This window comes from Carettochelys insculpta, chromosome 1, assembly GCF_033958435.1.
Source record: "Carettochelys insculpta isolate YL-2023 chromosome 1, ASM3395843v1, whole genome shotgun sequence".
NCBI lineage: Eukaryota > Metazoa > Chordata > Testudines > Carettochelyidae > Carettochelys > Carettochelys insculpta.
In genome coordinates this window covers 382,679,859-382,813,352 of record NC_134137.1, presented here as the reverse complement: position 1 = coordinate 382,813,352, position 133,494 = coordinate 382,679,859, and the positions used below count along the sequence as shown (strand labels likewise).

The following is a 133,494-nucleotide window of genomic DNA, read 5'->3' as shown; positions in this document are numbered from 1 at the left end:
CAGCACACAGACAATCCAGGAAGTTTTTGGAGAATGTTGGGGATAACTTCTTGGTACAAGTGCTGAAGAAGCCGACCAGGGGCTGTGCACAACTTGACCTGCTGCTCACAAACAGGGAAGAACTAATAACAGAGAGGAAGCTGTGCTAGTCTATACACTATCAAAACAAAAAGCAGTCAAGTAGCACTTTAAAGACTAGCAAAATAGTTTATTAGGTGAGCTTTCGTGGGACAAACCCACTTCTTCAGACCAGGGAAGAACTAGTAGAAGAAATAGAAGTGGGAGGAACCCTTGGCTGCAGTGACCATAAGATCACATATTTCACGATCTGGACAAAAGGAAGAAAGGTGAACAGTAACATACAGAACCTTGATTTCAGGAGAGCAGACTTTGACTCCCTAGAAAGGATGAGCAGGATCCCTTGGGAAACGACGATGTAGGGGAAAAGAGTTGAAGAGAAGTGGCAGTATTTTAAAGAAGGCTTACTGAAGGCACAGGAACAAATCATCCCGCTACATAGTAAGAAATGCAAACATGGTAGGCAACCAGCTTGGCTTAACGTTGAAATCCTTAGTCAGCTAAAATTCAAAAAGGATGCATACAAGAAATGGAAAAGTGGACAGTTGACTGAGGAGGAGTATAAACATACGGCTGGAGAATGCCAGGCAGCAATCAGAAAAGCAAAAGCACAATTGAAACTGGAGCTGGCAAGGGATGTGAAGAGTAACAAGAAGGGTTTCTATAAGCATGTTAACAATAAACAGGTTATCAGAGAAGGTGTGGGGCCGTTACTGGATGAAGGAGGTAACATAGTGACAGATGATGCAGGAAAAACTGAAGTACTCAATGCATTTTTTGACTCAGTCTTCATGGACAAAGTCAGCCTCCACATGATGGTCCCAGACAATGCAGTATGGGAAGGTGGAGGGCAGCCATCTGTGGGGAAGGAACAAGTTCTAAGGGATCTAGAAAAACTAGATGTGCACAAGTCCTTGGGTCTGGATTTAATGCACCCGAGGGTACTGAGGGAATTGGCAAAGGTTATTGATGAACCTTTGGCCATTATCTTTGAAGACTCTTGGAGATCAGGGGAGATAATGGATGATTGGAAAATGGCAAATGTAGTGCCCCTCTTTAAAAAAGGAAAGGGCAATCCAGGGCACTATAGACCGGTCAGCCTTACCTCAATCCCTGGGAAAATAATGGAGGGAATCCTCAAGGAATCCATTTTGGAGCACTTGGAAGAGGGGAAAATGATCAAAAGCAGCCAACATGGATTCACCAGATGCAAGTCCTGCCTGACTAATCTGATTAGCTTCTATGACAAGGTAACAAGCTCTGTGGACATGGGGAAGTCAGTGTATGTGATGTACCTTGACTTCAGCAAAGCTTTTGATACGGTCTCCCACAACATTATTGTCCATCAGTTAAGAAAATAACGATTGGATCCTTGGACTATAAGATGAATAGAAAACTGGCTTGATAGTTGGACCCAATGGGTAGTGGTCAATGGCTCAGTATCTGGATGGTGGTCGGTTTCAAGAGGAGTGCCGGAAGGGTTGGCCCTGGAGCCGGTGTTATTCAACATCTTTATTAATGACCCGGATGAGGCACTGGATTGCACCCTCAGCAAGTTTGCGGATGACACAAAACTAGGGGAGAGGTAGATACGTTGGAGGGTAGAGAGAGAATCTGGACTGACCTGAATAAATTGGAGGACTGAGCCAAAAGAAATCTGATGCAGTTCAACAAGGAGACGTGTAGAGTCCTGCACCTGGGGCAGAAGAATCCCAAGTATTGTTACAGGCTAGGGACCAACTGGCTCAGAAGCAGTACGATGGAAAGGGACATGGGGGTTACGAACATAAGAACATAAGAATGGCCGTACTGGGTCAGACCAAAGGTCCATCCAGCCCAGTATCCCGTCTGCCGACAGCGGCCAATGCCGGGTGCCCCAGAGAAGGAGAACAGAAGACAATGATCAAGTGATTTATCTCCTGCCATCCATCTCCTGCCCTTGTACTGAAGGCTAGGGCACCATACTTTACCCCTGGCTAATAGCCATTTATGGACCTAACCTGCAAAAATTTATCAAGCTCTTTTTTAAACCCTAATAGAGTCCTGGCCTTCACAGCCTCCTCCGGCAAGGAGTTCCACAGGTTGACTGTGCGCTGTGTGAAGAAAACTTTACTTTTATTAGTTTTGAACCTACTACCCATCAATTTCATTTGATGTCCCCTAGTTCTTGTATAATGGGAAAAGGTAAATAATTTTTCTATATTTTTCCACTTTCTCCACACCATTCATGATTTTATATACCTCTATCATATCACCCCTCAGTCACCTCTTTTCCAGACTGAAAAGTCCCAGTGTCTCTAGCCTCTCCCCATATGGGACCCGTTCCAAACCCCTAATCATCTTGGTCGCCCTTTTCTGAACCTTTTCTAATGCCAATATATCTTTTTTGAGGTGAGGAGACCACATCTGCATGCAGTACTCAAGATGTGGGTGTACCATAGTTTTATATAGGGGAAGTATGATATCTTTTGCCTTATTATCTATCCCTTTTTTAATAATTCCTAACATCCTATTTGCTTTACTAACTGCCGCTGCACACTGAGTGGATGTCTTCAGAGAACTATCCACTATAACTCCAAGATCCCTTTCCTGATCTGTCGTAGCTAAATTTGACCCCATCATGTTGTACGTGTAATTTGGGTTATTTTTTTCCAATGTGCATTACCTTACACTTACCCACATTAAATTTCATTTGCCATTTTGCTGCCCAATCACTCAGTTTGCTGAGATCTTTTTGTAGTTCTTCACAATCCCTTTTGGTTTTGACTGTCCTGAACAACTTGGTGTCATCTGCAAACTTTGCCACCTCACTGCTTAGCTCATTTTCTAGATCATTGATGAACAAGTTGAACAGGATCGGTCCCAGGACTGACCCCTGGGGAACACCACTAGTTATCCCCCTCCATTGTGAAAATTTACCATTTGTCCAACCCTTTGTTTTCTGTCTTTTAACCAAATCCCAATCCATGAAAGGATCTTTCCTCCTATCCCATGACCACCTAATTTACATAAAAGCCTTTGGTGTGGGACCGTGTCAAAGGCTTTCTGGAAATCTAGGTATATTATGTCCACTGGGTGCCCCTTGTCCACACGTTTATTAACCCCTTCAAAGAATTCTAATAGATTAGTTCAACACGACTTCCCTCTGCAGAAACCATGCTGACTTTTGCCCAACAATTCGTGCTCTTCTACGTGCCTTGGAATTTTATTCTTTACTATTGTTTCTACTAATTTGCCTGGTACTGATGTTAGACTTATCGGTCTATAATTGCCAGGGTCTCCTCTAGAGCCTTTTTTAAATATTGGTGTTATATTGGCCGTCTTCCAGTCATTGGGTACCAAAGCTGATTTAAAGGATAGGTTAGAACCCACTGTTAATAACTACGCAATTTCACATTTGAGTTCTTTCAGAACCCTTGGGTGAATACCATCTGGTCCTGGAGACTTGTTACTATTCAGCTTATCAATTAACTCCAAAACCTCCTCTAATGTCACTTCCATCTGGGAGAGTTCCTCAGATTTGTCACCTAAAAAGGCTGGCTCAGATTTAGGAACCTCTGTAACATCCTCAGCCGTGAAGACTGAAGCAAAGAAATCATTTAATCGCTCCGCAAAGGCACTGTCTTCCTTGATCGCTCCTTTTATATCTTTATCGTCCAAGGGCCCCACTGCTTTTTTAGCAGGCTTCCTGCTTCTAATGTATTTAAAAAACATTTTACTATCATTTTTTGAATTTTTGGCTTGCTGTTCCTCAAAATCTTTTTTGGCTTTTCTTACTACATTGTGACCCTTAATTTGGGAGTGTTTATGTTCCTTTCTATTTTCTTCACTAGGATTTGACTTACACTTTTTAAAAGCTGCCCTTTTCTCTCTCACTGCCTTTTTAACATGGCTGTTTAGCCATGGTGGTTCTTTGTTAGGTCTCTTACTGGAGGAGAAGCGTGAGCACAGAAAGCACACTAAGGACTTGCCAGACATCCACCACATCTGCAAGAGATGCAGCAAGGACTGTCACTCTCATGTGGGTCTTCATAGTCACAGTAGACTTTGTAAATGAAGTCCTCAATTGAAACTTTAAAGGGCGCGATCCATAGTCTATGCAGACTGAAGGATGCCTTCTACTACCTACTGATAGCACCTATGTACCCATGTCTGCGTGGTTTCTCATGTTCCTAAACCTCTCCATGAACCCACCGCTCTCCCTGCTGCTATGCCTAGACCTGGAATACAGCAGGTTCTGATGCCCCAGCCTGGAATCCCTTCATCTGACAGCATGGAAACTCCATGGCTGAGCACCATTGAGCTTAGTTGCTCTGAAGTCCTATTGGAGAGCAGGAAACCTTCCACCTGTGCCACAAATTTGGCAACGTGGAGACAGTTTTCCATTTGGTGCTGGTGACAGGATATAGCCCCACAAGAGGCATCCATACAGACCATCCTAGATTATCTACTGTCCCTTAGACAACAAGGGCTTGCAAAATAGTTAGTCCAAGAACACCTTGTGGCTATCTAGCCCTTTCACCCATGGGTGGAAGAAGATTGGTTTTGCTAACACCGTGGTCAGCTATTTCTTGAACTGAACAGGGTCTACTCTCAAGTGCTGCTGCTGGTGTCCCAGTGGGGCCCTCAATTTGGTCTTAGTCTGTTTGAATCCATGACCTTATGTCCTTTTTCCTACCTTTCCTGAAAGACAGTATTCCTCATATTGATTGCTTTTGCTGGAAAGATTTCCAAACTAAAGTTCTGATTTCTGAGCTTCTGTTTGCATTTTTTTAAAAAAGTCCAGTTGCACCTGCACCCCAATTTCATCCCTAAAACGGTGTCCCAGTTTCACATTAATCAGTCCATTTTCCTCCCTATGTTCTTCCCAAAACCCTGGATGAACAACAGGGAGCAAGCACTTCAGGTCCCAGATGTCAGTTGCAGACTGGCATTCCGTAAAAGTCCTTAACTCTTTATTGTAACCAACATGGATTCAGCAGGGGCAAGTCCTACCTGACCAATCTGATTAGCTTACATAATGAGGTAACAAGCTCTGTGGACAAGGGAAAGTTAGTGGATGTGATATACCTTGACTTCAGCAAAGCTTTTGATACTGTCTTCCACAACATTCTTGTCCATAAGTTAAGGAAATATGGATTGGATCCTGGACTATAAGATGGAGGGAAAGCTGGCTTGATAGTTGGGCCAAACAGGTAGTGGTCAATGGTTCAATATCTGGATAGAGGTCCATTTCAAGAGGAGTGCCGCAAGGTTCAGTTCTGGGGCTGGTGTTATTCAACATCTTTATTAATGACCTAGATGAGGGACTGCACCCTCAGCAAGTTTGCAGATGACACAAAACTAGGAGGAGAGTTAGATATGTTGGAGGGTAGAAAGAGAATCCGGAGTGACCTGGATAAATTGGAGAACTGGGACAAAAGAAATCTGATGCAGTTCAACAAGGAGAAGAGTAGAGTCCTGCACCTGGGGCAGAAGAATCCCAAACATAGTTATAGGCTGGGGACTGACTGACTCATCAGAAGTACAATGGAAAGGGAACGAGGGGTTATGGTGGATGAAAGGCTGGATGTGAGTAAACAGTGTGCCCTTTTAGCCAAGAAGGCTAACGGCATACTAGGGTGCATTAGGAGAAGCATTTGGAGCATATCTAGAGAAGGAATTATTTCCCTCTATTCAGCACTGGTGAGGCCACATCTTGAATATTGTGTCCAGTTTTGGGCCCCTCCGGTATAAAAAGGATGTGGATTTGCTGGAGCAGGTTCAGCGGAGGGCAACAAAAATGATTAAGGGGCTGGAGCACAAGACCTATGCGGTTAGGCTGAGGGATTTGGGCTTGTTTAGTTTACAGAAGAGAAAACTTAGGGGTGATCTAATAGCAGCCTTCAACTTCCTGAAGGGGAGCTCTAAAGAGGAGGGTGAGAAACTGTTCTCAGTGGTGTCAGGTGGCAGAACAAGGAGTAATGGTCAGAAGTTGAAGAGGGAAAGTTGTAGGTTAGATATTAGGAAAAACTACTTCACCAGTAGGGTGGTGAAGCATTGGAATATGTTGCCTAGAGAGGTGGTGGATTCTCCATCCCTTGAGGTTTGAAAGTCCCGGCTTGACAAGGTCCTGGCTGGGATGACTTGGGGGGGTTGATCCTGCTTTGGGCAGGGGGCTGGACTAGATGACCTTCTGAGGTCCCTTCCAGCCCTATGATTCTGTGATTGTCATTGTGGTGGGGTCTTCTGTCTCACCTTGCTGCCAAAGACTCCTGCATTGCCCTCTGGGCTCTACAGCGCAGTCAGGCCTCAGCGCCCTAGTCCCACTACGCGGGGCTTCACCGCCCAGTCAGGCCTTAGCGGCCTAGTCCCAGTATGGGGGGCCTCACCTCTCAGTCAGGCCTCAGAGGCCTAGTCCCACTACACGGGGCGTCACCGCCCAGTCAGGCCTCAGAGGCCTAGTCCCAGTATGTGGGCCTCACCGCCCAGTCAGGCCTCAGAGGCCTAGTCCCAGTACGCAGGCCTCACCGCCCAGTCAGGCCTCAGAGGCCTAGTCCCAGTACGCGGGCCTCACTGCCCAGTCAGGCCTCAGAGGCCTAGTCCCAGTACGCGGGGCCTCACTGCCCAGTCAGGCCTCAGCGGCCTAGTCCCACTACGCGGGCCTCACCTCCCAGTCAGGCCTCAGTGGCCTAGTCCCAGTACGCGGGGTCTCACCACCCAGTCAGGCCTCAGCGGCCTAGTCCTAGTATGAGGGGTCTCACTGCCCAGTCAGGCCTCAGCGGCCTAGTCCCAGTAGGCAGGGTCTCACCACCCAGTCAGGCCTCAGCGGCCTAGTCCCAGTACATGGGGTCTCACCACCCAGTCAGGCCTCAGCAGCCTAGTCCCAGTACTCGGGCCTCACCGCTCAGTCAGGCCTCAGAGGCCTAGTCCCAGTACATGGAGCCTCACAGCCCAGTCAGGCCTCAGCAACCTAGGTTCTCCATGCCTCAGACTCACAGGGAGGAGAGGGTAGGGGAGCTTGGGCCCTCCCACTCCACCAAACTCCAGCCCAGGGTCCTCTGGGGCTGGGTGTGTGACTCCAGCCACCAGCTCAGCAGGGATTATCACCGCAACATGCTGAGTTCACTGGAAACCTTCCTGGTTCCCCCACCACGGGCTACTTCCCACCCTGTTCCTGATGCGGTCTGCTGCCTCAGCTCTGGCTGCACTTCCTCTAGCAGCTCCTGCCTCAGCCTGTTCCTCTGGCAGGGGCTGCCACCACCACTGCCGCCACCGCTGCCACCGCCACTGCTGCTGCTGCTGCTGCAGCTTTTCCTCAGGCAGCTGTTCCTCCCCAGCTCCAGCAGGAGCTCCTTCCCTCTCTGCTGGCCAGCCCCAAATACCAGGCTTCCCCAGCCTTTATACCTGGTCTACAGCTGGAGCATACCGAGCAGGGCCTCATGGGCAGGGCCTTTTCTACTCACTAGGCCTGGCCCTCACCCTCCTGCTCAGTGTGGGGTTGGTACACCCTGTCACCCCCTGCTTAGTGCAGGCTTGGTACACCCTGGCATAGTCATCACCAAGAGGATGAAGAAGTCTCCCCATTTCCTCACAATGCACATTGACGTGGATCACATGTTATGGCTTGGCAAAGATGCTTTCTCCACCACTTTCTAGAAGAGCACAGGCATCATCTGTGGCCTTTCTCATGCTCCTCCCAGTTCAGGATATCCATAAGGCAGCAACATGGCCCTCTGTGCCACCACCTAGCACCACAGGGCCAACACTACCTTTGGTAGGGCGGTTCTGTGATCAGTGACCAATTGAACTCTGACCACACCTCCAGGGAGCAGTGCTTGGAAATCATCCACAGGGTGGAAATGAGCAATAACTTGTAAAAGAAACAATGAGAACTCCTGTGGCAGCGTATAAACTAACAGATTTTTTGGCGCATAGGCTTTTGTGAGCAAAGACCCACTTAATCAGATGCATGATGAAGTGGGTCTTTGCCCACAAAAGCTTATGCTCCAAAAAAATCTGTTAGTCTACAACAGTGGTGTCCAGGAGTAATTCACCTGAAGGAATGCAAGAACTGGAGGGGCATCACACTATGGTTTATTCCAGGGAAAGTGTTCAGTAGGATTCTCTTGGAGAGCATGAAGACAGAAATTGATAGACAGCTCAAGGAAGAACAGGCTGGCTTCTGAAGCAAGAGATCCTGTACTGACCAAATAGCAATTCTGAGTGATCATAAAACAGTTGCTTGAGTGGAACTGCCCCCCTACATAACCTTCACAGACTGAAAAAGCCTTTCACAGTGACACTTTGGGGAAACTGCTGAAACACCATGGCATCCCATCCAAACTTATTAACTTGATTCATTCAACATATGAACCCTCGACATGCCAAGCTGTTCACAATAGTGTCTTGACAGAATCCTTCAGCATATAGATGGGAGCGTGATGAAGATGCCTATTGTCACCTTTCCTGTTCTTGATCACAATGTACTGGATTATGAACAGATCTACAGATGGCCATCAGAAGTGGAAACTTTTAAAATAGCTAGAGGACATTTCTTTTGCTGATGATGTCACCCTCATTTCACATTAACATGAAAGCTGAAGTAAAAGGTCACAACACTAGACAAAACTGCCTCCATGACTGGGCTGGGCTGACAAGGGAAAGATGAAGACAGTGAGGATCAATCAGTCCAACAACACCACCATCACACAGGAAGGGGAATGACTTGGAAGATGTAGAGCAGTTCACCTATATGGGGAGTATTATGGCATAGATGAAGGAACAGATAAGGACATCAGTGCCAGGATATGGAAAGCATCAGCTGCATTCAAGACTCTCCATCCCATATGGAGTTCACAAATAATATCTGTGAAGATGAAACCGTGGATCTTCAACACAAATGTAAAGAGTGTGCTTGTGTATGGATGCAAGACCTAGGGTGCATCTACACTTGCCACCTATTTCGAAGTAGCCGGCACAACGTCGAAATAGCATGCGTTGCATCTACACACGCTGTGTGCTATTTCAACGTTGAAATTGACGTTAGGTGGTGAGACATCGAAATCGCTATTCCCATCCGAAGATGGGAATAGCGCCCTACTTCGACATTGAACGTTGAAGTAGGGCATGTGTAGATGATCTGTGCACTGCTACTTCGAAATAGCAGGGTCCTCCATGGCGGCCATCAGCTGAGGGGTTGAGAGACGCTCTGTCCAGCCCCTTCGGGGCTCTATGGTCACTGCGAACAGCAGCAGCCCTTAGCCCAGGGCTTCTGGCTGATGCTGCTGCTGCTGCAGCTGGGGGTCCATGCTGCATGCACAGGGTCTGCAGCCAGTTGTCGGCTCTGTGGATCTCATGCTGTGCAGGCTGAGTGTGTCTGGGAGGGGCCCTTTAAGGGAGCGACTTGGGGCTTTGCTGTCCCCTTATTTTCACAGGGATCACTTGTGTGTGTGGACGCTCTTCATTTGCTTCCAGGGCGGCTACTTTTGACGTTCTCCGTCGCTACTTTGGCGTTGAACGTCGACAGCACCAGCCCTGGAGGACATGTAGACAATACGCATCGAAGTAGCCTATTTCGATGTTCTTACTTCGAAATAGGCTACTTCGATGTAGTGTGCTAGTGTAGATGTAGCCCTAGTGTACTAAAAAGTCTTCAGATCATAAGCTACAGACCTTCACAAACAGATGCCTGAGGTACATCCTTCATATCAAATAGCAAGGCTTTGTTGCAAATGTGGAGCTTTGGAACACAGCAGGACAAGAACCAATTGACATTGAAAACAAGAGAAGAAAGTGGAGATGGCTAAGCTACACTCTCAGAAAACCATCATACAGCATAGTCTGTCTAGCTCTCACATAGACCCCACAAGGAAAACAAAAGAGGAAGACCTCAGACAATGTGGAAAAGGTCTACTGAGATTAAAGGACAATAACTGGCGTAGTCCTGGAGCCATCTAGAATTTTAGTCCCAAGACAGGGTGAATCGGAGGAGACTTGTAGATGACTTATGCTTCATGCAGAGTACAATGATTAAGTAGTAGTAGTAGTAGTACTAATAGTAAGAGTTTTGTAAAATGTCTGGATTGATCATGTATTCCAAGAATAATATCGGGCATATGTTTTTCTTTCCAGACTGTTTGACAATGGATCAAGCATAATTTTGATGAGTGTTGTGCACTAACAAATGTTCACCATATCTGCTTCACTCAGCTCATGTTCCACTAGAGTTGTGGCTCACCAAATGATCTTTGTAGCAGTGTTCTGAATGACTATGAGCTGAGGAAGATTACATGAATCCAGCCCATTGCTTTGACTATGTCATCCCTCTCTCTGAATCCCCCCTTGGCCCCCACTTCTGTACTGCATCAAATATCAGTAACTTGTCTCACTTTCATGGCCATTCACAGTCAATTTGCAGGCAGACTGTCAGCTCTCAATTGCTTAGCAGGCAGCTACTGCTCACCTCTGATCAGCCTGTTATATCAGCCACCATAGCCCACTTGTTATTTTCAAACACCCCCCTGTAACACGTCCCGCGACGCCCAGCCCCTTGGTCTAGGGCAGGCGGCAACAAAAAAGGGGGCAGTCAGCGGCTCACCGCTACCACCATACAGGCCCCAGCCCTCAGTCCAGGGCGGGGCAGCAGTTCACAAGAGTTGTATAGTTCTGGGCCCAGCCCTCAGTCCAGGGCGGGGCAGCAGTTCACAAGAGTTGTATAGTTCTGGGCCCAGCCCTCAGTCCAGGGCAGGGCAGCAGTTCACAAGAGTTAAGCACCAGCCCAGCCCTCAGTTTGGGGCGGGGCAGCAACACAAGGGTAAACACCGGCCCAGCCCTCAGTTTGGGGCGGGGCAGCAACACAAGGGTTTACAGACAGGCTCAGCAGGGCTGGCCCTGTCAGGGAGGGGGGTAGGGGGTCGCAGGCCCTCCCACTCCACTGCGACCCGGCCCGGGGCCCTGGGGGTCGCTCACATGCAACCCCGGCAGCGGGGATCCAGACCGCAACACACTGCCATTGGTTCGTGAGCGACGTTCCCCGGGCCACTTCCTACCTCACCCTCTGTTGGCGGCAGATCCCAGTCCATCTGGTCGAGGGGTCCTCCGAGGTCGGTCTCCTCCGGGTCATCCACCTTTGGGGGCTCCGGCCAATCGTCCATAACCACGTCGTTAGGGTAGTCAGGCGGCGGCAATACAGGAGACGCAGGGTGGTCCTGGGTCTGAGTGTTGTAAGGGTCCGCCGGGACTCTGGGGCAGCCCACTCCCGGGGCCTCTTCCAAGGCGGGGGGGTCTCTGCCGGCGGGAAGGTCCTGGTAGGTCCGGGAAGTCCGGGTAGTCTCCTTGGGGCATATGGACCCGGGATTGCGTGGAGCCTCTGGGGGCCTGCTCCTCCGGCCTGGCTGGGCGGCCGCAGGCCCTCTCCCTTTGGCCCCGAGGAGCTCGTGCAGGCACGTCCTCCCTGCCCGGAGGCCCAGCCCTGAATGGTTCCTGAGTCCCGCCTTTGGCTCTTCTAGCCCTTGGCCCCGCCCTCTGAGGGGCAGGCCTCTGGTCTCCTGACTCCGGCCCCGCCCACCAGGGCCTCTGCATAGCTTCCCCGGCCTCCGGGTCTGCAGGAGGCCATACTGACTCACTACACCCCCCTTCGTGTTTTCTGTCATGCTGCCCCACATACTTAGAAGTCATTTCTCATAAAAATTTGGAAAATTCAAATGTTATCCATCTGCAGCGCCCTCCTCCAAACTTTCCAGCCCTGCCCATCATGCTAAGCAGTATTTAGAATCATAGTATCCCAAGGCTGGAAGGGACCTTAGGAGGTCAATGGCATAGTTGTTTTTATTTACTAGCATTTCAAATTCTTCCTGCTTATTCCCCATACTTCTTGCATTTGTATACTGTAGGTAGTAGTCCGTCATGTCCAACGATGATGTCTTGAGCTTGCACAGGCTCATCGGTTGTAGACTCACATGTGGCTGAGGAGTCCAAGCTTTGAACAGCATGGGCTTTCACAGTGGGGGCAAGGGAATTGTCCTGGCTCTGTTGGTGCGGCTGCTGCTTTCTTCCTCTCACAAGGATCAATGAGGCGTATGCATCGCTGCTCTTCAAAGTTGTCAAACACATGTTGTATGAGAGCGCACCAGCCTGTTCGGTCTTTTGCAAGCTGCTCTAGCTGATCTGGTTTTAAACCGGCACGAGCAATGTTGGCCTTCACGCAGTCTTTATACCTCTTGCGAGGCCTACCTTGATTCCTTGTGCCCTGGAAGAGTTCACCATAGAGGAGTTGCTTAGGGATTCTTGCTCCTCCATTCGTATGACGTGCCCTGTCCAGCAAAGCTGGGCTTTCAGAATCATGGCTTCGATGCTCGTGGTTCCTGCTCTGTACAGGACTTTCAGGTTCGTAACTCTGTCCTGCCATTGAATGTGCAGTAGTGACCTCAGGCTGCATTTGCAGAAGCGCTCCAGCAGTTTTATATGTTTTCTGTACAAGGTCCAGGTTTCACAGCCATACAGGAGACTGGTCAGGACTACAGCCTTGTACGATTTCAGTTTAGTGGACTGTTGGATATTGTGCTGATTCAACACTCGTGCTCTCAGATGTCCTAGTGCCTGGCTGGCCTGGCAGATTCTGGCATTGATTTCTTTGTCAAGGGAGCCATCATTGGCTTTCACACTGCCAAGATATTTGAACTCCTCTATTGTTTTTAATTCTGATCCTTCAATAAAGATTGAAGCGGGGAGAACAGCAGATCCTGGAGCAGGATGAAACAGTACCTCGGTCTTTCCACTTCTTGCATTTGTATACAAACAATTAAGATACTGATTAGAGTTTGCCCCTCAGTTTTTACTTGTTTCTCCTTTATCACTGTTATTGCAGCCCATGCTCCCCCCCAGTTTCTAACCCATCTGTCAAGGCTCCATGTTTTCAGTTACCTGTGAGCTTTGGTCACCTGGCCCTGTCATCAGATTGTTCCTTTCCATCCTCATGCAACCTATTCCACTTTATTGGCAAGAACTTTTCAGAAATGTCCCTTCAAGCACCTAGACTCACAATTCTCTAGCAGCTCCTATAAGCAGAGGTCTGATATCCCAGCTGCTCACTTGACTTAGCAGAGCCAGTTTTAAGGAGCTGAGATATGTAAAATTTCTAAAGTACCCCAGAAGTATGTGGCACTTTCTGGATCAAAAGCTACGGTGAAGTTCACAGGCTATAACTGACTAACCCTTTCATCTCCTAGTGGCTTAGGGAGAGCACCATCCCAGTCCCTGAGAGTTCCTGAGAGAAGAGATAGGGCTGATTCTGTATCTCCATTATGTTTTTAGCTCCCTGTTGTCTTCCTGGACTCTGTGGGACACTGCCTTATTCCGCTCAGAAGCTGCGTAGAGGGCTGGGCTGCAGGAAGTGCAGTTAGTTTAAGTTAAAACAGGAACTGTCATAGTGCACTGCAACCTCAAAGCAGCAGCCAGCAAACAAGTACTTGGGCAGAAAGGTGCAAGAGTGAAGCAACTTCTGAAAGGTAAGTGCCAGAAAAAAGTGGTATTTGAGAAAGGAGAGTTACCAGAAAATGCCTGCAGAGGATGGAAGTGAGCAATCAGACCAAATGCTACTCTGCACCCCTTGGCAGTTACTTTGCAAATTCAGGCTTTGCTTACTGGGAGTTGTTCTAATGTTCCAGGGTCTAAATGATAGAAATGCCAGCTAAATCAAGCTAACCAAGTTTCAGATCTGCATTCAAACAAGAGTTTATACTTGTGGACAATCTAGGTTGTAGTTATATTAGGGCTAATTAAAAATGGAACAGCTTTAATTCAATGTATGGCCCATTCTAGGTGTAGGGACTGTCCTAATCTTGTGGGGCTGTGCAGCCCACAGTTTTTAAAGAGGCACACCCTACAATGGTGTATATGGACAAGTCAATATAAAGGCAGTCAGACTGTCATAACTGGGTTAAAATAAGTCCTGCTAAGCCTGTGGCTCTCAATCTTTGCAGACAACTCTACCCTTCTCAGGAGTCTGATTTGTTCTGTATACCCTTCTGAGAAGCTGAGGCCTTGGTTGGTGTCCATAAACAATCATGACAAGGAGCCCTGTGTTAGCCTTAGAGTCCAAATCTGAACAGTCTTGTGAAGGCCACAAAGAGAAATTCTCCTTGCATGTCAGTTTCTGATCTCTCAATCCTCACACTCTCCTGTCTCTGTCCTAAGAGTCTCATGTGGCAGCTACAAGCTCAGAGCAACACACTGAGGTGGACTCTGGTTATTCATTTGTACATTCACACCCCTACACGCACACATAATTTTAAATTTATTTGTCTGCTTCAGGTTGCTGGTTTACAAGCCACTGCTGGGCAGAAGGGACTGGGGGGAAGAGTCAGGTTGGGGAATCAGTGTCTATTGCCTCATTTTTCACATGTGTGGCTCCACACCTGAAGGTGAGGAGGAAGAGGAGACAGCAGAAGACCTGCCCTTAGCAAGGAGGTGGCACATGCTTGCAGCATGAGTTTCCAGTCCTCAGTCCCAGGGAGCAGTCAGCTCTGGCTGGAGGGGTGGAACGACTGAGCAGGCTCAGGAAGTAATAAGTGGGGAGGCACCTGCTTGGGATGATTGAGCTATGTCAGAGGAAGATGAAGGAGCTGGTGTTGCCCCAAGCATCTTGTGGGCACCACAGGAATCCAGCTTTTAATTCTCTGTTGCTTGATTTTATAGAAATGGTTATTCTTTTTCCATGGAGCAGCAAAAAATGTGGGTAAGGGGTTCACAGATCAAACACCAGTTCTTATTGTCTGACCTTAAACACCTGGGACCATGTTGTGGCGAGGTTTCATGGTCTGAACAATTTTGTCTCTAAATAAGTAATGTCTCCTTTAAATATAGAGCAGAATTTTTAAATTTTACACTGAACTAACATTTAGCTTCCTCTTCCCCACTTCCTGAGCCCAGCACGTCATCCAAGCTGGGCTTCCTGTCTTGTCAGCACATACAAACTGCAGCCACAGACCATGCACCTGATTTGCAAATGGGTATACAACCTGTCTTAAGGCTGCAGTGGATAGCCACTGACCAGTTATTACTGTTGTATCTTCAATTTTGAAACTTTAACACAATAAAATATACTTTCATAAAAAAACAATAGCCACCAAATTATACAGGTAATTAACAAATGGCAAAAATAGAGAAGTTATGTTAGGTGACCTGATACCCTTACATATGAGACAGTTATTCTACCTTTTATTGAAATTGTGTTGACAAAGATCATCTTCAAACCTGAATGGCTTCTGATTATTTGATCATTTCATATTCTCAGAACATTGCCTTCCACTGCAATCTGCTCAATTGCTAAGGTGTAGCTGCCTCTATAAACCTGTGTTTTGCTATTGCTCCTCTATAAATGTCCATGACTTGGTGGGCATGTGATACTTGTCAGCAGGGAACACTGTGACAGGGGCATCAAAATCACTCTGTGGTGATGGCTATATTATCCTTTCAGTTAGGGGCCTAGGGCAAGTGCAGAATATGCCCCTTTATCCAATATGGTTGACTGAGCACTGTGGCTCTGTGATGAGGGTGAACTGGGGGAGAGATTGGGTATTATTTGTGACACTGTCACATGACAAAAGGGAGTATCGTCTGTTTGACAGTGCACTCTATCCATTCTGGAAATGGTGTCCACCAGTGCTTTTGTTGTGATGGTATGCACGGGTACAGCATACCGTCACCTCTTCTCAGAATGGCACAGGGGTAGGAGCCAGAGCCCCTGCCAGCCCCGCAACAGCATGGGGCCCAGAGCCAGAGCAGGTTGCTGTGGGACTGCGAACCAGAGCCCCTGTGCCCTGTGTCAGAGCATGGCTGGGAGCCAGAGCCCTCACCACCCCTCCAACAGCCCCAACCGCAGTAACCCGGTGGGGCAGGGGGTTGTGGGGAAACAAGAAGCCACTTTGGCTCCACTTTTTTTTTTTTAAACAGAAAAAACACTGGTGTCCACAATGAAAAAAAGAGGTTGATAATTCAAAATTATTTGAACAAACTGGAGAAATGATCTGAGGTAAATAGGATGAAATTCAATAAGGACAAATGCAAAGTACTCCATGTAGGAGGGAACTATCAGTTTCACTCATACAGAATGGGAAGCGATAGCCTAGGAAGGAGTACTGCAGAAAGGGATGTGGGAGTCATAGCGAACCACAAGGTAAATATGAATCAACAATGTGACCTGTTGCAAAAAAAAAAACAAAAAAACAGAAAAAGCAAACATCATTGCAAACATCATTCTGTGATGTATTAACAGGAGTGTTGTACGCAAGATATGAGAAGTAATTCTTCTGCTCCACTCTGTGCTGATTAGGCGTTAACAAATGTATTGTATCGAGTTCTGGGCACCTCCACATCTTTCTTAAAATGTGAAGGCCTGGAGAAAAACCAGAAAAATGATTAAAGGTCTGTCGCCCATTCCCAGCTAGTGGGAAATAAAGGCTAGGAACTCTATCCCTACGTATCCTGGCCATTGATTGACCTATCTCCCATGAATTTATCTAGTTCTTTTTTTAACTGTTATAGTTCTGGCTTTCACCATATCCTCTGGCAAAGAGTTTCTTGGGCTGACTGTGCACTGCATGAAGAAATACTTCCTTTCATTTGTTTCCAATCCACTGCCTATTAATGTTTTCAGAGAACTATCCACAGTGACTCCAAGATCTCTTTCTTGAGCGATAATAACTAAGTGAGGCCTGGTCTCCACCAGGATTTTAGGTCAATCTTAGCTGCATTAGATCAATTTTCTTAAGCATTAGACCACAATACCGCGGCCATTCTACCATCTTTATGGTCTCTTACAGTCAATTTTGGTATACCTGCTTTTCATGAGAAGTAATGCCAAATTCAACCATGCATGGTTGAGTTTAAAATAGTGCAAATTGAGTACTGTGAAATTTGAAATTTTTGGCCTTCTGGAGATATCCCACAGTGCCCCAACATGAACCCTCTGGCCAGCAGTTCCAGCTCAGCTGCTATCCTGGTATGCAGGAAATGGACAAGAAAAGTTTGAATTTCAATTCCTGTTTGTGCCGCATGGCGAGCAGAGCAGGCAGCACATCTCAGCAGCATATCTGTCCATGAATGCCCAGGGATGCAGATAAGCTCCAGCACGGAGCATGCAGGACATCCAAGACTTTATTGTTGTGGTGGGAGGCAGGGAGGATGAATCTGTGCTGGCAGAACTACAAACCAGCAAAAGAAATGCTGAAATATATGCCAAGATCTCACAAGTGTATTGGAATCCACGAAGTCCCTTTATCAGTTAAATATTGCTATTCATCTGACAAGCTGCCCTCTCACATTAGGTTATCTACACCTTTTGATGAGGTCTTCAAAGACGCAAACATTTGGAATACAAATATGGAGACAATACTTATAACTTCAAATACAAAAACAATGCATTAACAAAAATAAGATATATAGATCCAGCAGATCATACAACAGAAAATGATAGATTACAAGAGGCATCTTGTCTCAAGCAACTCTGAGTTATGCATATTTATATTCATAAGCCAAGTCAAGGTTCAGCTGTGATCAATTGTGGGCTCTTCCCACCAGCATTCAAAGGTGTAACTTGATCTAATGGCTGGCAACTGAAAATTAGACAAATTCAAATTGAGAATGAGGCATGAATTGGTAACAGTGAGGGTGACCAGCCACAAGAACAACTTACCAGGCTCATGTTAGTGCGGGGGTCAGCAACCTTTCCAAGGCAGAGTGCTGAAATTTGCCCTTTTGACCTCTGTATATGATCCAAGTGCCGCTGATACTTTTTAAGTCACTAAGGCTGTGTCTACACGTGCCCCAAACTTCGAAATGGCCATGCAAATGGCCATTTCGAAGTTTACTAATGAAGCGCTGAAATGTATATTCAGCGCTTCATTAGCATGCGGGCGGCAGCAGCTTCTTCGAAATTGACGCGCCTTGCCGCCGCGCGGCGCGTCCAGACGGGGCTCCTTTTCGAAAGGAAGCCACCTACTTCGAAGTCCCCTTATTCCCATGAGCTCATGGGAATAAGGGGACTTCGAAATAGGCGGGGCCCTTTCGAAAAGGAGCCCCGTCTGGATGCGCCGCACGGCGGCGAGATGCGTCAATTTCGAAGCGCTGCTGCCACCCGCATGCTAATGAAGCGCTGAATATGCATTTCAGCGCTTCATTAGTAAACTTTGAAATGGCCATTTGCATGGCCATTTCGAAGTTTGGGGCACGTGTAGACGTAGCCTAATAGTCCTACTTACCACAGCTTCATTAATAAAGATTCAGAGCTTTACTGTTTAGGTGGAGGTGGATAGCATCAGCTGGTCTTTTGTTAATCCACAGGTGGCATGACTTTGAGCAAGCTCCTGGCTGCATGGGGGAGGAGGGGCAGGGATGAGCTTCTTGGCGTTCATCTTGCATGCCACTCTTTGCACCCTGTGCTGGGGGTTGCTGACCTTTGTGGTAGTGTCTCTATACTGGCAATTTTTAAATCAAAATTGGTTGTTTTTTTCTAAAAGATCTACTATATGAATTACATGGATAAATTCAATGACTTATGTCACACTAAAGCTGTGTCTACACGTGCACGCTACTTTGAAGTAGCGGCACTAACTTCGACATAGCGCCCGTCGGGGCTACACGCGTCGGGCGCTATTTCGAAGTTAACTTCGACGTTAGGCGGCGAGATGTCGAAGTCGCTAACCTCATGAGGGGATAGGAATAGCGCCCTACTTCGACATTCAACGTCGCAGTAGGGACCGTGTAGACGATCCGCGTCCCGCAATGTCGAAATTGCCAGGTCCTCCATGGTGGCCATCAGCTGGGGGGTTGAGAGATGCTCTCTCTCCAGCCCCTGCGGGGCTCTATGGTCACCGTGGGCAGCAGCCCTTAGCCCAGGGTTTCTGGCTGCTGCTGCGGCAGCTGGGGATCCATGCTGCATGCACAGGGTCTACAACCAGTTGTCGGCTCTGTGTATCTTGTGTTGTTTAGTGCAACTGTGTCTGGGAGGGGCCCTTTAAGGGAGTGGCTTGCTGTTGAGTCCGCCCTGTGACCCTGTCTGCAGCTGTTCCTGGCACCCTTATTTCGATGTGTGCTACTTTGGCGTGTAGACGTACCCTCGCAGCGCCTATTTCGATGTGGTGCCGCGCAACGTCGAAGTTGAACATCGACGTTGCCAGCCCTGGAGGACGTGTAGACGTTATTCATTGAAATAGCCTATTTCGATGTTGCTACATCGAAATAAGCTATTTCGATGTTGGCTTCACGTGTAGACGTAGCCTAAATGAGCATAATAAATGCTCAAGCTAAATGATCACAGTGGTCCCTTCTGGCCTTAGAATCTGTGAACCTGCAAGCCTGGTATTTGAACTTTACACTATGGAGGGGAGGAGACTATAGGCTCATCCTGTCTCTAACACTTGTTCTCACCCTGTGCAGATGTGGAAGTCAGCTGTAGGGCACAATGTAGCCGTGAAAGTGGAGTCCCAAGGAGATGACTGGGACACTGATCCTGATTTTGTGGTGAGTTTCAATCATGTACCTGCTTTTTGTCAGTTATGGGGATTTAGCCCTGAGAGTTGTAACATGAGCTCTGAATAGCTGTGTCTACACGTGCACGCTACTTTGAAGTAGCGGCACTAACTTCGAAATAGCGCCCGTCGCGGCTGCACGCGTCAGGCGCTATTTCAAAGTTAACTTCGACGTTAGGCGGCGAGACGTCGAAGTCGCTAACCTCATGAGGGGATCGGAATAGCACCCTACTTCGACGTTCAACGTCGAAGTAGGGACCGTGTAGACTATCCGCGTCCCGCAACGTCGAAATTGTGGGGTCCTCCATGGCAGCCATCAGCTGGGGGGTTGAGAGACGCTGTCTCTCCAGCCCGTGTGGGGCTCTATGGTCACCGTGTGCAGCAGCCCTTAGCCCAGGGCTTCTGGCTGCTGCTGCTGCAGCGGGGGATTCATGCTGCATGTACAGGGTCTGCAACTCATTGTCGGCTCTGTGTATCTTGTGCTGTTTAGTGCAAGTGTGTCTGGGAGGGGCCCTTTAAGGGAGCAGCTGGCTGTTGAGTCCGCCCTGTGACCCTGTCTGCAGCTGTGCCTGGCACCCTTATTTCGATGTGTGCTACTGTGGCGTGTAGACGTTCCCTCGCTGCACCTATTTCGATGTGGTGCTGCACAACGTCGATGTTGAACATCGACGTTGCCAGCCCTGGAGGACGTGTAGATGTTATTCATCGAAATAGCCTATTTCGATGTCGCCACATCGAAATAGGCTACTTCGATGTAGGCTTCACGTGTAGACGTAGCCAATATGTCCCAGGAGAAGATGAAACTGGAGAGCTCATTCTGCTACTTGGGGATGTTTGTTACCGGCTCTACTAGATTGGCCCAGCTACTAGGGTGCCTGACTGGGAAATGGGTGAACTTGGGCGTTCTTCCCAGTTAAGCTATGACTTGCTGTGCATCCATGCATGAGTCACTTCCTCTCAGTGCCCCTGCTCAATGGAGGTGTAGAGAGACATAGCTGTGGTCTTCAGCAGAGCTGTTGTAGGGAAAGGAAGAGCAGAGTGCTGAGGGTAGGGCTTGAAGGGCAACAGCAGAGTAGTGCTAGGAGTTAATACATTTTCCATCCATGAAGAGCAGCCATATTTTAAGTCCTGGTGACTTTATTTCCAACTGAGGGAGGAGCCCTCTAAAGTAAAGCTAAATAACCTGAGAGAGTGGTCTGTCTCCTATATAGCATTCTGTGTCCCAATATGGCAGCTCTCCATGAAGAGCGTTGGTTTCTAGATATGCAGAGCAGCATGCACTCTTTCTGGGCTCCATCAATGTGTTATCTGAGTCACTCAAAAACAAATCAGAGGCATGATCCATGTCACCTAGGACTGTGGGTGGTGGGCTCTGAAGGAAAAGGGAGCATCTGTCTTCCCACACAAGTGCCACAGAAACCTCTGCTGGTTGCATGCCTCTGATGTTCTTTTTATGGTTCAGGCAGGTTTCGGAGAAGTGTGGAAGGCCAAGTATCAGGGAGCCTTCTCAGCCACCTGTCCCGGAACCTGTATGGAACATACAAGATCACATTTCAGGTGCAGGGCTGCTCAGCTTGCAGATTGCCCACAGGCCCACATTGTCTGAGCAGCTGAAGGCAGCCTGCTGACTGGGACCTAGTGCTTGCTGGTCTCCCCTTCTGTGTACTGGAAGAGGTGCCTTCCTGTATTCTGTGCCTATAGTGTAGCAGAGTGGGGGGTGGTATGTGGGAAATGAGGGAAGGGGGTGTTGAAGAGGTCTGGGGAGGGATGGGAAGTAAGGGGAATGCAGGAAGGGATGGAGAAAAAGAGGAAACAGGGGAATTGCTTGGGAAGTGAGAGACCACTATGCAGTTTTTCCTCCACAGCAGCTGGGGTTCCTCAGTTAAGCAGGCATGTCCAGTTTTAACCCTGCTTTCCTACACCTGGACCCCACACCAAGAACACCATCCCACTGAGCCCTAGCGAGCTGCACCTGGACTCTCTACTCCATCAAGCCCCACTTTCCCAGCACCTGGAACCCCCATTAAGCTCCATCTACCTCCCAGCCCCTCCTCCACTGAGCTCAACCAGAGTCCCATTGCCTCTACACCCAGAGCCCCTGTGCATCCACATCTCTCTCTGAGGTGCCTGCACTCAGACTGCCCCACACCAGGATTCCTCCACACTAAGCCCTTCCACACTTGCATCATGCTGGGCTGAGCCTGCCCACCCACACCTGGTATGCCTGACAAAGGCCGTGTCTACACTAGCCCTAAACTTCGAAATAGCCACGCAAATGGCCATTTCGAAGTTTACTGATGAAGCGCTGAAATGCATATTCAGCGCTTCATTAGCATGTGGGCAGCCACGGCACTTCGAAATTGACGCGCCTCGCTGCCACACGGCTCGTCCTGACGGGGCTCCTTTTCGAAAGGACCCCGCCTACTTCAAAGTCCCCTTATTCCCATCAGCTCATGGGAATAACGGGACTTCGAAGCAGGCGGGGTCCTTTCTAAAAGGAGCCCCGTCAGGACGAGCCGCACGGCGGCGAGGCACGTCAATTTCAAAGTGCCACGGCCGCCCACATGCTAATGAAGCGCTGAATATGCATTTCAGCACTTCATTCGTAAACTTCGAAATGGCCATTTGCGTGGCCATTTCGAAGTTTGGGGCTAGTGTAGACACGGCCAAAGAGTGGTAGAGCTTACACTGTGGCCATCGCTTACACTGTGTCAGAGTCAGGGGCAGCCTTACTGCCGAGTCCTTGTACTTAGGGAGGTGGAGGTTTCAGGTTGATCTTCCCACTTTGGTGCAACCAGCGGCCTTCTAGAAAAGTGAAGATCTGGGGTTTTCTCAATAACCTTCCTGTGACAGACTTCTAATCACAGAATCACAGGGCTAGAGGGCACCTCAGGAGGTCATCTAGTGCAGCCCCCTGATTCAAGCAGAATCAACCCCCACTAAGTCATCCCAGCCAGGACCTTGTCCAGCCTGGACTTAAAAACCTCAAGGGATGGAGAATCCACCACCTCTCTAGGCAACGCATTCCAATGCTTTACCACCCGCCTGGTGAAGTAGTTTTTCCTAATATCTAACCTACACTTCTCCCTCTTCAACTTCAGACCATTACTCCTTGTTCTACCATCTGACACCACTGAGAACAGTTTCTCACCCTCCTTTTTAGAGCTTCCCTTCAGGAAGTTGAAGGCTGCTATTAAATCACCCCTCACTCTTCTCTTCTGTAAACTAAACAAGCCCAAATCCCTCAGCGTATCCTCATAGGTTTTGTGCTCCAGCCCCTTAATCATTTTTGTTGCCCTTCGCTGAACCTGCTCCAGCAAATCCACATCCTTTTTATACTGGGGGCCCCAAAACTGGACACAATATTCCAGATGTGGACTCACCAGTGCCGAATAAAGAGGAATAAATACTTCTCTAGATCTGCTCGAAATACTCCTGCTAATGCACCCTAGTATGCCGTTAGCCTTCTTGGCTACAAGGGCACACTGTTTACTCATATCCAGCCTTCCATCATAACCCCTAGGTCCCTTTCCATCATACTGCTGCTGAGCCAGTTGGTCCCCAGCCTGTAACAATGCTTGGGATTCTTTCGCCCCAGGTGCAGGACTCTACACTTCTCTTTATTGAACCACATCAGATTTCTTTTGTCCCAGTCCTCCAATTTATCCAGGTCACTCTGGATTCTCTCTCTACCCTCCAATGAATCTACCTCTCCCCCTAGTTTTGTGTCATCCGCAAACTTGCTGACAGTGCAATCCATTCCCTCATCCAGGTCATTAATAAAGATGTTGAATAACAAAGGCCCCAGAACCAAGCCTTGTAGCACTCCGCTTGAAACAGACTGCCATCCAGATATTGAGCCATTGACCACTGCCCGTTGGGACCAACCATCAAGCCAGCTTTCCATCCATCTTATAGTCCAAGGATCCAAGCCATATTTCCTTAACTTATGGACAAGAATGTTGTGGGAGACCGTATCAAAAGCCTTGCTGAAGTCAAGGTATATCACATCCACTGACTTCCCCATGTCCACAGAGCTTGTTACCTTGTCATAGAAGCTAATCAGATTGGTCAGGCAGGACTTGCCCCTGGTGAATTCATGTTGGCTACTTTTGATCACTTGCCCCTCATCCAAGTGCTCCAAAATGGATTCCTTGAGGATTCCCTCCATTATTTTCCCAGGGATTGAGGTAAGGTTGACGGGCCTATAGTTCCCTGGATTGTCCTTCTTTCCTTTCTTAAAGATGGGCACTATGTTTGCCTTCTTCCAGTCATCCGGTATCTCCCTCGATCTCCAAGAGTCTTCAAGGATAACGGCCAAAGGTTCAGCAATGACCTCTGCCAATGCCCTCAGTACCCTGGGGTGCATTAAATCCAGGCCCATGGACTTGTGCACATCTAGTTTTTCTAGATAGCTCAGAACTTGTTCCTTCCCCACAGATGGCTGCCCTCCACCCTCCCATACTGCATGGTCTAGGACCATCATGGGGAAGTTGACTTTGTCCGTGAAGACTGAGGCAAACAAAGCATTGAGTACTTCAGCTTTTCCTGCATCCTCTGTCACTAGGTTACCTCCCTCATCCAGTAATGGCCCCACACCTTCTCTGATAACCTGTTTATTGTTCACATGCCTGTAGAAATCCTTCTTGTTACTCTTCACATCCATTGCCAGCTCCAGTTCCAAATGTGCTTTCACTTTCCTGATTACTGCCCGGCATTCTCCAGCCGTATGTTTATACTCCTCCTCAGTCAACTGTCCATGTTTCCATTTCTTGTATGCATCCTTTTTGAATTTAAGCTGACTAAGGATTTCCCCGTTAAACCAAGCTGGTTGCCTACCATGTTTGCATTTCTTACTACGCAGCGGGATTGTTTGTTCCTGTGCCTTCAGTAAGACTTCTTTAAAATACTGCCAGTTCTCCTCAACTGTTTTCCCCTTCATCTTCGTTTCCCAAGGGATCCTGCTCATCCGGTCTCTTAGGGAGTAAAAGTCTGCTCTTCTGAAATCAAGGGTCTGTATGTTACTGCTCACCTTTCTTACTTTTGTCCGGATCATGAAATCTACGATCTCATCGTTGCAGCAGCCCAGGTTCCCTCCCACTTCTATTTCTTCTACTAGATCTTCCCTGTTTGTGAGCAGCAGGTCAAGTTGCGCACAGTCCCTGGTCAGTTCCTTCAGCACTTGTACGAAGAAGTTATCCCCAGCATTCTGCAAAAACTTCCTGGATTGTCTGTGTGCTGATGTGTTGGTCTCCCAACAAATGTCCCAATGATTAAAGTCTCCCATAAGAACCAGGGCCTGTGATTTGGAAGCTTCACTTAGCTGCCTGAAGGAAGCCTCATCTATCTCCTCTCCCTGATCTGGAGATCTATAACAGACACCAACTACAACATCACCTCTGTTACTTCCACCTCTAAGCTTAATTCAAAGACACTCAACTGGATTTTCTCCTTCCTCATACTGGAGCTCTGAGCAATCATACTGCTCCCTCACATACAGCGCAACTCCTCCTCCTTTTCTCCCCCGTCTGTCCTTCCTAAACAATTTATAACCTTCCATGACCGTGCTCCGGTAAGGCGAATCATCCCACCAAATCTCCATTATTCCAACCACCTCATACTTGTGTGACTGTGCCAGGGCCTCTAATTCTTCCTGTTTGTTCCCTAGGCTTCTGGCATTCGTGTACAAGCATCTTAGAGAAGGGGCCGATTGGCCCACTTTCTTCTCTTCACCCAGGAAACCCACTTGATTGTTCCCTCCTCCTTCCCCACTTACCTCCAGGCTTGCATCACCTTCCCCCAGCAAACCTAGTTTAAAGCCCTCCTCACTAGGTTTGCAAGCCTGCCCACAAAGATGCTCTTTCCTCTTTTAGTGAGGTGGATCCCGTCTCTTCTCAGCAATCCCTGTTCACGAAACAGAATCCCATGGTCAAAGAAACCAAATCCTTCCCTGCTACACCACCTACATGACCACACATTTACATCTGTGGTTCGACGATCCCTATGCGGACCCCTTCCTTCCACAGGGAGGATAGACGAGAAGACCACCTCTGCTCCATATTCCTTGATCTTCCTTCCTAGGGTTACGTAATCTGCCGTGATCTCGTCAATGTTGTTCTTGGCTGTATCACTGGTTGCTATATGAAGAAGTAGGAAGGGGTAATAGTCTACAGGTTTAAGAATTTTTGGCAGCAACTCTGTAATATCCCAAATTCTAGCTCCAGGCAAGCAGCAAACTTGCCAGGATTCTAGGTCCGGGTGGCAGATGGATGACACCATCCCTCTTAGGAGGAAGTCCCCGACCACCACCACTCGTCTTTTTCTCTAAGGGGTGGTGGTCATAGAACTCCCATCCCTAGGACTACGCATCCCATCCCTTCTAAACCATGGGGGCTCTTTCAGGTACAATCCCTGTGAGGTATCAGCCCCACTTATCTCTGCCATATCACCTGTGGAGAGAGGCTGAAAGTGGTTACTTAACTCCACTGGAATTGGAGAGACCTGAAATGGTTTTCTCCTCCTGGAGGTAACATACTTCCAGTTTTCCTCTTTGTTTGGGGCAGCCTGCTGTTCCTGCAGTATTATCTTTTGCCTTCTATCCAGAAAGTCTTCACCCTCTCTGATGGACCTGAGGGTTGATATTTGTGCATCAAGTCCTTTAACCTTCTCTTCTAAAATGGCTATCAGCTTGCACTTGGTACATAGAAAATCCTTTCTATCATTCAGGAGGAAGACAAACATGGCACATGACATGCAGGTCACAACAACAGACCTCTCACCAACCATGTCACTCTCTATTTTTTCCCTTATTAGAGATCCCTTATTTGTTTCTTGTGCCACCTTGAAGGGCATAAGAGAAACACCATATAATAAAGGTGAAAAAAGGTACGTGGCTCCTCCCAAAGGCGAACTCCCAGGCAAACTCCCTGTTAGCTGCTCCTGTTCGCTGCTCGCTGCTCCTGTTCGCTGCTAATATGACATTGGACCCCCTTATTTAAGTCTTGATCTCAAGGGGAGTTTTCTCAGTGATTTTTAAAAGATACAATTAAGGAGCATAATTATTTTGTGTCTTAATTTCTTCATCTGAGAAAAATGATAATAATGCTACTTGCCTGCCCCACGAGAGTTGCACAAATTCATTGGTTTTGATTAGGTACTTTGGGGTCAGCAGATGGAAAGTGCTGAGAAATGCAGTTTTGCAAAGTGCTTTTTACAATGCCAAAACAGTTGTCCTTCATTCATGCAGTAGGCACTGCTCCTGGGTAACAGGAGAATTCCCATTTGGGGTTTTATGGGATGACTCCCCCTCCCATTGGGTGATGCTGGAGCAATTTGCCAGAAGAAGCAGCGGTAGTAAGAGCAGAGCTCCACCTAGCATCCCCCATCCTCACTTTTCAAAAGGCTAGACCAGTGGTTCCCAATCTTTTCACTAGTGCAGACCCCCAATTGCCCCCGAAATCATTCACAGACCCCATACCATTCACAGACCCCCCATCTGTTTGCAGACCCCCATCAAATCCAATTCTAGCTGCTATGTACACTTCACTAAATGAAAAAAGAAACCAAAACACAGATTTGTCAGAGGGAGGAGGGATAGCTCAGTGATTAGAGCATTAGCCTTGTAAACCCAGGGTTGTGAGCTCAGCCACTGAGGGGGCCTATCATGAGTATTTGTCAGAGATGGTGATAGGTCCTACTGTGAGTGCAGGAGGCTGGACTTGATGGCCTCCAAGGTCCCTTCTAGCTCTATGAGATATATATCTGTGTATTTTATTTTTTTAATTGGAAGATATTTAATTTAAAATAATAAGTGGTTGTAACTTTGTAATCTATTTAAAACTTATTTTTATGATCATTTTTATTTATTTTTTATTTTTTTCACGGACCCTTGCAATACCCTCACAGACCCCAGGGGTCTGCAGACCCCAGGTTGGGAACCACTGGGCGAGACAAAGATGTAGGTAAGCCAGCCAGCCTTATGCTGTATGTGTGCTACAGGGAGGGCGGATCATTTGTAGTATCGGGGTAGGGCCAGTTAAGAGATATTGGACAGGTAAGCAGTGACCTGGGCAGTTAGGCTTTATTTTACTTGTTCAAATTCTGTAATGGGTTGGTCAAGGGGACACTTGGCTGGAAAGGGCAGTGAACCTGAGTTGTGGGAGGGAACCTGGAGGCACAGGGGAAGGACGAAAGGGGGAGCAGAGGATGGAGAGACCCGGTATTAGTAGGATAGGTCTCAACATTTTTCAGTCTCAACTCTTTTACATTTGCCAGGTGAGAATAGGGCTGGGGGTTTGGTTCCTTCACTCCTAGGGATATTGGCTCTGCCAGTCTGGTACATAAGGCTGACACCATCATGCTGCCTCAGTGGGACATTTTGCCTTCTTGGTCCTGTGAACTAAATGGGTGCTCTTGTTGTTAGAGCAGCAGCCAGCCTGTATTTTACTGACAGTATCCTTGTCCCTTGGCAATTCTTATTCACTGTCCGAGGTGCTCGCTGCTTTTGAAACAATAAATGCTGAAAGGGCTCCAGCTAGTTTGCATGAAGAAGTGAGAAGGAGGTGGCAACTTTTGCAGTCTGATTCCAGTCATTTTCTTTTTGTCAGGAGGCAAATGCCAGCTGATGGTGAGGCCTAACACCTTGGTTTATTGTGTCAAGAAAGAACAGAGATTTCTCATTTAGCTTTAACTGGTGTTTGCCACTCTGTATTCCTCAGGATCAATGAGAGGGGCTTGGGGAGTTTGCAATCTCCCTGCATGCCATCTCCACATTTTCCAGCAGTTCTCCATTGACTTCAATAGAAAGTATATGAGATGGTCCTGTCAGAGAGGGTTGGTGGAGCACTTTGGTCTTTTTGATGTTCAGTGTGAGGCCAAGATTCTCATATGCTTCAACGAAGGCACTTAAGATGGTCTGAAGGGATGCAGAAGAAAGAGCAGCAGTCATGTTGTCATCCGCATACTGGAGCTCCATGATCAAGGTTGTGAAGGTCTTGCTTTTAGCCTTTAGTCTCCAGAGATTGCAAAGCTTCCCATTCTTTCTATATACAATCTTCGTGCCATCTGGAAGCTTGCCATCAATAAAGTGAAGGGTCATGGTGATAAAGATGCAGAACAGTGAAGGGGCAATGAAGCAGACTTCTTTGACTCCCATTTTGATGTCAAAGGGGTCACTTTGGGATCTGTTGTTGCTGAATATTGTGGCAATGTTGTTGTGAAGCAGCCTCAAGATGCTAATGAATTTTTTGGGGCAGCTGATCTTTGAGAGGATGGCCCACAGGATGCTATTATTGACTGAGTCAACAGCTTTGGTCAGGTCAATGAAACTCATGTGTAAGGCTTAGGTTTGTCCATGACACTTTTCTTGCAGTTGCTGGACAGTGAAGATCATGTCTGTTCTTCTTTGGACTGGTCAGAAGCCACGGTCGAATTCTGAGAGAATTTCTTCTCAGTATGGCAGGAGTCGGTTTGCAAGGATTTGGGCTAAGATTTTTTCTGCCATTGCCAGGAGGAAGCTGTGACAATACCTTCCACAGTCCAAAGCTCCTTATATACCATGCAGTGGTTGTTCTAATGCCACTGTACACATGTGCAACCTGGACAACATACAAGTGTTGTTTGAAGGCACATGAACAACATCATCAATGCTGTCTCAGAAGAATCCTAAATATCTCTTGGGAGAATCGGCACAAGAACAGTAGCATCCTGGAAAAGTCAAACATGACTAGCATTGAAGCCATTATTATTCATTAACAGCTTTGTTGGACTGGTCATGTGACTCAGCTATCTGGTCAACATTTCTCAAAACAGATTCTTTTTTCTGAGTTGGGGAAAGGACAGAGGAGCGTTGGTGGCCAGTGGAAGCGATATAAAAACATGCTGAAGGCCCACATGAAAAAGGTGCCGCATGTGTGTCAACACTTGGGAGAACCTTGCCCAAGGCCATTCCCGGTGGAAAACAGCAATCTGTGAGGGGGTGGTACAATTTGAGATGTCTTGCCACAAAGCAGAGGAGGAGAGGTAGAGGAGCAAAAAAAAGTGTGAAAAACTGCCTTGCACCCCTCCAACTGCTACCAACACCTGCCCTTTCTGTGATAAGTCCTGCAGCACCAGAATCAGGCTGATCAGTCATCAGTGGACTCACAAATACAAGAGTAGCATAAAGATGTCCTACTCATTTATCAAGTGATCACCAAGAAGCATGTCAGCTATCAGAGTATATAAAAAAATTGTGACTGACATTTCTTATTTCCAAGTGTAGTGCTTTTAATTAGGTATCTTGTGCATTTCTGGATTTGGCTGGAAGGGGACAAACATTCAGTGAGCAGGGACAAGGGATGTGAAGCGAAGAGAGGAGGGAGACAGCAGGAAGGGTGGAGGTACTGCCTCAACAGCCCAGGCCTAGGACATTGGCATATAGGAATCTCATGGCTTTAATTTCTTTGTATTTGCACATTAGCAAGTATCTGTCAACTCTGCCATGAAGCCTCTAGGGGTTCCATGCCAGTCCCAAGCCTGGATAAAGGAGGAGGGTTGGTCAGATGAGTGACAATGCACTGATTATGAAACATCAATACAAATGAAATCTGATGCCAGTGTGACTAACTGATAAAAGATACTGGCTCAACCGTAACCTGGATAAACAAGGTCCGTGGTACCAATCAAATGATTCAGGTTGGGTAGATAAGTTGGCTACCAAAAGAAACTTATAACTAACGCATATACTATCAATTGGAGCATGGAACATATGAAAACTCTGGGCGACTGGAAAGTTAGAGCTGCTTCGACAGGAGATGGAGAGATACCAATAAGATATACCTGGACTGGTGGAGATGCATGGGACAGCATTGAGAGACATGTACAGATACAAAGTCGTTTAGTCAGGGAATTAAACGAAGCATGAGGCAGGAGTCAGATCCTTCTTAGTAAAAGAGCTAGAGGAGCATTTTTAGGACACAAATCAGTGAGTGCAAGAATGATGGTAGTGAGATGCGAAGCAAAACTGTTTATCATCTTGGTTATTCAGATGTATACAGCCAGGTCAGACAGTACAAAGGAAGAGATCAAGCTATTCAATAAAGACTTGACAAAGATGTTGAAGGAGGTGTGTTGATTATCAGAGGAGACTGGAATGCTAAGGTCAGAACAGATAATAAAGGTTGGGAGAGAGTCATGGGAAGGTTTGGATACGGAGAAAGAAACAAACAAGGCAAGAAACTATTAGACTTTGCTATGGAGCATGAGATGGTGATCTGCAACACAAGATTCCAACAAAAGGATTGTAGGAAGTGGACATAGCAATTGAATGACGGGAAGTCCAAGAACTTGATAGATATGATCTTGATAAGAAGAAGATGGGTACCATTAGTATAACAGTGCCAAACTTTCCAAGTGGCTGATATAGATTCTGACCACAGTCTAGTGATAGCAAGATGAAACTCAAGGGAAAGTATAAGATACAGTTTAAGAAAAGAAGAGCCGTGGCAAGGCTAGGCGAGAAGAAATAGCGAAGGCATGCAGAGCAGCGCTCGAAGAGAAGATTAGAAATGCAGGCTCAGAGAAAGACGTAGATCAGAGATTTGAAGGGATAGCCATGACGATAGAAGAGGCAATTGAGCAGACTGTTCCAGAAGAAAAGAATAATAATAAGTGGATTATGCAAGAGACACTGAAGATGGTTCAAGAGAAGAGAGCACTGAAGATCAGAAAGGATGTTTCCTAGAGGGCAGAACAGCAATATAGGGTGAAATGCAATAAGGTAAGGAGAGCTGCCAGAAAAGATAAAGCAAAATGGTTAGAGGAACAATGTGAAGATATAGAGGGGTAATGCAGCGAGCGTAAGACCAGTGAGCCGTGTAAGATGATCAGGAATGTTAATAGGAAGTGGAAGCCAAAGTAGATGGAGATCAAAGATGAGAAAGACAGGGTGCTCATGAACAAGGAGAAGGCTTTGCAATGATGAATGAGATACTGTACAGATCTGTACAAAGCACAATTGAACCTTGTGTCTCAGAGGGACTGATTGAAGAACTGAAAGAGATCTCTCCACCAAAGGGAAGGCACCTAAGGAATGCTAGTGACAATACACAAGAAAGGAAGCACATTGGAGTGCAAGAACTACAGAACGATTGTTCTAACAAGCCATCTAGGCAAGGTGCTGATGATTATACTGACGGAGAGACTGAGATCGCAGATAGAAGAACATCTAGTGGATGAGCAAGCGGGATTCAGGAAAGATAGAAGTACCATACAGCAGATATTGGCACTAAGATTGATAGCACAGAAAGCTGAATGGAAGAACAAGAACGTCTACAATTGCTTCATCATTTTTCAGAAGGCATTTGACAGTATGGATCAGAAAGTGACATGGGCAGTCTTGGAGTCATACAGAGTGGATGGCAGACAAATACGGTTGTTGAGAAGGAAATAAATGACAATGAGGAAGCAGCAGTGAGAACGTGAGGAGAGTTGGGAAATTGGTTTAGAAAGTGTAGGGGTATGAGACAAGGAGATCCAACATCGCTAAGTATCTTCATAATGCATGTAGAGCGAGCAATGGATGAGATCAAGGAAGATGTAAAAGGGATATCTGTGCATGGGATGAGCATCAACATTGAAGATGAAGAGAAGCAAGTGAGAACAGTACAGATGCTAAACAAGGGAAGTGGTACGGACTGATCGTGAACATCGATAAAACAGAAACAATGGTATTTTGAGATAAGGAAATAGGAACGAAGATCAGTGTAGATGGGCTCATACTAGAAAACATAGAAAAGTCCACGTATCTTGGGAGAAACATAATGTACAAGCTAGACAGTAAGAAGGAAATAGTGACTAGAATAGCAAAAGCAAGAGCGAGTTTGCAGGTAATGGATAAGATCTGGAAAAGCAAAACAATTAGCTTAGTAATAAAGCTGACTGTCTTGAAAATGTGTGTATTCAACAGAATGTTGTACAGGTATGAGACATGAGTGACAATAGCTTTGAAGAGAAGGATAGTGGCATTCAAGAGGAGTTGTTATAGAAAGATCTTGAGAATAGGATGGGTGCAGAAGGCCACCAAAGAGGAATTATGTAGGAAGACATATCTGAAAGAGAACCTACTGCAGAAGGTTATACAAAGCAAGTTACAGCTATTTGGGCATATCTGCAGAATGAACATAAGAACATAAGAACATAAGAATGGCCATACTGGGTCAGACCAAAGGCCCAGCTACCCCAGTATCCTGTCTGCCAATAGTGGCCAGTGCCAGATGCACCAGAGCAGGTGAACCGAAGACAATGATCAAGTGATTTGTCTCCTGCCATCTTTCTCCAGCCTTTGACTAAAGGCTAGGGGCACCATACTTTACCCTTGGCTAATAGCCATTTATGGACCTAACCTCCAAAAATTTATCAAGCTCTTTTTAAAACTCTCTTAGAGTGCTGGCCTTCACAGCCTCCTCTGGCAAGGAGTTCCACAGGTTGACTGTGCGCAGTGTGAAGAAAAATTTTCTTTTATTAGTTTTGAACCTACTACCCATTAATTTCATTTTGTGTCCTCTAGTTCTTATATTATGGGAACAAGTAAATAACTTTTCAATATTCACTTTCTCCACACCATTCATGATTTTATATACCTCTATCATATTGCCCCTCAATCTCCTCTTTTCTAGACTGAAAAGTCCCAGTCTCTCTAGCCTCTCCTCATATGGGACCCTTTCTAAACCCTTAATCATTTTAGTTGCCCTTTTCTGAACTTTTTCTAATGCCAGTATATCTTTTTTGAGGTGAGGAGACCACATCTGCACACAGTACTCAAGGTGTGGGCATACCATTGTTTTATATAGGGGAAGTATGATATTCTTCATCTTATTCTCTATCCCTTTTTTAATTATTTCTAACATCCTATTTGCTTTAGTGACTGCCGCTGCACACTGCGTGGATGTTTTCAGAGAACTATCCACTATCATTCCAAGATCCCTTTCCTGATCTGTGGTATCTAAATTTGCCCCCATCATATTGTATGTACAGTTAGGGTTATTTTTCCCAATGTGCATTACCTTACACTTACCCACATTAACTATCATTTGCCATTTTGCTGCACAATCACTCAGTTTGCTGAGATCTTTTTGAAGTTCCTCACAATCTACTTTGGTTTTGACTATCCTGAACAGCTTGGTATTATCTGCAAACTTTGCCACCTCACTGCTTAACCCTTTCTCTAGATCATTGATGAACAAGTTGAACAGGATCGGTCCCAGGACTGACCCTTGGGGAACACCACTAGTTACCCCCCTCCATTGTGAAAATTTACCATTTATTCCTAGCCTTTGTTTCCTGTCTTTTAACCAGTTTCCAATCCATGAAAGGATCTTTCCTCCTATCCCATGTTCCCCTAATTTACATAAGAGCCTTTGGTGAGGGAACTTGTCAAAGGCTTTCTGGAAATCTAAGTACATTATGTCCACTGGATCCCCCCATCTGCATGTTTGTTAACCCCTTCAAAGAACTCTAATAGATTAGTAAGACGACTTCCCTCTAGAGAAACCATGCTGACTTTTGTCCAATAAATCATGTTCCTCTACGTGTCTGACAATTTTATTCTTTACTATTGTTTCTACTAATTTGCTTGATACTGACGTTGGACTTACCAGTCTGCAATTGCCAGGGTCTCCTCTAGAGCCCTTTTTAAATATTGGCGTTGTATTAGCTGTCTTCCAGTCATTGGGTACCAAAGCTGATTTAAAGGATAGTTTACAAACCACCATTAATAGCTCTGCAATTTCAAATTTGAGTTCTTTCAAAACCCTTGGGTGAATGCCATCTGGTCCTGGAGACTTGTTACTGTTTAGCTTATCAATTAGTTCCAAAACCTCTTCTACTGACATTTCAATCTGGGACAGTTCCTCAGATTTGTCACCTACAAAGAACGGCTCGGATTTGGGAACCTCTGTAATATCCTCAGCCGTGAAGACTGAAGCAAAGAAATCATTTAGTTTCTCTGCAATGGCATTATCTTCCTTTATTGCTCCTTTTATGTCTCTATCGTCCAGGGGTCCCACTGCTTTTTTAGCGGGCTTCCTGCTTCTAATGTATTTAAAAAACATTTTACTATTGTTTTTTGAATTTATGGCTAACTGTTCCTCAAAATCTTTTTTGGCTTTTCTTATTACATTTTTACACTTAATTTGGCAGTGTTTATGTTCCTTTCTATTTTCCTCACTAGGATTTGACTTCCACTTTTTAAAGGATGCCTTTTTATCTTTCACTGCCTCTTTTACATGGTTGTTAAGCCACGGTGGCTCTTTTTTAGGTCTCTTACTGTGTTTTTTAATTTGGGGTATACATTTAAGTTGGGCCTCTAATATGGTGTCCTTGAAAAGTTTCCATGCAGCCTGCAGGGATTTTACTTTAGTTACTCTACCTTTTAATTTCTGTTTAACTAACCTCCTCATTTTTGTATAATTCCCCTTTTTGAAATTAAATGCCAGAGTGTTGGACTGCTGCGGTGTTCTTCCCAACACAGGAATATTAAATGTTATTATATTATGGTCACTATTTCCAAGCGGTCCTGTAATAGTTACTTCTTGGACCAGATCCTGCGTTCCAGTCAGTACTAGATCAAGAACTGACTCTCCCCTTGCGGGTTCCTGTACCAGCTGCTCCAAGAAGCAGTCACTTAAGGCATTGAGAAATTTTATCTCTGAATCCCATCCTGAGGTGACATGTACCCAGTCAATATGGGGATAATTGAAATCCCCTATTATTACTGAATTTTTTTATTTTGATAGCCTCTCTAATCTCCCTTAACATCTCAGCATCACTATTACTGTCCTGGTTAGGTGGTCGATAATATATTCCTAGTGCCATAGTCCTATTAGAGGAAGGAGCAATTTGATTCATTTAGGATTTTTACTTCAATTGAGTCTATATTATCTTTCACATATAGTACCACTCCACCACCCGCACGACCCGTTCTTTCTTTCCGATATATCTTATATCCTGGTATGATTGTGTCCCACTGATTGTCCTCATTCCACCAGGTTTCTGTGATGCCTATTATGTCAATCTCCTCTTTTGATATGAGGTACTCTAGTTCCCCCATCTTATTAGACAGACTTCTAGCATTTGTGTAAAAGCACTTTAAAAAACTACCACTATCTATATGTCTGCCCTTCTCTGATGCGTTGGATTTTTTTTTTATATGTGATGTTTCTCATCTGATCTGGCCCATACTTTACCATCTCCCATCTTCTCTTTCTGACTGAATTCTAAGGAATCTCTATCAATGGAGTCTCATCTAAGAGAAGTCTCTGTCCAATCCATGTGCTCCCCTGCACCAATCGGCTTTCCCCCATCTCTTATTTTAAAAACTGCTGTACGACTTTTTTAATGTTTAATGCCAGCAGTCTGGATCCACCTTGTTTTAGGTGGAGCCCATCATTCCTGTATAGGCTGCCCCTACCCCAAAAGTGTCCCCAGTTCCTAATAAATCTAAACCCTTCCTCACTACACCATCGTCTCATCCACACATTGAAACTCTGAAGCTCTGCCTGTCTACCTGGCCCTGCGTGTGGAACTGGAAGCATTTCTGAGAATGCCACCATAGAGGTCCTGGATTTCAGTCTCCTTTCTAGCAACCTAAATTTGGCTTCCAGGACATCTCTCCTACCCTTCCCTATGTCATTGGTACCTACATGTACCACAACTACCAGCTCCTCCCCAGCACTGCATATAAGCCTATCTAGATGCCTCAAAAGATCCGCAACCTTCGCACCAGGCAGACAAGTCACCATGTGGTTCTCCCGGTCATCACAAACCCAACTATCTATATTTCTAATGATCGAATCCCCCACTACTAACACCTGCCTCTTCCTAACAAGAATGGAAAAATCAAGACCCTGGTATTTGGCATAATGGAAGATTCAAATAGGAGAGGCAGGCCTCACAGAGAATGGATAGATGATATAGTAGATTGGTGCAGAGCTATTCTACAGAAACTAAGCCACTCCTCAGTGGACACGGAAAGATGGAAGAAAATAGTGAGGGAGGCATCAGACAGCAATGGGCTCTGAGTCCATGGTTGTTGATAATGATGATGAAGTATCTGTCACTGGTGCAAGACACTGCAAGAGTAAAAATGACAAGCAGCGACTTTTTAAATCATTGCCGCCAGCAAAGAACAGAGGAGTGTGCGTTTTCCACTCTGTGAATTTCAGACAAGAAGAAAAATTGCAGGTCCCTCAGATTTCTGCTACAATAGCTCACACCCAATACATCCAGATGTAACTAGGCTGTATCTATGTTGGTATGAGAAATAAACCTGGCAGTATAGTTTAGTAACAGTGCTGAGCATCCTGTGGTCCTACTGCCTGGCATCTCTGCCAAGTATCTTCAACAACTTCATGGGAGATGTCATGGTATATAATTCTGCCCTAACAAGCTCTTTGGTGAGAGACACCTGGCACTGGAGGCATATATGCAGCAAGCCTCAAGTTCAAGCAGTGTCGGAAATAAAGCTGGTCAGGAACCATGATTTTCAGGTAATTGGAATTTTGGTATTTTTAAAAAATGGTTACCAGTAAGAATGGAAGCCAAAATTGTGAAGTTTCCTGAGAAATAAAATGTAAGGAAAAAAGAATTATTTATTTAATTTCAATTTAGCCTCTGTCATACTTATATTTTATAGTAAAACAAAACACTATACACATTTTGTTATTTAATACTTCTATTTTATAATCTATAATATAAAATGCCTAAACATAAAATTTAACCATTACATTCTGATAAGGTTTTGATATTTATGCAAAATGAAATGTAATGTAATCAGAATTGACACATTCCAGCATTTTGTCAAGGGCTAAAAGTGCAGCGGGAAAATTGTGCTCCTCTATTTGGAGCAGCCATGTGTCTCCTTAGGAGGGAATTTCTGAGAGGAGGTCTCTAATGCAGACAGGCTTACACTCCTACTGAAATATTCCGAAAAGAACAGGTGTCATCAAGCTGAAAGAAATATTTTTGGAGACAGTTGCTTTCTTTAAATGGAGCCTGCCCAGCTGTGGGATAATACAATGCCAGGGGGTCTCTGTCCATGGTTGTAAGGGTGACCCCTGTGCTGGGTGGGCTTTTATCTTATCAAGAGGTACACATGCAGTAATGTTGATCCTGTGTGCCCAGGCCACGACTTTGTCCATCTATGGGTGCAGATGCGCTAATGGTGAGTGCTGTCTGTTAATGGTAGCATGCATGGTAATGATGACTTCTGTACTTGAGTGATCTTCGCCCATTCATGGAGGTGCAAGATAATGGGGACCTCTGTGCTGAGGGAGTTTGCCCTGCTCTGTGGTGTGCCGGTGATCACCCAGGACATATATTTCCAGGGGACATCAAAGTACTGTGTCCTCCACTGTTTTCAGCCCTGGCCAGTGAAATATTTGGACCTAGTCCATTCTAAAGGCAGACAAGGTGTTGATCCCTGCACCCAGCACTGTTGTCCCTAGCAGCAATGTTTAGGCTCCACTCATGGGGATATTGGCTTTGTTTTGCAGAATGACATCTCAGAGAGGGACCAGAGATGGGGAGCCAAAACCATTGAGGGCTCTGGACGGGCTGAGCACATCAAGTAAGTTTCCCACTTTAGCTGTTATCCAGGTTTTCTGCTAGCACCTAAGAGTTGCCAGATCAGGTCAGCCCAGGTGACCATCTAGTCCAGTCTTCGTTGGTCCAGTCAAATATGAAATTCCCGGGGTTGGGAGAAGGGCCCTAGGTCACAACCGTATGCCTTTGCACAAACACCAACTTTCAAAACCCCTGGGGAGAGTCATAACTAATTCTATGCTCTCAGTTTGAAGTGTCACTTATACTCTCTAGGGTTGCCTGTCATCCAGAATTGGCCTGGAGTCTCCAGGGTTTAAAAATAATCTTTGATTTAAGATTACATCATATGATGAAATCTCCAGGAACACATCCAACCAAAATTGGCAAACCTGCCAGGCAGAGTAGGGGCAGGTGATGAAGGAAAGGGCAAGGGGAAGGATCTCTCTACCCAGTCCCTCACCCACCACCACATGCAGCCAGCATACCCATGCCTTAGTTACCCTCAGCACAGTTGTATGCCAGCTGGGGGTGGAGGCCTGTTTGTCCTTTTGAGGACATTTGGTTTATTCCTGCCTCATTGCTCCGTTCATCTGCCCCGCCTCCCATCCCACATTCATGCCTTAGGATCAGACTTGCATGCCTCCTCCCTGCTCTGCTGCTGTCTTGTTGTAGGGCCAAGTTTGGGTGCCCCTTTCCTGGCACTTTAGTCACCTCACTCTTCTCTTCTCCTATCTTGAGGCCAGGCTAGTGCTGGGTGCTTCTGGGCCATGTGAGCCACCCAATTAGATAGGGCATGATTCTTTCTGGCCCTGCCTTTGGACCTATCGTTATTGTCTCCCTCGCCACCCCCTGGTTTGGTATCTTGGGGTCAAAGGGGCAAGTCTTGTGTGACAGTATGTCTCTGGGCATCACCTGTACCTGCAAGCACCACCCCCAGCCAATGGGAGTTGTAGGGATGGTGTTAGTGTGGGAGTAGCAAATGGAACTGCCTCCTCCTCTTTCCCCAGCCAGAGGCTACACAGATGTCCCAGCAATCAGCTGCTTCCAGGAGAAGCATACCATCATGGTATGCGGCAGCCTGCCTGAGCCCTGCTGCGCTGCTGGACTTTTAGCAGCCTAGAGATCACAATCAGCTGGCAGGCTTTCCAGGAGCAACTAATACAACACAGTCAATGGGACTGTGACCACCAAATAATTATGGATTTATTTTCGCAAGAGTCCCATTAGCCCAAAGCCCTGGGTTGTGCCCCTAAAGCCCCTGCCTTAATCCTGCCCTGGCAGGGTGGGGAGAGACAAGGAAGTGAGTGGAGATGGAAACCTCATGAAAGACGGTGAAAAGATGAGTGATAAGTAAGCAGCAGGCAGGCGTATGGGCAGCACCTGGAATAGAGGAGTGGCGGAGTGTGGGTGGGACCATGGACAGAAGAGGTGGGACAAGGAGCTAGCCTCCCAGGGAAGTTTTACCCACTGCCCAAGTTAAATACATTGGCACAGTGTTGATATTTAGCAGGAATCTGTGGAGTTGTTGGGGGTGGGGAGAGGATGGACATTCCTGGGGTCACCTTTGCATCTTCTCCTTACACCTCTGAATTATTTTTGGAAGACCAAGTAAGATGCAAATAGTTGCTAATTATGGGTCAGCTTTTGGAAATAAGACCTTCATCAAAACAGGAAGACAAGATATACTGCATCCGACCACTAGAAGAATTGCTGATCATGGCAATCAGCCAGGGATAAGAACAAGTGATGAATTAGATTAAAATGAAGAATTTTGGGGAGCCTTGAGTGGTAGTTACCTCTAAGGGAATTGTCTGATGAAAGGACTGACCAGCCTATGGACTCCACTAAATTGGCGGCTGTGGGCTTCTTGTGCTGAGTGGAGTAGTATGGTGTTGGGAGGGTGAACTACAGGCCCCATGAAATCAGATCAGGCACCCAACTCTACCAGCACTTCTAGGCTGGCATCAGTAGGACTGAGCCAAAAGAAATCTGATGAGGTTCAACAAGGACTGGTGCAGAGTCCTACACTTAGAACAGAAGAATTCCATGCACTGCTACAGGCTGGGAACTGACTGGCTAATCAGCAGTTCTGCAGAACAAGACCTGTGGGTTACAGTGGATAAGAAGCTGGATATAAGTGAACACTGTGCCCTCGTTGATAAGAAAAGTAATGGCATAATAGACTGCATTAGTAGGAGCATTGAAGATTGAGCAGAAGTGATTATTTGCCTTTATTTGGCACTGGAGATGCCACATCTGGAGTACACTCATCCCTCGTTTGTAGACCTGTAGGCATCCTTCAGTCTGCACAGACTATGGATCGCGCCCTTTAAAGTTTCAATTGAGGACTTCATTTACAGCGTCTATTGTGACTATGAAGACCCACACGAGATGCCATCGAGCTCCTACCAGTAATGGACGAACTGGGTCAAGAACTGACTGTGGATGAACTGAAGAGAGCCATCGACAGCATTGCAGCAGGAAAGGCCCCTGGTCAGGATGGTATACCACCAGAGGTAATCAAATGTGCCGTGGACACACTCCTGGAACCCCTGCATGAGCTACTGTGCCTGTGCTGGAAAGAGGGAGAGGTTCCACAGGATATGCGTGACGCTAACATTGTAACGTTGTATAAGAACAAAGGAGACAGAAGCGACTGCAACAACTACCGTGGGATCTCCCTCCTAAGCGTCACTGGTAAACTGTTCGCTCGCGTCATCCTTGGCAGACTCCAGAAGATTGCTGAGAGGGTGTACCCCGAATCGCAGTGTGGATTCCGCGCAGAGAGGTCTACCATTGACATGGTCTTCTCTCTAAGGCAGCTGCAGGAGAAGTGCAGGGAGCAGAGAAAGCCACTCTACATAGCCTTCATTGACGTGACCAAGGCCTTTGACTTGGTCAGCAGGGATGGTCTGTTCAAACTCCTCCACAAGATAGGTTGTCCTCCACGGTTACTCAAGATGATCCAGTCATTCCATGAAGACATGAGAGGAACCACCCAACATGACGGCGCATTATCGGATGCTTTCAGAATCAGGAGCGGCGTCAAACAAGGATGCGTGCTTGCTCCGACACTGTTCGGGATCTTCTTTGCACTCCTCCTGAAGCATGCCTTTGGATCTTCAACAGAGGGCATCTTGCTGCACACAAGATCTGATGGGAAACTGTTTAACCTTGCAAGGCTGAAAGCTAAGTCTAAGGTGCGAGAAGTCCTCATCCCTCATTTAACGAGTACTTTACCTGACAGAGTGGGTCTTTGGCCACAAAAGCTTATGCTCATACATTTCTGTTAGTTTATAAGGTACCACAGGACCCCTAGTTGCTTTTGCAGATCCAGACTAACACAGCTACCCCTCTGATACTTTACTTATGAGTAGTTGCTAAAACAAGGAATGCACATAATTATGTTTGTTCACTAAATGAGTGAACTTCCCTCACTTATATGAGCAAGCCACAGGGTCCGTGGCTGTGGGGCAGGGAAACTGCCAGCCCTGCGGCTGGAGCCTTCTCCCTCCCTTCCCTCAGATATGCAGCTGTCTGTCAACCCTGCAGTTGCAGGGAGAGAGGGAGAAGGCTCTTAGCCTGGTTCCCTCCCCTGCGCTGGCAGGAATGTGAAACTGACCAGCCATGAGCTGATCAGTTTCCCAGCCCTACAAGCCCTGGAGAGACTGGAATCAGCCTGCCCCTCCTTTCCAGTTCCCACCACACCTTCCCCTGCAGGACAATTTGAGTTATGCAGGTGTTGCAGGAACAACCCCTGGGTAATGCGAGGGTTTACTGTATTAGGTCCCCCCACCTGCCCTGCAGACCTCATCCTTGTCCAGGTTTTAAACCTCCCCCCTCCAGATCACAAACTGCCCCCAGGCTTAGACTCCCCCTGCAGTCCCAAACTGCCCCCAGCCTTACACCCCCCAGCAGTCCCAAACTGCCCCCCAACTTTACACCCCTCCAGCAGCCCCAAACTACCCCCAGGCTTACACCCCCTCCAGTAGCCACAACTTCCCCCAGTCTTAAACCCACACCTACATCTCTAAATGGTCCCAGCCCCTGTGCAGCCTCTTCACTGGGGCTACTAGGCTGGGTGGCTCCCTCAGCCCTCCTGCTCCCAGCAGGCAACAGTTGTTAAAACCAATTAACTCAAGTGTTAAGGTTTCAGCGCTTAGGCATAAGGTAATTGCTACCCCTAGAGATAGAGATAGCTGTTGGAGATGGCAGCTGTTTCTATTGATAGATATCTGCCTGAGGCAGCAGTGTTAAGAAACTGCAAATGGCTCCTTTAACAGCCACATGCAGCTGGGAACTGCCCAGCTGGTGACCTTTAACAAATCAACAACTAGGTTGAGAATCTCTGCTCTACACATATACACTACATCCTATATCTGGTGCCAAACTATTTAAATACATCAGAAAAGTACCTAAACTCAACTGGTCTATGTGAAGGTACAAGCACTTGTAATGAATTGGAGAATTTTACATGTATTTTAATGGGAATTTAGTGTAGCTCTTATGAGTTTTTGCCTATGAGCAGAAATTTGGGAACCAATTGTTCTCATATACTGCATTCAGTTTTGGGCCCCCACTATAAAATGGATGTGAACAGGCCCACTTGAAAAGGGCAGTAGGGGGTGGGAAGCAAAGGGGAGAGTTGCTCCTGGCCCTGTGTTTCAAAGGGGCCTGGAGCTCTGACTGCCACTGCTGTTACATTGGCAACAATGGTGGCTGCAGATCCAGGCCCTTTCAAATGCTTCAGAGTGCTGTGCCACTGCTCCCTGTGTGGCTCTGAGGGAATGGGAGGGTGTCAGGGGGGAACCCAGGACTGACTGACCTACACCCTGCCCATTTCACCCTTGGCCCCACCCCTTCAGGGGCATGGAGCTGGGGCCCCCTCCCACCTTGCCCAGGGACCTGTGGCAGCTGTTGGCACTGCTGGATATGGGAACCAGCAAGACGCCTGGGCTTTATAAATACAAACACCTTTAGTACTTCAGACAGGCAGAGTTCCTGGGGACAAGACAGGTGTGACTCCTCTGCCATCCCTGGACCTTTAATTGCTTCCATTGTAGAGTAAACAGAGACATGGCAGGTTAACTGGCTGAAAAAAATAGAATAGGGGCTTCTGTGTTTATCTTCTGGCCCCACCTATTAGGGCTCAGTACCTTGCCCCACTCACAGCTTCTTAAGAGCTCACTGTACAGAGCTATGGGAGACCAGGGGAAGGTCAGATGTGCCTTAGCACCCACTGCCAACAAGCTTGATAGCCTCTACAACCCTTGTGTTTCATCCTGTCTGTCCACTTCCCTTGCCACACATGTGATAGCCTGAGACAGGCACAATGGGTCTCGAAGGGTACCCTGGGAACCTAGAAGAGGAAAAGCCCTTTAGAGGTAGAATTGGTGATGTGTCTTGGGGGTTGCAGCATGGGTCAGATTGCTCCTGGTCTTGGGAAGGTTGCACAAGGAGTATGTTCCTGAATGGGTTAGAGTGGGGGGGAACGGGGCACAACCAGGTGTTCCATGGTATGTGTCAGACAGAGGGAGAGAGATTCTGGGGTACCGAAAGAAACTTATCTTAAGGCTGAATGTTGTCCATCAGACTGAGCTAACAAGACATCATTGCCCTCAACTCTGGTGTGATTTTTAATTTCAGACAGACAGTGAGTCAAAAGTAGGCTGTTGCTATGATGATGTCTAATTACAGGAAAAGGAAGTGGTGACTTCATTCAGCGAACTGAAATCAGCCAAATAAAGACTTCAGCAAACCACCAGCAGTGAAATGGGAGGAGTGATTGGGAGTGTGTTCTTTAGCAGCCATTCCTGTCACCCCTCTCCTGGGCCCTTGCCGTAGAAGGTTGTGCATGTTTCCTTTGGATGTGGCTCATCTTTAAGCACTCTTGCTGTGTGTAAGTTGGGGAATCGTCTTGCTATTCTGTGTGACAGGGCCAGGCCAAAAAGCTGCTACAGCAGTCCAAAAGGGAGAGAAGAGTCAACTCCCTTTCTAATTAGAGGTGGATTGCTCCAGGGCAATCAGGAGCAGCTAGCAGGGAACCTGCCCAGGCAGATGAGGACCAGCTGATTCTACTCAGGGGCCTATTGAAGGCCTGTGGGATGCCTTTTAAAAGCTGCCCCAGTTAGAAGTTGGTGAGAGGATACACCAATATCAGTCAGTGTTGTTGTGATGGGGTTCAGGGGTCTCCATGCACTGCACCCTGTCTGCTGGCAGGAGTGACTCTCACTCAGCAGGTACAACAGGAGGTTTATTAGGCAACAGATGCCCAGTTTCCCACAGAAGCGTCAGTACAGCAGTCAGACACAGTCATTCCAACCCATCCTGGGGAGAGGAGCCCGAGGGGTGCCCCTCTGGGGTGTAGCTTTCCCCCTCCTCAGGCTGGTTGCCTTCCAGCTCCCTCTCCCCCAGCTTCTAACTGCCGCCCCCAATTCAAAACCAGCTCGGCTCTACCCTCCTCTTTGTTCAGGGCTGAGGTGTTACCTGCCAGCCTAGGTTATAGCCCCAGGGTCATCCTTAGCCACTGGGAGCTGCTCTGCTTGTCTCCCACATCCAGCCTGAGTCTCACACATGCACCCCCCACCACTCCATCACAGTTGTAAGCTGGGGCTAGCTGAGGGAGGGAAAAGATGGACTCCTACCCCAGAAACTAGCTACTAGCCTGATCCCCTGATGTGCTAACATATGCTATTGAGGGGAACTTTTCTGGCTTCTATGTTACCTCAGTGACATGGGCCAGTGAAAGGATTCCCACTCTCACTTTGTTTACACAGAGGACTGCCTGACCTGAAGGGCTCCCCTTATACTCTCCTGTGTGACAGAGCCCTTGTACCTCCAAAAAGGCTGGGCCAAGTTTTGGAGGGGGTGCTTGACCCCAACCTTGTGATCCCCTAGGGCAGGGGCTAGGGTGTTCACTTTTGGGGTACTTGCTTCATACTGGAAGTTTTCCTGAGCCAATGATCACTACATACAGTTCAAAGCAAATACAATTTATTAAACAGCAATCATTTTTAAGAAAGTAAGGAAAAATGAGAAAGGTGAAAGGCAAACACCCAACCCTGCCTGTGGCAGGGGAACATCATAAACATCTTGTCCAGAAAGTAAGAGCAGTTCAGTCTATTCTTTGTAGGTCACAGATCACCTCCTCAGACCTCGGCTGTGCTGCAGGGTTGCTATGGGTTGGACACTGGCTCTGGCCGTGATCGCACACCTTCAGCGTCTGGGTGGCAGGAACCTTCTCACCAGTGTCAGCCCCCGCATTGGAGTTACAATCCCTGCCCCCATCCAAATCTGGCCTGAAAGGCTTCTTGGATGGCGGTACCTTGCTGTGATGGGCCTCTGCACAGAGCCCTCGCCCCCCAGCACAGTCTCTCCAGCCGCTTACTGCATCCAGCTCCAGGCTGCTCCAGTCTCTGTTCCACTCACTGCTGCTTTCCAGCATCTAGGCTGCTTCTCTGGTGCCTCTGGCTCTGTGACTGCAGCCCAGCTCCCAAAATTGATCTGCTCTCTGGGCAATGTCTCTGGCTTTTTCTGGCTGGCCCAGCTCTGCTCTCCAGTTCAGCTCAGGCCCGTACTCTCTCCATAGTTTAGCCTCACACTGTCAGACCCAGGCAAATCCAGCTCATAGGGAGGATGGGACCACACCGGTCTCCTGACTCTCTTATTAGGCTGCCTTCCCTATCAATCAGGTCAAGCTGGAGCCTTGGCCTCTTCCCGTGGTTCCTGGGGACTGTCAGTTCCAGGGTCCTGACTTCTCAGCTACCCTTCCCCTTCCTTTTGGTACTGTGAGCTACCCAGGCAAAATGAGTATGAGTAAGGGGCTAGCAATCTGTCAGACAACCAGAAATGTCAGGTAATGGTGGTAAGTGGCTCCCTCGGGTGAGCTGCTGGCTGCTGGCTGCTGGCTGCTGCAGGACTGGCTGCCCAGTGTGGGCTGTCAACTGCCAAATGGCCAGCTCCCCTAGGCTGGCTGCCTGGGTCTGTCTCTCTGTGGTGGGCTGCCAGCTGCCCAGGGCCAGCTTCCACAGGGAGGGATGTCAGCTGACTCAGGGCAGGCTGGTAGTGAGGGGCCACTTGCAGTGGGGCCGAGAGAGAGATTATCCAGCTGCCACTTAACCCACATTCCCTTTTATCCAACATTGCCCTGCTTGCCCAAACCAGCAGCAACCTGCCTGCTGGGCTGGGAGAGTGGGACATATTCAGATAAAATGGAATGCTGGGTAACTGGGGGTTGAATAATTGGAATCCATTTTGGAGCACTTGGAAGAGGGGAAAGTGATCAAAAGTAGCCAACATGGATTCACCAAGGGCAAGTTGCACCTGACCAATCTGATTAGCTTCTATGATAAGGTAAGAGGCTCTGTGGACATGGGGAAGTCAGTGGATGTGATATACATTGCCTTAAGCAAAGCTTTTGACACAGTCTCCCACAATATCCTTGCCCATAAGTTAAGGAAGTATAGATTGGATACATGAACTATAAGATGGATAGAAAGCTGGCTTGATGGTCGAGCCCAACAGGTAGTGGCCAATGGTTCAATATCTGGATGGTGGTCAGTTTCAAGTGGAGTGCTGCAAGGCTCGGTTCTGGGGCTGGTGTTATTCAACATATTTATTAATGACCTGGATGAGGGACTGGATAGCACCCTCAGCAAGTTTGCGAATGACACTAAGCTAGGGGGAGAGAGCTGATAGAGGAGGTATCTGAGCCTTTACTTATCATCATTGGAAAATCATGGGAGACAGGAGAGATTCCAGAAGACTGGAAAAGGGCAAATATAGTGCCAATCTGTAAAAAGGGGAATAAGAATAACCTGGGAAAACACAGACCAGTCAGCTTAACTTCAGTGCCAGGACAGATAATGGAGCAGTTAATTAAAGAAATCATCTGCAAGCACTTGGAAGGTGCTAAGGTGATAGGGAACAGCCAGCATGGATTTGTAAAGAACAAATCATATCAAACTAATCTGATAGCTTTCTTTGGTAGGATAATGAGCCTTGTGGATAGGGGAGAAGCGGTAGATGTGGTATGCCTAGACTTTAGTAAAGCATTTGATACAGTCTCACATGATATTCTTATAAAAAAAACTAGGCAAATAAAATTTAGATGAGGCTACTATAAGGTGGGTGCATAACTGGCTGGATAACTGTACCCAGAGATTAGTTCTTAATGGTTGTCAATCCTGCTGGAAAAGTATAACAAGTGGGGTTCCGCAGGGGTTTGTGTTTGGACTGGTTCTGTTCAATATCCTCATCAATGATTTAGATATTGGCATAGGATGTATGCTTATTAAGTTTGCAGATGATACCAAGCTGGGAGGGGTTGCAACTGCTTTGGAGGATAGGGTCATAATTCAAAATGATCTGGATACATTGGAGAAATGGTCTGAGGTAAAGAGGATAAAGTTTAATAAGGACAAATGCAAAGTGCTCCACTTAGGAAGGAACAATCAGTTTCACACGTACAGAACGTGGAGAGACTGTCTGGGAATGACTACAGCAGAAAGGGATCTAGGGGTTATAGTGGACCACAAGCTAAATATGAGTCAACAGTGTGATGCTGTTGCAAAAAAAGCAAACATTATTCTGGGATGCATTAACAGGTGTGTTATGAACAAGACACGAGAAGTCATTCTTCTGCTCTACTCTGTGGTGGTTAGGCCTCATCTGTAGTATTGTGTCCAGTTCTAGGCACCGCAGTTCAAGAAAGATGCTGAGAAATTGGAGAGGGTCCAGAGAAGAGCGACAAGAATGATTAAAGGTCTAGAGAATGTGACTTATGAAGAAAGGCTGAAAGAATTGGGCTTGTTTAGTTTGGAAAAGAGAAGATTGAGTGGAGACATGATAGCAGTTTTCAGGTATCTAAAAGGGTGTCATAGGGAGGAGGGAGAAAACTTGTTCTTCTTGGTCTCTGAGGATAGAACAAGAGGCAATGGGCTTAGACTGCAGCAAGGGAGGTTTAGGTTGGACATTAGAAAAAAGTTCCTAACTGTCAGGGTGGTCAAACAGTGGAATAAATTGCCCAGGGAGGTTGTGGAATCTTTATCACTGGAGATATTTAAGAACAGGTTAGATAGATGTCTGTCAGGGATGGTTTAGACAGTATTTGGCCCTGCCATTGGGGCAGGGGACTGGACTCGATGGCCTCTCGAGGTCCCTTCCAGTCCTAGTGTTCTATGAGTCTATGATTCTATGATACGTTGGAGGGTAGAGATAGAATCCAGAGTGACCTGGATAAATTGGAGGATTGGGCCAAAAGAAATCTAATGCAGTTCAACAAGAAGTGTAGAGTCCTGCACCTGGGACAGAAGAATCCCAAGCATTATTATAAGCTGGGAACTGACTCGCTAAGCAGCAGTACAGCAGACGGGGTCATAGGGATTATGGTGCATGAAAGGCTGGGTATGAATAAACAGTGTGCCCTTGTAGCCAAGAAGGCTAACGGCATATTAGGGTGCATTAGGAGGATCATTTAGAGCAGACCTGGAGAAGTTGTTGTTTCCCTCTCTTTGGCACTGGTGAGGCCACATCTGGAACATTGTGTCTAGTTTTGGGCCACCAGTATAGAAAGGATGTGGATGTGCTGGAGCAGGTTCAGCAGAGGGCAACGAAAATTATTAAGGGGCTGGAGCACATGAGCTATGAGGATAGGCTGAGGGATTTGGGCTCATTTAGTTTACAGAAGAGAAGCCTGAGGGGTGATTTAGTAGCAGCCTTCAACTTCCTAAAGGGAAGCTCTGAAAAGGATGGAGAGAAACTGTTCTTAATGTTGACAGATGGCAGAAGAAGGAGTAATAGTCTGAAGTTACAGAAGGAGAGCAGTAAGTTGGATATTAGGAAAAACTACTTCACCAGGAGGGTGAATGGAATGCGTTCCACTGGACTGCATTGCCTAGAGAGCTGGTGGAATCTCCATCCCTTGAGGTTTTTAAGTCCCAGCTTGACAACGTCCTGGCTAGGATGACTTAGTTGGGGTTGATCCTGCTGGAAGCAGGGGGCTGGTTTAGATGACCTCCTGAGGTCCCTTCTAACCCTATGATTCTATGAATTGAGGGTTGCACTCTGTGTGTGTGTGTGTGTGTGTCCATCCCTCCATGCAGCAGCATGGAGCACCCGTCCAGTGCCCTGCCCTGCCCCCACCTGAATGGCAGCATGGTGCACCTGTCCCACCCCTCCCCCCTGCTGTGCAGCAGCACAGAGCACCCATCCAGCACCCTGACCCCCATCCTCCACCCCCTGGTGCGGCAGCATGGGCAGGGGGACCCAGCAGCTTAACGCTGCTGGGAACAGGTGGCTCGAGCACAGGAAGCCAGCTGCTCCTCCCTCCCTCACAGTAGCATGGGCTGGGGCCTGCTGCTAGGATCAACTTAACCCTGGTGGCCGGTGGGGAGTGCAGCAGAGCATGGTGAGCCAGCCACCCCCCGCTCGCAGCAGCACAGGACAGGACATGAGCTGCTGGAAGCATGGAGCGGGCTGCCCTGATGGAGGTGGTGCTCCGGCGACTGGGGTGACCAGGGCTTTGGGGAGGAGAGTGGTGGAACAGTGCAGACCCCAGATGGCGAAGGGATCCTCTCCGTTACCCAGAATATTTGAATATCTGGCAACCACCTGATCCCAAGGCTGCCTGATATGGAAGAGTTTACTATATAGCTGAATTACCACAGGGCTAATTACTCCAGCAATGACAGGTTAGGCATTTCACAGCTCACTACTCAAAGACTTAAATTTAAGCAGAACAGAGAAATAAAAATTATGAAATGCACAGGCCAGTCAGAAACCGAAAATAAGACACGTTGAAAAGAAATAAAAAAGTAGCAAGAACTTCACAGTAGGAATGTGAACTAGTGTCCAAAACCAAAAGCAACAGTCCTGTAGCACCTTAAAGAATAATAATTTTATTTATTATGTGGGTGATAGAGACACACACACACTGTAAAGGTGACAGAGATTCGCATGGCCCCTTTAAGTATGCTGAGCATGTTCAGAGTTGCCAGCTAGCTCCCTCCATCCCTAGCCTCAACTTGTCCCCTCCTCTCTGTGGGGATGGTTTACAGAGGTTGGGGAGGGGGACACCCTGATATCAGGGCCTCGTTCTTCTTCCTCCCCTACCCTGTACAGCAAGCAATAGACTCCATAACAGAAAGCAGGAGACGCACAGCACTTGATGGCCTCCTGGTCAAACCAGTCAGGATCACCTGTCAAAGGCTCCGAGATCTGCCAGTAGATCAGATGTAAAGTATTTTATACAAAGTGCCACCTAGTGGTGAAACAATGTAAAATTTAGTAACTGAGAGAGAGCTGTGCTAATCTATATCCTATCAAAACAAAAAGCAGTCAAGGAGCACTTTAAAGACTAACAAAATAATTTATTAGGTGAGCTTTCGTGGGACAGACCCACTTCTTCAGACCATAGCCAGACCAGAACAGACTCAATATTTAAGGTACAGAGAACCAAAAACAGTAATCAAAGTTGACAAATCAGAAAATAATTATGTATTATTCTTTGCTCACCTTGATAATTTTTTTCTGATTTGTCAACTTTGATTGCTGTTTTTGGTTCTCTATGCCTTAAATATTGAGTCTGTTCTGGTCTGCCTATGGTCTGAAGAAGTGGGTCTGTCCCACGAAAGCTCACCTAATAAATTATTTTGTTAGTCTTTAAAGTGCTACTTGGCTGCTTTTTGTTTTGATAGTATAACATTTAGTATTCCAGTTCAACTTCCGTTGTTAAGTTCTGCATTCCTACCATTTACAATATTACATGGTCTTTGAAATTCAGTATAGATCAATATGTTAAGTATATCTAAATCATACTATTTTTCTAATCACATGACTTGAAGGTGTTACAACATGGACATCAGGCTGTCCATTAGTAGCAACAATTGACTCTGGTAGGTTTGGAATCCTTGAGTAGTCTTCTACAACTGCTGTTTCTAGAGTTTCCTCTGTGGATTGTTCTTGCTGAGACAGTCTTGATTGTATATGACTTGGGCATGGAATTCTTTAAGAAAAATGACGTCTGGGATTGTCCATCCATTTTTCCTCGTCCAATTTGGCTTGAACATAATCACCAGGTTCTGTCAGTTCTCTGAGAGATGTCCATTATAAAAGTTTCCATAAGCTTTTTAGTCCTTTTATCCAATTTGATTGCTCCTTCTTGTCTGGCCATTTTGTAAATAGGTTATTTTCAGAATTTGGAACAGTAGTTCTGAATTGTCTTCCCTTCAGAGTTGTGCTAGCTTATGTCCAGTAGTTGCTATTTGTATTGATTTGTAACTCAAAGAACAAAGACTGGATCTTCCTGCTGTAGGATTTCCCAGCCAGAGGTACAGCTCTCTGTCTCTCCATTTATTTGTGGGCATCAAGGGCTGCTACTAATATCAAAATCATATTTTGTTTAGAAGAACTTAAATTCTGCTGTAGTGAATTGTGGTCCATTGTCTGTCATTCGCTGTTCTGGAATGCCCAATGAATAAAAGTGCGCCAGTTTCTCAATAACACTGCAACATGTCTTGTCTATCAAGTATGTTATTTCTATACACCTGGAAAAATAATTTAGGATGATGAGGTCATGATGTCCTCGGAATTTGCATAAATCTACAACCAGTTTTTCCAAGGGCTGCCAGGTTGTTACTATTAAAGGTCTTTTGTGTAGTGTTGGTCTGTTATTTCTGCAGCAATCACGTGCAGATATTTGTCCTTATTGATGCCCAGCCACCACACTGGCTGCTTGGTCAGTTCACAGCATTTAGTCAATGCATGATTCCCTTCATCAATGGCATTTAGGATTTCTCCTCTCATTTAATTTGTAATTGCAATATAATTGCCTTTAACAATGAATGCATTTGACTCGCTTAATTCTCCACACAATGCAAAGTAATCTTTTGTCACTTTTTCAGTGTGCTTTGGGTACTTGGGCCAGCTGCTCCAATGTAACTTTGAATTTATGTATCTGTCATAGTTACTTTATGTAGCTGTCTCTTTTCTCACACTAGTCTGCATATGTCCACAGCATCCTTGTATGCCTTTATGTCATCTCTGAACTCACAAGTAGTTGAGTATAACAGTGGGCTCCATGAGTCAATGTTTAATTTTTTTTCACTTTAGAAATGTCTTGAAGTATCAGCCAAGGTCACATGCCGTCCCCAGTATTCATCTTGGTCTGTTACATTAGTTGGTGCATTCAAATTGTGAATAGCTTTAACTGTCTCAGGGCTAGGACTGACCCCAACTTTGTTTATTGGCTGTTCCTAAAACTCAGTTTGGGGTTGGCAGAAAATGCATTTTTCTTTGTTTTGCTTCAGACCAGACTGACTGATTAGGCTTAGGACTTCAGTAAGAGTTTTGTTATGCTCTTCCATCAAGGAAGCAAATATCAGAATACTGCCCATGAAATCGGTGGTTCTACTAGCTGCCTTTGGAGAATTTTAGGGGAACTGTTGATCCTACAATGGTAATCATCTAAAACAAAATCTCCCAAAGTTTGTAATAAATGTAGTCAGGTTAGCACTTTCTTTGACTTAAGCAGTGCTTTTTTGGTGCTGGTAAGTACTAGTACTGAGTACTGGCACCTCAGCAGGCCCAGCTGTAGGATCCCCATGTGAGCTGAGTGGGCAGAACAGGGGGAACCTTGACAGCCCAATGGCAGGGAGCTGGGTGGAGCACAAAGCCTCGCCAGCAGTCCCAGCCACGGGAACTCAGGGGGAGAGGGTGGAGGAGGGCAAGGGGAGGAAGCCAGCTGAGTACTGGCTCCTCTTTTTTCTACAAAAAACAACAGCTACAACCCTGGGCTAAAGGAATCTGGTAGAATCTACTCAAGGCAAGCAGTTTGGAGAAGACTTTAGCTCAGCATTTCCCAGACAGTGTTCCATGGGATGTGAATAGGTGTTCTCTGAAAAAATTTTGATGATAGCTATATTTTTCTTTCTAAAATTGTAAATATGAAATTATGTGTGTATCAGAAATACTAAGGTATGTGAATAGTATTTAGAATGTAGGTATATTAATATTTATAATACATGCATAACAGTATAGTTATGCGAATGCTGAAACAATCTGGGTCAATTCAGATTGTTTTGGCACAAGTCATGTTCAGAGAAATCATGTGATGCTGCACCTGATATGAGCATCCAAATCTCCAGCATCATGCCTAATATGAAGTGGATTTGTAATCAAAAGATGCAAAAACACTCTTCCCATTAAAAAAAGTCAAATGTTACTTATTTTTTATTTTCCAGTAATTTTCTGTAAAAATAACAAATTTATAAAAACCCAAAATTTAAAAATATTTCTCCATAACTAATTTGTTTTTCATTTCTTTTTCATAAAAATGTTTTTTGAGAGTTAAAGGACAGTCCCTTTTCTGAATAATATTGTCCTTTCTATTTTTGTGCAAATGAACCACACTGGCTACGTCTACACGTGAAGCCTACATCGAAGTAGCCTATTTCGATGAATAACATCTACACATCCTCCAGGGCTGGCAACGTCAATGTTCAACATCGACGTTGCGCAGCACCACATCGAAATAGGCGCAGCGAGGGAACGTCTACACGCCACAGTAGCACACATCGAAATAAGGGTGCCAGGCACAGCTGCAGACAGGGTCACACAGCGGACTCAACAGCCAGCTGCTCCCTTAAAGGGCCCCTCCCAGACACACTTGCACTAAACACCACAAGATCCACAGAGCCGACAACGAGTTGCAGACCCTGTGCATGCAGCATGAATCCCGCGCCGCAGCAGCAGCAGCCAGAAGCCCTGGGCTAAGGGCTGCTGCACACGGTGACCATAGAGCCCCGCACGGGCTGGAGAGACAGCGTCTCTCAACCCCCCAGCTGATGGCTGCCATGGAGGACCCCACAATTTCGACGTTGCGGGACGCGGATCGTCTACACGGTCCCTACTTCGACGTTGAACGTCGAAGTAGGGCGCTATTCCGATCCCCTCATGAGGTTAGCGACTTCGACGTCTCGCCGCCTAACGTCGAAGTTAACTTCGAAATAGCGCCCGACGCGTGTAGCCACGACGGGCGCTATTTCGAAGTTAGTGCCGCTACTTCGAAGTAGCATGCACGTGTAGACACAGCTACTATCTTTCTTTCAGCTGTTATATTGATGTTTTGATTTGAGTTTGTACTTAATTTTTAATTTTTATACTGAATTATAGGGTTGCTAACCATCCTCCTTTCAGAAGAACATTAGCTGTTCATTCAGATGTTTTTCTTTTGTTATTTTTTGTTCTTTGTAAAAGAAGACATCTAAAAAACTAACGACAGAGAGATAGCCATGTTAGTCTGTAGTCTATCAAAAATAAAAAAGCAGTCATGTAGCACTTTAAAGACTAGCAGAATAATTTATTAGGTGATGAGCTTTTGTGGGACAGACCCACTTCTTCAGATCATAGTCATACCAGAACAGACTAAGTATATGAAGCACAGAGGTCCAAAAATTGTTATCAAGGTTGGTAAATCAGAAGAGCAGAGGGGCAGCAGGAGGGGAGCATGGGGTGGGGAAGTTAAGAGTTAGATAAAACAAAGTATGTAAAAGAGTCCTTATAATGGACCAGGTAATTGCTGTCCTAGTTCAAACCATGTGTTAATATGTCAAATTTGAATGTAAATGGCAGTTCTGAGCATTCCCTCTGTAAACGATTGTTAAAGTTCCTTTTCAGTAAAACACAGACTTTCAGGTCATTAGCAGAATGGCCCACTCCATTAAAGTGCTGGCTGACTGGTTTGTGAGTTAGGAGTTTTTTTATGTCTGTTTTGTGTCCATTCATTCTTTGTCGAAAAGTGTGTGCAGTCTGTCCTAGATACATAGTGTGTGGGCATTGTTGGCACATGATGGCATATATGATGTTAGCTGAGGAACAGGAGAATGTGCCTGTGATTTTGTGAGTAACATGTTTAGGTCTAGTGATGGTATGTTCAGAATAGATACGTGGACAAAGTTGGCAACGAAGTTTGTTGCAAGGAATCCTCATTAGGTTGGGTGGTTGTCTATAGGAGAGAACAGGCCTGTCAGCTAGGGCCTTATGGAGTATGGCATCCTAAATTAGGATAAGTTGTAGGTCTTTAATGATGTGTTGCAGTGGTTTGAGTTGGGGTCTGTACAAAATGACCAGTGGTGTTCTGTTATTTGCTTTTTTGAGCCTATCTTGGAGTAGTTGGTTTCTCGGTATTCGTCTGGCCCTGTCAATTTGTTTTTTTTATTTCTCTCAGTGGGTAATTCAGGTTTATGAATGTTGGTAGAGATCTTGTATTTTTTTGGTCTCTGTCAGTAGGATCAGAGCAGATGCGATTGTACCTAAGGGCTTAACTGTAAACGATGGATCTTATTGGCCGTTTCTACACAGGCCACTTCCTTTGGAAGTAGCATGCTAATACATGGAGCGAAATACGCTAATGAGGCACGGATGCAAATTCCCCACACCTCATTAGCATAACATCATGTGATTTGGAATCTGGAAGACCGTTCTTCTGGACTCCAAAATGCCATGTAGAAGTCCAGCCCCGGGGGGGCTTCCGGAAGGACGTGCTTCTTCCGGAGGCCCTTTCTTCCCAAAAATTTTCAGGAAGAAGGGGCCTCCGGAAGCAGGGCATCCTTCCAGAAATCCCACCGGGGCCACGCTTCTACACGGCCTTTTAGAGTCCAGAAGAACAGTCTTCTGGACTCCAAATCACGTGATGTTATGCTAATGAGGCACAGGGAATTTGCATCCATGCCTGATTAGCATCTTTCACTCTGTGTATTAGCCTGAAGGACGTGGCCTGTGTCGAAGCGGCCATTGTGTGTAAAGGATGGAAGATAGAAGCATGTAGGTAGCAGTCAGTGGGTTTCTGGGGTTCTGCTAGCGAGTGGCTAACCTTGATAACCATTTACCAACCTTGATAACAATTTTTCTGATTTGTCAATGTTGAGAACAATTTTTGGACCTCTGTGCTTTATATATTAAGTCTGTTTGGGTATGGCTAAGATCTGAAGAAGTGGATCTGTCCTCCAAATCTCATCACCTAATAAATTATCTTGTTAGTCTTTAGAGTGCTACGTGACTGCTTTTCTAAAAACTAACTCTTTTAAATCAACTTTTGAGTTTTACATGTAGAAATTCTTGAAATGTATGAAACCCTCCACACACACATACCAACCAGCATGTATGTGTTCTGTCAATATATTCCAAGCCCAAAAGTATAATGTAGCTTTGGGAAATGCTGCTCTAGCTCCTTTCACTTTGGGGAAGAAATCACCCATTGTTGGGAGGACATCTAGTTCTCTAACAGTTGCTTTACTCAGTTTTTAAGGTCCACCCAGATTTGTACTTTTCCATTTTGCCTTATAAACAGTACCATTTGGGAACACCATGGTGCTGAGGCAAAGATTTTGTTGATTATGCCAATTCACTCTACTCTGTTTAACTCAGTTTCCACTTTATGAAGTAGTGCAATAGAATAGGCATCTTGTGAGGTGTATGTACACTATATGGTTCAGCATTGTCTTTTAACGTGATTTATATTGTGTCACTTGTCAAAGGCCAATACAATTCAGTATTCCATCAATCTCTACCATCTTTTTCACTAGGCCCAGGATGGCTGCCATGCTGCAGCTGAGAAGGCTGATGGTCAGATGGTCCTTTCATCACATGCGCCCTGAACCCAGAGTTATTTCTATGGTGATTTGGCCCATGCTGTTTGGAATACCTCCAGAGTAGTCAGAGCTGTGGCAAGTGACTTCAGCTGTGGGAGGGGTTGAAGGTTACAGTAAGTCCTTTCTTAGATGACTGTGACTTTAGCTCCTGAGTCAGTTTTAAAGTCAATAGTCTTTCTATGAGTATTCAGTTTCACTTTCTAGACAGACTCTGAGTTGTCACAAGTGACAGATACCAGAAACAATGGCACTTGATTTGCTGTAGTATGAGTCAACTCTCTGACTTCTTTGCTGCAGGATATTTCCTGCATTTAATACACCATGGCTAGAGCCACACTACAGCGGAAGATCTAGTTCCTCACATTCCCTGTTCCACTGGTATCCCATTAATAACAATCCCTCCATGTTCACTGATCGTGATACCTCCTGCACTGCAGCATGCTCCAGTCTGTAATAGACTGTAATGCGTACTGGGGTTGGACCAAGTCTGAAGGGTGATTTGCCCTGACTCTGCATTTCTTTGCAGCATCCACCAGCTGAGGAGCAAGGTGTCTGAGGAACATGAAATCATCAAGAAGAAAGAACTGGAGACTGGGCCCAAGGCCTCTTATGGCTATGGGGGCAAATTTGGAACAGAGCAAGACCGAATGGATAAGGTAAAAAGCAGCTGGGCTTTTTCTATGCTCTGCAGAAAAGTCTCTGTCCCAGCAGTGGAGGGTTGGGTGTGTCTGACTGACTGACCCCTAACATAGAGAAAGCAGGAAAAGCACAAAAGTTAGAAATGGAATAGGCCTATGCTGTCTGACCCACTTCCCTCCTCATGAGCCAGAACAGGGTTATTCCTAATAAATAATTAATGGAGTTTTCTCCAATCCACATTTAAATGTCCCACATGATGGGACTCCCACATTTCTCCTGATAGGATGATTACCAGCCACATCCATTGCCTGATGGAGCATGTTTCCTGATTAAATACTGTAAATATCCCTTTTGTTAACTCCATCCCTTTCCTCCTAGTTGCATGCCCATATGTGTTCCAGAACCGAAGACACTAATGCAAGCAGTGTCCCAACACAGTGGCACAGAGTTCATTCCTAGATTCTGAGAGTTTGACAGAAAAGACCATTAGTTCACCAGAGCTGCGTCTACACGTGCACGCTACTTCGAAGTAGCGGCAGTAACTTCGAAATAGCGCCCGTCACGTCTACACGTGTTGGGCGCTATTTCGAAGTTGAAATCGACGTTAGGCGGCGAGACGTCGAAGTCGCTAACCCCATGAGGGGATGGGAATAGCGCCCTACTTCGACGTTCAACATCGAAGTAGGGACGTGTAGACGATCCGCGTCCCGCAACATCGAAATAGCGGGGTCCTCCATGGCGGCCATCAGCTGGGGGGTTGAGAGATACTCTCTCTCCAGCCCTTGCGGGGCTCTGTGGTCACCGTGGGCAGCAGCCCTTAGCCCAGGGCTTCTGGCTGCTGCTGCTGCAGCTGGGGGTCCGTGCTGCATATACAGGGTCTGCAACTAGTTGTTGGCTCTGTGTATCTTGCACTGTTTAATGAAAGTGTGTCTGGGAGGGGCCCTTTAAGGGAGCGACTTGCTGTTGAGTCCGCCCCGTGACCCTGTCTGCAGCTGTGCCTGGCTCCCTTATTTCGATGTGTGCTACTTTGGCGTGTAGACGTTCCCTCGCTGTGCCTATTTCGATGTTGGGCTGAGCAACGTCGAAGTTGAACATCGACGTTGCCAGCCCTGGAGGACGTGTAGACGTTATTCATCGAAATAGCCTATTTCGATGTCGCAACATCGAAATAAGCTATTTCGAAGTTGGGTGCACGTGTAGACGTAGCCCAGGAGGGTAGTGAAGTACTTGGTATCCATTACTGAGAGAGGTGGTGGAATCTCCATCCCTAGAGCTTTTAAGTCCCAGGTTGACAAAGTCCTGGCTGGGCTGATTTAGTTGGGGTTGATCCTGCTTTAGGCTGGGGGCTGGACTAGACGATCTCCTGAGGTCCCTTCCAGCCCTAGAGTTCTCTGACTCTGTAATTCTAATTCATCTAGTCTGACTTGTATATCCCCAGGCTGCAGCCCCACACATACTTCACCCCTGCTCTACTTGGGATCATAGAATCATTGGGCTAGAAGGGACCTCACAAGGTCATTGAGTCCAACACCCTACCCAAAGCAGGATCAACCCCAACTAAATCATCTCAGCCAAGAGTTTGTCAGGATAGGACTTAAAAACCTCTGGGGATGGAGATTTCACCACCTCGCTAAGTAACGCATTCTGGTGCTTCACCACCATCTTAGTGACATAGTTTTTCCTAATATCAATCCTAAACCTCCCGCTCTGTAACCTAAGACCATTGCTCCTTCTGCCATCTGTCACTACTGACAGCAGCCCATCTCTATCCTCTTTAGAGCCCCTCTTCAGAAAGTTGAAGGCTTCTATCGAATCACCCCTCACTCTTCTCCTATACAGACTGAATAATCCCAAATCCTTCAGCCTGTCCTTGTAGGTCATGGGCTCCAGCCCCTAATCAATTTGGTTGTCCTCTACTGGATCCTCTGCAATGCATCCACATCCTTTCTATACTAGGGGGCCCAGAACTAGATGTAAGACTCCAGAAGAAGCCTCACCAGTACCAAAGAGAGGGGAATAATAACTTCTCTAGATCTGCTGAAAATGGTCCTCCTAATGCACCCCAATATGACATTAGCCTTCTTGGCTACAAGGGCACACTGTTGACTCATATCCAGCCTCTCATCTACTATAATCCCTAGGTCCATTTCTGCTACAGGGCTACTTAGCTAGTCTGTCCCCAGCCTGTAACAATGCTTGGGATTCTTTCATCCCAAGTGCAGAACTCTGCACTTGTGCTAGTTGAACCTCATCAGATTTCTTTTGGCTCAATCCTCCAAGGTATGGAGGTCACTCCAGCATATCTACCTCTCCCCCAGTGTAATGTCATTCTCAAATTTGCAGAGGGAGCAATCCATGCCCTCATCCAAGTCCTTAATAAAGATGTTGAATAATACCTGCCCTAGAACCAGCTCTTGAGGCACTCCACTTGTAACTGACTGCCAACCAGACAGCGAGCCATTGATCACTACTTAGGCCTGCTTAGATCCTGCCCCTACTATGCCCTAGCCCTGTCCCCTCCCCACTGTTTCCTTCTTCTCTTTCCTCTCCCTCCCTGCTTCCCCTCCCTTCTCAACACTTCCAGCCAATTCCCTGAACTCAAATCTAGCAAATGACATTTGAAAAACACTCTTCTAAATTTTTTTGCAAAACAAATAGAGCATGTTTTCCACTGTGTGCCAGATTGTAAAGACTGGACATGCATAAGGTACCTGATTAAAAACACTAGATTTGGGAATAAAAAATGTCAGTCACAGCTTTTTTTTTAGTACTCTGAAGTTTGTCATATATTTATTTGCAGAAACTGTGTAGTAAGTGCAAATTTTGTCCTGCTGAATACAACATTAGATATTACGGAATGCAAGTTGCAGGTCTTCTCTGCTTTGCATTTGCTTAATCAGTATTTTTATGTTTTACATGTACTCTTAAGCCTTCATAATATAATCTTTCCAGGTTACTAGATATTTAACACATCAAAACAAAGACATTGTTTTAAATGTATCAGTCAAAGAAGTTTGGTGTGTTCATAACTAAGTTAGTTGCTTTTAAAAAAGGGAACATTAATTTACTTTGTGTGATAATAGCTGTGTCTACACGTGCACGCTACTTCGAAGTAGCGGCACTAACTTCGAAATAGCGCCCGTCGCGGCTACACGCGTCGGGCGCTATTTCGAAGTTAACTTCGACGTTAGGCAGCGAGACGTCGAAGTCGCTAACCTCATGAGGGGATCGGAATAGCGCCCTACTTCGATGTTCGACGTCGAAGTAGGGACCGTGTAGACGATCTGCGTCCCGCAACATCGAAATTGCTGGGTCCTCCATGGCGGCCATAAGCTGGGGGGTTGAGAGATGCTCTCTCTCCAGCACCTGCGGGGCTCTATGGTCACCGTGGGCAGCAGCCCTTAGCTCAGGGCTTCTGGCTGCTGCTGCGGCAGCTGGGGATCCATGCTGCAGGCACAGGGTCTGCAACCAGCTGTCGGCTCTGTGTATCTTGTGTTGTTTAGTGCAACTGTGTCTGGGAGGGGCCCTTTAAGGGAGCGGCTTGCTGTTGAGTCTGCCCTGTGACCCTGTCTGCAGCTGTGCCTGGCACCCTTATTTCGATGTGTGCTACTTTGGCATGTAGACGTATCTTCGCAGCACCTATTTCGATGTGGTGCCGCGCAACGTCGAAGTTGAACATCGACGTTGCCAGCCCTGGAGGACGTGTAGACGTTATTCATCGAAATAGCCTATTTCAATGTTGCTACATCGAAATAAGCTATTTCGATGTTGGCTTCACGTGTAGACGTAGCCAATATGTTTTTGGAAGTTCACCAGATGTTTGTTAAAAATATGTGTTCCAAAGAATTCAGACATAACAAAGGATTTTATATCTTACAAAGGAACTGATTTTGGTGGAAATTTCTCTTAAAACTAGTTCATCGTATAGTCAGAAGAAAAGAAAGCGAAACTCATTTGTCCAGGTATCTGGAAGAAAAGGAATGGTGTCCCTTTAAGGGCTGTCTTCTGTGGCTGGTGTGTGGGTGTGTGTGTGTGAAAGGAGAGTTGGGATGGCGAGGAGGACAGGAAGACTCTGGAAGCAAATTTTTGTATTATAGTAATTAAAATTTGCAAGATTTAAGGGATGATATACCTACCAGTATCACAGATAAAATCAACATGGTGTGGGACCAGATTGCATCAGTCGACACAAAGAGCAGCAAGGCTTGTCTGGATTTTAAGGATAGGAAGCAGAGAAAGGAGTGATACAAGCCTGATACATAGAAAAGTGATCAAAGAGAGACAGGACATAAAGAAGAGATTGGCAGATGGTAAATCAGCCTGAATACAAGAAAGATACAAGCAGAATTACTGAGAGGCAAACTGAAAAGTGAAGAAACTAGTGAGGGCAAACAAACAAGCTTTCATGGGGAGCCTTGCAATAAAAGCTGAAGATGCAGCTAACTGGGGGAACCAAGGAAACATGCAGAATCACCAAGCTTGTCTGTGGCAAGTATTGTGGAGGGACAAAGTGCCTCCCTCTAGGACAAACAAGAGCAGTTATTGACAACAGAGGAAGAGCAAGAAGCATGCTGGACAGAACATTTCAGAGAATTTGTGAATAGACCACCACCTGAAGAGGAAGTGGACATCGAGGAAACTGAGGAGGACCTTGATATTAACATTGATCCATCGGAGAAAGAAGAAATTAGTGCAGCCATCAAATTCCTGAAAAACGGCAAAGCTCCAGGACTTGACAACCTGAATGCGGAGCTGTTTAAAGCAGACACAGAACTTGCAGCCACCATTCTCCGACCACTGTTTACAACAATTTGGGGAGGATAACAGATACCCAAGGACTGGACCAAAGAAGTCATTGTAAAGACTCCCAAGAAAGGAGCCCTCAGCGACTGCAACAGTTGGTGCGGGATCACCCTTCTATCCGTACCCAGCAAGATTCTAGCCAAGGTTATCATCCAGCAAATTTCAGATGCTGTTGACAAGTCTCTGAGGAATCAACAAGCCGGATTTCACAAGGGAAGAGGATGTATAGACCAGATTTTCACCCTGAGAAACATCATAGAGCAGTGAACAGAGTGGCAGAGACAGTTGTATGTAAACTTTGTTGACTTTGAGAAGACTTTTGACAGCATACACTAAGAAAGTCTTTGGTGCATTCTGATCCAGCTCATCAAGAATTTTTACACCAGCTTCACATGCAGTGTGGGATACTGTGATCTGTCTTTCAAAGTCAAGACTGGGGTCAGACAGGGTTGCATTAGGTCTGCATTACTCTTCAACATGGTGATTGACTGGGTGATGAAGAGAACAACAGCAGATGCATCAAGAGGTATCAGATGGACACCTTTTACCACACTGGAAGACCATGACTTTGCAGATGACTTCGTGTTGTTTTCCCACACCCATCAACACATGCAGGAAAAGACACAATGCCTATGTACCTTTGGATGCCAGGTTGGAGTAAGAGTTAGCCAAAAACAAACAAATAAACAAAAAATAGAGATTATGACTCTCAACATAGATTCAGCAGCACCAATCAAGATAGAGGATGCAGACTTACCCAGCACAGACAGCTTTACGTACTTAGGCAGCATCATCCACCATGATGGAGGCACTGAGAACAACATCCGGAGCAGATTAAGCAAGGTTAGAAATGTCCTCAGAAGTATGAACAATGTATGGAGATCTACACAATACAGTGTCCACACCACGCTTAGGTCATACCAGAGCTGTGTCATATCAACGCTACTAGATAGCTCAGAGTGCTGGTGGATGATAGAGTGCAACCTTGCCAAGTTCTCGTCCATTCACACCACTCATCTTCACGAGATCACATCTTTTGGATGAAGACAATCTCCAACCATCACCTGCTCCTGCAATACCACTAGGAGTACATGACCACTATCATCATGAGAAGATGCTGGAGATGGATAGGGCATGTGATGAGAAGGGAGGCAGATGCCATTGTAAAGATAGCACTTCACTGTACACCTGAAGGATGATGGAAACGTGGGAGGCCCAAGATAATATGGCAGTGTACTGTTGAGGCAGACGTGAAGAGAATGAACTACAACTGGGACACACTGGAGAAAATGGCCAAAGACAGACAGAAGTGGAGGACCTCCGTTGCTGCTCTACATGCCAGCAGGCATAATATTCTTTAATTAACTAACTAACTAATTAAATGTGCATTTTATGTGTGATCTTTTGAAGAATGTATTCTTAAAAACTTTGTCTGAAGAAGCAAGCATTCAAAGCTAAAGCTGAATACTCTGCTTGTGCATCTAAAAGCTATGCAAGGTTTTTCAGAAGTGTGATTTTATAATAATCAGCAACAAACTAATGAAATATTTAAAGGAAATTTTAAACTCAGGTCCTGTAGACATACTAACGCATTACTGTTTTTATTATTAAATTCAGGGTTGGCACACACCTGTTAAATGGCTACATTACCACTTAGGGTTCATTGTTCAATTTTATACTAATAGGTCTAGCAACATGTAAGGCTTTTGGCTTCTAAGTTAGTTGAGCACTTCATTACTAGTGGACTGGAAAATTCTTCATCCTCATCATGTGATACAAGTACATCATCCTGCTTCTTTCTAAATGTAGACTAGAAACGTGTATTGGATGTTTCTGCCTTTTCCACATCATTAAGAATTTTACCAGGTTACAGACCCCCTGCTGTGTGTATGACCTGCATTCCTTTCATCTTTAGCTGTATGATTTTGCATTTGGCTCTTTTAAAGCTCATTTTCTTTGCCTGGGTTCAGTTTACCAAGTGATTCAAATCACTCTGTATGACTGTCCTGTCCTAATTAGTTTATCTTGATTCTGGTTTTGTGGCATCCAGAAATTTCATCTGCCCTGATTTTATATTTTCTGTGAAATAATTGAAGAGAAAGTTCAATAGCACTGGACCTTCTACTGATCTATATAGAGCTCCCTAGAAAGACCCTGGTTAGAGTGATTACGATTTCCTGTTGATTGCTACTTTTTGAGATCTGTTAGTCACTTCTTAATAAATGTAATGAACACTTTATTGGTCTTGTATAGTACTAATTTTTGATCAGTTTGTCGTGTGGTCCTGAGTCAAACTATGTAACAGGAGTCTAAATATATTACATCTACAGTAACCTCTATCAACCAATCTGTAATCTCATCAAAAATGAAAGTCTGCTAAAACCAATTTTCCAGAAGAACAAGCTCACTGGCACTACATATATTCCTATCATTTAAGTCTTTATTAAGCGAACCCTGTATTATCTTTTGTGTTGTTTTGCCCAGGACTGATCTCAGGCTAATGAACATATGGTTATCCAGGTCATATCATTTGCCAGTTTTGAATACTGGAATAACATTGATACTCTTTGGCTACGTCTACACGTGAAGCCTACTTCGAAGTAGCTTATTTCGATGTAGCGACATCGAAATAGCCTATTTCAATGAATAACGTCTACACGTCCCCCAGGGCTGGCAACGTCGATGTTCAACTTCGACGTTGGGCAGCACCACATCGAAATAGGCGCTGCGAGGGAACGTCTACACGCCAAAGTAGCACACATCGAAATAAGGGTGCCAGGCACAGCTGCAGACAGTGTCACAGGGCAGACTCAACAGCAAGCCGCGCCCTTAAAGAGCCCCTCCCAGACACACTTGCACTAAACAACACAAGATCCACAGAGCCAACAACTGGTTGCAGACCCTGTGCATGCAGCATGGATCCCCAGCTGCCGCAGCAGCAGCCAGAAGCCCTGGGCTAAGGGCTGCTGCCCACGGTGACCATAGAGCCCTGCAGGGGCTGGAGAGAGAGCGTCTCTCAACCCCTCAGTTGATGGCCGCCATGGCGGACCCCGCAATTTCGATGTTGCGGGACATGCAATGACTACACGGTCCCTACTTCGACGTTCAACAACGAAGTAGGGCGCTATTCCCATCCCCTCATGGGGTTAGCGGCTTCGACGTCTCGCCGCCTAGCGTCGATGTTAACTTCGAAATAGCGCCCAACACGTGTAGTCGTGACGGGCGCTATTTCGAAGTTAGTGCCGCTACTTCGAAGTAGCATGCACGTGTAGACACGGCTTTTGGGACCTGGAGGATTTCTGCAGCATTTCAGGTTTCATTACAGTTTAACATCAGCATACCAGAGCTTTTTTTAGTCAACTCTTTTTGGGCTCTTGGATGCAGGTTATCCAGAGCCACCAGTTTAATTGTTTTTCTTTATATCCCTAGTATAAGTTGTTCAATGTTCCCTTCATTACTAGTGGACTGGAATATTCTTCAGCATCCTAATGCGATACAAGTACATCATTCTGCTTCTTTCTAAATATAGACCAGAAATGTGCATTGTATGGTTCTGCCTTTTCCCCCATCATTAACTATTTTACCATCTACATCTTGTAATGGGCCTATACCATTACTGGGATTTCTTTTGTTTCCAATAGACTTTTGAATATCATAAACATCTCTTCACTGTCTGTAGCCCTGCAAGTTATAGAATTTTCCTTCATATCCTCAGCTTCCCTGGTCAATTTTCTACACTATGTAAGTTTTGATTGATATTGATTAGCGTCTATTTTCCTTCTTTTCCATTTGTTGTATGTTGCTTGCTTGTTTTAGTTCTAACTGATGCCTTAAATTCACCACTGAACCAGGACAGGCCTTTAGCCAAACTTATTGTCTTTCTTTCTTGTGGAAGGAATCCTGGGAGTTTGATCATCTCATAATCTCTTCTTAAAGAATATCCAACTTCCAGTCACATTCTTCTATCTATATGTTCTCTCCCAATCAATATCCTCAGCTTTGGGAAATTAGCCCTTTTGAAGCACCAAGTGTATGTACTGGGGTGCCAGGCATCCAGTTTTGGACTGCAACACCTCATCAAAAAGGGACCCTGGCAGCTCCAGTCAGCATCACTCATCACACCATTAAAGTCTGGGCAGTGGTGCAGCAGGGCTGAGGCAGGCCCCCATCTGCCCTGGGTCCCAGAAGTGGCCAGCATGTCTCTGTGGCCTCTGGATGCAGGCACAACCTGGAGGGCTTTCCATGTTACAGCTAGCAAGCTCTGGGAGTGGTGCCTGAAGGCGTGCACAGAGTTCAGAGCTCCCTGGCCACCCATGCACCTAGGAACTGAACATGCTGGCCACTTCCAGGAACAGAGCCTGCCTTAGCCCAGCTGTGCTGCCAACTGAGATAAGCACAAGTGGCTGGAGCCTGCACCCCAAACCCCCTCCTGCATGCCAGCCCCTGTGCCCAACCCTCAATCCCCTCCCGCACCCAAACTCTCTCCTAGAGCCCACATCCCAATCACCTGCCCCAGCTCAGAGCCCCTTCCCATACCCCAAACATCTCATTGCTGGTCCCACCCCTGAACTCACATCCTGAGCTGGAGTTCTTATCCTGTCCCACACACCAACCCTCTGCCCCAGCCCAGTGAAAGTGAGTGAGGGTAGTGGTGAGCAAGCATTAGAGGGAGGTGAATGGAGTGATTGCGGGTGGGACCTCAGGGCAGGGGACGGAACCATGGTGTTTGGTTTTGTGTGATTAGAAAGTTGGCAACCATAACTGCTTATAATATTTCGGGGCTGTTCTGGCCAAGCTGAAAGAACCAATCCTGAGCAAATTGCTTTAAAAGGGGCCACTTGCAGCCCAGGCTGGGATTTCCTTCTCAATAAGGCAAATCAAACCAGCCACAAAAATACCTCTGCCAGCCCCACTGACCAGCCAGAAGCTACACAGGCAAACCCACAGATTCTCCAGCTGCTCCTAATGTACAAATCAGCAGCCTTCACTCCTCAGGGGAGTGGTTACGAAAAGCAATTTCACCAAATCCACACAGATTTTTCCAGGCCTCAAAGGGTCTAGCCACATTCCCAGGTCAATACACACTTAGATCTTTACCAAAATAGCACCCTGGGCAAATCCTTTAGAATCTAAAATCTAAAGGTTTATTAATAAAGAAAGAAAGAATAAGGTGAGAGAGAAAAATTGTTAAAGTGGTACATTACATACATCCATTAAAACTATAAATGCAGGCCAGCAAGCTGCTATTCTTGAAATTCTCTGAAAATGCATCCTTCTGAAGAATAGGCTCCCAGTCCACCCAGGCTTAGTTCGTGAGAACTGAAGAACAAAATCACAGAATCATAGAATCATAGGGCTGGAAGGGGCCTCAGGAGGTCATCTAGTCCAGCACCTTGCCCAAAGCAGGATCAACCCCCACTAAGTCATCCCAGCCAGGACCTTGCAAGCCGGGACTTAAAAACCTCAAGGGATGGAAAATCCACCACCTTTCTAGGCAACACATTCCAGTGCTTCACCACTCCCCTGGTGAAGTAGTTTTTTCTAACATCCAACCTACTGTAACTCCTTCTGTAACTTCAGACCATTGTTCCTTGTTCTCCCATCTGTCACCACTGAGAACAATTTCCCTCCATCCTCTTTGGAGCACCCCAGCAGGAAGCTGGAGGCTGCTATTAAATCACCCCTCACTCTTCTCTTCTGTAAACTAAATAAGCCCAAATACCTCAGCCTATCCTCACAGGTTATGTGCTCAAGCCTCTTAATTATTTTTGTTGCCTTCCACTGAACCTGCTCCAGCGCATCCACATCTTTTTTATACCAGGAGGTCCAAAACTAGGCACAATATTCCAGATGTGGCCTCACCAGTGCCAAAGAGAGGGGAATAACTACTTCTCTAGATCTGCTCACAATGCTCCTCCTAATGCACCCTAATATGCTGTTAGCCTTCTTGGCACAGGGGCACACTGTTTACTCATATTCAGCCTTTCATCCACCATAAACTCTAGGTCCCTTTCCACTGTACTGCTGCTTAGCCAGTCAGTCCCCAGCCTATAACAATCCTTGGGATTCTTCCGTCACTGCCAGGGTCATATTTATAGCCTTGCCCTCTGGAGGGAAAAACACTTTCTTCTTCACATAAGCAATGGATGACCACCTGATCAGGTGGCCTGTTGTGGCATTCTGCCATTGGTCGCTGGGTTAGACAGCATGTTTCAGTCATTTGGGATTCAACATCTGGATTCTCTTTCCTTTATTCAGCCCATGTCAGCTGACTGGGGAGGTGATCACACCTTCTACTGTGAATCCTTAGATTTAAAATTTGCTAGTATAGATATAGAGCCAATATCTATAACTTTACATACAAACATGACACACATATACAAGTAGTATAAACATAATCAATGAATCAATTGCTTTCTTGAGACACCTCACTTGGCCCACCTGGCTTAATATTTGGTGCAAACTTAGCATAGTGATTACAGAAATGGTTTTCATATTATTGTAAAAATCCAGTAACATCACACTGCTGTGTGTGACTGTCCTCAGTTTTTCCATATCACATCTAATCAGGTCATGAGTACTAGCTGGGATTGGCTTTCGGGTTGCTGTTTTAAAGATGAGCCTGGGCTGAGTCAGGGAACACTAGTCAGTGGTAGTGTTCTGTTTGTGTTCTGTTTGTACCTCTCAGTTCATGTGTCTGTCCTGCCTGTGATACCAGATTTAACTTGTGGCTGACTCTGTTTCTGTCCTCTCTACTGGATAGGAACACAGGTGGCACCTGATGCTGTTCTTTTCTGATTTCCTAGAGTGCACTGGGTCACGAATACGTAGCTGATGTTGAGAAACATTCCTCTCAGACAGATGCAGCTAAAGGCTTTGGGGGGAAGTATGGACTCCAGAGGGACCGAGCTGACAAGGTAGGTTGACTGCAGTGGTAAAAAGTAGAGCTCTGCATTGGGATAGGGGTCGCACAAGACCTGCTGCCATGCAGGGTCAGGTAAACTATACTTTGTTGCAGGCCGGATTGGGTGGGTAAGAAAACCAGCCTGTGGTAATTTGCGGAAAACATTACATCTCTCATCATTTTCTCATCCAGAGAATTTCAGTGATGAAGCTTTTCTTTTTTAAAAAAAAGTTTCAGTTATTAAATTTAAGGTAGGGATAGAAAGATTTGGTATCTATTATAATAGGAGTTAAAGTATTTACATAGTTGAAGCAAGATTTGTTTTATTCTTTTAGCAGCAATACATGTGTGTGAATTCTGTGTGTATGTGAACACATGTATAAGGTTTTTGTGGGTGAGAAAAGGATAAGAATGCAAGAAGTTGTGGAATTGATTGGGAGTAGGTGTTGTAAGGGGAGCGGGACTATAAATAGTCCCATGCAGAGCTTTGAGGTCGTATCGCCACTTGCCTTTTTCTTGCCGTGGTGGTAAATTTAAGGCCTCAGCCTTTATTTTCAAGACATGCAATGTTCAGGGCCAAGGACTGCTATGTGCTTTGGGTGTCTTGGAACTACCACTGACCACTTACTCCTCTGGCACAATGCAATTGTCCTCTCTTCTTTTTGTAATGATCTCAGGCAAGACACTTAACATTCCCCACCCCTCACCCCCTTATTCAGTTCATGTATTTGATTTGTCAGTTTTTATTGCAATTTTTTTAGACCTGTGTGCTAGTTATTTGGGTCTGGACTGGAAATTCTATAGATCTGAAGAAGTGGGTCTGTCCCATGAAAGCTCATCACCTAATGAATCATTTTGTTAGTCTTCAAAATGCTACATGACTGCAATCTTGTTCTCTTCTGAAGGGTGCAAGGAACCATGCCTTGCCTTGCTGGGGAGCCCTGCTAGGGAACCGGGTATCAAACTGACACCTTTCACTAAATACACAGTGTTTGCCAAGTTGTTGCTTGTGGCTGTTTACAATTAATTTACATAAACAGTCATCTACAGAGCTACACAGCAGCTTGGCAACGCTTCCCCTGCATGTGTCATTCTGCCCCCCAGTGGCTGCATATCTTGCTTGTGCAGCGCATGCAGCTGACATCACTGAATGGGACAGCCCTGGTCTCTAAGCTCAGCCATGGCTTCTGGATGGGGAGAGGTGCAGTGGCCATCCTAGCATGTCAGTGAGGGTTGAGCCGTGGAAGGCCTCAGGCCTCCCCCATCTCCATGGTGAAACCCTCCCCCATCCCCACCCACAAAAGCAGAACTGGTGACTTTCCAGGTAGAGCCATGTGTGTGGCTTGTATTTGTGGACATCTCTGCACCCTGGTACTTCCCCAACCAACATGAAGACTATCAAGAGTAGCAAGTGATGGGCAAGGGTGAGCTAGACTCCTTTGGTTATTCCCCAGCCAGTGGTGATGCCCCTACTGTGGCTACTGCTGATATCCTGACCACTGACTAGGGATGTGCAGGAGAAGAACCAGCAGCCTTACAGAGTGATGTGGCAGTGGGTGAGGTGGAATACAGGGGTCTTCTTGTGGAGTGCCTCAGGGCTGAGGTGCCATCCTGGGACAGCCCATAGATGGACAGGTGGAGAAAGCTGTGAAGGAGGCAGACAAACCAGCGTTCAGGGCAGGGGCAGTTGCCACAAAGAGGGATGAGAATGGATGTTGGGTGGGGGGGTGAATGCAGAGTGGCAGGATTTGATGGAGTGGGCAGGTCAAGAAGCCTAAGATTGTTGAGGTGGGAAAGTGGGAGCCTGGTCTGGCTCAGAGCCTGTGACCCTGAGGTAGAAGGTTCTCTGGGCAAAACTGCAGCTGCCCAGTGGGGAAAATGGAGGGTAAAGGGGCTGGGCCCTGGCTCTGACTAGGTACCTCATCCCAAGGAAGCAGCTGATACTCTTCTTCTTCCTCCTCCAGTCAGCACTTGGGTTTGAGTACAAGGGTGAGGTGGAGAAGCACTCATCCCAGAAAGGCAAGTTCAGTGACAGACCCTTTCCTTTCCAGGATGTTCCCCTCACCCCATCTGCTATTGTTCACGCTGACACAGCCTTGCTCAACCCATCCTCTTTGCCATGCCAGCCCTCCTCCCTTCCACCTCTCTTCCCTGTTCTCCTTCATCACTTCTGAGCTCCCCTGTCTTCTGCCAGAGCCTCTATGCTTCACCCACCACATTTCCTCCCTTCTGCCTCTCCCTCTTCCCTTCCCTTCCCCTCTCTTCTACTGCATCTGGACTCCATCCATTCCTGCATCCTTCACTTGCACTGCTTAGCTGACCCGATTCTCTTCTGTTCCCTCCTTGCCTCATCCCTTCACCCCCACTACTGCCCTCTCTGTGTACATTAACCTTGCCCCTCCCCATCCCCCTGCCCTCTCCAGTGGATTGGAGGGCAGCACTCATCTCTGATTATGTGACCTTTCACAGATTACTCCAAGGGGTTCGGTGGTCGTTATGGGGTGGAGAAGGACAAGGTGGACAAGGCAGCCGTGGGTTTCGACTACAAGAGTCAGATGGAGAAGCACGAGTCACAGAAAGGTTAGGCCTGTGGTTACCATTTTCTTAAGTTATGCCCAGTGTGTGCCTGGCCTTTCCCAAACTAAGACAGAAAACTGGGGGGAAGAGGCCAGGAATTCCTGAGAATGCCAGAACTGCCCACAATAGTGTAACTGAGAAGCTCAGCACGTAGCTGGAGAACCCCACACTGAGCCAAGACAGGACCCTTCACTGCAGCGCTCATTGTAACAGAATGAGCCCTGTCAAAGGGTTTGTCTGCTCATGGCCAAGTCAAGGTATTCCATGCCCAGGCAGTGCAGCCAGCAGTTTGTTGGATAAGCAGGTCAGCAGGCAGGGAAGGGTGGCCTTGCTGGCAGAGTGCAAGGGATTGGAAGTAGCAATGACTGAGGTGGAGGGGGTGAGTTCACTCTCTGTCAGCAAGGAAGAGGTGGAGCAGTTGTGGATGGCAGGCCATGTCTGTGTTCCATAGATCTGGGAGTCTGGATTAGAGCCCTTAGGTGAGGAGCTTGAGGCTGAATGAAGATGGAAAATAAACTCTCTCAGGCCCCGGGTATGATGGGTTACCCTCATGGTGCCATCTGAAACTGAAACTGGGGTACCACTGAGGCCTTTGACTCATATGCCTGTACTCCCATGAGAAGCTGGAGAGCCACTCCCCATCCTGCACTTCTGCTAGCATTCACACAGGCAGGGACACAGGCAGCTGCAGTTATATGCAGGCTCTCTGACCATCTACTGCATGAACCAACAGTAGACTGCAGCCAAGATCACACCCAGCTCCCCAGGCACGCACCTCACTCTGGAGAATAAACCCAAAACTATGCCATCTTGTGCCGCACAGAAAGCTGTATGGTGCAAGCTCACAGAACACTCTCTTACCCTCACTGTGGAGAGGAAATGCAACAACGCTTGCCTCTTGCACTGATTCCCAAGCACTTCACTCCAAATTTACCCATTTAGATTAAAACATAAAATAAATTTATTAACTATGAAAGATAGATTTTAAGTGATAGCAAGCAGATCAAAGCAGATTATCTAGCAAATAAGCACAATACAAACTAAACTTAGCATACTAGATAGTTGGATGTGAATTAGCAGTTTCCTACACTGGCAAGCTGCAGATTCTTATGGCACAAAATGCACTTGCTTTGCAGCATGGGATCCTCAGATCTGTCGTACACAGGCTACAAATTCCTTTTGCCTGGGTCTGGTACTTCCTCAACTTCATTCTTTGTGCCTCAGGTGTTTTCAGGAGTCTTCTTGTGGGGGGCAAAGAACAATTAATGATGTCACTCTCTCCTCTATGTGTCATATGACAAGAACCCTTTGTTTCAAACTCGCTTCCCAGGTCAGTGTGTGGAAAAATGCAGTACTGTAGTCCCAAAGCAGAGTCCAGACTCTTGTAGCCTGACCTCACACCCTGGATAAGTTTTTTAATTGGAGATACACATCTCCTAGACCTGGAAGAGACCTTGGGAGGTCATCTAGTCCAGTCCCCTCCCCTTTTGGCAGGACCAAGCACCAACCCTGATATCTATTTGTCCCAATCCCTAAATGGCCTCAAGGATTGAGCTCACAACCCCCTGTTTAGCAGAAAATGCTCAAACTACTGAGCTATCCCTCCCCCCCCACATAATTATGGCAGCCATTACATCCGCTGGAAAGTTAAGCTATTCCACAGTGTATTGCTTTTGTTCACGATACACTGTGGAATAGGACTGTTTGCTCATTCATTGTTATACCTGAAAGGCTGGTCAAGGTTGTTTTCTGAGTAAGTCCATTTCAAACACAGATCCCTAGTCGTTATTCATAACTTCAGATACAAAAATATTATATGCATATAAATGGGATACTCATATTCAGCAACTTGTAACTTTTCTAGCAACTCCTTAGGTATCCCCTCTGTTACAAAGTACACTATTATACCATAAACATATCACTATGAAGAAAAGGGGGTGTAGTGTCACAGCAAGGACTTTCAGAGAAGCAGGTCAGTAAGGGATGAGCATGTGTGTGGAGCATGATTACCTCTTGCCCAGCATGTGGAGGCTTTCTGGAAGAAGGTAGGGCTGTTGATGAGCAAAGAATATCTGAAAGGGTAGTCCAGCCTTCATTATGCCAGTTTACTCCCCACACAAACTCCAGGTGAGGGGCACAGTGAACTGGATAAGGCTTTTATTCTGCCCACTTTAAAAAGGCACTGAGGAAAAGATCAGATAGCTTGGCCACCATGAACCCTGCCACACCCTCCCATCTACCCCTGAGAGAGTTGCCTCATTCCCACCCCGGCCAGCATCTTGTAAAGCCTATTTCAAACACTCCCACACATAGCCAGGTCCTGGTTCAGAACTGGAGATGCCTCCATTAGAGTTAGCTGAGCCTGAATTAATGGACTGTTTGTTTCTGTGTTGTTGTCTCCCAACCTATGCTCTGGCTTCCCAATGTCTGTAGACTATGCTGTGGGCTTTGGTGGGAAGTTTGGGATACAAAAGGATCGTCAGGACAAATGTGCCCTCGGCTGGGAGCACCAGGAAGAGTTGAAACGTCATGAATCTCAGACAGGTGTGTGCAACGCCAGCTGTGGGGAGGCATGTTTGTTTGGGCCAACCTATGGTGCATTTGACCCAGCTAAATCTCAGGGCTGCCCAAGCTGCCCTGTGATCCAGATGTGGGAATGATGAGAGTTGAAATACAATGGAGGGCATGGTGGGGGTTCAGATGCCTGGAGCAGTAGAGGTCAGGGAATGGTCCATGTCAAGAGGGCAGCAGCAGCCAAACAAGGGCTGGAGCACCTGGATCAAAGTGTGTTGGAGGGCAGAGCACAGGAAGTGCTCACCTACAGCAAAAGAGTGTTGGGGGGTACCCAGCTCATTAGGGGGTGTGCTATGGGGATAACTGCCTAGACCATTGGGAGTTGGACTATGGTGAGGGCACCCTGATCACAGGGGTAGAGCTAGAGGGAGGGCACTTTGCACAGATGGGGAATTCATTCTTGAGGGGTCTATTCTGAAGAACAAATCCCCAAGTTCTGGGGTTTGGACATCTCCCCGGTGGCCACCTGCTGCCTTCCAAAGGCTGGCTGCCACTGTTGATGTGCCACTGCCCTGTCAGAAAATCTCGTGCATGAATTTTATCATTGGTTGTCAGCAAATAACCTTCATGAAGAGCACCTGCCATTTCAGCACCTGCTGCCACTGAGGCAATAGTGCACAAACAAATGCAGACCCTGCACAAACACCCTTTAATACTAAAACAAAAAAGCATTCCAGTAGCACTTCTACTGGACTGGTTTGTTTTTCTTTTTTTGTTTTGGTAGTATATAGACTAGCACGGCTATCTCTCTGTTACCCTTTAATATTATACTTGTAATTTGAAATTTGTCCTACATTGAATGGGCTCCATTCCTATGCAAAGCACCCCCAGGCCCATGGTCTGTTTTGGATTCCAATTGGGGGCATGTATTACAATCAGACTTCCAGAGTGGGTACTTGGCTATGGATCTGAAATTGGCTTTGCCAGGATATTCTGTAGCGTTGACTGTGTGTCAAGCATATTTCTGCAGCATGCAGGAACAGACACTGCGTAGGGCACAATCATTCAGTGATTTCAGGGACCATGTGTGGAGGCTTTTTCCAGTGTTTTCCCAGCTCCAATGCAAAGGACTTGCTAGGCCTCTGGCTAAGACAAGATGACCAGAATTCTGAACCCTCTGCCTCAAGGCATGATCTGGAGGGTCGGGAGGGTGTTCTCTCCTTTGTAGTAGTGCCCCGGGAATGCCAGGTGCCTGATGTGGGTTTGTCATTTAATGGGGTTTTCACACCTTCGACAGGAGCAGCACCAGTACCTGACTAAATTGGCCATGGCTTTGAGTGGGATGGTTCAGAAGGACAAATTGATTTGTTGGGCTGCTTCAAGCAGTTCTTGTTTGTTCATAAGTTGCTGAAATGGGGCAAAATCCTCCGTCATCTCTTTGGGCCCAATCCTGCCCCCATTATGCAAGGCATCTCCCAGTGAAGTCTATTGAAGGCTCTCCTCCACCCATAGTTCCAGGTAAACTGAAACCTTTTTGTGTTGCAGACTATGCCAAGGGCTTTGGTGGTCGGTATGGTGTGCAGGAGGACAGAGTGGATAAGGTAAGTCTGCAAGTCTGCTGCGCTTAGCACAATTCCCCCATTATGTTCCCAGAACCCCAAACTTTTCCCCTCTGCAAAGGGAAATGACACCTGCATGCCTCTTCTCCCAGCCTTTCCCTGTGCAATTGCTGAGCTGTGGTGAAGGAGGGACGGAGCCATTGTAGGAAGCATGGAAAGGTGGGAAGTGAGAGGAATGGAGTGTGGAGAGACCAGGAGGCACTTCAATTTGAAGTCCTGAATTGCACTACATGAGTTTAAGCAGATCCAAGACAGGGGTTTTTGAATGAGGAGCAGAAGGCTGTCCCCCAAAGAAAAAGTTTCTCTAAACAGCAATTGAATGAGCAGGGCTACAATGGGAACCTGGCAGGGAGGAGCCATTACTCTCATTGGTTCCTCATTCTGAAGGACCTCACTCACTGTAGACCCAAAACTACTTTGCACACAAATTTGGTGTAATTTCCCTTCTGTCTTTCACCCATACCTTTTATTATTAATTAATTACATCAGAGATACAGAACCACGAGCCTGGGGTTACAAACATTTCTATTTATATGTGGGTTTCTGCAGTATTTTTCATCATCTTCATGAGTGTTTGTGTGGCCTTTCTGCTGTCCATCTTGGCAGAGTATACCACACATTTGGGCCTTGGCAGCATCTGAGTTATGAGAAATGGCTTAGTTTGTGCTTGGTTTGGCTGAGTTGCAAAACTTTTGGAACCCTGTGCTGTGCAGTCCTAGTTGCTTAGGTATTTTCTTACTGAGTTCAGAAGCTGCAAAACTATGGGAAGCAGCCTGAACATGTACATGCTGGGAAATGAACTGTGTGATCAATAACATTGGGGAGTATGCGCTGAGATCAGCTCCAACTCTTGCATTGAAGTCACCCAAGATGTACAGTTGTTCTGATTGGGCCTCATGGCCTTCCTGCTTAGGACACTTCGGTGTGGGAAAAATGAATGACAATGGACAGCGTCTCCTTGAACTGTGCACGTACCACAATCTGTGCATCACAAACACATTCTTCCAAACAAAGCCACAGCACAGAGTGTCGTGGAGACACCCACGCTCGAAGCACTGGCATCAACTAGATGTGGTCATCACTAGGCGTAATAACCTCAAAAATGTCCTTCTGACACGCAGCTATCATAGTGCTGACTGTGATACAGATCACTCGCTAGTTTGCTCCAAGCTCAAGCTGAGACCCAAGAAGCTGTACCTCTCTAAACCTGCTGGAAGGCCCCGCATTGACGCCAGAAAGACGGCAAACTCAGAGAAAGCTGAAAAGTTCAGACAGACCCTCCAGGAAAATCTGCTCAGTGGCCCTGGGGGCGTCGATGCGACATCCAAATGGCAACATCTGAGGGATACAGTTTACAACACGGCCTTGTCGGTGTTTGGAAGAAGAGCTAGAAACACGAACGACTGGTTCAAAGCTAACTCCAATGAGATGATTCCAGTCATTGAAAAGAAGCGCGCTGCACTCCTGGAGTACAAACGCTCACCGAGCCAGAGTACCCAGGAAGCACTTAGAGAGGCCAGAAGAACAGTACAGCAGACAGCCAGGCGCTGTGCCAACAACCACTGGCTCCAGCTATGCAGCACCATTCAGACCTGTGCCGACTTTGATAATCTCAGAGGAATGTACTAGGGTATGAAGAAGGTATTAGGACCCACCCAGAACGAGATGGCACCTCTGAAATCCAAATCTGGTGAAGTCATCGCTGACAAAGCCAAACAGATGGAGCGCTGGGTTGATCACTACTCCGAGCTGTACTCACGCGAGAATGTTGTGGTTGACGCAGCCCTCGATGCCATCGAGCTCCTAACAGTAATGGACGAACTGGATCAGGAACCGACTGTGGATGAACTGAAGACAGCCATCGACAGCACTGCAGCTGGAAAGGCCCCTGGTCAGGATGGTATACCACCAGAGGTAATCAAATGTGCCGCGGACACACTCCTGGAACCCCTGCATGAGATACTGTGCCTGTGCTGGAAAGAGGGTGAGGTTCCACAGGATATGCGTGACACTAACATTGTAACGTTGTATAAGAACAAAGGAGACAGAAGCGACTGCAACAACTACCGAGGAATCTCCCTCCTAAGCGTCACTGGTGAACTGTTCACTCGCGTCATCCTTGGCCGACTCCAGAAGATTGCTGAGAGGGTGTACCCCGAATCGCAGTGCGGATTCCGCTCAGAGAGGTCTACCGTTGATATGGTCTTCTCTCTAAGGCAGCTGCAGGAGAAGTGCAGGGAGCAGAGAAAGCCACTCTACATAGCCTTCATCGACTTGACCAAGGCTTTTGACTTGGTCAGCAGGGATGGTCTGTTCAAACTGTTCCACAAGATAGGCTGTCCTCCACAGTTACTCAAGATGATCCAGTCGTTCCATGAAAACATGAGAGGAACCATCCAATATGACGGCACATTATCGGATGCTTTCAGAATCAGGAGTGGCGTCAAACAAGGATGTGTGCTTGCTCCGACATTGTTCGGGATCTTCTTCGCACTCCTCCTGAACCATGCCTTTGGATCTTCAACAGAGGGCATCTTGCTGCACACAAGATCCAATGGGAAACTGTTTAACCTTGCAAGGCTGAAAGCTAAGTCTAAGGTGCGAGAAGTCCTCATCAGAGACATGCTGTTCGCAGACGATGCTGCTGTAGTGTCTCACACAGAAGACCAGCTTCAAAAACTGCTGGATCGGTTCTCCAAAGCGTGCAAGGACTTTGGGCTTACCATCAGCCTAAAGAAGACAAACGTACTCGGTCAGGATGTTGCTGAATCCCCATCAATCAGCATTGACAACTATACGTTAGAGGGTGTCCACGAGTTCGTCTACCTAGGGTCCACCATCACTGACACCCTGTCGTTGGACACTGAGCTAAATAGGAGGATCGGAAAAGTGGCCACAACTCTGTCCAGACTCAGCAAGAGAGTGTGGAACAACAACAAGCTGTACACTCACACCAAAATGCAAGTCTACAGAGCCTGCATCCTCAGCACCCTCCTTTATGGCAGCGAGACTTGGACCCTGTATGCCCGCCAGGAAAAGAGGCTGAACGTCTTTCACTTGCGCTGCCTCAGGAGCATCCTTGGAATATCATGGAAGGACAGAGTGACCAACACCGCCGTCCTCGAGCAAGCTGGAATCCCAACCATGCACACCCTCCTCAGGCAGCGTCGACTCCGCTGGCTTGGCCACGTCCATAGGATGAACGATGGAAGGATTCCAAAAGACATCCTGTATGGTGAGCTAGCCTCTGGCAAAAGACCTCCCGGACGCCCCCAATTGCGTTACAAAGATGTCTGCAAGAGAGACCTCAGAGAGGTAGACATCAGGCTGGACAACTGGGAAGATCTAGCAGACGACTGCAGCAGATGGAGGCAGGGGTTACACAAGGGCCTTCAGAAGGGCGAGTTGAAGATCAGACAGCTAGCGGAGGAGAAGCGAGCACACAGAAAGCACAATAAGGACTTGCCAGACACCCACTACATCTGCAAGAGATGCAGCAAGGACTGTCACTCTCGTGTGGGTCTTTATAGTCACAACAGACGCTGTAAATGAAGTCCTCAATTGGAACTTTGAAGGGCGCGATCCATAGTCTGTGCAGACTGAAGGATGCCTAACTATGCGCTAAGATCATGGCTGTGCAGTAAATTACCTTTGTAGCTGCCTACCTCATCCCTACCACGGCACCTGTGGCCAGATGTGCTGCTGGCACAAAAGAAAATGGAATGTTAGGTCCCAGAGGTGCAGCATGTGCAGATCAAAGTGTTGGACTTGTGGTTCGATTTTCATCTCCAAGGATAAGTGATTTAGAATCTGATCTATGCAGGTTCTTTTACTGCACTCACACTGCAGTATTTCTGAGTGAGGAGCTGAAGCGCTTCCAATGAGGAAAAGATTTTTCTGAACAGGGCTACAGTGGGATTTATTGATGTATGTAACTAAGAGCTGTTATTTGTGGTATGTTCTCTCTCCCTTTTTCCCCAGAGGGAGAATTTTTTATGCAGTGGGTGTGTGTTGTTCTGGTTTGGTTTTCATTGTTTTGTGGGTATCTTATCTGCATTTCTCCATGCACATTTGTCAGGGCTCTGTTCGACCTCTGGCACTCTGAGTGCAGAAAGTGGGGGTCTGCAAAAATTTAAAACACTTTGCCCATACACAGGCTTTGCTTTAAAATTTCCCAAGGTCACAGATCCCCTGAAGGGTATGCTGCCACCACCCAGATAATATGAAAACCCCTTAACCCAGGAAAATACACGTGGGATTATCTTCCCGTGAAGGCACCCCCAAGCTCTTAACCCTCTCTCCAGAGAATCCTCAGACACAAAAACTGTAATTGCTTTAAAACAAAACAAAAAGCAGTCAAGTAGCACTTTAAAGACTAGCAAAATAGTTTATTAGGTGAGCTTTCGTGGGACAGACCCACTTCTTCAGACCATAGCCAGACCAGAACAGACTCAATATTTAAGACACAGAGAACCAAAAACAGTAAGCAAGGAGGACAAATCAGAAAAAGATAATCAAGGTGAGCAAATCAGAGAGTGGAGGGGTGGGCGGGAAGATCAAGAATTAGATTAAGCCAAGTATGCAGATGAGCCCCTATAGTCACTATAGCATTCTTGATCTTCCCACGAAAGCTGTCCCACGAAAGCTCACCTAATAAACTATTTTGCTAGTGTTTAAAGTGCTACTTGACTTCTTTTTGTTTTGATAGTGTATAGACTAGCACGGCTTACTCTCTGTTACAATTCAACATGCTTTAAAACAGTGATTTGTTCACAAAACAAGGGAAAATAAATCATGGGCTACGTCTACACTGATAAAAAAACTTTGAAATGGCCATGCTAATGGCCATTTCGAAGAATACTAATGAGGCGCTGAAATGCATATCAGCAGTTCATTAGCATGCCGCTGGCCGCGGCACTTTGAAATTGCCGCATTTCACTCCCACATGGCTCATCCAGGTGGGGGTCCTTTTTGAAAGGACCCTGCCAACTTGGAAGTCCTCTTATTCCTATCCCCTTTCAAAAAGTACCCCATCTGGATGAGCTACACAGGAGCAAATCACGGCAATTTCGAAGTGCCACAGCCAGCAGCATGCTAATGAAGCTCTGCATATGCATTTCAGCACCTCATTAGTATTCTTCAAAATGGCCATTAGCATGGCATTTTGAAGTTTTTTGACAGTGTAGATACGGCCCTGTAGTCCAGAAAAATGTTCATCAATGTGTGCATAAACCAGGCCACCAGGATGGGATGAAGTCTCCTAGACGTCTAGAAATGGTTGCTTTGCCCAGGATGCGGTTTTCCCTAAGTCCAGCCTTGTGTGAATTTACTCACCTTGGAGAATGCATGCAATCACTGGTATCGGGGAGTGGATCCATGCTGTCTGAGAACCTTCTAAATGTGTGAGAATGTACAGATCACTCTGTGTTATAGTCAGGCTTCCCTCTAATTTTTTCCATCCATGGGTAGAATAAATGTTATGTGCACCAAGGCATATGGGGATGTGGACCACCAGCACAAACATATGCTGTTGGCTGTGGGTGGTGTAGGTACTCTGCTAATCAGCTGGGCAGTATCTGAATATGTTCTGGGCAGCTGCCCAAGCACTCAGTGTACAGGGAACACTGGTCTAAGGCTGTCTTTCCCCTACCACTTGTCTCATCTGCAAACTTTACCAGCACTGGTTTGTAAAAATATATGCTCCTAGCTCAAATGATGAAACCCTTTACTAGCACTAATCCTACTTCTGCATGTGGGAACTAATGATACGGCCAAGAATGACCTTGAGCGGGTTACTGCAGATTATGTGGCACTGGGAAGAAGGGTCAAAGGATTTGAAGCGCAAGTGGTGTTCCTGTCTATCCTTCCTGTCGAAGGGAAAGGGCTAGGTAGGGACCGTCGAAATGAGGAAGTAAATGCATGGTTACACAGGTGGTGTCGGAGAGAGAGCTTTGGATTCTTTGATCATGGGACGCTGTTCCAGGCACAAGGATTATTGGGAACACATGAGGTCCACCTAACCAAGAGAAGAAGGAGCATTTTTGCAAGTAGGCTTGCAGACTTAGTGAGGAGAGCTTTAAACTAGGTTCGCTGGGGGACGGTGACCGAAACCCTGTGGGTAGAAAAGAACTTGGGGGCCGGAAAGAAATGCAAAGAGGAATGTACAACAAAAGTGGACCCTTGGTTCGAGTAGTGAGGGCAGGGAGATTGACTGGTTATCTAAGGTGTTTGTACACCAATGCCAGAAGCCTGGGTAACAAGCAGGAGGAATTAGAAGCCCTGGCTCAGTCCAAGAACTATGACTTGACTGGAATAACAGAGACTTGGTGGGGTGACTTGCATGACTGGAGCGCTGCCAGGAAAGGGTATAAACTGTTCAGGAAGAAGAGGCAAGGGAGAAAAGGAGGAGGAGTTGCACTGTATGTAAGAGAGCACTATGATTGCTTGGAACTCCAGTACATAGAGGGAGAAAAGCCTGTTGAGAATCTATGGGTCAAGATTAGTGGTGTAGGCAGCACTGGAGATGTGGTGGTTGGTGTCTGCTACAGGCCACCAAATCAGGATGATGAGGTAGATGAGGCTTTTTTTGGACAACTGAGAGAAGTTTCCGGATTGCGGGCTCTCATTATTCTGGGGGACTTCAATTACCCTGACATCTGTTGGGAGACCAATATGGTGGTACACAAGCAGTCCAGGAAATTTCTGGAGAATGTTGGGGATCACTTCTTCGTACAAGTGCTGAAGGACCCAACCAGAGGTCGTCCGCGGCTCGACCTGCTGCTTACAAACAGGGAGGCACTAATAGGGAAGGTAGAGGTGGGGAACAACCTGGGAAGCAGTGATCATGAGATGGTAGACTTCAGGATTCTGACCAAAGGAAGGAAAGAGAGCAGCAAATTACACACCTTGGCTATCAGAAAAGCAGACTTTGACTCCTTCAGGAACCTGATGGGCAGAATCCCCTGGGATGCTACCGTGAAGGGAAAAGGAGTCCACGAAAACTGGCAGTATTTTAAGGAAGCCCTATTGAAGGCACAGAAAGAAACTATCCCGATGCACAGCAAGAGAAGTAAATATGATAGGAGACCAGACTGGCTTAATGGGGAAATCCTTGGAAAACTTAGGCACAAAAAGGGAGCTTACAAAAAAGTGGAAGCTTGGACAGATGTCTAGTAAGGGGTATAAACATGTAGCTTGAGAATGTAGGGCAGTTATCAGGAAGGCGAAAGCACAACTGGAATTGCGACTCGCGAGGAATGTGAAGGATAACAAGAAACGTTTCTACAGGCATGTTACCAAGAAGATGGTGATCAGAGAGGGCGTGGGGCCCCTACTGGATGAGGGAGGTAATCCAGTGATTGATGATGTAGGGAAAGCTGAAGTACTTAATGCTTTCTTTGCCTCTGTCTTCACGAACAGATAGCTCCCGGACTAATGCGATAAGTGATGCATTGTGGAGGTGGACAGCCTTTGGTGGGAAAAGACCAGGTTAGGAGCTATCTAAAAAAGCTAAATGTGCATAAATTGATGGTCCCGGACCTAATTCATCCTATGGTTCTGAGGGAGTTGGCATATGTTGTTGACGAGTCTTGGCTGTTATCTTTGAAAAGTGGTGGAGATCGGGAGAGATCCTGGATGATTGGAAAAAGGCAAATGTAGTGTCCGTCTTTAAAAAAGGGATGAAGGATGATTAAGAGAACTATAGGCCGGTCAGTCTTACATTAGTCCCTGGAAAAATCATGGAGGGGCTCCTCAAGGAAGTCATTTTGAGGCACTTGGAGAAGGGGAGAGTGATCAGGAGTAGTCAGCATGAATTCATGAAGGGCAAGTCATGCCTGAGCAATCTGATTAGTTTCTACAATGAGATAACTGGCTCTGTGGATCGGGGAAAATCAATGGATGTGATTTATCTGGACTTTAGTAAAGTTTTTGATCCGGTTTTCCACAATATTCTTGTCGGCAAGTTAAAGGAATCTGGATTGGATAAATGGACGGTAAGATGGATAGAAAGCTGGCTAGAAGGTCGGGCCCAGAGGGTAGTGATCAACAGCTCGATGTTGGGATGGTGGTGGGTTTCTAGTGGAGTGCCCCAAGGTTTGGTTCTGGGTCCTGTTCTGTTCAACGTATTTATCAATGACTGGATGAGGGGCTGGATTGCACCCTCAGCAAGGTTGCGGATGACACTAAGCTAGGGGGAGAGGTAGATATGCTGGACAGTAGGGACAGGGTCCAGACTGACTTAGACAAATTGGAAGACTGGGCTGCAAGAAATCTGATGAGGTTCAATAAGGACAAGTGCAGAGTCCTGCACATGGGCCGGAAGAATCCCAAGCATTGTTACAGGCTGGGGTCCAACTGGCTCAGTAGTAGTTTTGCAGAAAAGGATCTGGGCGCTGTTGTGGATGAGAAGCTGGACATGAGTGAACAGTGTGCTGTTGTAGCCAAGAAAGCTAATGGCATATTAGGTTGCATCAAGAGGAGCGTTGCCAGTAGATCCAGAGAAGTGATTATTCCTCTTTATATGGCTTTTGTGAGGCCGCATCTGGAGTACTGTGTCCACTTCTGGGCCCCCATTTACAGGAAGGATGTGGATACACTGGAGAGGGTCAAGTGGAGGGCGACCAAAATAATTAGGGGGCTGGAGCATATGACTTATGAAGAAAGGTTGAGGGAATTGGGACTGTTTAGTCTGCAAAGAGAAGACTGAGGGGGGGACTTGATAACAGCCTTCAGCTTACTGAAGGGAGGTTCCAAAGAGGCTAGAGAGAGGCTGTTCACAGTGGTCATGGATGGCAGAACACGGACCAATGGTCTCAAGTTGCGGTTGGGAAGGTCCAGGTTGAACATTAGGAAAAACTTTTTCCCTAGGAGTGTGGTGAAGCGGTGGAATGGTCTACCCAGGGAAGTAGTGGCGTCTCCATTCATGTAGGTGTTTAAGTCTCGCCTTGACAAAGCCCTGGCGGGGCTGATCTGATGGGTTGGTCCTGGTTAGATCAGGGTGCTGGACTCGATGGCTTTTTTAGGTCTCTTCCAGCTCTATTGTTCTATGATTCTATGATTGTGTAATGCAGACAGATTCCAGCCATCAGCAAGCAGGCTTGAATTTTGGGGCCTCTGAATTTAGTTTATGAATTGTTTCTGCATGAGCTAAAGGCCATGTGCCTTTTAGCTAAGGCTGTAGCAGGTTCATCAATCTCATGGTGTAGGTGCCACCAGAGGAGGACTGACTGCCACAGCCGGCAGGCCTGGGTTATAACTGCAGGACCTCACTAGAAACGTTTCCAGTCATTGATGATTCCCCACTTATTGTCCCTACCAAATTCATGTCCATGAAAAGCATATCAGGGACCATGACATCTGGTCTCCCCCTGGGAAATCTGGTCTTTTGTATGTTTTTACTCTATAATATGAGAATTTTATGGGGGAAACAAGCATGACTCAAATTGAGGCCCTGAGCCAAAAGGGAGTTGCAGGAAGGTTGCAAGGTTATTTTAGGTGGGACACAGTATTGTCAACCTTACTTCTGTGCTGCCTTCAGAGCTGGGCAGCTGGAGGATGGTGGGTATTAGCCAAGTGCCCAGCTCTGAAGGAAGCACACACTTAAAGCAGCAAAGAAATAAGGGTGGAAATGCCATGCCATGCCATCCTTCTGTGCTGTTGCTGGTAGCAGATCTACCTTTAGAGCTGGTCTCATAGCCTGCAGCCACCACTCTCCAGTTGCCTGGTTCTCAAGGCAGGGCCACTTCCAGCAGCAGCAGTGAAGTAAGAATAGTGACAGAGAGATAGCTGTGTTAGTCTGTATTCTATCAAACCATGTATTAAGCAGTCGAGTAGCACTTTAAAGACTAACAAAATAATTTATTAGGTGATGAGCTTCCATGGGACAGACCCACTTCTTCAGATCATAGCCATGAGTCTGTTCTGGTATGGCTGTGACCTGAAGAAGTGGGTCTGTCTCACAAAAGCTCCTCACCTAATAAATTATTTTCTTAGCAGTGAAATAAGAGTGGTACTACTGCAACTCCCCCTACAGTAGCCTGGTAACCAGGCCATTGCTCCTTTTTGGGTCGGCACCCCCGCAATTACAACACTGTGAAATTTCAAATAACGGAATGTATGATTTTTAACATCCTATTTGCATGAAATTGCCCAAAATGGACTATGAATTTGGTAAGGCTCTACTCATTTATAATTATTGGGAATTCTGTCAGTTTTTGATCCATTTGATAAATACTTTATTGTTTTATATAATTCTTAAGCAGAAAGTTGTGCAGAGCTAAATCTAATGCCTTACAGAAGTCTGCTTGCCTACTTGGTAAAAGTGACTGTGTTGATATAAATAGTCTTCTGAAAGAATCTGTTTCACAGAATAGCACGGGACATTTCAGAAGGAAGAGGGCAGTACACTGTGACTTTTCAGCTGACCCCCAACTCAGCTTCAAGGAAAGCACCAAAGCCTCATACATGGAGAAGGCAGCCTGAGAGTTGGTGAGGCAGAGGCCTAGATGAGGGCTGCAGGAGTTCAGTGGGACAAGGGTAGCTGAACAACCTGCCAGGGACCTGGAAACTGGAAGGGGCCTCTGGAGGGAAGCTGTATCTAATGCCTGATGCAAGGCTGAAGCAGGAGAGTAGCAAGGAGAATTTATCATCTGGCCTTTCCAAGGCAGAGAGTCAGGATCAGAGGGCTGGAGGTGGGGGAAGGCCACACAGCAGTAGAGGGAGTCGACTACTGACTTCAAAGCCAGAGACCTGAAGCTAAATGCTGGAGAGGACTAACAGCAGGGGAGCTGCAGGACTGCTGTCTCCAGAGCTGAAGCCAGGGGAGTAGTGCAAGGTTAGCCAACTGGGAGTAGTGGCTTTGCACTCCAGATGGAAGGGCTGGGCGGTGGACCTGACAAAATAGGAGAGGACTAAGGAAGAGCTCAGGTTTGGTGGAAGATCTTTACCCAGAGCCTTTCCACAAGTTTGCATTCTATTTCCATCTCAGACTCACTCCAAGTTTATACATTGTTAACATATCAGGCAACATGTCCTGTATTTTTTCCCCTGCTGTCCTTTCTGAACCAGCTGTCTGCTGCTATATCAATACTCCAGTCATGTGTATTAGCCCACCAAGTCTCCGTCATGCCAGTTATCTCACAGTTGTTTTTATTTATTAGCATTTTGAGTTCTTCCTTTTATTCCCCATCCTTCTTGCATCAGAATACAGACATCTAAGATACTAATTTGATTTCATGTCCTCCTAACAGCTCTGTGTTATCTTTCCTTTATCCCTGCTATGACAGCCCATGCTCCCCACAAATTCTGACCCTTCTCCCAGGTCTCAATGTTGTTGACTCTCCTGTGGCCTTTGGTCACTTGCTTCTGTCAAACCTAGTTAATCTCTTCACTAAGTTAATGAGTCTGTAGCCAACTATGCCCTTCCCCTACCTAGATAGGGACTAGAAAAACCCAGATGAGTACCTGGCTGAGCCATTGCCTTGGGGACTCTGGCTCTGCTGCATCTCTTCTATGGCATGCTGGATATGCCCTTCTCTTCCCCTTGCAGAGTGCCGCTGGCTTTAATGAGATGGAAGCCCCAGCTTCCGCATATCAGAAGACCAAACCTGTGGAGGCAGGTAAGACATTTGGAAACAGCCAGACTGCCTAGCCCTGGCCCAGCAACTGGGAAGGGCCTGTATTCCACAGCTGTTCCTACAGCCTCCACAAAGATTCCACACCATGCATATGGCTGCGGTCACTGTTTGGGTTTGGCTTACAGGGTGGATGGAAGAGATGACAACTTCCAGCCTGGACAGTGGGTTCAATATGGGGGGATGGAGGCAACCCATTAAGAGAGGGGCAGACTCCAGTGGGTTTGTCTTGTGAAGACAAGGGAGGCTGACTAGGTCAGGTGTTCCAGCAGTCTGACCCAGGCTGTTTGTTGCTGAAAAGTCAATCCTTTGTGCAGCTTCCAGTGGAGCCAGAAGCCTGAAATCACAATTTGAGAACATGGCCAAGTCAGCTGATGAAGAGAATAGAAAGCGGGTGGAGGAGGAACGACTGAGACGCCAGGCCCGGGAGCAGCGGGAGCGACAGGCAGCCAAGCAACAGGTGAGGAGCTCAGTACCCAGCCCTGACAGGTGTTGCAATGCTGTTTTGTTCCCCTGGTGGGGGCCAAGCTTTGGAGTGCAGTGCACTGCAAGGCGTACAGGTGGGCTATGGACATGGCAGCTGAAAATCATTGTCTCCCTTTCTCAGGCCAGGCAGGGGCTTGCCTGAAGCCCCTCAGTGAGTTAATGTTGGACCCAGGCATCCTGATTTCCTGGACAGTGCCTGGTCTGCCTGCCTCAGGGCAAACACACACTAGGGTGTGGACTGTCCTGAAATGTACAGTTCAAGTCCAGTGTCTGGGACTGAAGGACTCCAAGAAAGCATTTGTCTTGGAGTCCCTGCAGTGGTGCTCCTCTGTTATCCAAGGCTTGGGGATGGCACCAGCCTCTTCCCAGTGGGAATTGGGGGCTGAGGTGGGCCATAGCCCCCTGCTTCTCCTTTTCCCTTGGAGTCTCCACCACTGCTAAGAGCTGCCCAGGAAGCCTGAGACCCCCCTACTTCCCTCAGCAGTGTGCTTGAAGGGGTGGGACATGGGCTAGGCACTGCCCTAGCATGGGGCTCCCCACAGTGTCCTGGACTTCCTGGATGGCTCATACCTCAACCTGGATCCAGCTTCCAGTCTGGTCAAGGGGCAGGGCATCACTGGAAACAGGAGGAACAGGGGATGGGGTACAGAGGGGGTGGGGCTTCTGCACGTGTCCTGGATTTTCATTGGAAAAGGTGGTCACCATAACACTGACATAGTAGTTGGAAAAAAAGAGAAAAGATCTTTGCCACTTGGAGCCCAATCGGAGAATCTTTCTCTTCAGTCAGAACCTGCATCTATACTACAAATCTACGTCAGTTATAGCTACATTGACCAGAGGTGTAGAAAATTGATGTAGGTAGACTAACCTTTAATGTTTGACAGCAGCTATAGTGCTACCATGGCATCTCGATAGTGTTTAGTAATGAGGGTACCTCTGCCGATTCAAGACCTTCTCCTGTCGGCATGCATAATCCACCTTCCTGAGAGACAGGAGCTGTTGGTGGGAGAAGAAAGGTATCTGAAAAATTTTTTTTCTAATGGAATAAGTTTCTTCAGAAGAAGTTAAGTTTTACTTTTCCCACCATGCATCATCAATACCTTGTATTTTTACACATTTTTTTCACGTTAGCATAATGCAAATACAAGGGTTCATCTAGACCAGAAGTTCTTAAACTGTGCTCTGAAAATTCCATTCAGGTGGACTGAGAACTCCAGTCAGGTGGTTTTATTTAAAAAAATAAAAATAAAATAGAGCTCTTATCCAAAGCACTTAACAATAGTTAGCTAATGGTACAAACAATATTTGGAAAGATCATTAAGTGGTCCACTGAGACCCTCAGCAATTTTCAAGAGATCTGTTGAAAAAAGACTACAAAAACAATCCAGACCCATCCCTTTATTTTCATTTACTTCTCTTTACTTATATAGGAGGAGGATGAATTTAAAAGAGTGAAAAATGGGAGGGACAGGAAGAGTAAATGGTCTTTTTCTTGGCTAGGTACCCAGGAGGTCCCCAAAAATGAAGCTGAGTACAGGACCCCACTAAGTCTAAATCCATCCCTGCAGGAATATTTTATGTGAGACTTGAAAGGTTATTGTTCTGCACTGGGAAGGCCTTAGCTGGAGCGTAGTGTCCAGTTCCGGGTGCCACACTTTAAGAGAAATGTGGACAAATTAGGAAGAATCCAGAGGTGAGCAACAAAAATTACAAAAGTCTTCAAAACTTGGACCCACGAGGAAAGGTTTTAAAAACTGGACATATTTAGTCTTGAGCAAAGAGTGAGGGAGAGACCTGATAAATGTCCAAAAGGTTGTTACATGGAGGACTGTTGGCAATTGTTCTCCGCATCCACTGAAGGTAGCACAAGAAGGGCTTAATCTGAAGCAAGGGAGATTTAAGTTAGATATACGGAAAAGCTTTGTTACTATACAGGTAGTTAAGTTCTGGAACAGGTTTCCAGAGGAGGTTGTGTAATTCCTGACATTAACAAGTTGGACAAACAATTGTCAGTTATAGCGGGGGTGTAAACTAGGGGTGCAACACTTTGTTATGGGGGGCACAGCGCAATCAGCTGCCCCCCGCCCCCCGCCCCCCGCTGCAGCTTCTCCAGAGGACTGGCGATGCAGCAGAAGCTGTGGCAGTGGGGAAACTGATCAGTGAGCCTGTGGCACCTTCTCTGCTGCCAAGATGACGCAGCTGGTTCCTGGCAGCAGAGGCTGAGCTGGCTGGGGGGAATCCCAGCTTGGCACTCAGGCTCCCCCAATGGCACTGCAGCTGGCCCAGCCCCATAGTGGTTCCCTTCTCCCCTGGGAGGAGCCACCAATCACCCAGTGCCTGAGCCCCCAGTCAGGGCGCGCCTCCACCCACATCCCTTCCTGTGGTTCTCCCGCAGGTTGAGGGCATGCAGAGGGACCCGACTAATTGTAGGACCCAAAAGAGGGGGCACTGCCTAAAAAGTTTGCTCACCCTGAGTTATAGTGTAGGGCAGGGGTGAACATAAGAGCGTAAAAATGGCCATACTAGGTCATACCAAAGGTCCATCCAGCCCAGTAGCCGGTCTGCCAACAGGGGCCAATGTCAGGTGCCCCAGAGGTTGTAAAGCAAACAGATAATGATCAAACAATCTCTGTCCTGCCATCCATCCCAGCCTCTGACAAACAGGTGAGAGACACCATTCCTTACCCATTCTGGCAAATAGCCATTAATGATCCTAATCTCCATGAGTTTATCTAGTTCTTTTTTAAACCCTGTTATAGTCCTACCCTTCACAGCCTCCTCTGGCAAGGAGTTCCACAGGTTAACTGTGCACTGTGTGAATAACTTCCATTTGTTTGTTTTAAACCCTCTACCTCTTAATTTAGTTTGGTGGCCCCATATTTATTACTTTATGGGAACAAGTAAATAGCTTTTCCCTAGTCACTTTCTCCATCTGTCATAATTTTATATACCTCTATCATATCCCCCTTACCCTCCTCTTTTCTAAGATGGTAAGTCCTAGTATATTTAATTGTTCTTCCTTGGGGTCCCATTCCAAACCCCTAATCATTTTAGCTGCTCTTTTCTGAACCTTTTCTAATGCCAATATATCTTTTTTGAGATCAAGTGACCACATCTGTAAGCAATATGGAAGAAGTGGGTGTACCATGGCTTTATAGAGAGGCAATAAGATTTTCTCTGTCTTGTTTTCTATCTCTTTTTTAAGGATTCCTAGCATTCTGTTTGCTTTTTTGACTGCTGCACCACACTGAGTGGATGTTTTCAGAGATCTATCCCCAACAACTCCAAGATCTCAATCTTCAGGCAGGACCAAGTAAACCCTAGATCCAGGGTGGACAAAATATGCACAGCTGGCTGAATCCAGCCTGCCAGATATATGTATCTGGCTCTCCATGACCCTCTGGGCCACTAAAAGTCCCACATTCTGCTCACACAAGAGGCCTGCTGCTGTTGGCAAACATGTCTCTGCACGCCACTTGGGAGTAGTGGGGATCAGGTCTCTATGCTCTGCCCATGCCAGCAAGCACTGCACTTGCAGCTGTCTTTAGCCACTGTGAGGATGGTGTTGAGGGCTGGGGCAGTGTATGGAGACCTTCTGTTGTCCTCCGCACAAGTCTCGTATTCATACAAGAGCACACTCTTTGCATTTGTGTTGAAGATCCTCAGTTTTGTCTTCTCAGATATAACTTTTTAACTCCATATGGGATGAAGAGTCTTGAATGCAGCTCTTGCTTTCCCTATCCCAGCACTGATATCTTTGTATGTTTCTCTGTCTCTGCCTATAATACTCCCCAAGTAGCTGAACTACTCTACATCTTCCAAGTCGTCCCTTCCTAGTGTGATGGTGGTGGTGTCTTACTGGTTTATCCTCATTGTCTTGGCCTTTCTCTTGTTAATGCTCAGTCCACTCACTGAGGCAGTTTTGCCTAGTGTTGCGACCTTTTCTTCCATGCTTTCATGTTGGTGTGAAAGGAGGTCAATATTATCAGCAAAAATCAATGTTCTCTAGCTGTTTGAAAAGTGCCCACTGAATTGCCCATCGATAGCCATTTGCTGTCCTGCTCATAATCCAGCCGATTGTGATCAAGAACAGGAAAGGGGCATGCAGAGACAAATTTGCCTGCAGCATCCCACTGCTTTGAACATCATTGGGACCACTATGATATACAGGCAGCCTGCCTGAATGCCCCACTGTGCCACTGACTGGGAGCTGCCTATGCTGATCAGCATCTCCCAGAGCCTGCACCTGGCACCCCCTCCCACATCCTAACCTCTGCCCCAAGTGACAACTCCTTCCTGTACCCAAACTCCCTCCCAGACATTGCACCCCCTCCTACACATCTACCCCAGGTCAGAACTCCCTTCTGTATCCAAACTCCGTTCTTCACACAGTGCACAGTCTACCTGTGGAACTCCTTGCCAGAGGATGTTGTGAAGACCAAGACTTCAAAAAAGAACTAGATACATTCATGGAGGTTAGGTCAATCAATGCTTATTAGCTAGGATGGGTAGGAATGATGTCCCCAGCCTCTGTTTGTCAGATGCTGGAAATGAATGACAGGAGAGAGATCACTTGATGATTACCTGTTCTATTTACTCCCTCTCTGGGGCATCTGGCATTGGCCACTGTTAGAAGACAGGATACAGGGTTAAATGGACCCTTGCTCTGACCCAGTGTGGCCATTCTTATGTTCTTGGTGCACAACCCTTGAGATCCCTTCCAGTCCTACACTTCTATGATAAGAATCTATGTGACCAGAGACCTTCTTTCCTTCCACAAGGTCCTCTCTTGTATGGGCACTGGTTTTACCCTTTCCCCTTTCTGTAGCCCCTTCTGGTACATGGACGGGCAGGAGGTGGGGGTGGTTCCTAAATGAGACATGCACCACTGAGTGGCCCCTTCCTGAGACTGATTTGTGCAGGTCCCACACAAATGGTAGGCTAGTCTCCTGAGTGGGGTTTAAGGGAAATGGAAAAGGCTCCATTGGGAGGAGAATGAGGCTTGTGTGTAAACTTCCCAATCAGAAGTAAGAAAAGGAATCACTTTGGATTCAGTGAAAAAAGACTGAATGTCACTAATGATCTCTCTTCCAAAAGGAAACCCAGAGGAGTGAGGAGATGAGCCTTAAGAATCCAGGTCCCACACCAGCTCCAGTACCTAGGAGAATTGGCAAAGAGCCAGCAATGCTGCCTGGCCCACAGGGACAGCAGGTACATGGGGCAGAGCTGGGCGAGGGCTACAGCTGTCTGGGAAGAACAGCACATAGATCAAAATCGGTAGGGGGAAAGACTGTTCCTGTGAAGTGAGGGCAATATGGGGAGGGGGTTGTGGCTACCAGGCACTTTACACTGTCCCTGCACTTTGCAGTCTGTTGAGCAATTGGGGGTTGGGGCTTATTCCTGCCCCTTACCCCCAGCCCTCTTGAATCTTTACTGGCTTCTAGCAGAGCTGATTACTCTTTGCTGTCAGTGTAAAAGGCCAAACCAGAGAATTTGAGAAGGATTTATACGAGCAGTAAAAGCATTACATCGGGCACATTGCTCCTATCTTAGACAAAGCAATATATTAAAAACTGTATATTACCTTAAATGAGCCTATCTTTCACAAACATACACAGACAGCTTCTGTGCTGTACCCACACAGTCCCTGTCTCACATATAGGGAAGGCAAAAAGCAGTCAAGTAGCACTTTAAAGACTAGCAAAATGGTTTATTAGGTGAGCTTTCGTGGGACAGACCCACTTCTTCAGACTGTAGCCAGACCAGAACAGACTCAATATTTAAGGCACAGAGAACCAAAAACAGTAAGTAAGGAGGACAAATCAGAAAAAGATAATCAAGGTGAGCAAATCAGAGAGTGGAGGGGTAGGGGGGGAAGGTCAAGAATTAGATTGAGCCAAGTATGCAGACAAGCCCCTATAGTGACTCAGAAAGTTCCCATCACGATTTAAACCGTGTGTTAATGTGCCGAATTTGAATATAAAAGCCAGCTCAGATGTTTCTCTTTCCAAAACGGTGCGAAAATTCCTTTTCAGTAACACACATACCTTTAGGTCATTGACAGAATGCCCCATTCCATTAAAATGTTGACTAACTGATTTGTGGATCTGGAGTGTTTTGATGTCTGTTTTGTACCCATTGACCCTTTGTCTAAGGGAGTTAGAAGTCTGTCCAATATACAAAGCATCTGGGCATTGTTGGCATATGATGGCATATATGATGTTAGTAGAGGAGCATGAGAAAGTGCCCATGATTCTGTGAGTAACCTGGTTAGGTCCAGTGATGGTATTTCCAGAGAAGATATGTGGACAAAGCTGGCAGCGGGCTTCGTTGCAGGGAAAGCTTCCAGAAAGCGGCCACAACTCTGTCCAGACTCAGCAAGAGAGTGCGGAATAACAACAAGCTGTACACTCGCACCAAAATGCAAGTCTACAGAGCCTGCATCCTCAGCACCCTCCTATATGGCAGCGAGACTTGGACCCTGTATGCCCGCCAGGAAAAGAGGCTGAACGTCTTCCACTTGCACTGCCTCAGGCGCATCCTTGGAATATCATGGAAGGACAGAGTGACCAACACCACCGTCCTCGAGCAAGCTGGAATCCCAACCATGCACACCCTCCTCAGGCAGCGTCGACTCCGCTGGCTTGGCCACGTCCACAGGATGAATGATGGAAGGATTCCAAAAGACATCCTGTATGGTGAGCTAGCCTCTGGCAAAAGACCTCCCGGACGCCCCCAGTTGCGTTGCAAAGATGTCTGCAAGAGAGACCTCAGAGAGGTAGACATCAGGCTGGACAACTGGGAAGATCTAGCAGACGACTGCAGCAGATGGAGGCAGGGGTTACACAAGGGCCTTCAGAAGGGCGAGTTGAAGATCAGACAGCTAGCGGAGGAGAAGCGAGCACACAGAAAGCACAATAAGGACTTGCCAGACACCCACTACATCTGCAAGAGATGCAGCAAGGACTGTCACTCTCGTGTGGGTCTTTATAGTCACAACAGATGCTGTAAATGAAGTCCTCAATTGAAACTTTAAAGGGCGCGATCCATAGTCTATGCAGACTGAAGGATGCCTACTACATTCCTGGGGCATAGACTGTGGCTGTTAGTGAGGATCCTCATGAGGTTGGGAGGTTGTCTGTAGGAGAGAACAGGCATGTCACCCAGGGCCTTCTGGAGTGTGGCATCCTGATTAAGGATGGGTTGTAGGTCTTTAATAATTCGTTGCAGTGGTCTGAGTCGGGGGCTGTAGGTGATGACAAGTGGTGTTCTGTTCTTGGCTTTTTTGGGCCGATCTTGGAGTAGCTGGTCTCTGGGTATTCGTCTGGCCCTGTCAATTTGTTTTTTTACTTCTCCAGGTGGGTAATTCAGGTTTATGAATATTTGGTAAAGTTCTTGTAGTTTTTGGTCTCTGTCAGTAGAATCAGAGCAAATGCGATTGTACCTAAGAGCTTGACTGTAAACAATGGATCTAGTCACGTGTGCAGGATGGAAACTAGAAGGGTGTAGGTAAGTATAGCAATCAGTGGGTTTCTGGTAGAGTGTGGTACTGATCAGGACATCCTTGATTTGTACTGTAGTGTCCAGGAAATGTATCTTTCGCATGGAGTAGTCGAGGCATAAATTGATGGTGGGGTGCAGATTGTTAAAGTCTCTGTGAAATTCTTCTAGAGTCTCTATACCATGGGTCCAAATCATAAAGATATCATCGATGTGTCATGAGTAGACGAGGGGTAATAGGGATGAGAGCTGAGGAATCGTTGTTCCAGTCAGCCATAAATATATTAGCATATTGTGGGGCCATGCGGGTGCCCATAGCAGTTCCACTAATCTTGAGGTATATATTGTCCCCAAATCAGAAATAATTGTGGGTGAGAACAAAGTTACAGAGGTCAGACACCAGACTGGCTGTGATGACTTCAGGGATGGTATTCCTGTCCATCTTCGTGTAGAATATTAGTGTACAGAGCCTCTACATCCATGGTGGCAAGGATGGTGTTGTCAGGAATTTTTCCGATGTTTTGTAATTTCCTCAGGAAGTCATTGGTATCTCGGAGATAGCTGGGAGTGTTGGTGGCATAGGGTTTGAGGAGGAAGTCCACATAACTAGATAGTCCGGTGGAAAGGGTGCTAATACTCAAAAAGATAGGGCATCTGGGGTTTCCAGGTTTGTGGATTTTGTGAAGTAAATAGAATAATCCAGATTGGGGCTCAGATGTTATGTCTGAGTAAATAAGGTCCCGAGCAGCAGCAGGGAGTTCCTTAAGTAGTCGTCGTAATTTCTTTTGGAATTCTAAAGTGGGATCAGCAGAGAGAGGTCTGTAAAATGTGGTGCTGGAGAGTTGTCTGGCTGCCTCCTGTTCATAGTCTGATTTATTCATAATGACAACAGCACCCCCTTTGTCAGCTGGTTTGATTATAATGTCTGGGTTATTTTTGAGACTCTGGACAGCATAGCATTCAGCATAGTTGAGATTGTGTCTCATTTGGTATTGTTTGCGTATAATGTCAATCTGAGCACAGTTGCGAAAGCATTGTACATAGAAATCCAGACTTTCACTATGACCATCAGGGGAAGTCCACATAGAGTTCTTCTTCTTTTGTTGTTGGTAGAAGGGGTTAAGAGAGTCAGACTGTTGTTCATAGGTCTGTTGGAAGAATTCCTTTAGATGGAGTCAGCAAAAGAAGGCTTCAAGGTCACCACAGAATTGTATTAAGTTCGTGGAGGAAGTGGGGCAGAAGGAAAGATCCAGGGATAAGAGAGACTCTTCTGCTGGGCTGACTTGGTAGCTGGAAAGGTTAACAATATTGTTAGTTGAGCTGTCGTTGTAGTTGTAGTATCCTGAGGTATGACGTAATTTAGAAAATTTATTCTCTTTTCTTTTTTGTTTTTTGTAGGAAGTGGAAACGTGTTTTATAAATTTCTTGTCTAGTACAAGAAAAGCCTCATTCTGTGGGGTCTTGCATGGATGCCTGATTGTTGATGAGAATTTCAAGTTCAGAGAGTTCATTTTTAATCATCTTTTATTTATTGTAAGGGATTTTGATCAAGTGGTTCCTCAGTTTCTTAGAGAGCATGTTGCATAGATGCTTGCTGTAGTCGATGTAGTACGTTGATTGTAATGGGTTTTTCACTGTCAGTCCCTTGGGTACAATGTCCATTTTCTTGCATTTGGAGAGAAAGGTGATGTCTGTCTGGATCTGGGTGAGTTTTTTCATGTAGTTGATGGATCTCCATTCCAAATGGCTAAATGTAGTGCCTCTCTTTTATATTCAAATTTGACACATTAACACATGATTTGAACCAGGATGGGAATTTTTTAGGTCATTATAGGGGCTCTTTTGCATAGTTGGCTTAATCTAATTCTTGACTCCTCTTCCCCCGCACTTCTGCCCCTCTACTCTCTGATTTGCTCACCTTGATAATTTTTTTCTGATTTGTGAACTTCAATTACTGTTTTTGGTTCTCTGTGCCTTAAATATTGAGTCTGTTCTGGTATGAGTGTGGTCTGAAGAAGTGGGTCTGTCCCACAAAAGCTCATCACCTAATAAATTATTCTGTTCGTCTTTAAAGTGCTACCGGACTGCTTTTTTGTTTTGATAGTATGTAGACTAGCACAGCTTTCTCTCTGTTACTAGAATAACGTGTGTAAAATCCTCACAAATTGCTGTTAATAGCCTCCAGCAGCTTCCCAACAGCTTGTTATGCCCCAGAACACATTGTAATTGGTCTTAGAAATGCTATGAACAGCTTTCAACCCAAAACTGTGAAGCAATACGTATGCTGGTATTCCTCCTACAGACTTCCCACATTGTTGCTGTCACATAAGGTTCCAACCTAATGTCTATGTGTGCTTCCATACTTCAACACGTGCACTCACACATGCACAGAAAAACACACACGCATTTGCTCTCTTCTCAGAGGGGATTTCTCAGTCTTTTTGCTATAGCTATAAAATGTCAAGTGTCACCTGAATTGCAAAGAGCTTGATGCATGCACACGCTTGATGATAGAGCCATATTAACGATTGGGTTTGTTCTCTGCATGCATTGAATGGAATTAGGTCATGCTTCCTGTCACCATTTAAATGTGCTGTGGTATCACTTCTCTAGCAGCTGGACAAGACGCACAATACTGACAGCACTTGTCTCAGATTTCTTTGTTGTAGCCAAGGAGTATGTGTTGTTTCTTATCAGCCCTAGGAAACCTCACATCATTTGGCTCTGCACTGTTCTTGTGGCACTACTTGAATCTGTTATTGGGAGGCTTCCTTAAAAGCTCTTCTGGTGATGGGCAACACATATAGGCTACGTCCACACTAGAATGCTACGTCACAGTAGCTTATTTCGAAGTAGTGATATCGAAATAAGCTACTTCAACGCATAGTGTCTGCACATCCTCCAGGGCTGGCACCATCAATGTTAAGCGGCAACATAGTGACGCACAACATTGAAAGGAGCCCCCCAGGAAAGCGTCTATGTACAAAAGTGGTGCCTTTCGAAATAAGGGGCCAGGAAAACTTGCAGACTGGGTCACAGGGTGCACTAACCCTTCCGGGGCAACAGCAAGCCGCTCCTTTAAAGGACCCCTCCCAAACACACTCAGCCTGCACAGCATGGGGCCTGTGGAGCTGACATCAGACTCACAGACCCACTGCATGCAGCTATGGACCCCCAGAAGCAGCAGCAGCCAGAAGCCCTCAGGGCTGTCACCAAGGCAGGAGCCACCTTGCTCGGCGCTGTGCAGGAGGCTGCACAGCACCTCCTGGAAGGTGAGACCTCCTTGGTGGATGAAAGGGTTGGCCCTGACCATGGGGTCCTCTTGGTCCCCGCCCGCCTGCCAGGTGCTCTGCCAGCTATGGAATGACTCCACCACCACAGCGTGTTGGGAACGCCTGGTCCTGGTGGAGTGGGCCGATGACCACTAGCTCTGGAATTTCCGGGTGCACCAGCAGACATTCCTTGAGCTCTGCCAGTGGCTCACCCCCATCCTGAGGCACCACAACACCCACATGCGGCGCACCCTCACCGTTGAGAAACAGGTCATCATCGCTGTCTGGAAGCTGGCCACTCCAGATGGCTACTGATCTGTAGGACATCAGTTTGGTGCAGGCAAGACCACTGTAGGGGCCATCGTCATGGAGGTAAGGAGTCCAGGGGGACCCATCAAGGGGATGGGGGGGCTAGGGAAGGGGTCTGGGCAGGGGGCCCAGGGAGGAGGCCCGTGGGGGGCCAGGGCAGGGGGAGCCCGGGGGAGCTTGGGGAAGGGGAGCCTGGAGGGGGCTGGGGGGGCAGACACATCCAGCATACCTTCATGGGTGCCCATGTCTTCTCCCTGCAGGTGGTCCATGCATTGAATGCCCTGCTGCTCCACAGGCTTGTCCAGATTGGGGACCTGGATGGGCCATCGTGGGGTTCTCTGGCATGGGGCTTCCCAACTGCTTCAGGGTCCTGGACAGAACCCACATCCTCATCCATGCCCCAGACCAGAGTAGAGGACACTTTATAAATGAGGAGGGCTACCACTCTGTGGTCCTCTAGGCCATGATGGACAGCCAGGGCCACTTCTAGGACATATATGTTTGCTGGCCTAGCAGCACCCATGACACACCCATTTTCAGGAACTCAGACCTGTGCTGCCGGATGGATGTGGGGACCTACATCCCCCAGAGGGAGATCCCTCTGTGGGACACCACCGTGCCCCTCTGCCTCGTGGCAGATGCGGCCTACCTGCTCCAGCCCTGGCTTATGCATCTGTACACAAGCCGTCTCGATGCCAGCCAGAAGGGGTTCAATGGCTGCCTGAACCATGCCTGCCAGGTGGTCGAGAGGGCTTTCAGCCACCTGAAGGGCCGCTGGCGCTGCCTCCTCCTTGTCCTGGACGTGAGCATCCCCAATATCCCCCAGGTTGTGGGTACGTGTTGCACGCTCCACAACCTGGTGGAAAGCAAGGGGAAGACCATCGTGCAGGGATGGGCTGTGGAGGCCGGCACAGCCTACCCCCAGCCAGCTGCCTCCCCAAGCCACTAGGCCAACCATGAGGGGGTCTGGTCTATTTTGACCAGAGTGCAGGGTGAGTGCTGCCCCAGCCATCCCTGGTGGGCCACCCTCACACTGCCCCCACCACCCGCACACTGCCCCCGCTAAAGAGCACACAAAACACGTTTTTGAAAAATAAACCTATGAATATAGTATTTAAGAACCCAAACGTGTCAACCAATTATTTACAGAAACGAACATCAGTGGGGAAACTATGTATAGAGGGGGAAATGCTACCTAAAGGGGAGGGGACCACAACTATTTACAACAGTGGAGAGGGGCCTGTGTGGCCCAGTCCTTGGCCTCTCACAGCCCCTCATCTGGCATGGAGGGGCACAACCCCTGCCAAGTTGGGGATCCCTGTTGAGGCTGGGTGGGGCTGGGAGAACCGGCAGATATGGCAGGGCTGGCTCCGGAGCCCTGCGGACCTCTTCAGAGGGCTCCAGTGCAGGGGGGCTGCTGGGAGGGATGGCAGCTGGAGCAGTCGGGGGAGGTCCCAGAGATGCACTCGAAAGTCTCCATGAAGGACCCCTGGCCTCCTGGCACCAGGCCAAGCATCCATTCCTCCAACTGAAAGCGGCGTTCTGCCTCCTCCACCTGGTGCCAGACGGTAGTGAGGACCTGGGGGTCAGCAGCCGCCTGCAGCTGGCTCTGGTGGTGGTGGGCTGGTCCCTGCCCAGGCTGGCTGCCACAGTACGACGTCCCTGGTGGGCTGTCCAGCACCACAGACCCTGCAGTGCTGTCATGGCCCTCAGATGGTGTGACTGCAGCAAGGGGGTGGGGAAAGAGAGAGGACGGCCGTTAGTACTGGGCCCTGGCCTGTGGCCCATGCTCCCTGTCCCCCATTGATCCTAGGTCCCTGTCCCCTGTCCCCGAGCCATGGGCGCAGTGTCCCTGTGGGTGGCCCCCTTTGGGGGCTTAGCCCCCTTGCCTTCCCCCCAGGGAGGTGGTGTGGCACTGTCCACAGGGGCAGGTGCTGATGGGCCCTAGGGGCCACACTGCTGTCCCGGGGCCATGGTGTGTCTGGGCCATGGCAGGCTGGGGTCAGCTGGGTGTGGGGTGGGGGCCCCAGTAGTGCCCCATGCACCTGCCCCATGACCCGGGGGTGTGCAGTCTGTGGGGTACATACCTGAATGACCACTCCCTCAGTCAGGGGACACCCCTTGGGCAGCTACCCTCCTGGAGCTCTGGGAGGGGAAGTCTATCAAGAGCTCCCCATCACTGGACCCCTCCTCTGCTGTCCCAGGGACTGGCTCCTCCGGGGGCCCCTGGGATGTGGGACTGGCCTCCAGGCCAGTCTCCTGGTCCAAGGCCTGCTGAGGCTCCTTGGCCGTGGTCTCAAGGATGGCTGGAGGGGAGGAGGTGTACCAGGGTCCCAGGATTTCCCTGAGCTCCCTGAAATAGGGGCTCGTGGTGGGGGCAGCCCCAGACCAGCTGGCCGTGTCCTGGGCCTGGGTGTAACCCTGCTGCAGTTCCTTGACTTTGCTCCTGATATGGTCAGGCGTACGTGCAGGGTGACCCCAGGTGGCCAGGCCCTCAGCCAGCCAGGTGAATGCTTCTGCTTTCACTACTTGCTCCCCATTACCTGTAGCACCTCCTTCTCTCCGCAGAGCCCCATCAGGTCCTGGAGCTCGGCATCTGTACAGGAGGGGCCCCTCCTTCTCCTCCCCCTTGTCTGGATGCCTGGGAGCCCTGGGTCCCTTGTGGGGGGTGCCCTGGGAACACTCAGGTGGTGGGTGAGTGGATCGGGGCCTCTGAAGGGTGTGCAGGGCGAGCACAAGTGGGTGTTGCTGCCTGCACACTCTCAGCCTCCTGCCACAGGATATCTGGATCTGTGGTGCTTTAAGGGGTGCTGCATGCAGTGACCATAGAGCCCTGCAGGGGCTGGACATCACATCTCAACCCCTCAGCTAATGGCTGCCGTGGAGGACCCCGCTATTTTGAAGTAGCGTGATGCGGATCTTCTACACATGCCCTACTTCGACGTTCTGCTATTCCCATCTTCTGATGGGGGTAGCGATTTCGACATCTAGCCGCCTAACGTCAATTTCAACTTCGAAGTAGTGCACAGCATGTGTAGATGCAGCACATGCTATTTTGAAGTTGGGCTGACTACTTTGAAATAGTCAGCTAGTGTAGACACAGCTATAGGCAGGTAGCATGTAGCACTCACCTGGGGTTAGAGCCCTTTAAGTTAGTTTCTCCTTCTTTCTTCACTGCACAGAAAACACCAGAGATAAAGGATGAGGAAGAGCCCCCTGCATTACCACCTCGGCCCTCAGATCTGGGGGAAGGATGCAGTGAGCTGTGTGAAGAATCGCATGAGGAGCAAGCCATCTATGCAGACAGTGTGGATCTGCTTGAGGACTATGAGGAGTTGCCAGAGCCCTCTAATTATAATGAAGGTGCTGATGTGGGTGGAGACTATGAGAAGCTGCCTGAGCCCTCGAGGGAGGTGGAGGCAATCTACGATGAGGGTGTTGACACATGTGAGGACTATGAGGAGATCCCACCGGAAAGCACGCCCAGCAGCAGCAGGAGCATTCCCTGCGCTGGTAAGTGATAGGGAATGAGCTTCTGGGGCATGTTTCTATGGAAGCAGCAGATATCTGTCTGCACTTCAGAGACAGGCTAGGAAGGCACTTTGGTGCCCCAAAAATGCCTGACAGAAACTCAACACTGTGTGACTCTGCTCTGCAGTGACTGTTCTGCCCAGGAACTGTGGGGAGTCCTGCTGGGTGCAGCCTGCTTTTCTCCTCCAGATGGGAGAAATGGTGAGGTGTGGTTCTGGTGTCCAAACAAACCATTGCCCAGCTTTAAGTCCTGGGACTGGCTCAGTTAGTCCTGGGCCAGCAGTAGACGCATCTGTTTGAGAGGGGCTAGAGTGGGCTGGCCTGAGGATGGGATGCTGCAGTGCATTCTGGTCAAATGAGGTGCTTGGTGCTGTGTTTCATGAAGAACAAGTTTCAGTCCTGCCCTGAAGTCTGTGCTGGTTTAGTTCATTTCCAGCTGCAGTTCAAAGAACTGATGCTGACCTACAAATGTCTAAGTGATGTAGAACCAGCTCCCTCTCAGTGTGAGGCCTCCAGTGTTGATATCTTCTGGTTTCAAGGGGAGTGGTTATGAGGAGGGCATTCTGAGGATGAGAACAGAGTGTTATGTGCTCCCCTGTGGCCTACAGGGCATGCTGTCTGGTTAGAGGCTAAATGTTTTTATGCCTGTAAGGTATGTGTGGCCAAATCCCCCTGTCAGCTTTGACAATTTTAATTCAGCGTCCCACTGCTCAGAAGGGATGAGGGGCATGAGGTAGTTCGGTTTAGTTGTTGAAAGCAAAGGGTCAGTTTGATACAGTGGAAGAGGTTCATTTTAACAAACCAAAATAACTAGCACCTCCCTGTCCGACTTGTTGGGACCCAGCACCTGCAGCAAGAGACATTGTCTAGTGCTGGCCCTGCACCTGTGCAGAAGGAAACTACCTAGAGTTAGGACAGTCTGCATCCTGCCAGCCCATGGAGCAGGTTCTTGGCACCAGGAGAAGCACCAAAGTGGAGCTCACAGGTGCTCACCACGGGAGGTGGCTAACAAAGCTTGATCTGACAAAGATCACTGACCAACCCACCGGGGCTTGCAGCCCAGGAGAAAGTGAGTCTGGCTATGGTGCTGTGGGCAAACTGGGCTATGTCCTGGCCTTCTTTTGTCCAAGTACTTGCACCCTCTCTGTCATCTGGCAGCAGCTAGGCCCCACCCCCTAAGGGCATACCAGAGTTCATGTTGCAGGGCAAAACTACTACCAGTGGCTAGCTTAGGTGGCTTTGCTCCTACCATGCTGGCATTTGTGCATTGCAATGTAAGGCACTTCTCTCTTCCACTCAGTGGGAGCTGAGTGCCTGACCACCACATGGTAAGTGTCAGCCAGTGCATCCATCTTGTGTTCTCGCTAAGGACCAAGAGGTACAGCTAGTGCTCTGGTCTAGTCTGGCCTTTTGCTGCAGAGACATCAGCCACTGAGAAGATATGAGACCTTTCCCCAGTGAGGAGGCCTGAGGTTCAGAAGCGGAGGGACCTGGTAAGGTCTATGCATTGTTCAGTGATACCTCCTACTGACCTGCCCCCTGCTGTTTTCCTGCAGGACAGTCTGAAAATGTGTATGAGGCAGATGATGCTGAGATCTCTGCTGTGGCTCTCTATGATTACCAAGGAGGTGAGTCTGTTTGCTTGGCCTGGGGAGCAGCAGAAAGAAGTTATCTGCCTGCAGGGCAAGATGTGGGAGGAGACTAGCTGGCTGGCTGGCATGTAAAGGAAGAGATGGATCTGTGGGTTCTTCCTGAATAATGATGCAATATTAGTCTCATGCATCCACGCCTAAGCCAGTCTCCAGCCAGGCAAGTACATCACACTGCAGTCAAAGACTCACTAGCATCGAGTCTCAGCACGCAAGTCAGCTGACTCAGGTTTGTAGGGCTCAGGCTGTGGGCCTAAATATTGCAGTGTAGACATTTGGGCTGGAGCATGGGCTCTGAGACCCACATGTAAACTGCAATTTTTATCCCTGCAGCCTGAGCCAGCTGGTCTGGGCCAACCATCACTGTACTGGGGGTCCTTGATTGCAGTGTAGCTGTACCCTAGAGACCAGAATGAGCTCTAATGTAGGGCGCAGTGTCCCTGCCCTGTCTTTGTGGGCTCCTCTGACGCATATATGGTAGAAGTCACAGGTAGAGCCTGGTACCAAACTAGATGGGCCTTGGGTCTGATCCAGTGTGGCAATTCCTATGTTCCTCTGCTGGCAGAGTCACAGAGGAGTGGGGTGGGAGAACCACTGGGGTGGGATGAAAGTGGAGAGGAGGGGAGATCTGCCATCATGAGACAAGGGGAAAGTGGGCACCATCTGCCTAGATGGGATGAGGTAATAGCCTCTGCTATACTCCCTATCAGTAGTTTTTGCCCCCCTCCTCTCCCCAGGATGTCTTTGCTCCCAGGAGCAAATTTCATTGTGCCTCATTTTTCCTCTCTCACTTTTGCAGAAGGTGATGATGAAATTTCCTTTGACCCTGATGATACCATCACCAACATCGAGATGGTGGATGAGGGCTGGTGGCGAGGCCGCTGCCATGGCAGAGTTGGCCTCTTTCCAGCTAATTATGTAAAGCTACTTCAGTGAGCCCTGCCATTGCCCAAACCTTTCTGCGCTGCTCTCTTTTATGGCTTCTGCGCTTTGTGTGTATCAGCGGCTGGGTTACAGTGAGCAGCTCAGCCCAGCACACCTGCATAAGAAAGAAACTAAGGGGAAATGACAAATTGAATCCCATGGATCAGGCTGATCCGTGAGGGAGTGTGGGGTGGGTGGGTGAGTGAAGAATGGGTCATTTCTCCTCTTGGTCATGCTGGTTCCACTCCAGCCCAGGGTGGGGACGCTGGCTGCCTCAGGGGAGCAGTGAATGGGATATGGCGTGTTTCCCTCTAGGTTCTCATTTAAGATCCACCTTGCCTAGAAATCATGAAAGTCTCTTGCATGTTCTGGCCTCTCTTACCTGGGTTGGGATTTAGCCCAGGTCTTGGTGCACTTGTATGTGTGTAACAAAAACCATCCTATGAATGGCAGGCTTCCCAGAGGCCAAGAGCAGAATGTGCCACAAGGAGCAACATCCTTGTAATGCTCAGGCCAGGGTGAGGCACAGTGGTAGGCAACATGGGGAGGGCTTGAGCTATTGCTGCCTGGGGATAAATAGGACTTCAGCCTTTAAGGTGGGAAACCAAGAAACTTTCAAAGAAGGAGAACTTAATACAGGTGAAAGTGTGACCGTGGTTGTAACATGCTGTTCCATTGAATAGGAACTGCTTGTGCCGAGGCAGACAATAAAGGAGAATCCTACTAAGGCCTTAGAATTTCTGTCTTTTTTTCCTCTCTCCGGTGAAACTGTTTCTGAATACTTGGTCCGGTTCTGGGGCCAACCCCTTGAAAAGAATGGTGAAAACAACAGAGAGGGCCTAGAGAAGCATGATGCAAAGTATGGAAACAGCCTTTAGTGAGTCACTAAAAGACCTCAATTTAGTAGTGTAGTGCGACATCATTACTGGTGTGGTGCTTGGACATCCAGTCTGCTCCATTTGATGTTAATCATCTTGTCTGCATGCATGTACTCTCTTTTGAAAACAGTATTGGCTCTGCAGTTAGCCAATGCCACAGACCTCGGAGAGCCCCCAAGAACCACAAATCAAGCAAGGGACGAAGGAACTGAAGCCCGGTGTTTTTGTTGTTGATGTATGGTTTCCAACCCCCCACCTGCCCTGGCACCTTGATTAGGTGTCTGTGGGTTTATGTTGGTCCTTTCATACGACCCAACAATGGCCTCAATATATTTCCATGGAGTCAGAGTGCCCCAAAACTATCCCCTGAAACCAGGTGATACGTTCAGTGTGACATACACTTTTATACTCAGGTACAAACAAGTTACATATATATTATGTATCCAGGTACAACCCCCTAATTCTAATACATCAACACCCCCCAATATAACGCTGTACCCATTAACTTAGGGATAGTGATGGTACCATTAAAACGACATTATCCATTATGCTTGTCATAATGAGCTGTTCCTGAACTTGGATTGGCATGTACCTGGTGCTAAGCTGGTCTCTATGGGGAGTGTATGGTACCAAGCAGGACGTGTTTATGTGCATCACTAAGTGCCTGGTGCTGGATGCTTTTAGGTGCTTTTAGGTCCTATTACGTATCAGGCCCGTGTCTTGCCGCATTTCTGTCAGCAGCATCTACCTAGCTCATTATTTTTGCTTTAACCCTGTGTTATTCTGGCTTGAGGCCTTTAGTTTTGCTGTATATTAACAAAGCATTGACTGTTGTTTAGGCCTTTAGCTTTACACCAAGCCTGATTGTCAGGCCCTCTCATTACTACAATTAGTTTACCAAAAAAAGAAGACTGAGTGGTGACCTGAGTATGACGGTCTGATAAGAGAGCAGTTGAACGGACATAGGCACAACTTCTTTGTTTAGAGTGAATTTAATTAATCATTGGGACATTAGCCTCGGGATGTAATAAATTTTCTATCAAGTTGACTCATTAAATCAAAAGTTAGTCTGTTTCAACCACAAGTGTTTGGGCTGGAGACAGGACTGACTGGGAAAATTTTCTGGTCTGGCTAGGTAGGAGGTCAGACCAGGTAATTGGCCATAAATCTGTATCTCTAGGGCCAGGTTATCTCTAGCCAGAAGTGGGGTCGCAGAGTGCGACAGAGTGCTAGTGGGAGATGAACCACCATGTTCTGTGATCAATTAGCCGCACTGTGATTCCCCCCGCCCCAGCTGAACTGTGTGTACATCCCCAAATTGGAGCTGGAGTGGTATAGGGAGGGATGGTGTCTAAAACACAAGTGCTATCCACCACCCAGCTCTCCAGCTCACAGGAGAGGGGGCAGAGGGACATAAGCTTCACTATCCCTAATGTGGGCAGCTGCTCAGTCCCTCAGTGAATCTAGTCACCCTGAGGGCTGATGCATGGGTGGGCACAGGGCCCTGGAGGGTGAGCAGATAGCAAGTGTGAAAAATCGGAATGGGTAGGGGAAGCAATAGGGACCTATATAAGATAAAGCTCCTAATATCAGGATCAGACGGGTAGCCATGTTAGTCTGTATCCTGTTGACTTGGGTGGGGCAAGGTAGTATGATTTAAATACAGATGCTAAATTAAACTCTAACTTCATAGAATTCATGACAATCAATTATACCCCAAATTTCCTGAAGATCTTAACATATATGTTTCCCAAGACCAATTTTTTTAATAAAAGGTAGAGGGAGAAACACCATTGGCTGATCTTTTTTGGAATTCAATTGGCAATATCATACCTTTCTCATTAGGGTAGGTGGGGGAGCGCTAGAACTCCAGATGGCATCAGAAAAAGTGTCTTAGATGGCGAAGATTTACATACATGTCTTAACATTACTAATGTGACCTGTCTGACCTTAACTTTTCTTAAAAACAGGCTGAAGGGAAAAGTTTGCAAAAAGCCCCACATGCCATGTCTTACTGGCAGGCTGCTTATGTTACTGCTAACAGGAAAGATGCAAAATAGTAGGCCTCTTAGGCTACGTCTACACGTGCAGCCAACATCGAAATAGTCTATTTCGATGAATAACGTCTACACGTCCTCCAGGGCCAGCAACGTCGATGTTCAACTTCGACGTTGCTCAGCCCAACATCGAAATAGGCGCAGCGAGGGAACGTCTACACGTCAAAGTAGCACACATTGAAATAGGGATGCCAGGCACAGCTGCAGACAGGGTCACAGGGCGGACTCAACAGCAAGCCACTCCCTTAAAGGGCCCCTCCCAGACACAGTTGCACTAAACAACACAAGATACACAGAGCTGACAACTGGTTGCAGACCCTGTGCCTGCAGCATAGATCCCCAGCTGCCACAGAAGCAGCCAGAAGCCCTGGGCTAAGGGCTGCTGCCCACGGTGACCATAGAGCCCCGCAGCGACTGGAGAGAGAGCATCTCTCAACCCCCCAGCTGATGGCCGCCATGGAGGACCCAGCAATTTCGACGTTGTGGGATGCGGATCGTCTGCACGGTCCCTACTTCGACGTTGAACGTCGAAGTAGGGCGCTATTCCTATCTCCTCATGAGGTTAGCGACTTCGACGTCTCGCCGCCTAACGTCGAAGTTAACTTCGAAATAGCGCCTGACGCGTGTAGACGCAACGGGCGCTATTTCGAAGTTGGTGCCGCTACTTCGAAGTAGCGTGCACGTGTAGACGCAGCTTTAGAGACTAAGTTAGCTATGCTATAATGGCTTCTTACTGCATGTTTATAGTGGAGCAAATTCTTACTGAAACTGTATTTCAAACTACAATTAAGCTAGCATAGGCTACAATCCACAAAAGCAATGAGAACTCCTGTGGCACTTTAACATATTTAGGAGCATAAGCTTTCATGGGCAAAGACTCTCTTTGTCAGATGCAATGTAGTGGAGAGTTGAGAGGCAGGTCTAATTGTAAAGACTTATGAAAATGAGGGGGTCCCAAGCAAGAGGAAGGCTAGAGTTGATGAAGTCAATTCAGTCAGGGAGAGTGCAGCCCACTTCCAGTCCACATTAGTTGCTGGAAGTGGGCAACACCCTCCCTGACTGAATTGACCTCATCAGCTCTGGCCTTCCTCTTCATTGGGATGCCTGCCTTTTCAGGAGCCTGTATAATTAAACCTGCCTCTGGAATCTCCACTATATGCACCTGATGAAGTTGGTCTTTGCCCATGAAAGCTTATCCACCTAAAAAAACTGTTAGGCTATGATATCAAGATGGTGCCAATCCTTTGGGAATGTCTGGTCACCCTGGGGCTATGGCCTTACCTACTCCTTCCGCAGCTCCTCATCATGTGTCCATGGCCCTTGTGTGTATGCAATGTGTGGCACCTTGAATCCCACTGGCAAGTACCAAGGCTAATCTTGGCACCAAGCCTGGAGCTCCTTACTCCCATTGGAAGCAATGTAAGATTGAGTCAGGACCTAAGTCTGGCCTTGTGGAACCCTTCCATCCCTGTGTTTATTCTGTCCAACCCCACTGACACCTACCCACCAATGCCACAGCATGGGCAACAGCTCCGGAAGACTTTATTAGGGTTAGTTACAGTATGTCTGCAGTGTGCCCATTCTGCGATTAGTTTGTTACACAGGAGAGAGATCTAGTTAACTTGCATGGCTTGTCCCAAGCCTAACGCACAACAGGGTGCTGGGAACAGACAACCTGAGTGAGTAGTGGTAGTAGTAGCAGCAGCAGCAGAGGTAATGTAAGTGCCACAGAATCACAGGGCTGGAAGGGACCTCAGGAGGTCATCTAGTCCAGCCCCCCGCTTCAAGCACGATCTACCCCCACTAAGTCATCCCAGCAAGGACCTTGTCAAGCTGCCAGGACCTTGTCAAGCAATGTGCCATTGCTTTTTAATGTATACAAGAGAAGTCCCATAGAAGCCCCTCTATTAAAGAGCAAACAGCCTATGTACTGGTCACCAGTCGCTGCCCTGGCAGCTGCCAAGTCAGACTCACAAGACCCAGGCCAGAATTTGCTAACTACTACCCTAGGGCCAAGTAAATACCATAGACTAGTTATAACCCAACCCCTGGTCTGTTTACTGACAGCTGAGCAGCTGTATAAATGCCTCAGTGGTAAGACTGAATCACAGCACATGAAAGGCAGCTTCAGCAACAAGCAACAGAGCCCTTGGCCAGCAGGTCTCACCAGGACAGCTGACCAGGGAAGAAGGGTGAAGTTGCCCCAGGGGCGCATCAGCAATGGCTGGAGCTCCAGTCCCCTTTGAAGTGGCATGGCAACGCTGCTCTGATGCCCCACATAGCTGTGAAAAAAGGGGGCAAGTGACTGATGACTCTGCCTCTCCCTGCAGGAAGCATGACCCGATCCTACCTCCTTACAGTAGCCCAGCCCCGGCAGCCCAAAACAACAATTATTTTCAGCAATTGTGTTTCTAACTTTTGTGGTTGCATGGAAACCCAGTGACTCTGTTTATCTCCATCCCAGACTGCCTCCCATGTGGCTCCCATGATGCAGTTTTTCATTTTCAATACAAATGAAACAGTACCTTGCAAGCTGAACCTGATGAAGAAGCTTAAAATAGCCTGAATATTTTTTGCTGACTGAATTATTCATATGATGACATTTATTGATAAGATACTATTCTGGGGCTCCTTTCTACTACATCAGTTTTGCAGAAGGTAGGGGCTTTGTGAAGGACATAGGTTGAGTCTGTTGCAGAACAGACAGCCCTTGATAAAATGCAGGTCCCACTCAGCCTCTGCAAAGTATGACTGCCTGAAACCACCTTCTTTAGCATCCAGGCAGAGGAGCATCCAGCATAGTGTTATGTTTCCAAACAGCTGCAACAGAGATGCATGTGCAAAATATGCATTTGTGACTTTGCCCACTTGTAGTTTGTGAGTTACTGTCTGTCAAAGGCTGTGAAGACTAGAACTGCACAAAGAGGGTGTAACTATCCATGTTGAAATGCAACCAGTGGCTAACATGATACCATAAATGTTGGCCATTTGCCTATATCCAGTATCACCCTGCCATTTACAGCTATGCAGCGTTTGCCTATGCCTGGACATTTTCACCTGAGTATGCGTGATTCTTGGGAGTTCCAATGTGATACACACCTCAAAGTGGCAGGTCCAACAGAGCAGACTGCTGAGGGCTGTCCATGTTCAGCTTGAGGAGCAGAATCAGAAACCTAGAATTCTAGATTTTTCTTGTATCCTATTCTCACCTTACTTTGCCCTTTAGCTTCAGAGTCATGGCTGAGAAACTTACTAGACAATGTAACTGTAAAAGGAGTCCTGCTTCCCCATTCTCTGGCTCCTCACACAGCTGCCAAGTCCAACAAACTATTTCCTTTGGAAGTGTGAACAGGAGCTATTTTAGTCGGAGCAGAAAATAGAGCTTCTACCAGCTATCACCTCAACCTGGACTTCACTGCCTGCATGGGGAAGCTTATTCCCTCCCCTGTCTCCCTAAAGCCTTCCTAATGGCCCCCTTTACTTCCTGGTTCCGGGGACTGTAGATGAGGGGGTTCAGCATGGGTGTGACAATGCAGTACAGGATGGAGACCAGGGTGTCCACTCCTACTGAGTAGCCTGTGCTAGCACAATTGTAGTTAAGGTTGGCCATCCCAAAGAATATGGTGACCACGATCAGATGGGCAGCACGGGTGGAGAAGGCCTTGTACCTTCCTTTGCTGGAGTGGATCCTAAAGATGGCCACTAGGATGTAGAGGTATGAGATAACAATGAGGAGAAATGGGCTGAGGCCCACTAAGATGCTGGCAGTGTGAAGCATCATTTCATTGATGTAGGTGTCAAAGCAGGCGATCTTCAACAGGGGAGGGACATCACAGAAGATGTGGTGAAGCTGGTTGGCTCCACAGAAGGATAATCTGGAGGCCAGGAAAGTATGTATGGCTGAGTCCAGGATACCCCAGAGCCAGGAGCCCATGGCAAGTGGGAAGCACACCCTCCGGCTTATAATTTCAATGTAGCGCAATGGATTGCAGATGGCTGTGTACCGGTCATAGGCCATGACGGCAAGTAGTGCACGCTCCGCTCCAGCGCATGACATTAGGAAGAACATCTGGGCCATACATCCACAGTAGGAGATGGTCTCCCGCTCATGCAGGAAGTTCACCAAGATCTTGGGGACTGTGACTGATGAGAAGCAAATATTCAAGCGGGATAAGTGGCTGAGTAAAAAGTATATGAGGCTGTGAAGATGGGAATTCAGCTGGATGAGGGTGAATATCATGGAGTTCCCCACCAAGGTGGCAATGTAGATCACCAAGAACACCAGGAAGAGGAAGGTCTGACCTTGGGGAAGGCCAGAGAAGCCCAGGAAGATGAACTCTGTGATCTGCATCTGATTTCTCAGTTCCATGAGGCTGGAAAAGTTGGTCAGTGGTGAGAGGGACAGGAAGAGAGAAGAGATGGTGAGTGAATCGGGAATTCCAAGCAAAGGTACCATCTAGCACCACATCTGCAATTCCACATGCAGAAAGTCTGGAAATTAAGGTAGGCCTATACTGCAACTAGACACCTGGGGCTAGCCACTGCCAGCTGATTTGTATACCCAGTGCACAGGCTGATGGGCTGTTTCACTGCAGTCTAGAGTCCAGTTTCAGGCTGTAAGCTAGGGCTCTAGGAACCTAAGAAATAGGAGAGCCCCAGAGCTCAGACTGCAGCTTGAGCAAGAAAGTTTACACAGCAATGAAACAGTCTTGCAAGCCTGAGTGAGGTGGCATGGGCCAGCCAGGGGTGAATAGCCGTGTCTACACGTGCACGCTACTTTGAAGTAGTGGCACTAACTTCGAAATAGCGCCCGTCACGGCTACACGCGCCGGGCACTATTTCGAAGTTAACTTCGACGTTAGGCGGCGAGACGTCGAAGTCGCTAACCCCATGAGGGGATAGGAATAGCGCCCTACTTCGACGTTCAACGTCGAAGTAGGGACCGTGTAGTTGTTGCGCGTCCCGCAACTTCGAAATAGCGGGGTCCGCCATGGCGGCCATCAGCTGAGGGGTTGAGAGATGCTCTCTCTCCAGCCCCTGCGGGGCTCTATGGTCACTGTGGGCAGCAGCCCTTAGCCCAGGGCTTCTGGCTGCTGCTGCGGCAGCTGGGGATCCATGCTGCAGGCACAGGGTCTGCAACCAGCTGTCGGCTCTGTGTATCTTGTGTTGTTTAGTGCAACTGTGTCTGGGAGGGGCCCTTTAAGGGAGCGGCTTGCTGTTGAGTCCGCCCTGTGACCCTGTCTGCAGCTGTGCCTGGCACCCTTATTTCGATGTGTGCTACTTTGGTGTGTAGACGTTCCCTCGCAGCGCCTATTTCGATGTGGTGCCACGCAACGTCGAAGTTGAACATCGACGTTGCCAGCCCTGGAGGACATGTAGACGTTATTCATTGAAATAGCCTATTTCGATGTTGCTACATTGAAATAAGCTATTTCGATGTTGGCTTCACGTGTAGACGTAGCCAATAACTACAGTGAAGCCATGGCTTGTGGCTTGCAGGAGCTTCCAGCCACACAGCCATCTTTTAATTTTTGTCTTTGCTGAGCCCTGAGTCTTACAAAACAGTCAGGTTTCCAGTCCAAATCAGGACCGCATTTTGTAAAGCACCCATACAAAGAGACGTGCATGTTAGGCCAATGCCTGCCTGAGATGACAGCCATTAATTTTTCTAGCTTCTGCTAGTGCAGCAATTGGGTCTTGATATGCCTTGGTCTCTTAGATCAAAGAGTCCTCTATAGTCAGTATTTGTCCCCCAGGTAGGTTCTATAACCTTTGTTCTTAAGTGCCTGACCTTTCATTTAGTCATGTTACTCTTTTCCATTTATCATCATCATCATCATCAATAACCATGGGCTCAGTGCCTTTTAGTGTCCGATGCATCCCTCACTATTCCCTTCCATCTTAACCTGTCCTGTGCAGACTGGCTTAGTTTCCGTAAACTATCTCTGCACCAATCTACTATATCATCTACACATTCTCTGTGGGGTAAGCCTCTTCTGTTTGAACCGCCCATTATGCCAAATACCAGGGTCTTGACTTTTTGTTTGGCGTCATTCTGCAGATATGCCTGAATGGCTGTAGCTTCCATTGTATAACTTTCTGCCGTAGGTTCTCTTTTTGCTGTATCTTCCTACATAATTCCTCATTGGTGACCTTCTGCATCCATCCTATTTCAGGATCTTAACTCTTCTTGAATGCCAATATCTTTCTCTTTGAATCTTTCATTATCACCCATCTCACAACCATACTATATGTTGCTGAATACACACATTTTCAAGGCACTCAGCTTATTTCCTAAGATAATCTCTTTGCTTTTCCAGCTCTTATCCATCACCTTCAAACTTGCTCTTGCTTTCGCTATTCTAGTCACTATTTCCTTCTTACAGTCTAGATCATACGTCATGTTGCTGCCAAGATACCTGAACTTCTCTACATAGCCTAGTTCGAGCCCGGCTATTGATCTTCCTTCTTATTTCCTTATTTCAAAATACCACTGTTTTCATTTTATCAGTGTTCATAATCAGTCTATACCACTTCCCTTCCTCATTAAGCACCTGTACCATTCTTGCTAGCTACTCTTAATCTTCCTTTATGATAACTAAATCATCCATAAACCTCAAGTTGTTAATTCTCATCCCATGAACCAATATTCCTTCTACCTCTTCCTTGATCTTGTCCAACACTCTCTCTAGGTGCGTGCTGAAGATACTCGATGATATTGAATCTCCTTGTCTCGTACCTCCACTCGTTCTCAACCAACTTCCCAACCTGCAAGTTCTCATCGCTGCCTCCACGTTGTCATTGATACCCTTCAACAACCATATCAGTCTGATAGCCACTCTGTGTGACTCCAACACTGTGCAAATCACTTGACAAAGCATTTGTAGATGTTCTTTTTCTTTTGTCAAGCTTTCTCCTCTATCTATCTTAGTGCCAATATCTGCTATATGGTACTTCTACCTTTTCTGAATCCCACTTTCTCCTCCACTAGATGTTCTTCTATTTACAATCTCAGTCTCTCCATCAGTATCGTCATCAGCACCTTCCCTAGATGACTTGTTAAAGCAATTGTTCTGTAGTTCTCGCATACCAACATGCTTTCTTATGTAGTAAGTACAGGCCCAGTATGAGGCCTTAGGCCTGAACCAAAGTAATGGTCAAGACTTTGCTAACAGAAAGCAAAGTGCAGCTGTGAGCTAAAGGAATGCATTGCTCACAGAAGTTGGCAAGAAGAGGGTTGATGTTGCATAAAAATATCTACCTAGCATATTGAAGTAGGAACATGGTACCAGAACACGCTACCCTGGAACATTGCACAGATAAGAAAGAACAGGCCAATCCATCCCAATGACAGAGGCAAAAGGGTAATATGATGGATAGAGTTGTTTTGTTCAAACCAACATGTACAAGGTGAGAGGCGGCACCTGACTACGTAGAAGGGTTGTACCTCAATACATCAGGCGTGATGTGTAAATTGTTTGTACCTGTGTATAAGAATGTACTTCTGGGATGTGGTCTGGGTCCGGCCGAGGTGGCAGTGGCAAGTCCTGCCACTGACTGAGCCGAGTCCATTGACCGTGGGTGCATATTTGTAGTATGCCCTGACTTAGACTAAGAAGTCTACAGGGAACTACTATTGTGTCCAGTACGGCAATAAACCTGGCCGACATGCCTTCACACCTTACTAGACTCTGTGGTCACTGGGGGTTCTCTTCGGGTCTGCTGTGTCGGCTATCTGCAGAGTTGGGGCAGTGCACAGAGGGAACACATGCACGCAGCTGAGTGATACCAACATTGGAGAGAGCAGAGCACCATGCTGGTGGCATCTGACAACACTGATGGACAGAGTTGCTTTGCTCGAACCAACACCTTTCTTGCATATTGTAACTAGCACAAATCCTGTCCTTTCTTTAGGGGTCTTCCCTTCTTTCCATGCTAAATTACATAGTGAGTGTATTTTCTGAATCGTACTTTCTCCACTGTATTTAATCATCTCTCCTGTGATCTTATTATTTCCAGGTCTCTTGTTGTTCTTTAGTCTTTTCACTGCTCTTTCTACTTCCTCCTTCAAAATATCAGTCTGGCTCTTGGTGACCAGTGCAGATCTCTCTTTTAGTTCTTTGATCAGTTGCTCTGAGCCACTCAGGTCCAACTGTGCTTTGTACAGATTGGTGCAATATGTCATCCATCGTTGCACAGCCTTCTTCTTGTTCATGAACACCTAACTGTTCTCATCTTTGACAGCCATCTGCTTTGTCTGCCACTTCCTATTAATATTCCTGATCATCTTACACACCTCCCTGGTCTTACACTTACCATAATACTTCTCTATAACTTCTCACTGCTCCTCTAACCATTTCGCCTTATCCATTCCGGCTGCTTTCCTTACCTTGTTGCATTTCATTGTATATTGCTATTCCAACCTCTCAGAAACATCCCTTCTGATCTTCAACGCACTCTTCTCTTGGATCAGCTTCAGTGTCTCCTGCGTAATACACTTCTTATTGATCTTCTCTTTTTCCAGAACTGTCTGCTCAATTGTCTCTTCTATCGCCATGGCTATGCCTTTGATTCTCTTATCTAGGTCTTTCTCTATGCCCACATTCTCAATCTTCTCTTCAAGTGCTGCTCTGTACACATTCCCTACTGCTTCCTCACCTAGCCTCACCACATCTCTTTTTTTTTAAAACTGTATCTTACACTTTCTCTTGAGTTTCATCTTGATGTTTGTGATCACTAGACTGTGGTCCAAGCCTATATCCTCTCCTTGGAAAGTTTGACACTTCTGTATTGATGTTACTCATATTTTTATCAAGATCATAGAATCACAGAACAATAGAGCTGGAAGAGACCTAAAAAAGCCATCAAGTCCAGCCCCCTGCTCTAAGCAGGACCAAACCCATCAGATCAGCCCTGCCAGGGCTTTGTCGAGGTGAGACTTATCATGTTCTTGGAATTCCTGTCATTCAACAGCCATGTCCACTTCCTACAGTCCTTTCGTTGGAATCTCATGTTGCAGATCATCATCTCATGCTCCATAGCAAACTCGAGTAGTTTCTCACCCTGTTCATTTCTTTCTTTGTATCCAAACCTTCCCATAACTCTCTCCCAACCTTCATTATCTGTTCTGTTTTTCATGTTCCAATCTCCTCTGATAATCAACACATCTCTCTTCGGTATCCCTTCCAGCATCTTTTTCAAGTCTTCATAGAATAGGTTGATCTCTTTCTCCGTACTGTCAGACATGGATGCATACACCTGAATGACCGAGATGTTGAATGGTTTCACTTCAAATCTCACTACCATCATTCTCACACTCATTGGTTTGTTTCCTAATAATGCTCCTCTAGCTTTTTTGCTAAGAAGGAATCTGACTCCTGCTTCATGCTTTGTTTCATTCCTTGACCAATGACTTTTCACCCTCACATCTCTCCTGATGCCATCCAACACATCTCCACCAGTCTAAGTATACCACATCGGTATCTCTCCATCTCCTTTCGAAGCACCTCTAACTTTCCAGTCACCCGCAGTGTTTGGATGTTCCACATTCCAGTTGATAGTATATGTGTTTGTAATTTTCTTTCAGTAGCTAACTTATTGACTCAACCCTGATCGCTTGCTTGGTATTGTGGACCTTGTTTATCTGGGCAATGTCTGAGCCAGCATCTTTTATCAGTTAGTCATACTGGCATCAGATTTCATTCATAGTGTTGTTTTACAATCAGCACACCATTACTCATCTGATCAACCCTCCTCCTTCATACAGGCTTGGTACTGGCATGGAACCCTCAGAGGCTTCATGGTGGAGTTTTTTCCATTTACCAAGCATTCAGCACTGCTGTAGATCCGTGAAAAGGTTCAACAATCATTTGAAGGCTGGGAAGAAAATGGCTTGTACTAAGGGAGTCTGGATCTTAATTTGTTTTGCTTACTGAAAGGAAGGTTAAGAGCTCTTTTGATTGCCAAGCAAGAACCTTCCTGGGGAGCCATATTGCTAGTGGGCAGCTGGCAGCCAAAGGTGTAATAAGAATCAATGGCTGGAAGTTAAAGCCAGGCAACAGCAAATAAAAAATATGGTCCCAATTTTTAACAAAGCAGGTTATAAACCATTGAAACAAACTGCCAAGAGACATTGTAGATTCACCATATTACATCCTCACACCCGTCTGGAGGCCTTTCCAGAAGATGTGCTTTAGCCAAACCCTAGTTATACTGAATGCGGGATCAGTTGTGGGCTGTAACCCTTTTTGTCTAATTTCAGTTGTTGGATTGGCTGGTGGCCTGTCTACCACCCCTGCAACTGGGGAGCTCCCCTGTGAGGTGGCAGCCCGTTCCAGTACCCCAAGGCATGGGGCAGCCAGGGAGCTGCACTTGCTTGGCAGCTGCAGCCAGGGAGCCACCCAGGCCAGTCCCCCTCCACCATGTCCTGTATTTGGTATAGGAAAATATGGTCACCCTATTCAAGAGGAATCTGAGAAGGATCCCACAAGTATATACATGAGTGATCCAGAGCCACATCAAATAGAATACCATAATTATAAGGACTGTCAAGACTCCCACTACAGGACAAAAGTCAGCCTGACTGCTGGGTTTCAGAAAAAATTCCCCCTTTGGGTTTGTTGTTTCACTTTAGGTTTCTTGCCTTTTCCTTTGAAGGGCTTCAAGGCTGAGAGCCACAGGGGTGAGAAGAACTTGAACAAATGCCCTCTTATATCCTAGAGTGGTGTTTCCCAATTTTATTTGGCCATGGGACCTTTTTTAAACTTGAAAAAATTTTCTATCTCCTTCAGCCCTCAAACCTGCCCTCCCACCTCCAGACTTTACCTGCCTCAGCCATTAGCCACCAAATCCTCCCACCTGTCCCCAAGCTTTACTCCCCCATCCTACAAATCTGGCCCCACACCCCCAGGCCTAACCCCTCTCAGCCCCAAACCAATCCCCCAGGACTAACCCATCAGGGGTACTGGCTAGGGAGCCTACAACAGGCAGCCACATGCATTCAGTTGAAGGAAGGCTGGCATGGAGTAAAGATCAATTTGGGGGAGTAAAAGCACTTTGAAGTAGCTACACAGCATGCCAACCCTTCAAAGTTTGACACTTCGAAGTTGCTGTGGGGAGAATTAGCCTAATGAAGTGTTGCATATTCATTGCAGCACTTCATTAGCATTCTCCGATCAGGCTGATTACCATAAAACCTTTGAAGTAGGGGCAAGTGTGTACATAACCTAAGACCAGATTTGTTGTGTCATCAACATAATAAAACCATCCCCCCAAAGAATATCCATAGCTATGTCAGTGGGAGAGCATCTCCTGACAGTACAGCACCATCCTCATCAGTACTTCTGTCAGAGTAACTTACATACTTTGGAGGGGTGTTTTTCACACCTCTGAGGCCATGTCTACACCAGCCCCAAACTTCGAAATGGCCATGTAAAATCATGAATGGTGTGGAGAAAGTGAATATAGAAAAATTATTTACCTTTTCTCATAATACAAGAACTAGGGGACACCAAATGAAATTGATGGGTAGTAGGTTCAAAACTAATAAAAGGAAATTTTTCTTCACACAGCGCACAGTCAACCTGTGGAGCTCCTTGCCGGAGGAGGCTGTGAAGGCCAGGACTCTTTTTGGGTTTAAAGAAGAGCTCGATAAATTTTTGCAGGTTAGGTCCATAGATAGGTATTAGCCAGGGGGTGCCCTAGCCTTCAGTACAGGGGCAGGAGATGGATGACAGGAGATAAATCACTTGATCATTGTCTTCTGTTCTCCTTCTCTGGGGCACCTGGCATTGGCCACTGTCGGCAGATGGGATACTGGGCTGGATGGACCTTTGGTCTGACCCAGTATGGCCATTCTTATGTTCTTATGTTTACTAATGAAGTGCTGAAATACATATTCAGCACCTCATTAGTATGCGGGCAACCGCGGCACTTCGAAATTGACGCGGCTCACCGCCACGCGGCTCATCCCGATGGAGCTCCTTTTCAAAAGGACCCCGCCTATTTCGAAGTCCCCTTATTCCCATCTGCTTATATTGATGTCCTGCACCCTGAGTCCTTCTGTGGGGGAGTGGCATTGCTAATACAGCAGTGTTAGTGATCACAGATGCAAATGTAACCCACGCACCTATGTGTGGTTAACTGTCCTATGTCGTGGTACCTACACCATTTCACAAAGAAAGGATAAGTGTTCTCTACAGCCTACTCTAAGAGCCAGCTAACCTTTAGCTCAGGCTGTGGAGGCACCTGGACTAAGCTCCAGAAGTCCCAGGTTTGAGTCTGGTTATGGGCAGTTACATAAACATGAAAATAGGCAATCTAGCCACTCTCCCTGAGTTTCCTATGCTCTGATTCAAGGTGTTGTTGCAACAACCAGTTAAGACTTGCCAGCTCCTGAAGCTGCACTATGAGGCCACGTCTACATGTGCCGGCTACTTCGAAGTAGCCGTGCCAATTTCAAAATAGCGCCCGTCATGGCTACACGTGGCAGGCGCTATTTCAAAGTTGACATCGACGTAAGGCGGTGAGACGTCGAAGTCGCTATACCCATCAGGAGATGGGAATAGCGCCCTACTTCGACGTTCAAAGTCGAAGTAGGGAATGTGTAGCCATTGCGCGTCCCGCAACATTGAAATAGCGGGGTCCGCCATGGCGGCCATCAGCTGAGGGGTTGAGAGACGCTCTCTCCAGCCCCTGAGCAAGATGGTCACCACATGCAGCAGCCCCTTAAAGCTCCCCACCCCCTGCCTTCCTGTGCAGGAAGCTGAGAGAGCGTGCAGGCGGCAGCACAGCCACGCTGCCAGCCTGCACACTCCTCTGCAGCCACAACAACCCCCCAGCGCTGCGATGGCCGCCCCCCAGCCCCCTAAGCACCCCCAGGGCACCCCGCCAAGGGGAGCCAGGGATCCCAGACCGGCAGCCAGGCTGGGAAGTGGCAGCGGGGCCCCTCCTGGACGGAGGCCAAGCTTTGGGACCTTCTGGGGCTCTGGAGTGAGGAGGAGGTGCTCCAGGTAATGGGGAGCAAGAGGCGGAACATGGTTGCGTTCGCTCAGCTGGCCGAGGGCCTGGCCGCCTGGGGTCACCCTGCCCGCACGCCTGACCACGTCAGGAGTAAGGTGAAGGAGCTGCGGCAGGGTTACACCCGGGTCCGGGATGCGGCCAGCCAATCTGGGGCCGCCCCCAGTCACTTGTTCCCTTTACAGGGAGCTCAGGGCCATCCTGGGCCCCCGGCACACCTCCTCCCCTCCGGCCACTCCTGATACCTCAGCCGACGAGCCCCAGCAGGCCCCGGAGGCGGAGTCCGCCCCGCAGGTAAGCCCTGAGCCCCAGGGCCCCCCCCAGGAGCCCACCCCTGGGGCACCGGAGGAGGAGGAGGAAGAGGAGAGGGAGTCCTCCTCCAGCGATGCAGGGCTCTGGATCGTGCTGCCATCACGGAGCTCCAGCAGGATGTCCGCCCACCGGGTGTCCCCCGAACGTGGGAGTGGACCATCAGATATGTACCCCTCCCCCCCGGTGCACACCCCCGGGGTTGAGGGGAGGGGGTAATACATATGACCAGGGCCCTCCCCATGCCCAGATGACCATGGCCTCAAGGACAGCAGTGGCATGTCCCTCAGAAGAGTGCATCAGCCCCTGCCCCCCCAGCACAATAGTGCCATGCAGCATCCCTGGGGATGGGGGGAGTGGAACCTAGAGTCCCCCGGGGGGAGGGGGCAGGACATCCATCAGCAGCATCAGCAGCATCTCCCGGGGATGGGGATGGGGAACCAGCAGCAGAGGGGTGAGGGGACAAGGGCCACGGCTCGGGGCCCACACTAACGGCTGTCTCCACTCTTCTTCCCCCCCTGTGTTCCGCAGCTGCAGCATCGGAAGGACCGGAGAGCGCCGGCGAGGTGTCAGTGGTCCCGGAGAGCCCACTGGGGCCATCACTCCAGGCCAGCCCCTCGGCGGAGCACCGACCGGCCCCAGGTCAGGGACGATGGCAGAGCCAGCACCACCCCCAGACGGCGACGGACCCCCCAGCTGCTGGCCATCCTTTGTCGGCAGCTGGAGGTCTCTGAGCAGCGTCTGCAGGTGGAGAAGCGGCGCCTCCAGCTCCAAGAGTGGGCGCTGGCCTGGGGCCAGGAGGCATGGGGGGGCCTTTATGCGCACTTTTGAGTGCATAGCGGACTACCTGGCCCCCCCATGCCGCGCCGGCCGCCGCTCTGCCCGCCCCACCTGCCGCTCCACCCACCGTCGCACCGCCATCCGCCACCGAGGGCCCATCCGCCAAGGGGGACCTGGGGCCAGCTGACACCCACTGGCCTTATCTCCCGGTCCGCCCGGCCCCCAGCCAGCCCCGGTGTGGGCTGCGGCCGAGGCACAGGTCGCGGCCGCCCACCCCCAGCGCTGGACATTAGGGAGTGTGGGGCCCAGGACGTGGCACCCCCCCCCCGTATATATCCCCCTCACCTATGTTTTGTAAATAGTTTGTATTAGACCCCTGTTCTGTTATGTTATGATGATACCTGCCCCCCCCACGTAAATAGTTCTCCCCTTCCTTGTCTTCCCCTTTTTTTCCCTTTCATCTTATAATACATATATATATATATATATATATATATAATATTATTTTGTCTGTACATAGTTATAATATAAGAAGAAGAGTTCAGGATATATATTCTGGTTTGACGAAAAACATGTCTGTTTTTATTTACAAGAAAATTGGGGGTGGGTGTGTGCTCCTGGGTGCTCTGTGGTGTGGGCGTAGGGGCAGGGAGTGTTGTGGAGGATGTGGGGGGGTGCAGTGGGGGGGGGGCTCCCAGCATTCACCCTGCGGTCTCGTCGAAGTGGGTCCGCAGGGCCTCCCGGACCCAGGTCCCTTCGGGGTCCACCTGGTGACTGGGGGCAGCAGGTGGCTGCACATCGGCCCCGCTGGCCTCCACAGCCCAGCCCTGAAAGAAGGCCACCCCCTTGCTCTCCACCAGGTTGTGGAGGACGCTGCACGTGCCCACATTCTGGGGGATGTTGGTGGGGCCCGCATCAAGGCGGGTGAGGAGACACCTCCAGCACCCTTTGAGGCGGCTAAATGTGTGCTCCACCACCTGGCGTGCATGGTCAGGCACATGTTGAAGCGCTCCTGGCTGGCTGTGAGATGGCCCATGTAAGGGTGCATGAGCCAGGGCCAGAGGGGGTACGCCGCATCTGCGATGACACAGAGGGGCATGGTGGTGTCCCCAACAGGGATCTCCCGCTGGGGGAAGTAGGTCCCCGCCTCCAGCCGCCAGCACAGGCCCGAGTTCTGGAATACCCGGGCATTGTGGGTGCTGACAGGCCAGCCCACATATATGTCCAGGAAGTGGCCCCGGCTGTCCACCAAGGCCTGGAGGACTACTGAGTGGTAGCCCTTCCTGTTTAGGTAGCGTCCTCCACTGTGCTCTGGGGTGCAGATGGGGATGTGGGTCCCATCCAGAGCCCCGAAGCAATTGGGGAAGCCCAGGGTGGCAAAGCCCGTGATGGCAGCATCCGGGTCCCCAAGCCTCACGAGCCTGTGGAGGAGCAGGGAGTTGATGGTGCAGACGACCTGCAGGGTAAGCACATGGGAGAGCACCAGTGAGGGGTGTGCAGGGTGTGTGTGGCCCTCCCCTGCCAGGGCTGCCTCCCCCTCCCACCGTGGGTCCTCCTACCTCCATGAGGACAGCCCCGACGGTGGCCTTGCCAATGCCAAACTGCTGGCCCACAGATCGGTAGCTGTCTGGAGTGGCCAGCTTCCAGACAGCGATGCCGACCCATTTCTCCACACTGAGGGCATGCCGCATGAAGGTGTCCTGGTGCCTCAGTGTGGGGGTGAGCCACTGGCATAGCTCCAGAAATGTCTGCCGGCTCATGCGAAAGTTCCTGAGCACTCTCCGAGCACCAGCCGCTCCCACCAGTCGGTGCTCGTGGGATAGCTCCACAGCCGGTGGCGTGTGAGGTGGGGGGGGGTGCGAGGTGCTGCAGGGTTGGGGGTTGCTTCCTCCTCCCCTGCGGGCAGCTCATCCTCTGTGGCTGGGATGTGATCAGCTGCCTCCTGCATGACATTGAGCAGGGCGAGCACTGCTCCAACAGGGGTGGCTGGGTGGACCTCTGGCTGCTGCTGCTGCTGCTGCTGCTGCTGCTGCTGCTGCTGCTGGGGAGTCCATGACTGCGTCACTCGAGGTGTGCGTGCCTATGGCTCTGCAGACCGCGTGCTGTGCAGGCTGCATGTGTCTGGGAGGGGCCCTTTAAGGGAGCGGCTAGCTGTTGCCCCGGAAGCACTAGTCTGCCCTGTGACCCTGTCTGCAGCTGTTCCTGGCACCCATATTTCGATGTGTGCTACTTTTGCGTGTAGACGTTCCCTCGCAGTGCCTACTTCGATGTGGCGCTGCCCAACGTTGACGTTGAACATCGACGGCACCAGCCCTGGAGGACATGTAGACGTTATTCATCGAAATAGCCTATTTCGATGTCGCTACATCGAAATAAGCTATTTCAATGTAGCATACACATGTAGACGTAGCCTGAGTCTTTAATGGCACTACCTAAAGAAGTACAAGTAAGATAGCTGCCAAAGGGTTTGGAGCCCTGTCCTAGAATGCCTTGAATAAGGGGACCAATAGGAGGCTTCTCTCTGAGTAGGCCACTGCACCAGTGACAAGTCAGGAAAAAAAATCCGTTTAAGTTAACTGGGGAAGAAGTAGCCAGACTTTCAAAGAGAGTTTGGAAGCTGGAAAGGGGACCATGGCGCTTGGGAAGGTCCTGTCCTGTCCTTGAAGGCAGGATGTGGAAGTCTGGATGTGGCTGTACGGATCAGGTGGCTCCAGCTCTGCAGTGAGAGAAATTGAAATCCGACCTGGGAAACTACCAAGAGCCAGTAAGGACTCCAAGAGAGATTCCTGACTGGGGAGCCAATGATCCTGGTTGGAATCAGAGGCTCCTGCCCCATTTCTCCTTTAGCCAGCCACCCCCAAAGTGTGGCGATGCTCAGTCTTTGCTTGTGTTGACTTTGTTTTGACTTGGCTCTGTCACCCATGTGGGGGAAAACTGCTTTAAGGGTTAAGAGAATGTTTCACACCAACCAGGCCTCACTCTGGAAGCTAGAGGATCATCTGCACATCTTTGAAGTCCCTATCTTGTCACCTAAAGATGATTTATCTTGCAGGCTCCTCTGTCTGGGTTATCATGTACCTTTGTAGTGTAAACTAACCTCAAGCACATCTAGTGCTTTCAGAAACATCTCAGGGTAATTCTGCTGAGATTTTCATATGTTAAAGAAAACAGTTAACAACTAAGCTGTTTGCATTTTAAACAAACTGTATAAAGGGCCCTTGAAGCTGTTTCTCAGCAGTTTCCTTTTAGATCTAACTCTTGCCTCACCACTTTGACCTCCAGCCTTGGACCACTGGCAGGCACCATACCCCAGGGGCTTGGGATCCCCCACAGTTTTGGCGTCATGAACAGGATGGTTTGACCCCAAGCCAGACTGCTACCAGACAATCCTCCACTGGGCTGCCAGGCAGGTCTTCCTACGATATTCCTTCACAAGCACATAGTTGCCTGGTTGGATTTTGTGGCATCTGAGGGAACTCAGAGAATTCTCTGATGCAATTACAGAGCCACTGGCCATTATCTTTGAAAAGTTGTGGCTATTGAGAGAGGTCCCAGATTATTAGAAAAAGCCAGATGTACTGCCCAGCTTTGAAAAAGGAGAACCTGAAGATCTACAGACTGGTTAGCTTCACCTCAATCCCCAGAAAAATCATGGAGGGGATCCTTGGGGAATCCATTTGATGCACTGGGAGGTGAAGAAAGTAATAAGGAATAGTCAACATAGACCCATCAAAGGCAAGTCATGCCTGACCAACCTGATTGTCTTCTATGACAAGGTAACCGGCTCTGAGGATATGGGAAAGGCATTTGGATGTGATATGCCTTGATTTTAGCAAAGACTTTGACATAGCTGCCCACTGTACTCTTGCCAGAAAGTTAAAGAAGTATGAATTGGATAAGTGGACTGTAAGGTGGCTCAAAAGCTGGCTAGATCATTGGCCTCAGTGGGCAATGGGCAACTGCTCAAGGTCAGGTTGCTGGTCAGTTTCGAGTAGAGTGCCCCAAAGGGTCAGTTCTGAGGCTAGTTTTGTTCAACATCTTTATTGATAGCAGTCATGTAGCACTTTAAAGACGACCAAAGGCTACATCTACACTAGCCCAAAACTTTGAAATGGCCATGCAAATGGCCATTTTGAAGTTTACTAATAAAGAGCTGAAATACATATTCAGTGCCTCATTAGAATGCCGGCTGCTGCAGCACTTCAAGGGGTATAAACACATAGCTCAAGAATGTAGGGCAGTTATCAGGAAGGCGAAAGCACAACTGGAATTGCGACTTGCGAGGAATGTGAAGGATAACAAGAAAAGTTTCTACAGGCATGTTACCAAGAAGAAGGTGATCAGAGAGGGTGTGGGGCCCCTACTGGATGAAGGAGGTAAGCCAGTGACAGATGATGTAGGGAAAGCTGAAGTACTTAATGCTTTCTTTGCCTCTGTCTTCACGGACAAAGACAGCTCCCGGACTAATGCAATAAGTGATGCATTGTGGGATGAAGGTGGACAGCCTTTGGTGGGAAAAGAACAGGTTAGGAGCTATCTAAAAAGCCTAAATGTACATAAATTGGTGGGCCTGGACCTAATTCATCCTAGGGTTCTGAGGGAGTTGGTGTATGTTGTTGACGAGCCCTTGGCTGTTATCTTTGAAAAGTGGTGGAGATCGGGAGAAATCCCGGATGATTGGAAAAAGGCAAATGTAGTGCCCATCTTTTAAAAAGGGAAGAAGGATGATCCAGGGAACTATAGGCCAGTCAGTCTTACATCAGTCCCTGTAAAAATCATGGAGGGGCTCCTCAAGAAAGTCATTTTGAGGCACTTGGAGGAGAGGAAAGTGATCAGGAATAGTCAGCATGGATTCAAGAAGGGCAAGTCATGCCTGACCAACCTGATTAGTTTCTATGATGAGATAACTGGCTCTGTGGATAGGGAAAAAAATCAATGGATGTGATTTATCTGGACTTTAGTAAAGCTTTTGATCCGGTTTCCCACAATATTCTTCTCAGCAAGTTAAAGGAATGTGGATTGGATAAATGGACAGTAAGATGGATAGAAAGCTGGCTAGAAGGTCAGGCCTAGAGGGTACTGATCAATGGTTCAATGTCGGGATGGTGGTCGGTTTCCAGTGGAGTGTCCCAAGGTTCAGTTCTGGGTCCTGTTCTTTTCAACATATTTATCAATGACCTGGATGAAGGATTGGATTGCACCCTCAGCAAGTTTGCAGATGTCACTAAGCTAGAGGGAGAGGTAATACGCTGGAGGGTAGGGACAGGGTCCAGACTGACTTGGACAAATTGGAAGACTGAGCTGCAGGAAATCTGATGAGGTTCAATAAGGGCAAGGGCAGAGTCCCGCACTTGGGCCAGAAGAATCCCAAGCATTGTTACAGGCTGGAGTCTGACTGGCTCAGTAGTAGTTTTGCAGAAAAGGATCTGGGAGTTGTAGTGGATGAGAGGCTGGACATGAGTCAACAGTGTGCCATTGTAGCCAAGAAAGCTAATGGTATATTAGGTTGCATCAAGAGAAGCATTGCCAGTAGATCCAGAGAAGTGATTATTCCTCTTTATTCAGCTTCGGTGAGGCTGCATCTGGAGTACTGTGTCCAGTTCTGGGCCCCCCCTTTATAGGAAGGATGTGCATACACTGGACAGGGTCCAGCAGAAGAGAAGACTGAGGGGGGACTTGATAACAGTCTTCAACTTACTGAAGGGAGGCTGCAAACAGGCTGGAGAGAGGCTGTTCACAGTGGTCACAGATGGCAGAACATGGAACAATGGTCTCAAGTTGTGGTTGGAAAGGTCCAGGTTGAACATTAGGAAAAACTTCTTCACTAGGAGGGTGGCAAAGCATTGGAATGGTCTACGCAGGGAAGTAGTGGAGTCTCCATCTCTGCAGGTGTTTAAATCTCGCCTTGAAAAAGTCCTGGCGGGGCTGATCTGATGGGTCTGGTCCTTCTTAGAGCAGAGGGCTGGACTCGATGGCTTTTTTAGGTCTCTTCCAGCTCTATTGTTCTATGATTCTATGAAATTGATGCAGCTCACCAACGCACGGCTTGTCCAGACAGGGGTCCTTTTCGAAAGGACCCCAGCTACTTCGAAGTCCCCTTATTCCTCTCTGTTCATAGGAATAAGGGGATTTCGAAATTGCCGGAGTCCTCTCAAAAAGGAGCCCCGTTTGGATGAGCCACGCGGTGGCGAGCTGTGTCAATTTTGACGTGCTGCAGCCGCCCACATTCTAATGAGGCACTGAATATGTATTTCAGCGCTTCATTAATAAACTTCGAAACGGCCATTTACATGGCCATTTTGAACTTTTTGGCTAGTGTAGACAGCCAAAGTGATTTATTAGGTGATGAGCGTTCATGGGATTAAACCCACTTCTTCAGATCAGTGGGTCTGCTCCACAAAAGCTCATCACCTAATAAATCATTTGTTAGTCTTTAAAGTGCTACATGAGTGCTGTTTTGTTTTGTTGGAATACAGACTAACACAGCCATCTCTCTGTTACTATCTTTATTGATGAAGTGGTTGGATTGCACCCTCAGCAAGTCTGTGGATAACACTAAGCTGTGGGAGAGGTAGATACATTGGAGGCTAAGGATAAGGTCCAGAATGACCTAGACAAACTGGAGCTTGGACCAAAAGAAATCTGGTGAAGTTCAGCAAGGACAAGTGCAGAGCCCTTCACTTAGAACAGAAGGATCCCAAGTACAGCTACAGGCTGGGTACCACGTGGATAGGCATTAGTTCTGCAGAAAAGAACCTGGAGATAGAGTGGATGAGAAGCTGAATACGAGTCAGCAGTGTGCCCTTGTAGCCAAGGTGGTTAATAGCACATTGGAGTGCATTGGTAGGAACATTGCCAACAGATGTAGGGACGTGATTATTTCCCTTTATTCAGTACTGGTGAGGACACATCTAGATAGCGTATTGTATCCAATTCTGGGCGCACGCGCGTGCACACACACACACACACACTCCACTACAAAAAGGATGTGGAAGCATTGGAGAGACTCCAGCAGAGGGCAACCAAAATGATTAGGGGCCTGAAGCACATGACGCATGAGGAGAACCTGAGGGATTCGGATTTATTCAGTCTACAGAAGATAAAAGTGAGGGGTAAATTGATAGCAGCCTTCAACTACCTGAAAGAGGGATCCAAAGAAGATAGAGAGGTTGTTTTCAGTGATAACAAGTTGCAGAATGAAGAACAACGGTCTCAGGTTGCTGTGGTGGAGGTCTGAGCAGGATATTAGGAAAAACTATTTCATGAGGAGGATGGTGAAGCACTGAAATGGGTTACCTAAAGAGGTGGCAGACTCTCCATTCCTAGAGGTTTTTAAGTTCCTGATTGACAAAGTCCTGTCTGGGAGGATTTAGTTGGGATTGGTTCTGCTCAGAGCAGGGGGCTGGACTTGATGACTTCCTGAGGTCTCTTCCTACTCTATGATTCTAAGCATACAGTGCAGTCCATTTCTGCTCCACTCCCATATCTATGGGTGTCACCCTCCCATTACCTTCTATTCCACAGTCTTCCTCCTGCTCAGGCTTTGGTGTCCCCCCATCTTTCTATCATGCCCACAGCTCTGTATTAATTAGGTTTAATCAATTTTTGACCACACTGCTGGCTTGATTAACAGTATGAGTGAGATGAAGAGCCATGTTTGGCAAGTACTTGTCCAGGACACAGCAATGTGACATGAAAAGGAGACATGCTGTTATATCATGCAAGCAAGGTACCATCAAATTTCAGCAGGGCTTTATTTAGAAAAGTGAAACCTCCTTACAAATCTCCTGCCTCCCTCTTTAGCTCACACTAAACCCTGGGCTAATTTTCCCCCTCCTCATTCCTGTTTCCTGTGCTTCCAGACTCCCAGCAGACAGTGCTTTCAGTTCAAGTAATTACAAGCAGTATTACCTCTAAAACACCACATTCCCTCCTCCCTGAAGAAGAGTTCTTAATTATACAATAAACATTGTTGTTCTAACTACAGCAACAAATATGGAGCAAGCCACTACACTGGTGCAGAAATATTATACTAAAACCACTGTAAATACTACATAGTGAAGTCTCTAGTTGAGACAGGTGGTTGTCTTGGTCTGCCAAACCATCTTTCAAACCCAGTTTCCAGTGCCCTATCCTGTTGTGTTAGTAAGACAGTGAAGGCATACAACACAGGGTGGCGCTGGCATCATCTCCTCTTGGTACATAGGCAGGTGCAAGATAAGAAGCATTCCATACACATTCATCAGAAAGTCATTAGGTTGCAAGGAAAAGTTCCAGGACCGATTTCAGAAGAGCAGATTTTGACTCCCTGAGAGACCGGAAGAGCAGGATCCCTTGGGAAAAGAAGATGAAGGGGAAAAGAGTTGAAGAGAACTGGAAGTATTTTAAAGAAGTCTTACTGAAGGCACAGGAACAAACAATCCCACTGCGTAGTAAGAAATGCAAACATGGTAGGCAACCAGCTTGGCTTAACAGGGAAATCCTTAGTCAGCTTAAATTCAAAAAGGATGCATACAAGAAATGGAAACGTGGACAGTTGACTAAGGAGGAGTATAAACATACAGCTGGAGAATGCTGGGCAGTAATCAGGAAAGTGAGAGCACATTTGGAACTGCAGCTGGCAAGGGATGTGAAGAGTAACAAGAAGGGTTTCTACAGGCATGTGAACAATAAACAGATGAGGGAGGTAACCTAGTGACAGATGATGCAGGAAAAGCTAAAGTACTCAATGCTTTTTTTGCCTCAGTCTTCACAGACAAAGTCAACTTCCCCAGGACGGTCCTAGATGATGCAGTATGGGAAGGTGGAGGGCAGCCATCTGTGGGGAAGGAACAAGTTCTGAGCTATCTAGAAAAACTAGATGTGCACAAGTCCATGGGTCTGGATTTAATAAACCCCAGGGTACTGAGGGAATTGGCAGAGGTCATTGCTGAACCTTTGGCCATTATCCTTGAAGACTCTTGGAGATCGACGGAGATACCGGATGATTGGAAGAAGGTAAACGTAGTGCCCATCTTTAAAAAAGGAAAGAAGGACAATCCAGGAAACTATAGACCCGTCAGCCTTACCTCAATCCCTGGGAAAATAATGGAGGGAATCCTCAAGGAATCCATTTTGGAACACTTGGAAGAGGGGAAAGTGATCAAATGTAGCCAACATGGATTCACCAGGGGCAAGTCCTGCCTGACTAATCTGATTAGCTTCTATGATGAGGTAACAAGCTCTGTGGACGTGGGGAAGTCAGTGGACGTGATATACCTTGATTTCAGCAAGGCCTTTGATACGGTCTCCCACAACATTCTTGTCCATAAGTTAAGGAAATACGGATTGGATCCTTGGACTAAAAGATGGATAGAAAGCTAGCTTGATGGTCGGGCCCAACAGATAGTGGTCAATGGCTCAATATCTGGATGGCGGTATGTTTCAAGTGGAGTGCCGCAAGTCTCAGTTCTGGGGCCGGTGTTATTCAACATCTTTATTAATGACCTGGATGAGGGACTGGGTTGCACCCTCAGCAAGTTTGCGGATGACACAAAACTAGGGGGAGAGGTAGATACGTTGGAGGGTAGAGAGAGAATCCAGAGGGACCTGGATAAATTGGAGGACTGGGCCAAAAGAAATCTGATGCGGTTCAATAAGGAGAAGTGTAGAGTCCTGCATCAGGGGCGGAAGAATCCCAAACATTGTTATAGGCTGGGGACCAACTGGCTCAGCAGCAGTACAATGGAAAGGGACCTAGGGGTTATGGTGGATGAAAGGCTGGATATGAGTAAACAGTGTGCCCTTGTAGCCAAGAAAGCTAACGGCATACTGGGGTGCATTAGGAGGAGCATTTCCAGCAGATCTAGAGAAATAGTTATTCCTCTTTATTCGGCACTGCTGAGGCCACATCTGGAATATTGTATCCAGCTTTGGGCCCCTGCTGGAACAGGTTCAGTGAAGGGCAACAAAAATGATGAAGCGTCTGGAGCACAAGACCTATGAGGATAGGCTGAGGGATTTGGGCTTGTTTAGTTTACAGAAGAGAAGACTTAGAGGTGATTTAATAGCAGCCTTCAACTTCCTGAAGGGGAGCTCTAAAGAGGAGGGTGAGAAACTGTTCTCAGTGGTGTTAGATGGCAGAACAAGGAGTAATGGTCAGCAGTTGAAGAGGTAGACGTGTAGGTTAGATATTACGAAAAACTACTTCACCAGGTGGGTGGTGAAGCATTGGAATGCGTTGCCTAGAGAGGTGGTGGATTCTCCATCCCTTGAGGTTTTTAAGTCCCAGCTGGACAAGGTCCTGGCTGGGATGACTTAGCAGGGGTTGATCCAGCTTGAAGCAGGGGGCTGGACTAGATGACCTCCTGAGGTCCCTTCCAGCCCTGTGATTCTGTGATTCTGTGACTGGTATTCCTGGGGTATAGACCATGGCTGTTGGTGAGGATCTTCATAAGGATAACAGCCACGGTCTATACCCCAGGAATACCAGTCCTGGAACCTTTCCTTGCAAGAAAGCGTGTTGCCAGCTTTGTCCACATATCTTTTCTAGAAATACCATCACTGGACCTAACCAGGTTATTCACAGAATCACGAGCACATTCTCATGTTCCTCAACTAACATGATATATGCCATCATGTGCCAACAATTCCCAGATGATTTGTATATTGGACAGACTTTTAACTCCCGTAGACAAAGAGCTAATGGGCACAAAACAGACATAAAAACACTCCAGAGCCCCAAACTGGTTAGTCAACATTTTAATGGAGTGGGCCATTCTGTTAATGACTTAAGAGTTTACGTGTTACTGAAGAAAAATTTTCGCACCACTCTTGAAAGGGAAACACATGAGCTGTCTTTTAGATTCAAATTCAGCACATTAACACATGGTTTGAACTGGGAAGAGCATTTTCTGAGTCACTATAGGGGCTCGTTTGCATACTTGGCTTAATCTAAGTGTTGCCCTTCCCCCCCACCCTTCTACCCCTCTACTCTCTGGGTTCCTCACCTTGATCATTTTTTTCTGATTTGTCCTCCTTGATTACTGTTTTTGCTTCTCTGTGCCTTAAATATTGAATCTGTTCTGGTATGGCTATGGTCTGAAGAAGTGGACCTGTCCCACAAAAGCTCACCTAATAAATTATTTTGTTAGTCTTTAAAGTGCTACTTGACTTTCTTACACAGAAGGTTGTATTTCAAAACTGTACATTGAAGACTCACCAGTATTTATGAGAGACCTGGTTGCTAGCTAGTAAGCAGCTTACACATCACGCACAGCTTAGCCCACCGGTTTGTATCTAT

At 47.4% G+C, this 133,494-nt stretch overlaps 2 protein-coding genes across 3 annotated transcripts; one reads left to right on the top strand and one right to left on the bottom strand.

Moving 5' to 3' along the window:
* The first annotated feature begins 13,486 nt into the window (after nucleotides 1-13,486).
* On the top strand, nucleotides 13,487-105,894 carry LOC142007573 (hematopoietic lineage cell-specific protein-like). 2 transcript variants are annotated; one of them, XM_074984263.1, is made up of 15 exons: nucleotides 13,487-13,565; nucleotides 19,495-19,578; nucleotides 38,117-38,190; nucleotides 57,339-57,468; nucleotides 69,061-69,171; nucleotides 71,123-71,177; nucleotides 71,628-71,738; nucleotides 74,169-74,279; nucleotides 75,795-75,850; nucleotides 87,417-87,486; nucleotides 87,819-87,961; nucleotides 93,085-93,198; nucleotides 102,251-102,581; nucleotides 104,156-104,227; nucleotides 105,048-105,894. In XM_074984263.1, the coding sequence occupies exons 2-15, from the start codon at nucleotides 19,495-19,497 to the stop codon at nucleotides 105,182-105,184; spliced, it is 1,599 nt and encodes a 532-aa protein (XP_074840364.1). In that variant the 5' UTR covers nucleotides 13,487-13,565; the 3' UTR covers nucleotides 105,185-105,894. The 2 variants fall into 2 exon arrangements, with proteins under 2 accessions (XP_074840364.1, XP_074840365.1); XM_074984264.1 differs by lacking the exon at nucleotides 93,085-93,198.
* Nucleotides 105,895-111,540: 5,646 nt separating this feature from the next.
* On the bottom strand, nucleotides 111,541-112,476 carry LOC142007572 (olfactory receptor 5V1-like). Its single transcript, XM_074984262.1, has one exon. The coding sequence runs from the start codon at nucleotides 112,474-112,476 to the stop codon at nucleotides 111,541-111,543; it is 936 nt and encodes a 311-aa protein (XP_074840363.1).
* Between the last annotated feature and the right edge of the window lie 21,018 nt (nucleotides 112,477-133,494).

Coding starts and splice junctions, on each gene's coding strand:
- LOC142007572 (XM_074984262.1), bottom strand. CDS start 112,476: ATGGAACTGAGAAATCAGATGCAGATCACAGAGTTCATCTTCCTGGGC.
- LOC142007573 (XM_074984263.1), top strand. CDS start 19,495: ATGTGGAAGTCAGCTGTAGGGCACAATGTAGCCGTGAAAGTGGAGTCC. Junction 74,280..75,794: donor ACGTCATGAATCTCAGACAG/GTGTGTGCAACG, acceptor TTTGTGTTGCAG/ACTATGCCAAGGGCTTTGGT. Junction 87,962..93,084: donor GACAGGCAGCCAAGCAACAG/GTGAGGAGCTCA, acceptor CTCTTCCAAAAG/GAAACCCAGAGGAGTGAGGA.